Genomic DNA, 127048 nt, shown 5'->3' with positions numbered 1-127048 from the left:
TTGTAATGCATTATGTTAAATATTCAATAATACATTTTGTCAAAACAATGGAATCTTCTCATTATTTGTTAATTTTTTTATATTATTTAAACCATGCAGGAAGTCCATCGTGAGGAGATATTTTAAATATAACACAGTAAGTGCTGGAATAAGGAAAGTGAGCAAAGACAGGCCAGAGGAGTTATATACGTACAACACTAACATATATTTACTGATGATAAAACATTTATATAAACAAATATATAAGACTTATAAATTTTTGCTTTGTCTATATTTTGATCATTCTTTTATTTAGATAATTAAATATTTCACATATGGATGTTATTCTTACTCTCCTTTTTCTAACTGACCATGGATGTCTTCGTGTAACTTTCTAAAAATATTTAATTACGTTACGTAAGTGTTAAGAAAAGGAATAAGACAGGTACAGAGCAAAGACGGTACAGAGACATTATATACTTACTTTACTAGAAACTATTTAATGTTGATACAAAAGTTATCTAAACAAATATATAAGAATTATAAATGATGATTTTGTCTGTTTTGAGCGTCCTTTCTTTATGCAATTAAATATTTTGACACATGGAATTTTAATTTAACTTCAACTATAATTGTCATCTCTCTCTCTCTCTCTCTCTCTCTCTCTCTCTCTCTCTCTCTCTCTCTCATGACCATGAAATATCCTCGTGTAAATTTATACAAATATTTAATTACGATGAGTGTTGGGAGAAGATATTGACAGGGTAAAAACTGAAAGTGCGAGCGTACATACAAATGGTTATAAATAAAAATTACTACACAAAATATACTTATCCAAAGGCCTGTCACATGCGATCGCCTAGTTTTTTTTTAAGAAGCTGGTGTCTTCTGTGCGAGGTCTGGTGAATTTTCTTGCGCTTGGTAAATTCAAGTGGTATGTGATGAACTCAGTAAAGAGATACGACAAAACAAACAAGGAGATTAAACGTCATTGAACCTCATGTGGATAAAGATTCATTGCGTCAAAACTATCTTTGCACGTCTTTGCCCGTCATTGTCCTGTCATTGCCCGTCTTTGCGGTGTCCTCTACAAATCTACAACTATTATATACATATATTTTATATTTCGTTAGATAAAACATGTACCAATAACATAATTTATTTAGTTTGTTTAAGTTTTAAAATGTCTTTGCGCGCTTCTCTTGTCCCCAATACTTACTATATGTATATTAAAAATTATATACCATGACGGAATTTAATACATCATAATTAAATGAAATAAAAAAAAGAATAAAAAATATTTATTAGAAGATTGATTTCTCTTGACAAAAGACTTTTCCGAATATTTAACACAATTTATTACAACTCTTAAGTAGAAATATACATTTAAAATAAAACAAACAAAAAAAAACATATGGACTTTTAGAAACATTTATATTTTTAAAACATTAGAATCAACACTCAGTATTTACTAGTGTTGTCAGTTTAAAACGTATATGTGCCATTTTTGCCGTGTCTTTGCGTGTCTCTAGCCGTCTTTGTGATGGTCTCCACTTGGACTGTGCCATGTCTATCTTCTCGATACTTTGTGTTGGCCGAACGTGTTTGCCAGCATAAGGTGGTTGTAACTAGCGAATTCCAGGAGCCTCAGTCCTCTCTCTTTCGTCCGTGCATTGCAGCAGCACCCACATGTTCTTTCCAGTTCATGCAAGCGTCCTCGCCTATCTTGGCTTTCCAATCGCCTTGCACAACCAGAATGTCTTTCTTCGTTGTTTTATCCACAACTTCTTGTAGCTGGTCGTAGAAGTCTTCCATATTCTTGTCATCATAGTCTGATGTTGGGGCGTATGACTTTATTATGGTGATGTTAAATCGAGTTGCCCTCAGGCGGATGATGATGAGCCGGATGGAGAATGGCCAACATCCCGTGACAGTACTCACGCTGTCCTTGTGTAGAAGGAGCCCAACTCCCTGCTCATGTTTGTCTTCTCTGCCATTGAAGATACAGTTTGTGGCCTTCCAAAATAGTTGTTTCTCCAATATTCTTTTATCCTAGGATGTTTCAGCGGTATATGTTCATTTCATATGTAAGCTCATCAAGCTTTCCCTGTGTTCTCAGTGTTCTCACATTCCAGGTGCCAATAATGATGTTGTTCCTGATGACACGAATGTTGCTGCTCTGAGCACCAGTCGTATACTTTCGACCTCCGCCATGGTGGACGACGTAAGGAGCGGCCCTTGTTGAACCGGGCGACGAACGGGCCGGTATGGGATGGGAAATGGTTGTCATTGTTCGTGTGGTGTGTCTAGGGCAGCTGTCGCCTGGTGGAGCCCAACCCTCTTCAGGCCTGACCACAACCGATTTCCTCAAACTTGGTGGCTCGCCTTGGTCACGAACACGTAGCCGTTGAGCCCAAGCGGAGACCATCACAGTCAGATCGACTACATCATGGTGAAGAGGTGCGTGCAGTCAAGTGTAAACACCGCCAAAGCTAGAAGCTTTCCCGGAGCGGACATAGGAAGTGACCATGATCTGGTGATGATGACCTTCAGGCTACATCTAAAGAAGGTCACGAAAGAGAGCCACACAAGAATAAAATTTGATCTCGAGAAACTGAAGGATCCCGAAGTAGCAAAAGCCTTCCGGGCAATGATTGGTGGGAAATTTGCACCGCTCACTATCCTCGATGCTGACAATACCGACATGGACACGTTGATCACCACCTTCAATACAGCAAAATCTGTACTACGTCTTCGTGGATTTCAAGAAGGCATTTGGCATGCAGCCTTAAGGGCGACCATGAGACTGTACTACATCAATGCCAACCTCATCACAGTAATAGAGCACCTCTTTGACAAGGTCACCAGTGCAGTATACTTCAACGGTAGCATAGCGACTTGTTCAGAACGACAGTCGAAGTCCGACAAGACTGTCTGCTCTCTCCAACACTATTCGACATCTTTCTGGACAGAATCATGGCAGACGTGCTTGAAAAACATAATCGGATGGTTAGCATCGGAGCAGAACAATCAGCAACTTACGTTTTGCCTACGACATTGATGGACAAGCAGGAAATGAACAAGAATTAGCTAGCTTAGTAGAGATCCTCGACAAAGCCTCTGCAGCCTACGGCATGGAAGTCAGTACAGAGAAGACCAAAATGATGACCAACAACACCAAGGGCATGAGCACTGTCATCGGGGTCCATGGAACGAAGCTAGAAACCGTCCACAGCTGTAAGTATTTAAGGGCAACTGTAACAGATGAAGGATCGAAGCCTGAAGTACTCTCCAGGATTGCACAGACAACAGCAGCACTGACAAAATTGAAGCCCATCTGGAAGGACAAGATCATCGCACTCATTTCAAAGGCCAGACTGATGCACTCACTGGTGATCTCCATATTTCTCTACATGTGCGAATCATGGACCATAACAGCTAACTTAGAGAAAAGGATACAGGCCACAGAGATGAGATGTTTCCGAAAGATCATCGGCATCACATACAACGACCATGTCACCAATGAAGAAATATGGCAAAGGATAAGACAAGCCATTGGGCCTTACGATGTCTTCCTGATCACAGTGAAAAAAAGTAAACTGCAGTGGTATGGGCATGTCTCACGATCATCAGGGCTTGCCAAGACAATCATGCAAGGCCTGTACAAGGATGAAGAAAGAGAGGCAGGCAAAGAAAGAGGTGGGAAGATAACATTCGAGAGTGGACAGGCTTGAGATTGAGCGACTCACTGAGAAAGACGGAAAATCGAGAGGAATGGAGGAAGTTGATTGTTCGGTCTCGTGCGGTGCCCCAAAGGTCTACCAGACTCCAGGACTGATGATGATGAATACCAGTGTTTGTCTCTGAGTATCCTTGCGGTGTACGCTAACTATAAAACTATCAACACATAGATTATATACATATTTCTTATATTTCCTTTTTTGAAATATACCAATAACAGAAATTTTTTAATTTAAGTAAAGTTTTTAAACGTCCTTGCGCGCTTGTCTTTCCCAATACTTACCACATGTATATTTAAAATATACGTGCCAACGGAAGTTACTGCATCATCATCAATGAGATAAAAATATTTAACAAATAACAAGTAAAAGATTTGATTTGTGTTGACCATATACATTTCTGAGTATCTGAATATTTACAATAGTTCGTTACAAGTATGAGTACAAATAGACATAAAAAAGCGAATAACATATGGACAATAGAAACATTTCTATTTTTATAAATTGGAATTAAGGTTCAGTATTTCTACTATTGTCAATTCAAAATGTTTATGTGCCGTCAGTGCCCTAATTTACCCGTTGCTGAAGTGCAGTTGGACCCGTTTATACTATTTACGCACAAGGCTCAATCCTTAATATTTCCAAGTGACCATGAGAACGTTGTTTCAATACTTTCCTTACTACTGGAATCATAATTCTCCTAAATCCGACTGCTGAAACAACACCGTATTAACGTGATAACTGCAACTTGTATCACTACCTTAAATATAATTGATAAATGCTATAATTGTACATCATGATGCAAAACTACACTGTGATAACCTCAACAGTTTCCAGAGAAGAAGTATAGATATTCAATGATTTCAACATAAAAGCAACAATCTCGGTAACAAAAGAGAACGTGTATCTCTTTAAAAATCTGAATGGGATGTAGATGTGGTCAAAGATGGTTGTGATTCATATGTTGATTTGCCTATTTCAAATATAATGTACTGCAATGTTTCGGAAAAGATGATTATTTACAGATTGTATTCAGCGACGAATACATTGAAATCAACCCTGATAGCACGATGATCAAATATGATAAGTTTGAGGAGGGATTCAATTACGTATTCGATGCGGTTAAATAAACAAATTTACATTTGGCTAAATTTACGGCATAACTTGAAGAACTCATTAACTTTACAAGGTCAATATAAAACGAGTCATCAAAAATAGAGGTATCAGGTTTGGAAAACAAAGTTAGATTAAAAACACATTGCGATGAATGTAGGTAGTAAGTGTCTGTTTTTGAACCAAGCACTGAAATGGCAAAACTTGATTTCGATATGAAATTATTCAAATCTTCGGAAGACTCGAATATATCCTGAAATTGTCGAAAATGAAAGTTTTAGTTGCAGATTCTACTGACTTGTTGATAACACCAAAAGACAATTTTTCAAGTGTAAATTAGTCTATGGATAACCTGATACCGTTTCAAACGGCTGACAAAAACAATATTTAAGACTTCTTTATTATAATCCGAAAAATGCAATCACTTAAACAAACACCAAGCAAATGTGGTATAAAATTAAACCGGAGAAAATTTAAATGATCTATTCTGAATTGAAAGAAAACTTTAAAAAAATTACGCAACATAAGGGTATATGTTGCTCACATAGAGGACAAGTTGCTTGCAGATATTGTTGACATGCACGCACGTAAAACATATTATAGGGAATACAAATATATCCAAATACGTCTGCGCCAAAACGAAAAAAGCAGAAAGCGAGATGATAAACACGCTTTCAAAGACCTCGTCAAACAAGGAGAGCGTGAGCAGATATAATTAGGTAAGTATGGATCAATATATTTCATTAATCAAGAACTAATACATATCGAACATCTAAATTCAAAATTCGCTAAACTAAGAATCTGAGAAAGCAAAAACATTTGCAAAGTGTCACCTTCCTCATTTCACCAAGAAAACATTCAAAGACTTGAATGGGGAGGATATAGACGGAATGTTTTACAAGCAAGAGTGCTTTCTATGCGACAAACAGGATGACATTTGCAAAGTTGACAAGATTTTGAAAACCAAGAGACTGAAGGGGAAAAAAGTATGTACTTGTTAAACAGAAGGAATCTGATGAATTGTGTAACAGGTGGAACCAGCAGAAAGCACGATTTCATTAATAAAAATGGTAAAATCGCAATACATAGAGACAAGTATAAAAAGTAACACGAAAACATTGTGGTTAGTGAAATAAAACGAATTTCTAGAAGGTAACAGTTATGAAGAAAAAAAAACCCAATACCTTAGAAAATGAAGGAGTTGAAATATGCATGCCATGCAAATTTGCATTGATTTCATGATTGCAAATCAGAGGGAAAAGAAACATTTTCCAAACATATCACAGATAAAAACGCAAAGTCGACTACATTGTAGGAGTGTCATGTCGAAGTAATACAATAATGCAATACCGTAATGCAAAGAAGCAACATTCGACAATATAAATGTTGTTATACGGGGCACTAGGGAGCTTTGCGGTCATGGACAATATCCCGTAGGTTTGCGATGTGGGCCGTTAGGGGCTATTTCTGTCCCTTAGAAAGGAATGACTCTGGGCAATAGAGCGGCTGTGTTTTCGACTAGGTTATACTCGAATACATCCGAGTACATAAACAATAAATTTAGTCCATCGTTCAATTCCAAAGGGTAGCAAAAATACATGTAGAATAGATCGTTGTTGTAAACGCCTTTCTTAGGAGCAATGACAAAGTATACACCAACACCCACCCCCACCCCAAAAACAAACCTGGGAAAAAGGTAATGAACATTGTTCAGCTCTCAGGAAAATTATGTATTTTAAAACGATGAACACCTTTATGGTACTCGATTTGTACACCTTTCTGAGCTGTCTCCACGACTTTGCCAAGCTGAACATTAAAAATACTTGCAATCGTTTTGACGAGATGCATTAATATAACACCCAACACGAATTCTCACGTTAAAGATAACCAATTAATGATTGGATGTGACGCGAATTTTATATTTTCGATTCCTAAATGAAAGATTCGTTTTTTTTTTCAACTGTTCTCGCTTTTGTTTGTTCAGGATATAGACGACGAAAGGGGTTTTGACCTTTTTGATACTCAGGACTTGAGTAGGATGAATGATTTCTACCAAAGCTACTTCCCAATTAGCTTTCTGATCCAAATGTCAGATCTCATAAACAAGTTCAGAAATATAATAAGAAAAGAAGAAGAATATGAGCAGTCAAAGAACTGAACGAGTTTGATTACTAACTGAAAAAAGGGGAAACAAATGAACGAACCGAGATTCTTGCAAATATTCGAAATAAGAACTCGATCTGTTTGCCATGCCACAGACCAATGATAACGATGAAAAAATCACAATGGGTCAATCTGATTAAAGTCAGATCTCCACTGTCCTACGTGAAGATCTGACAGCGATCGCTTGGGGGTCATGTTCTGGTGGCCAATGTTATTACCATAATCGCTAATTTTATCAGCCAGACAGGTGAACTCTCATATATTTGCATTAGGGAGACTGAGCTGTATAGCTCAAAAGCATCAGTGTGTGCCCATCGATTTGATTCACTTTCAAATTTCTGAAAACTACATTTCCATTCGCTACTTCATATGTTACTAGAATATAACCCATAAGCGGTCGCTGTCAGATCTTCACCGTGGGCATTGTTGATCTGATTTGAATCAGATTGCACAATGGGTAGAATTTCATCCTATGTCGTATATGATTATCTGAGATAAAAAAAAACAACCGAAGTTTACATCGATCTGGCTAGTAGTGGCTGTACCTGAATATCAAAGTTCTCAAGGTGGACAACAGCAATCTATGGAAGATGCCGAAGTAGTTCCCACGAACAATTTCATTCATTCATTGTTCAACGACGTGGATTTGTACTTCTATAACCAATCAGACAGCGGCAGGATGGATGCTCACCCTTATCGAGCGTACATGTGAAATCTCTTGATGAAAGGAAAAGAAGCCAAGAACACACACACACACACACACACACACACACACCTGAATGCTTCCGTGGTATTGAAACCTGACACTTTAGAAAAGTTCAACACCACAGAGTTGACAGGAGATGACGATCCTCACAATGTTGGATTTAACGATCGCCAAATAAATTAATTAAGGGTGCAGGGTAGAGCTTAGGGATCGCTTGTTTTTAGACATGTGGTTGCAATACTTGTATTTGTCGTATGGAGTAGATATTACCGTGTTGTATTTGATCTCTACCGATTACGAAACTTTCGTCGAAGAACCTCGAATTTACGTGCGTAGTTTAGAAATGCTACCTAAAGTGGGTAACGACATCAGTCGAATTTGAGAAGAACGACATCCAAGTATTCTCTACCACTTTTGCCACTGCTTCTGGGCATCATCTTTAAACCGAATTTGACAATACGCTCGGAATGATAGTTTGAGAGAGGTGATCCTAGACTATTGGAAAAGACCGAGGAACCCATGGAGATAGGCAATAAGGATATTTTTGATCCAAAATAAGAAAAAGACAAAATTAATCCCATGATGTCAAGATAGTCAGAACAAGAACCACATTTAGTCTCCTGTTTTGCTCGAAACTTGGCTGAAAAAATTACAGGTCTAATCAGAGAATATTGTTACGGCTATCAAATTGATCATCCTATTGAGGAAAAACAGATGTACGGTGATGATTCAAGAAATGTTGGACGAGTATCGAGAAGAGGCATGGACTCAGAAAAGAAGATTTTGATAAAGTGGTATATAGACATGCGTGACCATTCTATACCTACACTGACTTAACTGGAGACTAAACGCATCGAAGATCTCTTGCAACAAAGTAAGGAGACTACTCGTTGTTGATCGACTTGCTTGACACAACTTTTCAAGGAAACAGGTGTGAATTGATAACTTATCGTTACCTATGAAAACAAAAGTAAAATAATAGATATATGTGACCTTCTGACTCACAGTTCGTTCACAGCTTCTTTAAATCATGTGCCGTGTTCGAAAGATGAATTTCCCCATCGAAAATCTAAAGATATTCAAACCTATGTCATCAAACCAGTCATCGACCAGGAACCCAGTGGGTAGCTGTCTGCTTTCCCAACGACCTCAGTGTGGTACATATTGATTCTTATGGAAGACACCATTGGCTTTATGAGAAGAAATGCTGTATGGACTCGATTCAGTAATGTGAGATCACAAGGATCAGACTCCATGGTGTGTGGACAATATTATGTGTACTTTCTTCATCAATATGTCTTGGGTTTCTCTTCGAACATTTAGTGATTTGTTTTGATCGTGTGTACTGTAGAAAAAGATGATAAATTAAAAGATGGTTCTGTGAATATCTTGGCTATTTTTTTTCTTTAGTTCAGAAACGAAATGTGCATCGATGGCAAAAGTACAATAGGATTACCTCGAAACAGCTGTCTTGCAATAAAAATTAGTCATATAAAGTGATCCCAACCCCAAACCACCAGGCCCGGCCACACAAGGTGGCAACACTTGGAAAACATAAAAAAAAACATAAAGTGGTAACAAGCCAAGACCACCACGTTAAATAACTCCCTAAAAGCTACTAAAAATAGCGCATCTGCCTACAGAATTAGTTTATCCATACAATACAACCTTTGGACAATCTCATATATACACAATCCTCTTCTAACCCTCTTTAACTAAACCTTACTTACACTATCAAGCACAGAGTTTTGTTTCAACCATCCCGTTCTCTGGCAACTAAGGAGTAATCTACAAAATAAATTTTAAGTCTACCCACTTACTCCCTGATTGCCGGCTATAAATAATCTATGCTATATCCATACTAACAACGTGCATGTACTCTCTAATAAAAAAATGTCTCCAGCTAAAAGTTATTCCCTATAAGGTGGCCATAAGCTCAGTCAATCAGGTACAGCTACACAAGGTTGGGACAGATTGGATTACTGATGATAATAAAAACACAGGATTAGATAAGCTAACCCTAAAAATCAAGGATATAAGGTGGTCCTAAACAAGACCATCAGGCCGCGCCGAACAAAATGTCAGTCTTAGAATGACTAAATTGGGAAACAACGATAGGATCCAATAACTTGAAGACCATTCTCCTCCTGTCCTTTTCCTATGTGCAAATTAAAAAAGTATGCAGTGCAGACATTAATGTATGGATTGATGCTGAACAGTAGTTATTCATGAACGTGAAATTAAGAACTGCTCTCTGCATACATTAATCAGTCACACGTGTCTGAATGGCCGAACGCGACTTAAATGTAAGATAAAACAAACTGTGCCATCATTCATTCATTCATTCATTCATTCAATTGTCAGTCAGTCAGTCAGTCAGTCAATCGGTCAGACATCATTGGTCCAGCCATCAACGTCGTGCCGCGCCTGGTGTGGTAGAAAAAGGGGAGGGGAACACCTGTGGAAGTTGCCGTGCTGCCACATGCAGCTAATGACCAGCCTACTACTTGATACGAGGAAGTCAAGGGCATATTTGCACATACATGGCAGTATTACACAATTAATGACCAACCTATTCCACCCCACCCACCCCCAATCACCGTAGTCAAGGACCACTATGGACATGACCATTTATGAGGGAACCATCGGGAAGTACCCCGACGCAGCGGGCGCCTGTCCAGGAATGTAGCAGTACAGGAGAGAAAACCAAAGAAAAGGGAAAAAAGAAGTTTCTTGGACCTGAGAATAGCAGACCAATGGTGTGCATCAAACAAGGAGAGAATACCGATGCAAAGGTAAAAATAAATTTCCTATTACTGCAGGTCACAGGACGAATTGAACTGGATCAGCTTGCCCGAGGATTTATCCGGAGAAGATGCTGAGTCGGACTTCTCCAGTGGCGGACTGACCCAAATTGCCTGACTGTATGGCAGCGGTGCACAACCTTTTTCGGCCAAGGGTCAGATTGCATTTTCTAAGACCACTCGATGGGCCGCAAACACTAATTTCTTTAATATAATTACTGTTAACGGGCCAGATTTCTGTGTTGTTTTAGTTTTCCCCGAGGGCCGGACAGAACACTTTTCGCGGGCCACGGTTTGTGCACCCCTGCTGTATGGGGTTTTACTCTCGGCCTTGTGAAAACCTCTTTGATAATGCTCTTTCAAATGACAAATATGACAGTTTTCCAAATCACCGTCTAAAGTACAAACATATAATTATGAATTTAAGTAAAATTAGTTACTTTTACTCACGGATTTGTTATATGTTTTCAGAAATTGATGTACACTATCTACACAAAATTCAAACATAAATGTTAATATTTAATTACATTTGCAACTTGTTTGATTATTCTAATTATATATCTGGCTAACAGAGTATTGGTCGTTAGGGACTGACCGATTTATGTAAAGATGGGCTGAATTTTGGCGTTATTATATCCATGCAGTTTCAGAGAGGTCCACCTGACGTTTGGGGTTCCCGGCCGGACTTCTCCTCCCTTTCCTTGTCCAGACATGTAAATTAAGAAGCATGCGTTGCATGCAGTAATGCGTCGAGTGGTGGAACATGTTTCCCACTTGACGAACAAATTAGTGTGATATGCACACAACTAAATCAATGAGGTGCATACTTGCACGCAGTCAGGGTGTATTTAGTGAGTGTGCAGTGTACACAGCTAATACATGTACTCGTCAGTGGGCGGTGGCCTGTTTCCCGACCAACACGAAATTATGTAGGTAGTAAACCTAAAAGTGACTAGTCGTACAAGGACAGATGGTCACACGCGACTCTAATTCGTGATAAAGACAGTTTTGTCAATTATCGTTAAACCCGTAGAAAAGAAGAATGGTCAACCGTTATAAAATTTGCAAAACTGATTGAGGTCCACAGCTTGGTGGAAACAATTCAACACTTCCTGGGTCGGGTGGACGCATTTGAGTGCTACCCCCGCACCACATATATGAAGATGTAAATCACCTCTCTGTAAATTTCTATAAATTTCGTCAGATAGGTGATGGACGAGGAAGTCATGAAGATCAAGGAAGTTTGGTGGAGTAGAGAAGGGTGGAGGAGCAGGATGATAATAGAAAATATGACTTCCATCGCCTGAACAAGAACTGGACGTATTTCCAGAATAATGTCAACCGGATGGGTCATCCATACTGGTGCAAGAGAATAAAGAAAAAATAGAGAACAAGGTCGACGAGCTTGGTTTTTGGTTTGTGGTCTTCACAAAAATCATGCTGGAGGACGAATAGAATAAACTGGGAGCAATGATGTGCAGTTTGGGACGCTAACTTACGAGTTGCAACCACTTAGGAGAGTGGTGGCAGCGTCCCTTTACAGGGCCATCCAAATATCATGAAAATAGAAATACTAATTCTATTTGCCAGAATATTTCTGCTTATTTTTTGTGTGTGTATGCTTGCGTATATCTGTCTTAACGAATAAACACTTAAATTTCAACTTATGTGTGTTTGCATGTGTGATAGGGTTGAGTAGTGTGTCTATAAACACTTCAAACACTATGTGTGATGTTTTGCTTGCGTGAAAGTGTGTATAAACTTCTTTCCTTTTTGTTGGATTGTAGGTCTGTGTTTCAATAGCAATCCAAAAGCTGGTGCTGGAATGTAGGGTGTATGCATGGATAGTAGATATAAGTTTTAACATTGCATTTCCTCTTGTCCCCTGTGTGACCTATCTTACACTACATTTCTAGATTTATGGGAAAAAGCTCAATCCTGTGTTAAATTCTCCTTGTTCCCAGAGTGTCCCATACAAGTAAACCTAAGGACAATTATAACACACGATTTCTCCTTGTCCCCAAGAGTGTACCACAATATAACCTAAGGGCTCATAGTGATTCCGGGGCCCCGAGTGGCCGAGTGGTCTAAAGCGCTCTTCGTTACGGATCACTGCCATCTCACCTCTGTCCGCGGCGGTTCGAGTCTAAGATTCAGCCAATGTGGGCATGTGAGAAAGCTTGCCAGTAGCTTCTCGTGGGTCGGTGGTTCTTTCCGGGGTTTTCCGGGTTCTTCCTCCGCCATTAATACTGGCCGCCATGTATAGCCTATCGTGCTGAAAAATGGCGTTAAACCCCACAACAACAACAACAACATAGTGATTCCAGTATGCCCCTATAGTACCCCATATATATTGTTCCGATCTGGCGCTTTCGCGTATCCTTCCGGTTCGTGTTGTGTCGGATCGGTTAATTTTGCCTTGCACAGCGCCTACATGACCATGATTACTTGAACATGCAATCCCATTGTTGCTTTTATATCGCTCTGCGCCATAAACTGTATAAAGAAAGCGGATAGGAACTTGTCATTGTTTGGTTGTATTATAAATTGAACAAAACTATTACGTGCGGTGGCAGAAAGAACACAAAGTTGACTTTTTCATAAAGACAAAATGCAGATTAAATTATAATTCAGGTGATATCTACGAAGGTATGAAAGGAACTCGACAAAATATTACACCTAAATGCATCATTTGTTCTTAACACCATAACACATATATTTATGTTTTTTTAGGTCTACACAACATAAATAGCAGAGGGTCATACTATTTACCGGAACAAATTGGAATAAGCTGGAACACAGGAGCATACCTGAGCAAAAATAGATAATACAGGAATAAAGGTTAAAACACAAATTATTGTTTGGCCAAACTGTTCATTTTCTTGTGTTTGAATAAAAACACAGTCTTTTAAAATAATCAGATTCATATTTTATTGCTTAGCATGTCAGGATCGACAGGCAAAACAAAAAGATGAATATTTTAAGAACTGTACAATCAACTTGGTGATAAAATAAAAGGAATACAAATAAAAGCTACTAGGCTATTACTGGTTTCGCATGGAAACAGTAAAAAAAAAAAATAGCAGATTGGATTACTTGGATTAAAAGAATGATTTGCCTAATGACTGACACCACTCGCAGAGAAGCGAGCTGTCACATTGAGATTAAGAGATTCTAATGCAAGTATTCAAGTACCTATTTTTAGGTCTTAATTCACTGTCAGTGTCATTACACCAGTCTGTGTAACCTTCAGTATGTTTTTGACATTTTGTCATGCAATCTGATTAAAATCATATCTCTGCTGTCCTATGTGAAATAGTACAGTGGAGATCTAACATGAATCAGGTTGACTGTTCATGTTCATTTGTTCACTGTCATTTTTCTTTGACCAAATTTTTTCCCTCTACTCTTAGGTGCTACAGTTGTAGTTTTTGTATGAATCTGCAGAACTTTGCAGATTGTTTTTCATGTTCATTATTTGTTTTGGCTGCCCACGTGGCTTTAGATATCAGGAAATATCTCCTACTGTCAGTTAGTCTGTACTGTCTGATACTTATGAGTCCTTCATAGGCCTTTAAACTGATCATGTCATATATAAAGTCCACCAAACGTCTTGATTTCCAGTCTCTTTTTTCAATATATGGTTGACAGATTCAGTTATTGTTTGACCATTATTTTTTTTCAATATATCACGCTCAACAGGGTTCATTTACCGTGGATTTAATTTGATCTTTGAGAATTTGATCAAAATATTTTCACAATTTATCAGAAACTTGTGTTCATTTTTTTGCTGTTTCTTTCGTCATAACGTTGACAGATGTTGTCATCAGCATTTACAAGTCCATAGTCTCCAAAGAACTTATTTAGAATCCTATCTCTCTCTGTCTTTTTGACTGCATCATACTAGTTTCATTTTGTCATAAATGATGAGTAAATAAAACATGAGTGGCATATAGAAATGTATATTTTATGGCCTTCATCGTTACTTTTTTTGTCGTCACTTCTGATCACAAAGTCAGTCGTCTCAGCACCAATTAGTTTAACTTTTTAAAGATGGAGAATAAAATGCATAAGATTCAAAGTCACTGTTGTCGTGAATAAAAATCAGGCCAGTAAATAATGGAACTTAGCCTGTGTCCATCCTAGTCATGGTCAGCTGCTTATAATGAGTCACAGTCAGGTGCATGAGGCATTGATTGAATGTTTTGTCTACACCAATGTCCTGAACAGCAAAGATTTTTTAAAGTCTGGCAGTTTTTCATCAGTGTACAAAATAATATAGGGTGATTTACCTGAATTATTTACCACAGATTGCATAAAGGGATGGTTTCTGTTTACTTGGTATTCAGTTTCTGTTACAATATCTGCAATAGTTCTTATGTTACCACTGATATGTTGTGTTTTCTTTTTATCTCTGTATTTTTTGTCTATAATTTGTTTGATACTTTTCAGCCCACTTAACTATGATCACTTTATTTTCAGTTTTTGAAAAACAGTGCTAAGTTTATTTGCTGGAAGGAATTCATACATGTTGCCCGTTACAGTTGTAGGGGTTAGTATGTATCGTCACAGTTGTGTTTATAGTTTGCATGGGAGCTAGACATGAAAATTTACCGATATATTGATGTAGAGACATACTGCCATCAGGAGTTAGCCATATAACTCATTTCTTATAGTTGGCATCAAGTTTCAGAGTAGTGTAGTACCTTTTAAAGATTAATGTATTGTCAAAAGATGGTTGTTCAGGAAGAGGGACATGTTCTTTTTTAATAATTTTTACATTTTCCCCATTTCTGAGAAATATTTTCTTCAGGCTCCCAAATCTGGTAAAAAATCAGGTAATGGGTGGTAGGTGAGGTACATTTTGACTCCCAGTCATCTGGAAAATTACCTTTGTATTTGTTTGATTTCTTTGGTTACATGGGCAGCTTCATTTCTTACCAAAAGTAAACATTTTCTTTCAGGCTGTTAGGTAAAGATATCAGTTTTGGATTAAATTGCCTTAATACTTCTTTGTGGTTTGTTATAATTAACAAATATGTCAGAAAACAATAAATTAATGAGTATTTATGACTATTTATCTATTTTGTAACAGTAATTTTGGTTTGTTCTGGAAATTTTAGTTTGTTCCTGTAAATAGTTGGATCATAAATAGCAAGGTGTACATCTTACATTGTAGGACTACATAGCAGACTATAGATGTTTTTTTGTGTGTGACATAATGAGATGCTATTTGTTGTCTACATTACAAGGACTTTCTCCATCGATGCCTGTTGCCAGGATAATGTGACTGGGTGGGACATCATGCTACATGTCTGTGGCATGATGCCCCAGTGCTAGACATCACTATAAACTGCCACACTGCAGACATTATAGTGATATGACTGAAAAATTGTTAAAGCTATGTTAAAAACACCAAATCACACACACACACCATTGATGCTGTGAATGATTCAGTCTTTATCACTTAGATGAATCCCGATTTTAAAAGACAATTCAAGTCTATATATTTAATCTTCAAGATGGAATTGAAAATTAAGGTCCTAAAGTTGATGACTCCATGAAGCAGAAAGACTGAGTTTTCATCTCTGCCAAATCAGATCACTTGAAAATACCCAAATGTAAGAAATGTCTTATACCAGCATGATACGGCCTGGCCTTATACCTGCATGATAGGGCCTGGGCTTATACATGCATGATAGGGCCTGGGCTTATACATGCATGATAGGGCCTGGGCTTAATTTAGAATTCAGAAACGATGTATTGTATCTTGCCATGTACATTCTTTTTTTATTGCCATCCTACAGTTCATACATTGGATCACAAAGTTTCATTATAGTCTTGTGAATTATCATTTAAAGCTGTACCATTGTCACTTTTTGCCGATTATGCCGATACCGCATATAGCCAATTAATTAAATTGCCAATACCGATTATGAGACCAATTATTTCATTATTATTTGTTTTATAACAATGACTAGTTCAGAAACATAAACCTGTTAGTGTAAAGGTATTTTGCCATGTGAGTTATAACAAGGTTGTTTATGCGGCAAGTGAATTTGAACTTCTATACAAAAACAAACAGAAACCAGATAAGAAGTACATTGCAATTTATAGAAAACGACGATCACACAAGCATAAAACTTTAAAAACTTGAAAACTAACACTGATAAAACTTATGGTTTGCCAATTCAAGATATAAATGAATGAAAATGTATTAAGCTAGTCTTTTAACTTATGTTCAGTGATGCAGGTCACCATTACTAGATTTCAATAAATAACTACAAAAATGCTAAAAACAATAGCCTAATAATGATTAAAATTAATAATACGCAGTCTTTAAGACTAAAGTTAGGCATCACTGTATGCTGGACCACCTCAGATGCAGGAGGTTGCAGGTTCGAACCAAGGCAGTCATAACAAAGACGTGACAATGGTACTAACAGCTGCCTTGCTAGGCGCTCAACATTAGGAGGTTAGTGTTAGGACTGGTAGGCCTAGTGTCAGGATAATGTAACTAGGTGGGACATCATGCTACATGTCTGTGGCATGATGCCCCAGTGCTAGACATCACTATAAACTGCCAAACTTCAGACATCATAGCGATATGACTGCAAAATTGGTAAAGCTCTGTTAAAAAACCTAATCACACACACAGTCACTAAAAAAATCAGAATAAATCTGGCCTGCGCCACTAAACAGCTGCTCATTCGGAACGCTTTAAGCTGGTGCAGACAAATACCATCTAGCTAATTTGGCTAAGTAGGGGAACTGAAACCTGTGAGTGTTTCACCAGCCGTATGTCTTCTTCTTGTGGCAACAGAGGGCTGGCCAGATACAATTCAAGCATCATGTCAGTGGCTTCATCCAAGTTGTTTCGTTGCTGGTATGGACAGGTTCATCACAGGCCACAGAAAACAAATCCTGGAGATGCGGCGTTGATGGTCCAGTGGTGTTTGTTTCAGTTTCAGTTTTTCTTTCTTTAGTCGGGGGTTCCTCCTGCTTGTTAGCTAATGCAAATATGATGCATTCTTTGGATCTGGTCAGAAGTATTCTTCTCTGAATAGGTGATGTTAGAATCGTGGATCCAAGATGGTGGCCAAGACAAGCTTCTTGTTGCTGGCAATGTCAGCAAAGCGTGTGTTCAGTGACGTCAACATATCACGGTGCATTGTCTGAATACCTTGACTTGCTTCATGCTCTCGAGCCAGCAACATTCGGAGCATTTTCAGCATAGGAAGAATGATGGATACTGATGTTTGGCTATCACTTACTTCCTTGGTAATGTCTGCGAATGGGCCTAACATGTCCACAATATTGTTTATCAAGACCAGCTGTTAGGCTAAGCAGGTCACAGAGAGTAGCATAAGCCCCCAAGACTTGTTTTTGTTCATATAACGAAACCAACATATTGCATGTAGAATTTTAGCATGTCTGGACATCCTGGACAAGTTTCTTATGGCAACGCCAAATTTTTCCTGCTGCTTTTTGAGCTGCTGTTGTGCCAGGATGGAGTGCCGGAACTTGCTGACTGTGGATTGCGAAATCACCAAAACATCTTTGACAGCTCATTGCGACAGAATGCCATCACTGACAATGAGCTGCAGTATGTGTGCAAAACAGCTGATGCTGTCGATTTCAGCCAGATGCATTGCTTTAACCATGTTTGCACCTCCGTCACACCGAAGAACATGGATCTGAGTTTTGGGAATGTTGTATTCCTTGCATAATCTGTCCAGTTTGATCGCCAAATATTCTCCTGTGTGTGATTCTTCGAGAGGCATTGCTGCTAAAATTACCTGTTTTCGCTGAAAGTCTTTTGTCAGCCAGTGTGCCGTAAGAGTCAACAAGGCTATGCCGATGGACGGGTCTGACCATGCATCTGAGGTCAAACAAAGGTCAGATTGGGCAGAAACTAAATCACGCACCTTGCTTTGTATCGCTTTATGCATGTCAGGTATCAAAGATGTGGGAAAGTACTTCTGTCTTGGAATTTTATAGCGCGGTTCTGCCTTGGCCATCAGACGTCAAAATCAAATGTCTTCAACAACAGAACATGGTTGCACATCTACTGCCATGAGCTCTGCAATAGCTTTGTACCAGTTAATAGCTCTCGGGTCGTCAGATGCAAATGGCTGCTTCTGGTTCAGCATGGCATCAATAGTTAGAGTACGAGAAGTTAACTGTGCAGCATCCTTTTCTTTTTTATCTGCTAGAAACAGGCCATTTTCAACGATGTGCATGCAGCACAAGTGCTGGACAAGATTTAATGTCGTATAGTTTTTAGAATCCTTTCCACCTCTGGAAATGCATGCTTTGCAAAGTGTACAATTTGCTTTGGACTCATCAACTGCATTTACTTTGAAGTAATTCCAGACCAAACTTGAGTGTTTTGGGTTCGATATTATGCATAATCTTGGTAGTATATTTAATACTGTACAATTGCCAGTCATTATTAATAATCCAGTTGATTCGCGTCTTGAAACAATGCTTTAAATCAAATAAGATACTACTAAGTTGTCCATGTGGCTGGATGGATGCATGCACCAAGCTGCAAGTTGCGTGCTGTAGCAGCTCAGCATCTGGGTTATCCAGGGGTAACGTTGCTGGCACTGACAGGACAATATAAGTGCTGCATAATATTTGTATGTCAGCATTCAGCTGCTTCAGTGTCCAATCGCTATTCATTGATTAGCAGCATTGCTGTACTGGCTAAAGAACAGATTAACTATAGTGAGTCATAGTTTCCTAGTACAGTGTAGTTAGAAATTTCGCTAGCTATCTAATCTGCCTAGCTATCTGCTAATGTGTATGCTTGAAGTTCAACAGCCACATGAGGTCTTATTGGCTGGTTGGCTGCTGTGATTGGGATGAGTGCATAAATGGTATTGATAATTTTTATGTGCAGACAAAAAGCGGTAGTTTACAGCAAGTGTGTTAAAAAGTATTTACTTTTAAGAATATATAGTCTTTCACTTAACCCCCAAAACAAATGTTTTTTGTCCTTAATTTTCACTATTTAATTCTGATTTCAAATTCAAGCTATGTCAAGATGAATGTTATGATTGAATTTATATTTGGAAATTTGTTTACATCTGCACCAATTATTTCTGCCAATACCGATTATACTGATTGTTCTATTAATCGGTCCGATTATGAGTATGGCCAATTAATCAGTACAGCTTTATTATCTTTGAACTGAGAAAGCTGTATACCGGTAATGCAATTTTAGCTTTTTAAGATTTGATTTTACGGTAAAGTTTGCGACAGCAGAATTTTCAGTTTTGTAAACTTAATAAAGTTGTTTGATGCAGAAGAAATTTCTGTTTTACAGTCGTGTTCGGTATAGAAGAATGTTCTCAGATTTTAAGATAGTGAACAACCTTTATCATAAAGTAAAATATATTCCCTAATCTGTTTTGTTTAAGTTCAGATCAGCTTTGACATCTGAAGACTTGTACCTTGTATAGCAGTAATGTACATCTGAGGTGATAATGTCAGTCAACTATGCAGAGGGCCTGTCTCCCTATGAACACAAAGGAAAATGTGGTCATCCTGAAAAATTTGACACTCCAGAGGAGCTAGAAGAAAAAATTAAGGAGTTCTCCAGGTTGGTTTTGCAGAGCAGACACATGGTTGTTATCACAGGGGCTGGAGTCAGTACCTCTGCTGGAATACCAGACTTCAGGGGGCCTAATGGTAAAGTAACTGTTTGTTGTCTGTCACCGCTTTGTTATCTGGGGCTGTTTTTATGCATTCTTTGCAAAAGCAGAAAGGGGCATATTGCTTTGCTTTTGTTTGTGCATCTTTTATTCCGTACAGTCATCCTGAATCTATTTAATGCTGTAGATGGTTGTGTTTCATTTAGTTTGATATATTTTGTTGGTGTTATAATCCATTTGATTCCAGTCATTACCTAGTTGTCTAATTTTATCAAACTCCATTTGTATCATTAAACTGGAATCATTTTCTGTGTAATTGCTATTGGCATTCATAACCTGTCAAAATGTTTTAGATTTTTGTTTCCTTTGTTATTTTATTTTTTGCAGAGCAGTTTGTGCCATCAGTCTCTGTAGGTAGCTCTGTTGGTAGAGCGTTAAACTTGAAATTCAAACGTTGCAGGTTTGGTAACAGCACAGTTTGGCTGCTTCAATGTGTCCTTGGGAAAGGCACGTTTCCTCAGCATGATACAGGCAATAATGTCTTAAAAGTGTTGTTAAAACCAACAAAACAAAAAAAAAACACCTTAATAATTCAACTCCACTCGTATCTTTTTGTGCCAAGGTCAGTAGTTTAGGTCAGTGCATGTTGTATCAACATTTCTGTAGGAAAGGATTATTTAAAAATGGAAAAGATAGTTAAAACAGACAATAACAAAACTTAGTTTTAATTAAAAGCTGATATAGTTAAATTCAGATCTTATGATTTGCATATACAAATTAATACAATAAAAATATTGCTCATAAAGGAATAGAAGACATTTTGGCTAAGTACAGATTGCTGCAGAGATCCAGTTACCCTTGATTCCACCTTTATACTACCAGTAGTACACAACCAGTTCATGACATGGGTGTCTTGTCCTCATTTCAGATCAGTTCAAGGTGAATGTTGGTACAAAATAGTACGTATATACAAAATAATAAAATAACAAGATTGATGCAGTGTAGGAGAGAAAATTCCTTCCTAGGCAGGTTGATGTTATATACTTATGAACTTGCTTACCCCTCAGATAAATTGAGCTTGTGTGAAAAACCAGAAAACAAGTAGTTTATACTGATGGTAAGGTTGTACACATTTTACTATGTAATTCATGTAAACAGCATGGAATAGCATGGAGTCAGCAGACATGTGATTACTAATGACCTGTGAAAATGTCCTTGGTAATTAACCATTGTAAAGTACTGAGAATTGTTCAGAATTACACAATTACTTTGCATCATTAAATAAACAAATAAGGATAAACACATTAATTTAGTTAATAATATATTAGTTTTAAAGTATATATAAAAAAATTGATTGCAGAAATTTAAAAAAAATGTCACGAGCATAAAGGTATTTAAATTTTAAATATAATTGTAAAGTTTAGACTAATTTTTCTTTTGATATCAAAATCATAAATATGTTTCTCCTCTTGCCATTATTTGTAAATTGTAAAGAATGAAACTTAGGAATGGGATATATAAATACACATTGTAAATACATCTGTGGCTTAAGCTCAGAAGAAGTACATGTATCCTCAGGAAAGACTATCATGTATTAATATAACACAACTAAGTAAGCTGTGCAAAACTGCATGAAAATGAAAAACTACATATTTCTGCATTTATCATTTGTATGCATGCTAATAAAACACAATATACAAACACAGTGTGACCCCGCTGTAGCACGCTCCGTTATAACATGAATTTAGATATGACACGGTCGTTGTGTGGCTCCCAAAATTTCATATACATGTATTTTTCTTGTACATAAAAAAAAGAATCTTAAAAGTACGCAAAAAACCCCCAAAAATGTTTATTTTCATTTTGGGGAAGAAATCACATATGAATAATAAAAGATGATCGTGGCATAGCTCCTAAAAGTTTATATGTATTTTTCTTGTACATGAAAAAATCACGCAAGGCTTCACCAATGTCGCAAATTGCATTTTATTTTCCTTATTGGCAGCAAAATATACCATCTGCCGATTTTTTTATTTTTTTTTGGCAATATTGTTGGCTATTTCAACTTGTATATACAACCATTGGTTTGGAGTGGAGAATTTCAGAGTCCTATTAAAGGAAGCTGCAAACGTGATATAAAATGCACTGAAATATATTGTTACATAAACAATTTCTTTGTCCATATTGACAAACCATCTTAACAGGGCATTGTTATATAATAATCTGCTTATGTTGACATCTAACATGAGTAGTGTATGTTATGAGATATCCACTCTTTTGTTGTTGGCATTTCTGTTAGCAGAGATCAGTCGGACGAGGCATTATCTTATAATCTATTTTTCATCAGATTTTTGGCTGCTTGCTAATAATTAATATATTTACATAGACTGACTTTTGTATTTGGGTGGTAAGTAAAATTCCTTGTCTTTTCACTCAGAATTAAATCTTTCAGAACACTCACATTTTCTGTAGTAATCCCTGTCATCAGACCAGAACACCTGCGTCTGTATTGACCGTTGCCCCTTTTTTAAATTTCTGATCCATGCATGGAAGGCAGCATCACTCTGCTACCACAAATGTAAAAAAAAAAAAAAAACAACCCCCACCCACCAAGGTCTTGCTTGTTGGTCTGTTCAGTAGGCAGGGAGGAACAGTAGCAACAATCGACCAAACAGCGGCCAATTCCTTTTTTAAAAATGTACCCAGATAAAATATTTTGCTGCAATTTCAAAGAAAACTGATTACCTTTGAAGCACCTATTGTTATGAAAACGTACTAAGCAAAGGGGGAAAAAATCAATCTCAATCATGCAGTTCAGTTATTTGATGTTGCCGCCACAATAAGAAACAGGCATTTGTTTCGTTCTTCAAAGCTGTTCTTTAGCGATGACTTCAATAACGCATGCACCCTTCATCAAAGAAGTCGACTGCAATCTTCAATGAAAACAAAGAACCTCTCTTCAAAGGAAGTCATTACCAAACTTAAATAAAAGCAATGGAATCTGATGGATTGTTTCATTTTCTGATGTGACTGGAACACGTTTATTGTGCCGTGAAAGTGTCCCTTTGCAGGAAAAAAGTTTATGCTTACAAACACTACCAACGGCTGCTTAAAGCACAAACTAACTTTTACCGACTTGTATGAAACATATACCATTCTAGGTAATTCATGTAAACAGTACATCATATACCACATTAAAAATGTAATCACTGAATGATAAACATGGGTAATTAATCAGTTCATGCTATTGACAATGTCAGGAATTGCATCCATCCTTCCTTTACATGGAGCACTTTTGCGAATTTAGATACAGATGAAAAAGAATTTGAAATGCATAAAAATTTGGAAATTTTGGGTGTAACGTAAATGAATTAAACCAGCTTTAAGTGGCATTTAAACTTTGCTTAAGTTAGCAGATTCTGAGTAAAAGTGAAACAAACTGGGTCATTTGACTATATAAATGCTTTTAAATGTCAATTGTGAATATATTAAAAAAACAGTGCAAAGTTAAATAAGCTTTTGCATGTTGTAGTTTCCAGTAATGATGTGATCCTTATGTAGGAACTTCAGTATGAAGACTTGTGTATACATTTTATTAAACATAATCACATGCATACTAACAGATTTATGTCATTGGATATTTGGCATCAGTGCAAGTTTTCCTTAGCAAAACTGTATAATGATGGGATTTTTTGTCCCTACTATCCATTTTGTAACTTTTGAGCTCTAATATGGGAGACAACCTATAATTTTACAGCAAGAATTATTATGCATGGATCAAATTTGTTAAAAAAATATATGATGACCTCCATTCTGAGACTGTTGGTCTGGAGAGACCATTTTTGGTTGACAGTAAGGATGATCTCCACTTGAGACAGATTTTACTTCTCCAGAATGTCCAAAAAGAATAAGAACATTTTCAACTCATTTGATTTTAATATTTATGCTAAATTCATGTGCATTTTTTGTTTTGCTCATTTAAATGTTATATTACTTGGAGAGGGAGGAGGCACTTGGATATTGCATAATACCAAAAGATAAAGTATGTCACATTCAGATGGAATGATCATGATGCAGTAAGTCATCTAAAACAGACCAACATGTAAGTTTATCATACATAACAATGTATATCAATTCTTTTTTTATTACAGGAGTTTGGACACTGGAACAGAAAGGCCAGACACCAAATGTTAGTGTTACTTTTGAGACGGCAATTCCAACGGTTACACACAGAGCTCTGGTAGCTTTGGAAAGGCAAGGTAAAGTAACTAGTACAGTCATTGGGCTTGCATTCATTCATGGATTGTACTCTTGGTATCTTTTATATTCCTTTTTGTGACACTTGGTCTATGGGAAAGAATTGTAAATTCCTTATTTATGAGACAACTACTATGTTATTTTAGGTCTGTAAACCCATATTATATTTGTCCATGTTACACACATGTATTAGCATTTCTTGATATCAGAGATGACTTCATGATGTCATGTAAGAAGAACATATAATTTCTGAGGCATCCAGCTTTATAATGCTAACATTCCTATTTATTTTCTGCCTGTCATTACTCTGACTGTTTTCAAACAGCTAAAATCTCCATTTATTTTCTCATTCATCCACCTTGTATAGTTGAATGTGCAGAATTATCATATGAGATTTTTTAAAATGTGTTTATAATGAAAAATTGAACTGCATAATGCTGAATCTGTTCTGGTTACATAATTAAGTGAGGGCATTTGATTTACTGGACTCCGTAATTTACTGGACTCTGTAATTTTAATACATGTTACAACAAATTCTGTTTTCTGAGTTTTTGACGTTCCCATTAAGGAATGTAAAGAGTAGTGATATAACAAAGTGGCAGAAAGTGAGAATGAATATGCATTTACAATAATAAAAATTTAAAAATTTGTTTTATATATTAAAACTCCACAGAAGAAAAAGTCTTTGAATACGATGGTACAAAAATGTAAACTGTTGAGTAAGAAAGTTGCTGATATTTAACGTTATATTTCCCAAACAGAATCAAGAGATTAGTGATTCTACTACTTACTTGAGTTGATCTAAAGATAACAGAATTCAGTAACTTAAACAGTGTTGGGAACTCGGATTGAGTGCACTTTTATGTACCACCTGCACACTTGTACCCATTCAGCTTGTGTTATTTGGTTGGGTCTTTTCTATTTCATTGTTAACATTGTTCTTGATGTTATGCAATTATTATTATTCTGTTAACTTGCAACTGGGACCCACATGGTACTAAATTAGACGTGAACTATAAAGATTTCCCACTCATCCTATCCGCTATTGGGAGAAATGGTTGCGAGTTGGATGAATATCTCATCTTTGGTCAGTAAATGTAGCATTTTGCAATTCACCCCAAATTCAGTGTGTGAAACCAGTGCTAAAAAAGTCCAATAGCCTGATGCGTGGGGCCCTTCTAATCTTTGATTGGGCCTGTCCTGTATTCTAAGTGAGGTGCCCATTAGGCTTGTCATGGTTGCGCTGATAAAATGTGTAAATGTATTTTCTAGATGTTGACATACCTGCCATAACACGGTACAATTTAAATCAGATCACCACTGTCATATGTGAAATTGAGATCTGATTTTTATCAGATTTAGTCATGGCTTGTCATGCTAAAAATATGATTTTGTACTTCCAAACCCCATGACACGGTCATGTTTTAAGTAATCTCACAAACAGAATGTAGCATGTATAAACAGTAAACTTTCATAATTGGAGCTGATGTAAAACTATCCCTTGGGCAGTTTAAATAGTGGCAATTAAAGGCAAACAGGAAGGGTATAAACCACCATTTCACATTTTACTTGATTGGCTGGCAGTAGCTAGTGAGATGAGTTTGAAGGCTGCAGTGGGTAAGCCCATTGTTCTAATTTGCATAGGTATGATCAGGAAGAGGAGCAACCCATTAAAGGTAAATCAAAGAGATACTAGATGTGTACAAGAACAAAAGTTGGATTTTGCTGCATGTATAGAATGCAAAGCATGATCATTTCAGTTGTCGGAATAGTATTCAAGTGTAATTCAGTTTTGAAGCTGATTTAGGAAGCAATTAGCTCTCAGCAGTGCCCCACAAAAAGTTTCAGAACTCTTGGTTTATGGAGTTTTACTTTGTGAAACATGCCAGCATAGTTGATGAACACTAATGACACTTGCATCACCTTCAAACCCCTTTAAACCCTTTTGAATTTATATTTGAATTGTAATTATTGCAAAGTTGTGTAACAGTATTAAGAAAGGGGGAAGTTTGGGGATGTGGAATTTCAGTCAGGGCTTATGAGTTTATTTAAGTCACTAGTCCAGGGCGGGTGTCTAAAAAAAACTTTCTTGAGCACTGGAAACTGAGGATGAGTGGGATACACAACTTGTCCTTTGAAAAAATAATTTATTTGAAAAGAAAAAGTTGTTGTAGGGTTTATCGCCATTTTTCAGCACACGATAGGCTATACATGGCGGCCAGTATTAATGGTGGAGGAAGAACCCAGGAAATCCCCGGAAAGAACCACCTACCCTCGAGAAGCTACTGGCAAGCTTTCTCACATACCCACATTGGCCAAATCCGAGACTTGAACCTACGCAGACAGAGATGAAATGGTAGTGATCCGTAACGGAGAGTGCTTTAGACCACTCTGTCACTCTGGGCCCCAAAAGAAAAAAAGAAAATAAAAAGTAATTCAGTTAATAATTGGAATTATTATAATACATCCTGGTAGTTAATAGATAATTTGTGAACACTAAAGTTAAAAAAGAGCATGATCCAGAATGAAATATTCCATAGTACACCTCATTTCAGGTGAACCAGATATACAAACATGTTAATATTTTCACGAGATTCTAGAGCACTTAATAAAAGGCTTCATATAAAATGTAAGTGTCACTTGAAAGTATGATAGTACTCTGCAGTCTGTAAAAAGTTAAGGTGGCAAACTGCCAAGCATATAAGATTCTCTCATGTTTTTTAGCACTGCTAATGCAGCAAGTTGGTTCTTATTTTCAATCGTCTTTTTAAAATGTTTTATGTCCTCCAAATTTGGAGGACAGGGGACAATGTGTACCTTGTCCTTGGGATCATAGTTGCAACACTGGAAAAACAGTTCATGTCTTTAAATTTTCTTGGCTTAAATAATTTTTCTGTATGAGCTACTCAAATCATGAATATAATCTATTAATATTATTATTTGCATTTCTCGATCCGGGCATGATTTCCATATTGACTAAATATCAGTATACTTTTCTCTTTAAAATGATTGAGTTTAGAATTCATTTATCAAAATGCTGTTTCTCAGGGCTGATTTTCTCATTAAGGACAAATCTATAATACTAAGTCACAGTAAAATCAATACTAAATGAGACATGCAAGTTTCAGAGTTCAGACTCTTTCCATGCTAATATTTTAATTTGACACATTCTTTAAACATATTGTCATTTATTTTTCTGACATTATTTTACCATTGTGTGACTGCATGTACAAGATTTAATGGAGTGACAAACCTTTGACAGGTTTCCTGAAGTATTTAATTAGCCAGAATGTGGATGGCCTTCACCTTAGATCTGGTTTCCCTCGAAATCGACTAGCAGAGCTCCATGGCAGCATGTTTGTGGAGGAATGTGACAAATGCCATACACAGGTAATAGTGTAGTGTGCATTTACAGATGTTTTAATAAAAGCTGATAACCATCCAAAATTTGCTGTTTACCTTTAAAGGAATTTCAAAATTTAAACTTTATTTTAAAAGTTGTTAATTCATTACTCTTTTCTATCAAAGGTTATTCATCTAATTGAGATTTGTGTCTTCTTCCATTCAGTGCAGATCAGTTTCAGTCTAGGAGACACATTTTAGTAGTCACATGTTAGTAAGCAGATTGATACAGTAGTTTCAGTCTAGAAGACACGTTTTAGTAGTCACATGTTAGTAAGCAGATCGATACAGTAGTTTCAGTCTAGAAGACACGTTTTAGTAGTCACATGTTAGTAAGCAGATTGATACAGTAGTTTCAGTCTAGAAGACACATTTTAGTAGTCACATGTTAGTAAGCAGATCGATACAGTAGTTTCAGTCTAGAAGACACGTTTTAGTAGTCACATGTTAGTAAGCAGATCGATACAGATCAGTTTCAGTCTAGAAGACACGTTTTAGTAGTCATGTTAGTAAGCAGATCGATACAGATCAGTTTCAGTCTAGAAGACACGTTTTAGTAGTCACATGTTAGTAAGCAGATCGATACAGTTCAGTCAGTCTAGAAGACACGTTTTAGTAGTCGCATGTTAGTAAGCAGATTGATACAGATCAGTCTCAGTCTAAAAGACATGTTTTAGTAGTGACATGTTAGTAAGCAGATCGATACAGATCAGTTTCAGTCTAGAAGACACGTTTTAGTAGTGACATGTTAGTAAGCAGATTGATACAGATCAGTTTCAGTCTAGAAGACACGTTTTAGTAGTCATGTTAGTAAGCAGATCGATACAGATCAGTTTCAGTCTAGAAGACATGTTTTAGTAGTCACATGTTAGTAAGCAGATCGATACAGTTCAGTCAGTCTAGAAGACATGTTTTAGTAGTCACATGTTAGTAAGCAGATTGATACAGATCAGTCTCAGTCTGAAAGACATGTTTTAGTAGTCACATGTTAGTGAGCAGATCGATACAGATCAGTTTCAGTCTAGAAGACACGTTTTAGTAGTGACATGTTAGTAAGCAGATTGATACAGATCAGTCTCAGTCTAGAAGACATGTTTTAGTAGTCACATGTTAGTGAGCAGATCGATACAGATCAGTTTCAGTCTAGAAGACACGTTTTAGTAGTCACATGTTAGTAAGCAGATTGATACAGATCAGTTTCAGTCTAGAAGACACGTTTTAGTAGTGACATGTTAGTAAGCAGATTGATAAAGATCAGTCTCAGTCTAGAAGACACAATTTAGTAGGCAGATCGATACAGATCAGTCAGTATAGAAGACACGTTTTAGTAGTGACATGTTAGTAAGCAGATCAATGCAGATCAGTCTCAGTCTAAAAGATGTGTTTTGGTAGTCACATGTTAGTAAGCAGATCGATACAGATCAGTCTCGGTCTAGAAGACACATGTTTTTGTCACACATATTAATAGGAAGCAGGATATCAGATACTGTTCTGCCATTGGCTGCAACATCATCATCAACAGTTGATGATTTTTTTTCTTTCTTTTTCGTTTACTTATATTTCCTAAAACTCTTGATGCATTCTCATATTTGGCAGGATTATTTTAAAGTTAAGACAATTAAGACACATTCTTGTCATCGTGGCTTAGTGGTTAGCATGCTGGGCTCAAAACCTAAAGGGTTTTTGTTTGAATCTTACCATTGGATCAGCCCACGTTGGCTACTGTGGCATGATCTTGGACAAAGCATATTAGTACAGTTGCCTCACTAGTAAATGACCTGGGTCAGCTATCTTGGTGTGTCCTTAAGCAAGGCACTATACTCCATTTGTCTCAGCATTAAAGAGCCCTCTTTTGTTGCTGTGCTGTAAAAAAATAAAATCAAATAAAACATTCCTTTTGTACCCAATTGATCATGAACAGGAGTGTTAATAACATGCAACAATGAAGTGAGGAAAATAGATGCTAAATCTTTGGCTGAAAAAAAAGACAAAACAAGTAGTTTGTAACAAATTATTACAGAGGTCAATAAATTATGTGCTGCAGTGGGTAGGGGGTGCAGCATGAAACAGTGACACAATAAGATAGCATAGCAGACACTGAAAGATACAATATCTGAATTATACTAGTGATTATCAAGCTGTCAAACATTTTGCTTACAGTTTGACCTAAATAAAATCAATGAAACCACATGAAGAACATAAAATTCAATATGACTGTGCAGGATGCATATTGTAATATATATTAAACATGTTGAAAGTCAGCCTACTTCCTCCATTTCTTTTAGAAACAAATTGTAAATTTATTTATAATATGTAAATGTTTCAGCACATGTAAAAATAGTTGTAAAGTAAGTGGATTTGTTCAAACTTATGAATTACATATAAATTGAGAGCAAGCACAGCTTGCTGTCATCAGTGTACTGAATTGCACAAAGTCCTGAAATATTGTTAATCTTGACACGATCATGGCACGGTGAGAACTTGATCACTTGCGCGTTCATGAAAGTGATTGTAACGTTTTCTACAGAATATTAACGATGCTTTTTTAAGGTATGATGTTATAGTCATCACTTTTTTAAGGCGTGGTATTAATTAAAAAATATTTGATGGGTTGATTAATTGATTATATGCCTTAAGAAATCTAGGTCATGATTTTCATTCCTTTTCATGTTTAAAATATCAGAAGATAACAATAGTGTCTTTTGTTTTGACTCTTCAGGGTATAGATTGAATCCATATACACCTTCTGCATTGTCTGGTCTGTAACTTTTGAACTGCTTGAGATATATTAAGAGAACCTTTTTCCAGGTATATGTCATGATGAGACAGTGTGCCATGTTCTATAGCTCGCTTAAATACCATCCTCATCATAGGAAGATGTCATGAAATGTGCTTTTTGTTGTAATTTTGTTTCTCCATCAAATACGTTCTCCAATCATGTTACATTTAGGAATATTAGCCTGCTACCTTGAGAATCCAAGCCTACTGAAAGATGTAAAATCATCATTTTCTGTCAATAGCAATAGATAAAGGGTAATAACTCATGCCTATTATCTCCCCTTGGTGGTGCCATGTGTCGCTAGTTGTTAGCTTTGCTGCTGTACAGACCACACATCATACAATACATCCTTTGACAGTTGTGTTCCTATGGACCCATCCAACATTCCTTTTGGATTTATTGTGCAAATTTATTTATCTGTTGCAGGTTGTATGCATTATTATGCAATTTCTGCCAAATTTGGAGTGATTTTGTCACTTTTCAGGACTTTGTCTTTTAAGACCATCGTCCCACCATGCTATAGTTGACCTTGTATCAGGTCATTATGGGTTAGCATACCTTTGTTTACTGTGTCCGTTACTGAGCTCTTATGAACAAAATTCTGAAGTGCTGCTTGATATTTATGCTTAGTTTATTTGTTTTTCGTGCTGTTTTGATAGAGTTATGGTTAAATTATTAACTAAGCATTGTACATAATTTGATGAGTTCATAACAGGGCCATAGGTTTATGTTACAACACTTTCACTGCTCTGTTAGTTATGATAGTGTTTTGGCGACTTAGCAATTCAATACATTACTAGTTGTCATTTTAATTTGTGTTGTTATGTCATCTCAGCAGAATGTCAATTTAAATAAAGTCTTCCATGACCCTTGTTTTGTTTATAATATGTATACACCATTTATGATATGCAGTATCTATATAAGTAGTAAGTCTGGGTTTCTTTTTAGCTGATTAGTCATATACTGATTTGTCAATATATATTAGTAGCATTAAGAGCGTGGTTAGGTCGGCCTGGTTTCAGGATAATTTGACTGGGTGGGACATCATTCTACATGTCTACGGCTTGATGCCTCATTGCTAGACATCACTATAAACTGTCACACTGCAGACATCGTAGCGATATCACTGAAAAATTGTTAAAGCTACGTTAAAAATCTAAATCACACACACACACACACTAGTAGCAAGTTAGTCTCATTCTAATTTGCTAATCTATGCTTTGTTTTCTCTTCTCATGTCATTTCAGGAGAAGTGTTTACTAAATGCCTGAAATGTACATTCAAAGTGTTGGCTACTTTCATTAAGGGTTCCACCCCCTACTGCTGCTCAAAAGATTTGATAGATCTCAGCGAGGAGGAAGAGATGGACTTAAGGCGACAGAATATAGTAGCTGTTTATATGTCTGCTCATCTGTTTTATAGGGTGGACAAATCTTCTCCATGCCCATCAGAGCTAGTTTGTGATGTCATTACAGACACCCAGCAATAGCCATGCTTGGGAGGCAATGGCCAGGATTGCTAGGGTCAATGACCCAGGCTGCTCATCATTCCATAGCTAATACTTTGATGGGTTTGGCTAATCTACTCTTGAGACTATGTGTCGCATGTATGAGAACCATGTCTTTTCCACTTTGTCATAGCCTCCCTTTGCGGACTACCCTGTTCGGGAAGCCGTAGATTTGGAGGAAGAATAGAGGAAGTTCAGAAGCAGGAAGCTCAGAAATTGCCCTCGACCTTGCCTCTGATCCCACAGTGGTCTTTGGAACCACTTAGTTTCAGCAAGTGTGAAGGGATGTTAAGCAGCCTCAGGACAGGGGATCTTCTCAGTCACTTATGCACCATCATTGATCCCTAGGAAGCAGTCATACAGAGGCAGTAAGAAACTGATTTGAGTTCCCTCAGAATGGGCAGGGTGGTGTGGTGATACATGTCATTTGGAGGGGCTTTGGGTTTTGTTCATCAATATCCCCTCCCCCTTCTCACCCCTCTTAGTGAATACACCATCAGTTCAGGAAACAGATGGATTTCTACAACAGAAGATATGGTCGCTTTTCAAAAAAGAAAAAGGCAGTGGAGCTTGCACAAAGGCCACAGTCCCCTGGGTTTTGTTCAAGGCTGTTTCTTTTTTTTTTGGAAAGCAGACAGCAAGTTGAGACCCACCATCAACTGGAGTTGCCTCTGTCAGTTCAAGATGGAGACAGCAAGCTCAATCTGCCTCTCCGATGGGACGAGTATGCTGTCAGTCCCGATCTGACTGACACATATTTTTACATATATCCACTCTGTGTCACGAACATTTTCTCCATTTTTTTACTTACTGCAACACATTTTTACAGTTCACCATTCTTCCCTTTGACCTTAAAATCATCAGTTTATGGATTTTGTTGGTTCTCTTTTCAGGTCAATGTCATCTGCAGTGACTGAATCATACCTGGATGACATCCTCCAGAAACACATGGTATTTTCTATCTATCTCCAAGGCAGGAATGATCTTTCTCTTCTAGATCATCTAGGCTTTTTAGTGAACTGGGAAAGTCAGCTCTCTGCTCTCAGCCCAGAACTATGGCCATCTGGGTAAAACTATGGAGTTCTTAACCAACCGGAATCTGGTGTGGCTTCCTTGTGTTCGTGTTACCAGAATTGTTGAACTCATCTAGTATCAGTGAGAGAATTTTTGCAATTCATTTGTTATTCAGTGAGGATATGCTTGCCATCCTTTTTCTTATGCAGACCTTGCCAGCACAATGATGTCCCTTTTCAAGTCCCTTCGATCAAACAGACATGATTGCACTTGAGATTTGATCATTCCTGTGTCAGTAGGGCAACCCAAGTCGGCTGACCATGGAAATCCTGCTGGAGAAGCCCAATGCGAAAATAAAGGTATGTACCAATGCCAGTGTGCATGGTGGGGGTGCCCACCTGTTGCCGACCTTCACTACCATCATTGACATGTGGGAGCCAGGGGATTGGCCTCAACACATCAGGATCCTAGAAATGAAGGCTGTCATCAATGCCATTCACTTCTAAAAAGATTGTCTCTGAGGCAAAAATGGTCCTCATTAGGTCCGACAACTCTGTGGTTGTGACCTATCTCCTCAAACAGGGAGGCACCAAATCACCCAACCTGTTTGTTCTGATTTGACAGTTTCTGCGTTGTTGCAATTATCACTGTATCAACATATAAATCAGACACATTCTGGGCAGGACTCAATGACTTGGCTGAGACTCAATCCAGAAATGGTCAAGTTCTTCATATGGAATGGTCTCTCCATCAATCAGTCTTCACTTGGATTTGTACACTTCAGGGCATCTGATGATTGACCTCTTGGCAATGAGGTGGAATCACAAGCTACCCACCTTCATCTCTCCAGTACCAGACCCAAAAGCTTGGGTCCAGGATGCACTATAAATCATTTGGATGGGGTTGTGGGCATTTGCCTCCCATCCCATGGTGCTGAGTTTAAAAATAATCCAGAAGTTACAGGGTCAAAATGGCAAAATGATTATGATAGCCCCAACCTGAATCTTCTACAGCATCCACAGTTACGGGTGGTACTTCCCTGCCTGGACTGCCCTTTTCTACACGCTCAGGTCTTACCAGGGCAGCCGTATGAGACAAACAATTCAAACCTTTGATTGTGGAGAGAATCTCAAGAGCAAGAAGGCCCTCCACCCTGAAGGCTTATAAGGAAAAGTGTGTTTTCAGGAGTGGTGCCATACCAACAACATTGTCCCTCTGTTTGCCTCAATCCCTCAACCAGCTGACCTTTTCTCTGGCTCTTTGAGGAGAATCAGTTGGGCCCCAATTTCTACCAAAGGCATCTGGCCTTTTGGATATATTCTGGCATCATGGCAGAGATGTATTTGAGCGGAATATAGACCTATTGGATATTTTTGACAATTTTGGTCTCAGTCAATCAGTATCCCTTATTGTGTCTCCAAATGTAATCAATCCTGGGTTTTAAAATGGCTTGATTCAAATCCATTCAAACCTCTATCCTAAACTTCGTTAAAGTAAATGTCTTACAAACCATGTTTCCTGATAGCTTTAGCTTCCACATGCAGGATCAGAGAGCTGTATGCCCTTTATGTCGACTCAAACTTTTTCCAGTTCAGATTGGATTGTTCGGTTTTTCTCTTGATACAGTTGGGCTTCATAGCCCAAAATAGGTTAGTTACTGCCTGTCTGTACTCAAAGAGTTGTCACTTGCTCACTCTCTTCCATAGACTGGTCGAGAACAGCAGTTATGCAGAACCATGTTTTTGCTCTCAAGCACTACTTGAAGCACACAGAGACAAGTCATGGCATGCACAAACACCTCTTCGTTCTGGTGTGAGCTGGAACACAGGATATGGCCCTTCAAGTTCTTTCTTTGTGGCTGAAATGGGTTGTATGCTTGGTGCACTCTGTTGTCTCACCAGATCAGAGTTTCCTCACAAAGATTCCTGCTCAAAAGTTTCGAGCAGTGTCTGAGAGCCTCATGTTAGAACACAACATTCTGACCTTAGATATAATAGAAGCTGTTGGCTGGCATACTGTCAACCATCAAAAGTCTCAAGCCTCCATCTCAGAAATTTGACATCGAAGAGGCAAACCATGAATCTGGTTGGTTCACTGGTGGGAGAACAGACAGCCACCAGACCTAACTAGATCAATCAACACAGCCTGTTAGCTTTGCTGGATTCACTGGTGAAATTTTGTAGGTAATAAGATTTCAGTAATCATCTTCTAACCATATGTTAGGGTCACAGGTCTGTACTGTCACAGGTCAAGTGACCCCAGGCTGCATTGCTTTGGATAAAGGGTTATTGTTTACATGCTCAGCATCCCCTCCTCCTATTATTCTACTAGCACAACCTTTTTTGGCCAAGGGCCAGATTGCATTTTCTAAGACCACTTGAGGGCCACAGACAATAATTTCTTTAATATAATTACTGTTTATGGGCCAGATTTCTGAGTTGTTTTAATTTGCCCTGAGGGCCATACAGAACACGTTCACGGGCCGGATCTGGCCCAAGGGCCAAGGGTTGTGCACCCTGTACTAACATAATGTGTTTGGGTAATGTATTCAAAAGAGAAAGCAAATTTTTAAGTAATTATGTTTCTCCAAGAATAAACCTAATCATATTACTTAAAACATCCCTCTTAACCACCCCACCATGCAAGCATCCTCATCAGTATCTTGCTCAGCTAAAAACTAGTGACACCTGGTGGTGCCAAGGGGAGGTAATATGCAAGAGTTATTGCCCTTTGTCTATTGATGTAGAAAGAGAAAAACGATTTTTGTCTTTTAGTAGTGCTTGATTTTTTGGGTAGCAGGCTAATAATCCTGACATAATTTGATTGGGTAAGTATTCTCAGAAACATAATTTACTTACAAGTTTGCTTTCTAATGACAGTGCTATTAACTTGGCTATCTGTGTCATGTTACTGATTTTCAGAAAACTCCTCAGCTTGAATCCTCACTTAAATTGAAAATTACTCCTGTCATATATTTAATAATTATTAAATTGTTACCAAAACAAAATACATAATTAATAGACATATCTATCTAAATGTTTTTCTACACTGAAATCTCTTTTATTTCAATGATTTTATTTTTGTATATTATCAAAATATGAGTTTTAGTGTACACTCAAGTTGAGTTTCATGAATACAAGGTGTAGACACTTTATCTAGGTAGACAATTCATTGCTCTTTTTTCCTTTTCATTTCAGTATGTAAGAAACACGGTTGTGCCAACAATGGCTCTCAGGCCAACTGGGAACCCTTGCACACAGAAAAAGTCCAGAGGAGTCTGCAGGTTAATTTTATTTACATTATTAAATTTCTGGAGCTTAAAATTTACTGAATTTAGTAAGAGACAAATAAATTCACTCCAAACATGTTGTCAGTAGTACCCATGTGGTTATACAGCACACATTATTGTCAGTGAGCAGTTAGGAAGATTTTGCATTCTGAATTAGCAAAATTTATGTTCATAAATTAACATTATTATTATTCAAATGTTATAATTCACAGCATATTTGGTTCCTCTTTCTTTTTTGACAAATATTTCTATACAACTACACCATGAAAATTTGCTGCTATGCCACCCCAGTACAGCAAGAACAAGAACCACCATATATACCTGTGTTTAAGGAACTTGACCATGAACTGCATGCACCCAGATCTGCTGTTGTACAGTGTGCCACTGTTTGTGGCATAGTACACTGTTCATTGAAATTTCAAGCAAAAAAGTATTATGAACGGTCTGTACCAGTTGCCATGCAGAACCATTTATATATATAGAATGATTGTTCATTGGTCAGAATTCTCTAAAATACACTGGTCTCACCTTGGTAAGCATGATGAGATATTGGTAATCGCTTTTACACATCATCATTAACAGTGTTATAGTTTTGTCTCGTCTTGGTAAGCATGGTGAGATACAACACATACTTTTCTCCATCATCAGTGACAGTGTTATAATTTTGCATTAAAGTTTATGAAAGTCAGATATAGTGGTTATTCTAACAAACATATGGATAAAATATATGCCTTGGACCTTGTTTTTAGTTGCAAACACAAAATGCATTGCATATTTTGTCTTATTGCTCCACCCTGACAGTTCAAGATAAACTGCTCCAAGTCAAGATTAAGTAATTATTGTGTGGTGGCTGGAGCAGGCTGTCTACAGTATACCTTGTGTCTAGGTTATGTTCATTATACACAGGTAGCTGTAGTAAATGCTTTGTTGGTAATCACAGTAAATACTCCTGCTGGTAAACATAATAGATTCTTCTGTCAATAATTAAAGTACATGCTTCTGTTGGTAAATATATCACATGCTCCTGTCAGTAAATGCTGTCAGTAATTATAGTATATGCTTGGTAGTTACGGTAGATGCTTATGATGGTAACTGTAGTAAATGCTTCTGTCAATAATTACAGTGAATGCTCCTGTCAGTAACATCAGTAAATTCTGTCAGTAATTATAGTAAATGCTTCTGTTGGTAATTACGGTAAATGCTTATGATGGTCACTATAGTAAATGCTTCTGTCAATAATTACAGTAAATGCTCCTGCTGGTAACTACATTAAATACTCTTGTCAGTAGCTATAGTACATGCCCTGTTGGTAAATATAGATAATGCTTCTGCTGGTAACTACAGTAAATACTCCTGTCAGTAATTATAGTACATGCCGTGTTGGTAAATATAGTAAATGCTCCTGCTGGTAACTACAGTAAATACCCTTGTCAGTAGCTATAGTACATGCCTTGTTGGTAAATATAGATTATGCTCCTGCTGGTAACTACAGTAAATGCTCCTGTCAGTAATTATAGTAAATACTTCTTTTGGTAATTACAGTAAGTACCACTACTGGCAACTATTGTAAATGCTTCTGGCAGTAGTTATAGTTAATGCTACTGCCAGCAGTAACCTTGTTGTTTATTCTTGTTGTGGAGGTAAGTTGAGTCTTGCACATGTTTATTATCATGAATATAACATAAGATTAAAACTTACATGGCAGACTCAGCTGTCAAGATCTTAATTGTTGGAAATACTTTGCTTTTTTGCAGAATTATATAATGAGGCAGAAGTGCATAACAAACTGCATAAACCCAGATCTGCCAGCACATTATGCAATGGTAGATCTGGGTTAGTGCATTCTGAAGTTGGATCTGACATATAAACAAGTACCATATATACTTGCTTATAAAATGAGTCTAACTGCAAGCTGGACAGAACCAAATCTGCTGTAACATAAAGGGCCAGCGGATCTAGGTCTGTGCAGTATGTTTGGAGTAATCAGTTGAACAAACAACATTGACCCTGATCCTCAGGCGCATTATGCTATGGCAGATCTTGATCTTTGTTATTTACAATTTGACTCTGCTTATAAAACAAATATATACAGTGTGTATGAACTGATTTTTTCAATCTTTTCTCAATCAGGGGAAAGCTTCATGATACCATATTAGACTGGGAAGACGCTTTGCCCGACTTGGAACTTGAGATCTCAAGCCAGCACTGCAGGTAGGTGAAGTTTATATAAAGGATAAATTCAAAACAATCTGTCAGTGAAGTTTCATGTAAAGGATAAATTCAAAACAATCTGTCAGTGAAGTTCCATGTAAAGGATAAATTCAAAACAATCTGTCAGTAATTATGTCAGGGAAATTCCATGCAAAGGATAAATTCAGAAAATAAACAGCAAGATATATTTCGATTATTGTCTTTCATCATTATACCCCACTCAAAATGTGTACATCACTGTTGACTTTTGCTTCATAAATCTGTTGCCTGGTCTATTATGCCGATCATAGCATTAAATTATTTGTATCATAGCCTCAGTTTTGATTAGTAGCTTATTATTTTAAATGTTTCAGAGAGCATTTATAGACTTCCATTTGTACTTCTGTTGCCATTTTTATCACATCTATCCTCATTTCAACAGTAATGTCGGACAAATGGTGCTGTCAGCAATAGCTATGGTTTGAGGTGAAGTTTCCTATATCATCACAAGTCCTGATCCCTGGGTGGGGTAGCTAGCATACATTGTATGTAGAGTCAGTAATTGCTGTTTTATGACCATTCACAGGGTCTGTTATGCACTAAATTTTCAAACTCTCAGCTTTTGTTTCAGATGAGGATGGGACTTCCCCCTAAATTGTTTAGTTTTAGAATTGATACTGCATTCACCCTTATCCTCTCATCCTTCAGGCTAGTGAACATCACTTAAAAATCTTGATTAACTTTTTGGATAAAGCTTTATTCTGGAAGGATAGTTATGTGTATTGTCGTGGTCCCAAACCCTTGGAGGGATAGCTGTGTATTGTCGTGGTCCTAAACCCATGGAGGGATAGCTGTGTATATTGTCAAAGGTTGCAAATAATTGGAGGGATAGTTGTCTGTATTGTTGTGGTCCCAAACCCTTGGATGGATAGATGTGTATTGTCATAGGTTGCAAATCCATGGAGGGATAGCTGTGTATTGTCATAGGTTGCAAATCCTTAGATGGATAGCTGTGTATTGTCATAGGTTCCAGATCCTTGGAGGGATAACTGTGTATTGTCATAGGTTGCAAATCCTTGGAGGTATAGCTATCTGCATGTGAACTGCAGAACTATAAGCTTAGTCCTTAAATATCCATCCACTTCAACCTGCTCTCTGACAATCTGGAAAGGTCATGGTCATTTAAAAATGAACATGTATCAGGTAGGGGGGAAAGTTAAGATTTAAATTTCTGGAGAATTTTTGTTTTACAGAGCATCAGCATGTTCTAAGGGAAATCAGTAGCCATTGGCTATTTTGGCAAAGTTCCCATCTAAATGAATGTCTTTCAGCAGTCAAAATTACACATTGTTCTAAATGTTGTTAGTAATCACAACACATCCCTCATATTTTCAATAGACAAAGACATACAAACCATTAGCCATGAAAGATGATTTCATAAGATTAAATAGACATCTTGAAAAATCAGAAGACTTTGGCTATTTTGGCTGCCACTACGGGGAACATAGATAATGTGCCTTCACTTAATCATGAAATACTTTATGGCTTCAATGTGGTCAATTTTTTGTGGGCACACTATTGTATCTCATATTACATTCATATCATTATAATGTGAGCAAATTATAGTATATCATATCACATTCATAAGCACTATAATGTTGGCACACTGTCATTTATCATATTACATTCATAACATAATGTGGGCACGCTGTCATTTGTTGTATCACATTCATAGCATTATAATGTTGGCACACTGTCATTTATCATATCACATTCATAACATAATGTGGGCACACTGTCATTTAGCATATTACATTCATAGCATTATAATGTGGTCACACTCTAGTATATCATATCACATTCATAGCATTATAATGTGGGCACGCTGTCATTTATCATTTCACATTCATAGGATTATAATTTGGGTACACTGTCATTTATCATATCACATTCATAAGCATTGTAATGTGGCACGCTGTCATTTGTCATATCACATTCATAGCACTATATTGTGGGCACACTGTCATTTATCATATCACATTCAAAGCATTGTAATGTGGGCACACTGTCATTTATCATATCACATTCATAAGCATTGTAATGTGGGCACTCTGTCATTTGTCATATCACATTCATAGCTTTATAATGTAGGCACACTGTCATTGATCATATCACATTCATAGCACTATATTGTGGGCACACTGTCATTTATCATATCACATTCAAAGCATTGTAATGTGGGCACACTGTCATTTATCATATCACATTCAAAGCATTGTAATGTGGGCACACTGTCATTTATCATATCACATTCATGAGCATTGTAATGTGGGCACGCTGTCATTTGTCATATCATATTCGTAGCTTTATAATGTAGGTGCACTGTCATTTATCATATCACATTCATAGCATTATAATGTGGGCACACTGTCATTTATCATGTCACATTCATAAGCGCTATATTGTGGGCACGCTGTCATTTATCATTTCACATTCATAGCTTTATAATTTGGGCACACTGTCATTTATCATGTCACATTCATAGCATTATGATGTGGGCACACTGTCATTTATCATTTCACATTCATAGCATTATAATGTGGGCACACTGTCATTTATCATTTTACATTCATAGCTTTATGATGTGGGCACACTGTCATTTATCATGTCACATGCATAAGCACTATAATGTGGGTATGCTGTCATTTATCATATCACATTCATAGTATTATAATGTGGGCACTGTCATTTATCATTTCACGTTCATAGCATTATAATGTGGGGATGCTGTCATTCATCGTATCACATTCATAGCATTATAATGTGGGCACACTGTCATTTATCACATCACATTTGTAAGCAAAAAGAAATGATTCGGTAATGGAAACTCAGATTTTTCAGATATTATTTACTGTTGATTACTTTATACTGATTTGAAACTTACAGCATTTAAAATACTTTTCACTCTCAGGGCTCAGAATTAGTGGAATTTGGTTAATCTTTGACTATACATTTTCATAATATCAGTACAATAGCTAGTTAAGAGTTTGTTGTTGCCAGTTAGCTAGTGAAGATGTACTAATGAAGACTCAGAATCAACTTACAAATGTCTCAGTCTAATAGCCCTTCTGACTACAAAGACATTTTTAAACTTCCAGACCTACTATTTGATGTTAAAATATATGGAGGATTCATGTACAAGATATATTACCTTAAATGGCACATAAATAATTCAGTATCAAAGATTATATAGGTTAATTGTTTTTGCCATTATTGTTTTACAACAGATATCTTTGTTTTAAACTGTTACATAAGTGCCATAATCAGCCTGACAGATTGACAGGAAGACAATGTTAACAATAATTTTTGGTTTATTATCTTTTTCAGACAAGCTGACCTTTGTCTTTGCCTTGGCACTTCCTTACAAATAGTGCCATGTGGAAACTTGCCCTTAGCAACCAAACGTAACCAAGGCAAAATTGTGATAGTAAACCTCCAGCCAACCAAGCATGACAAAAAGGCTGACCTCAGAATATATGCATATGTGGATGAGGTTATGACCCAAGTGTGCAAAAGATTAAATATCCAAATTCCTGAGTACTATGGACCAACATGTGTATTAAAATCCATTCATACCCAAGAAGGAGAAGAAAGCATGAATGTTGTGATAAAAGACAATGAACTTTTATCAGGATGTAGATCAGAGGTCAAGGAGGTAAAGGTCAAATTTGAAACCCCAGAAAACCACTCAGATGGTACAAATATTGAAGTTCATGGATCAAAGATCAAGGATGAAAAGGTTAAGATTGAATCTAGTGGGATGAATATCCAGGCGGACCAAGGTGACAATATTCATATTAAAAAAAGCCAAAGCATTGAAACTTTCCTGGAAAAGTCCAGTTTGGAAATCAACAGGTGTAATGCAGAAAGAACAGAACAGTTTAAATCTGGTTCTCTTGGTAGGTTTGAAGTCACTGTAGACAAAAGTGCAGTTAAAAGACAGAAATGTCTTTATCCAAAGGAAAAACATGAGGAAGTGAATTCCACATCAAAGAAAGTTAAGACTGAAAAGTACAAAGGTCAGAGGACAGAAACATGCGACTCTTGCACAGACAATGTCCAAAATGTGCAAAAAGCAAATGCCAATGAAAATTCAATACAGGATCAAGGAAAAGACCACAATACAACTTTGGACGATATGTCTGTTAAATGACGCAGAGATATCAGACTTCATCAGCTCTAGGTGAAAAAAATGCATCCAAAACAAGTGGACAATCATCTTATGGTTAGCAGTATTGGGGCATATTCAGACATTGGCCAGATTTATGCAGACAGTTTAATATGTAATCTAGGTACAGAAGGTCATCCAAGTCAGACTCAGGAATTGACACTTAACCTTTCTAGTAATAATTACAGCACGAGTATAGACGGCATTATTATGGAACGAAGCAAAATATCCAGTTATGTCACATTTTAGCAAAAATATTGTGTATGATATAAAATTTGTCATTAAAACTGGTATATTGTTATTTTTCATTTACAGAGAGTAACTATTTTAGTTTCAGGAAAATAACAGATCATCTGCATACAAAAGCAAATATAACTTGAGAAAATATTCAACATCAGCAGTGTCCAAAGCGTTATTAACTATGCTTGAAATTTAAAGAAGCTGCTTGATGGAAGTGGTGGCTTTCCCTCCCACCTGCTGTGGTGGTCTTATTGTACCATGCTTGACAGTTTTGAGGAAGCTACCTGATTGAATGTGTAGGTTTTCTCATACAACTGCTCAGGTAGTCTAGTCATCCCATACTGGACTGTTTTGTTCAATTCATCAAATGTCTTAGATATAAAATATGTTAGATCATTATAGAAAAGTAAGAAAGGAACTGGTAACATACCCCAGTATGACTTTGGAAGAATTTAGTGGGTTTACCATTTATGTTTACACAAGATTTAGCTTGGTTATACATATCTCTATTAAGAACAAATCATTTTCCATCATTAGAGTTCCTCAACAGTTTGTGCCAGAATGCTGTCAAAAGTGTCAGCACTAGAGGTGTGTGGTATTACTGGTATACCACAGTATATTTTTGCTGTTATGTACGATGGCACTTTTTCAGTATGCTGATACATTGTTAGTTTCCGTCAGTAATGAATGTACAAAATTTCCAAAGAAATCTTGTTATGAATTAAATGCTATTAATATTTAACAGCATCTTTTCATTTTACGCGACAAAATAATTAGAAAATTATTATTTTTATTTTACAAAACAGTTAAAATATTCACAAATTAATTTTGATTATTACAAATATAATATATTCATGATCCTTTCATCACATGTTTAACACTTGTCATATGCCAACGTGGTGGCCAAATTGGATGTTATGAAAATATTTCAAAATTTTGGATTAAAAAGCCCCAAAAATTCATTTTTTATTTATTTTCTAGTGAATTTTAGTTGTGTTAAGGACATGTATTCCTTCATAAGACTGCAAATCATGATAAGATTTTCAGAAGATCAGTTGTTTTCTGTTTGAATTCTGCATAATGAATCAACTCCTAAATATTTTCTTATTTGTTGAGTCGGTGCGTTTTAGTATAGCTAGTAGATTGTATGCTTGTGTGTCAACACTTCCTATTTTTATCAAGAAGCTCTCTAATGTGAGCACAATGATTTTTAAAGGGTGTCTGTTGTAGTGTAAGCTTAATCATCCCACTTTAGTTACAGGTTTTAAATTACAACTTATGCAACAATTAACATACACAGAGCAAATTCATCTATTATAGGTACTACCCATTTAATTTTTGGGGGGATGGGGGTGGTTGCAATATTTTATTTTATTTGATCTCAAAATAATTATTTTTCTTCAATCTTTAAATAATATAGTAGATATCACATGGTGCTATTTTGTTATCAATCAGAGCATGATACTGTTTCAGTTTAGACAGAGGGAATTTTTCTTTAAAATAGTGTCAGGCCAGTGTCACAGGTCAGTAAAGTTTTGGTCCCTAATGTAATTGTGGTATACTGTTGTATATATTGTGGTATATCCAGAAATACAGCAGTACCAAATTTGTTTGTAGTACCCAGCTCTCAGAGTCAAGTTTACTTTTACTGTGAAGGTACAGATCAATGAGACGTTTCAAATTTAAAATAATGTCAGTTACACTATAGTGGTTCAGAACCCAACTTGTTTTCATGAAATAAACCATATTAAAAAAAATCATTTAAATGATTATTCAGAACCAAGTTAAAACAATGTTTTTGAAAACGACAGAATAGTAACACCCATGTTGTTGTCAGGATTTCCAGAAAGACCTCTGATCTTAAAATCGCCAGTAATGTACCCATATGCTGGTATTAGACCAATATAGACAATAAGATTAAATAATTTTGTGACCAGATGTAATAATATTGAATAAGAAGCTTTTATTGCTCATAGAATATCATGGTCAATAATACCAAGACTTAAGTTCATTATTATGGTATCTTTGGAATACATTCATAATCAGGTTCATATTCTGAAATGTTAACGTCTTGAAAATGCTCCCAAAGGATAGGATTATAATGAAGGAGTACTGTATCATGTACTTCACTATATGTTGGTCTCACTTTAAGGCATTACCGCTCCGGTGGCCTAGTAGTTAGAGCGTCCGCCTTGGATGCGGGAGGTCGTGGGTTCGATCCCCGGCCGAGTCATACCAAAGACTTACAAAAATGGTACTAACAGCTGCCTCGCTTGGCGCTCAGCATTAAGAGGTTAGTGTTAGGACTGGTCGGCCCGGTTTCAGGATAATGTGACTGGGTGGGACATCATGCTACATGTCTGCGGCATGATGCCCCAGTGCTAGACATCACTATAAACTGCCACATTGCAGACATTGTAGCGATATGACTGAAAAATTGTTAAAGCTACGTTAAAAATCAAAATCACAAATCACTTTAAGGCATTACATTCTGTGGCTACCATAGCATTATAATGAAGGAGTACTGTATCATATACTTAATTATATGTTGGTCTCACTTTAAGGCATTACATTCTGTGGCTACCATAGCATTATAATGAAGGAGTACTGTATCATGTACTTCAGTATATGGTGGTCTCACTTTAAGGCAGTACATTCTGTGACTACCATATCATTATAATGAAGGAGTACTGTATCATATACTTAATTATATGTTGGTCTCACTTTAAGGCAGTACATTCTGTGGCTACCATAGCACTGTAATGAAGGAGTACTGTATCATGTACTACATTATATGGTGGTCTCACTTTAGGGCAGTACATTCTATGGCTACCATAGCATTATAATGAAGGAGTACTGTATCATGTACTTCAGTATATGGTGGTCTCACTTTAAGGCAGTATATTATGTGACTACCATAGCATTATAATGAAGGAGTACTGTATCATGTACTTAAGTATATGTTGGTCTCACTTTAAGGCAGTACATTCTGTGACTACCATAGCATTCTAATGAAGGAGTACTGTATCATGTACTTCAGTATATGCTGGTCTCACTTTAAGGCAGTACATTATGTGACTACCATAGCATTATAATGAAGGAGTACTGTATCATGTACTTCATTATATGTTGGTCTCACTTTAAGGCATTACATTCTGTGGCTACCATAGCATTATAATGAAGGAGTACTGTATCATATACTTAATTATATGCTGGTCTCACTTTAAGACAGTACATTCTGTGGCTACCATAGCATTGTAATGAAGGAGTACTGTATCATATACTTAATTATATGTTGGTCCCACTTTAAGGCAGTACATTCTGTAGCTACTATAGCATTATAATGAAGGAGTCCTGTATTATGCACTACATTATATGGTGGTCTCCCTTTAAGGCAGTACATTCTGTGGCTACCATAGCATTATAATGAGGGTATACTGTAATATGTATTTCATTATAAGGTAGTCTTAACATCATGAGACAATACTGTATCTTGTACTTCATTATAATGCATTATATTTTATGGTTCATTTTGAACATTGTTACAATGAAGGAATACTGTATACAGTTTGTAGAATCTTTGTATCTCATCACAACACAGATGGGAATGACCATTGTACTACCCTTGTCCACACATAAAAAATTATCTGCATAATTTAAGCAGAGTCTCACTGCATCTCAACAGTTATTTTCTTCCTGGGTCCTAGGCAACAGTTTGAAGTGGGTTTCATTATGTCTACCCCTTGTAGAGGGGGTTAAGAGGGCTCAGTTTGTATGTTATTTGTACATTCTTGGTTGTTTTGTTTTAATTTAGCTCATGACCACATAGGATTTTTGCGCTCTCTATACCTGGAGTTACATTTGTTGAAGGGCTTTATCATGGTGAATAGTTCACTATTATCACAAAATTAGATTATTAGAAAATATTTCATGCTTAATTGGCTGTGCTTAAATTTTGCTAATTTTAAGTTATTTCTCAAGCGCTATTCATATTAAAATCACCAATGTAGATGGCTATATGCATTTCAGTTAGTACCACACCACAAAAAGGTCACTGTGACCTACACTACACATTTTCCTTTCTTTGATTAAGTGTTTGAGTCTAGTTATGTTGTTTTGCACCTTGTATACATATTGTTATACCTGTAATCATTAAACTTGGTGTGAGGATGCGTCTTTATGAGCACCACACATTTATCACCCCTACCTGTATTGCATGTTTCACTGACTTTAGTTGCATTTTGTGTTTCAGGTTCTTTCCTCAAGTGCTGTATGTTATACAATCATTCAATTAGATGATTGTATGCATCTCTGTTAGTAAAACATCCGTACAACAAAAGAATGTTGCTGTGACTTACATGTCACATTTGACTGATTTAGGCCAAGTTCTTTGTTTAGCTCATGACATCATAGGATTTTGGCATGCTATATACATACCATCATGTGAGGATGCATCTTGATGAACAATACACCATCATTGTTAATTAAAGTAGGTTAATTTGGCCCATATTTTTTCTTCCCTAACTTGTTTTAAATTTTATGTTTGTTTATTTTGTTGGACACTTTGCAAAATTCTTTAAATCCATTATGATACTGTATGCACTCCTGTCACTAATCCATTAGAGCAGTGAAAGATTTCATATTAAACATGCCCTCAGAAATAAACAATTCTCACAATCAATCGTGGAGAGAATCGCTGAAGCAAAAAGGCCCTTCACTCTGAAAGCATACGAAGGCAAATGGCAAATATTTCACACAGTGGTTACAAAAGAACATATCCTTCCTTTACAGGCTTATATATGTATCTCAAATAGCTAATTTCCTCCAGTCTTTTCGAAGCGAGAGAGCGTTAGCACCGAGTACGATAAAAGGTTACCACGCAACGATGGCTGATACCTATCGTCGTCAAGGAAGAGAGGAAGGATATCGGACAAAACAGTGGCGTCACTATGGTTGGTGCCACCCAGAGCGGTAACTCATGGTGTCACCCCCATGGACCTCCTTCCTGCACAAAAATAAAAAATTGTATAGACAGTCATTTTGGTGTCACCCCTCTGATGGTGTCATCCAGTGCTATGACGCCAATGGGACAAAACAAAGACTTGTCTGACCTTCTCTCCAACTTTGCTTATACACTGCCCAAAACGTTGGTTCTGCGCCCAAAGTGGAACCTATCTTTCATACTAACCTGGTTGAACAAGACACCATTTAAACCGCTCGCAAAGGTATCACTGTTGCACCTTTCAGACAAGACCTGCTTCCTCATTGCATTAGCGGCGACTGGCAGAATCAGTGAAATACATGCCCTATCGATGGACCCGAATTACGTGCAGTTCTGATAGGACGGGTCAGTTACAAGTATGACAGCACCCTCTTTCATGGCCAAGAAAGGCTACCGTCCATGGGTAATTAGACTTTTGTAATGACACCACTATCTATTCTGGACACTTCACCTCAAGGCTATCTACAAGACCCAGTAGGAGCTTTGAAGTGATATCTTAGAGTCCTTGGATCGAGCGAGATCACACTTATTTTTATCTATTAAACAGGAATAGGAAGATATATCAACACATACTCTTTCTTTCTGGACAAAGTGGGTTATTCGCTCTGCATATAGAGAAATAACCCCAGCTCCAATGAAATTATTACGCATAGAGAAATTAACACCAACATATCATTTTACCGGAATATGTATCTGACATTATTCAAACCGTGGAATGAAGATCAGAATCCACATTATCCAGCTTTTATTTTCAGAGAATTTTCATCCCAAAGGACTCGACTTGATCTGGTGGGGTATCCATAACACCTTTCCAGGTTGCTCGACAGCTTCTTAAAACACAGCGTCACAACGTCCGCTGGATTTGAGGGGGTAAAATTTTCCCATTTGAATCCTCTCCTTGACAGATGGCGTCTTCTCCACTCTGATTGTGTAGAAGCTATCTCACATACCTTAGGATACTAGGTATAAGGGGATGTAACTCCATCCACCTCTTACTTATTCTCTAAAGGTATTATTGTGTGTGTGTGTGTGTGATTTGGATTTTTAACGTAGCTTTAACAATTTTTCAGTCATATCGCTACGCTGTCTGCATTGTGGCAGTTTATAGTGATGTCTAGCACTGGGGCATCAGACCCCAGACATGTAGCATGATGTCCCATCCAGTCACATTATCCTGACACCAGGCCGACCAGTCCTAACACTAACTTCTTAATGCTGAGCGCCAAGCAAGGCAGCTTTTAGTACCATTTTTGTAAGTCTTTGGTATGACTCAGCCGGGGATGGAACCCACGACCTCCCGCATCCGAGGAGGACGCTCTAACCACAAGGGCACCGGAGCGGTCGGTATTATTGTTGAAAAACGTATTTAAAGAAGAACCCAATTTTTGCTCTAGTAAAAAAAAACAAAAAACGTTTCTTCGAGAATACCAAACTAATCATAATACACATAGACCCTCCCATCCTCCACCCAGGTACATCAAGAGAGAGATGTTCATTGGATTTGCCGCCAATCCCTGTAATTTGGGGAGATCACTCTGTGTTATCTGGTAGGCTGGATTTGCAATGTAGTAAGATTTCTCCTAAGTTATTATCACTGGGTAAGCAATCTCGAAGAAACATATTTTTCTAGAAGGAAAAAAAAATGTTTTTTGTTCAGTTTTAAACACTTGATAATTGGAACAAAAGTTATTATGATGTACTTGATTGATTGATTGATTACTTGGATTTACGTAGCGTGCGCCTAAAAAGGCATGTGCGACGGGTTTATTGCCGCACAGCGGGAATGCTTAATGTTCCTGGGAGAAGGAATTAGTGACACATCCCCCACGCGTTTATGTGCTCAAGGAGCACTGCTAATTTAGCCGTCAGGTCGTAGGACTATATGTCCCTAACGACCTGAATGAAGGGCTTTCATGAAAGGGAATGGGCCCAACACACACTCATGTTAACAACGAATTGATTTCAGTCCGTTGTTGACTGTGCTAGATGTCGACCCAAGCAGTATGTAACGCCCATTGCTATTGGTCGCAAGGATGATGTGACATTGGGACACCTAGCTTTAGGCGAGTGGAAATTGTTCCACATCTCCGACGTTATACGATGTCTGTGAAAGGCAAGAGGGCAAGGACAAGCAAGCCATGGATGTCGTGCACTCCCAAGAACGCCAGCCCATACTTAGTCAAATTTAGTCTAGTTGTACTAATGGACAATACAAAATGCCAATAATGTGTTAGCCACCTGTGCAATTGGGTCAGATCAAAACAAGTTGTAAAATTTTCCTACGTCCTAACAATCGTAAAATTTCTAGTACATAGTGTACGTTGTAGATGCCCTACTAATTTTTAATAACTAATACGTCTGAGCGACACATAAAAAGTTTGGTTACTGTTATGTCACAAAAGGTTTGAATTTTGAAGCGGTGGATTGAATGATCAAGTTTGTGTACATAAAAGTTTTATCGAAACGGGATACCACGCCAAAATGGTTCCATGAATAAGAGGCAATATTGGTTGCCATTAGAAGGGCTTTTTAAGCAAACGTTCCCCGTTTTTCTTCTGCTTCTTTACATTTCTCCGCAGTCCTTTTTCCTCTCAGGTAATTTCGTAGCTGTGTAGCGTAAAATTGTAATTAGCTGCTTCTACTAGCTGCTGGACTGGGTAGTTCTTGTAGGCCTCTTGATATAATTGTGTAAGGATTCTGACACCAACGTGCCACTCACTATTAATTTAATTTTGCTTTTATTTGTTAGGTGTTTCATGCGCGCGTTGCACGCTTATTTGTGTCCGACTGAGGCATGGGAGGAAGTGACCAGGAAGGCAGGCGACCATCTGCAGGCAGGAGTCGGCTCATTCCAGGGTACTGGTCTAAATGGATGTACTTGCACGAATTTTGAGTTTTGGCTCTTGTGTCCGAAATTGTTATAAAGATGAGCTAGGTTGGATTGGATGGAAAACTCTGTACTGCTTTAGTGTTAGTATGGTCTGTATCACAGAAGTAGGCCGCAGTATTACCTTGGCTGTCTTTCATGTTAGGGCTAGGTAGAGAGCAGAGAAGAAGATTGTTTTAAAAATATTATTTTTGTTGATTTTTAAGGATATATTTGGGATTTAAGAAGACGGGAACCTTTGCTGAACGTTCAGGTCCCTAGGGATGTATCAAAAGCGCCCGTCTGTCTATGTATATTAATCTGGTTTGAGAGAGTATTTGGGTGGGTTATGTATGTTTTATAGGTTGTTATTTTTAAGCTAGAGGGACACCCTTGCTGAATACTCAGGTCCCCCAGGACATGTCATGGGTGTCCATCTGCTAGTGGACATTTATTTTTAAGTGAGGTCGGGTTGTTTATTTTGTGTTTTTAGGGTGTTTTATATTTTTTCTTTTAGCTTGGATGTGTCTAGGAATTTAAGTATGTTTTGGTAGGTCAGATTTATGTTGGGGTTGTTATTTTTAAGGAAATCTGGGTAAGTGGTTAGGTGTCAAATTTGTTTGGTGATGGCATTTTGAAATTCCATTCTAGCTACCTGATATTTTGAACAGCTATTTAATTCATTTGGCAGGTCTTAAATGGTTTTACATTGATAGAAATTGATATTAGCAGGCTTGGGTCCTACATGTTTGCCAAAACTTCCTGCTAATTTTGTTTTTCCGGTTATGATGCGATTGATAATTTTTTGGTCCAGGCTGTTCACTTTGGGTGGTTTGATGGACGTATTGGTTTCTTTTTTAGTGGAGTAGAGTATCCTGCCTTTCGTAGTGGAGTTCCAGTGTTCCTGCCATTTCTGTTTAATATTGTTTCTTGTTATGCTTTGGGCTCCTGTTATAAGATATCTGAGTGGTGCAGGGTTAGGTTCCCTAACATGTTTTTTGCGACTTTGTCGGCTAGCTCATTACCAGGGATTCCTATATGCGATGGTATCCACATGAATTCAACTATCTGATCCGCTGTGGATAATTCATTAAGCATATAGAAAGCTCCAGCCAAGAAATGCTCTCTTGATTTGGTGCTGTGAGATTTGATGGATTCTATTACACTAAGTGAGTCGCTGATGATAACTGCTTTTGGAACCTTTTGGTCTTTAATCCATTTTAATGATTCTGTTATTGCCCAGAGCTCTGTGGTGAAAAGTAGAGCAATGTTCTGGTAATCTGGATCCCATTTGTATGTTGAATTCGGGAATAACCACTGTAGCTGCTGTTCTGGGGGGTTCGGTTGTTTTGGATCCGTCAGTGAAACTTTTTACGAAGCCAGATTAGGCGTCTTGTATTTCCATTGCTACGATATTTCTGAGTTTAGATTCTTGATCCAATTTGTCTCCATAATTGGTGACTCTAGTGTTGATCCTAGGGATAGGGTTTGTCTAAGGGGAGAGATCAGCGGAGTGAGTATACTCTTCTTGTAGAGCAAGTGTTGGCAGCTTTTCCCTGAGTTCTAGGATTTGTTTACCACCTGGTGGGTTAGGAACTAGTTTGCTGATAAACGGTTTGTTGCATTTGCTAATGGTTACTTTTGTAGGATGCAAGTCAGGGTGATTTGCTAATCGATTGGAGTATCAGAGGAGCATTTCCTGTCTTCTTTTTTTTAATGGCAGTTCACCGGTGAGGAATTGAAGTTCGTTCAATGATGTCGATGGTAGAGTGCAAGTGCAAACAGATAATGTTTTCCTTTGGATGGTATCCAGTTTGTTCAGTACTGTTTGTTTCGCTGAGTTGTAAACTTGGCATCCATAATCTAGCTTCGACCTTATAAGTGATCTATAGATGGTTAATACGGTTTCTTTATTGGATCCCAAGGTGGTCCCTTTAAGATTTCTTAAGAGATTAATATATTTTTTTTTTTGTGCAATTTTGAATTAGCTGTTAAATCTGGTGTTTTCAAGTTAGATGATTATCGAAGAACATACCTAGGAATTTTACTACCGTAGCATATTTGATTAACTGGTTTTGAATATTGAAGTTGAGGTAAATTATCTGGTTATTGCGTTATGGGGAGAAGATTATTGCTACCGTTTTTTCATGTGAGATTTTAAAACCCCATGTATCTGCCCATTTCCCTATGTTATATAGGCTTTTCTAGATTTCTTTGACTACTTGATTGCTAGCAGGGTTTCCTGTCCTCCAGATGCCGCTGTCATCAGCGAATCGGGAAATGTTAACCCGTGTTGTCGCTAGGTTGAGGTCAAGGTCGTTAATCATGATGTTGAATAGCGTAGGACTGAGTACACTCCCTTGTGGGGTACCGTTTTCAAACGGGGTATTCTTTTGAGGTGGTGTTTCCTACTCTAGTGATTATTCTGCGACCTGTTAGGAAGTTTTCGATCCAGTTAAACATGCGTCCAGCTATTCCGAAGTGACTGAGTTTTGCAATCAATCCTTTGGTCCAGACAAGGGCAAACGCTTTTTCAAGGCCAAGGAAGACTGCTATAAGTTGTCTGTCTGATTTTCTTTTGGAGCTGAAAGCTAGTTTGATATCCGCTTCTAGTCTTAAAAGTTGGTTTGGTGGAGCGCCTCTTACGGAAGCACACTGGTTTTCTGATAGGAGTTTGTTACTTTCTAGGTGGTGTTTTAATCTGTTGGCTAGGATTGTTTCCATCATTTTACATATGTTATTAGTGAAGGAGATGGGACGATACGAGTTAATACTATTAGGGTCATTGCCTGGTTTAGGGATTGGGATGACAATTGCTTGTTTACAGCTGAGTGGTAGTTTTCCACTTTGCCAAATTTGGTTGAGCAGTTTTATAATGGATGTTGTAATGTTGTTTGGATGATTTTTGTATATGATATTTCCAATTTGATCTTTTCCAGGTGATGTTTCTTTATTAGACCCTAGCGCTATTTTCCATTCGTATAGGGTGATTTCGGAATTTAAATCTGAGTTCCTGAACCCTAGGTTTTAGCTTTCTGTCTGTGTTCTTGGAAGTTCCTAGTGTGGTTGGTTTTACTGCTCATGGCCGAGAAATGGTTAGCAAGTAGATCTGCTTTGTCATGGTTGGTTGGAGCATTTTTCAGCTTAGGTATTAATTTAATAGCTTTCCCCCGGATATATTTTATTTAGTCCCATACTTGTTTAGAGTTACTTTTGAGGTTCAGTTTGGATCAGAAGTGTTGCCATGTTTTGTCTTTGGCTAGTTTTATGATCCCTTTAAGGTGTTTTTCTTTGTCTTTATATTGGATGAAATCTATTGAGTCTCGTGTTCGCTTATATTTGTTAAGTGCATTTATTTTAATCTCTATGTGCGTTTTGACATTGATCATCCCACCATGGTACTGATATATTGGGGGGGGGGGAATATTTAGGGTAGCTGCATTAAGTATAGTATTAATTACGTTGTCATGGAATATTGTTATATCTGGGTCTTCGAGCTCTTTGGTATTAATAGCGGCTACGGTGTTTCTAAAGTTATCCCAATCGGCTTTATCATATCTCCATTTGGGTGGGGCTCCATGGGAGTTGTGCTGAACTGATATTTGGAGGGAGATTATGATGAGGAAACGGTTGCTACCTAATGTGTTATCTTGATCAACCCACCAGTTTGTAAGCTGGGCTAGTTTGGGCGCGCATATAGTAAGATCGATTGCTGAGAGGCAGCCATCTTTATGATTAAGTCGAGTTTTAGACCCTTCACTGAGTATGGTGGTTGGATTCAGCAATCCATTCTTCCATTAATTTGCTTCTTTTATCCCTTCTACTTTCTCCCCGTAGTTCATTGTGAGCATTGAAGTCGCCACAAATGATTAGGTTTTCAGACTGGTTAGCGGAGATTTGTCGATAAGATTCTAAGTTGACTGGGTTGTCATTGCCCACTGGGTCATATATATTAGTTATCATATTATTCTATCCAATGTTGACTAATACAGTTTGAATTTCAATTTTGTTATTTATGTCTATTGGGATTGGGATCGTTAATGTTTCAGAGTAGGACAGGGAGTCAATGAGAAATATTGCAAGTCCTCCTCCTTTTTTCTCATTGCTATGACTTTTGAATATGCCTGGTGAGTATCCGGAGATTTTGGGTATATGTTTCGGATTCTTTGGTAAGCGTGTTTCCTGGCGGCAGATTATGCCAGGTTTATTGATTGTGTGTATTAGTTCAGGTAGTTTTGTGGACAGGCCCCTGGAATTCCATTGCTAGATAGTAAGTTTTTTTTTAAAAACTGTGTTATCCATTGAGATTGGTGGTGGTTGTAGTTATGATGGTGGACTGAGGAGTAATTGTGAGTTTAGCATGATAATGTTTGGTAACACTTGAGTTTAGGTGTTCTATTATGTTTTCTAATGTGGGGGGGGGGTCTGGTGCTGTTAGATTTAATTAGCTCTCTTTGAACAGTTCAATCCACATCTGCTATGTGATGATGTTTTGCTAACTTTGGTGGGGGTGGGGTGTATGACTGTTTATTTTGGTATTGTTATGGCTTTGATTTCTTCCTGATTGCATTCCTCCTGATTTGGTTTCAGATTTTGGTACAGTTTGGGGCGGATTAGTTTTTTGGTGGATGTGGATTTTTTGTTGTTGTGGTTGGAGTTGAGAGGTTAGGTGACATCCTTTGTTCATGTTTGATGAAAGTTGCGTTGCTGTTATCAATATGTTGTTTTTTTGTGCTGCCTGATATGCCAAATGTTTGGCATTCTTGAGGTTAATTATTTGATTTTCTTTGATAGTATAGAGGCATTCAGATGCTCTGGGGTGGTGTGGTTATCTGCAGCTAGGGTATTTGATAATTCCTTTTTCTTTTACATGCCCCCGCAGCGGCCGCATCTATATCTGTATCGACGTTTGTTGGCGTAGTGTCCCCAATGTTGACAGTTGGTGCAGAATCGGGGTTTGTTGACAAAAGGTTCCAGTCTGTGTCTTACTCCGGAGGGACCTAATTTTATCAAGGTTGTAAGTGGTTCTTTTGATACTATTATTGCTTTTGTGGTGGGTAGTCCTTTACGATTTTTAAGTCGGTATGCTTTTTCTGTTTTTGCACCATTCTCACTGAGTTTTTTAAGCAGTGTTTGGTCATTTAAATCCTTATTATATCCTTTGAGGGTTAGTACTGCTTTGAAGTTCGTATTTAGGGGTGGTTTGGTAGTTTTGTTGTCTGTTTTTGATTCAGAGGGGTTTTTGCTGTCATGTTTAGTAGGTTTATTTTGTATTTTGTGGTGCCTTTCGATTTTGACTCTAATGTGGCATAGTTTTCCACTTGCAAGAATTTTTCCACTTGGTTGAGCGTGCGGCAGTGAACAATTATGTAGTCTGTTTTTGGTCCAATTAACCTAAATTGCCCACAGCGTGTTCTGGAAAGATCGCCTATAATGTTGTTGTTGCTTAGGTGGAGCAGTTGCTTTTCCCTACTGCTTATGTATAACGTATGTTCCAGTGAATGAAATCTTGGTTTTACTTCCTGGTTGTTGCCTGGGGGAGAGGGTTTGTTAGTATTTGTATCATGTTTCCCAGTTTGGGTTGGAGTGGTGGTGGGATTTTGTTTCCATAGGAAGCCTTCCTTTACTAAATAGGTTACTTGTTCCCTGGTGCTGTCTATAGTAGAGGGGTAGTTGGGTTTGGGGGGAGGGTATTTTTAGGTGGTTGGCTGTTGGTTTTATTACCTTGATTGATCACTGAGGGGCCTGGGGTTTGGCTATTGTGGAGTTTTTCTCTTTTTGGTTTATTGCTTGAGACATCCTGTTTTCCATTATTGCCGGATTTTGCTGTGTTGAGTGTAAAGGGGCGGGTAGTAGTTTGCTGTATAGTTGTAGTTGGAGCTGTTACATTTAGATTGTTTGCTGGATCGTTTACATCAGGTTGGTTTAGCTGTGGTTTGGGTGGGGTAATAGTGGTTTTTGGTTCTTTGCTTATCAGGATGCCAATTGGTGTTTTGGATTGGGGAATTTCAAGTAGTTTGTATGTTGATAGTGTTTTGTCATCTAAGTGTTGGTCCAATTCGTGGGAGGGGTTTGGCGATTATGTATTCCACGTATAGTGAGGGTATTGTGTCATCTAATTCCTCATATTCGTATGACTCATCAGGGCGCTTGAAGTCTATAGGTGAGGCCGGATCAAGATCGCTTATTGCTGCGATTAACAGATTGTGTGAGGAGCTGGTAGTGAATGTTGGATTTTTTTTTTTTTTTTTTTTTGATTTTTTTTGTTGAATGTTTTTTATTGAAGGGCGCAAGCTAGTGTGTAGTTGTCCTTTTTGTATTGGGGAATTGTTTTCTGTTTGGTTGGTGAGTGACATTTTTCTGATATTAGGTTGCCTATCTTCGGTTTTCTGGCGTTGAGCGCCATTTTGTTTGTATACTTGTTTTGAGCCATATTGTCTAGTTGTTTGACTACGTGGGATTAATGATTTGTTACTATTAAGTTGAGACCTTTCTTTTAAGTTATTTAGGTTTGGATAGTTATAGTTTTAGGTTTAGTTAACTTTGTGTATAGATTGATTTCAATTGATGGTTTTGATTGTAATTTTTCGATTTGCTGTATTGTCTTATTTAATTTCCTCTGTAAGTTGGATTGCTTATTAATATTGTAGTAAGGTAGAGTTATCAGTAATATGCTGTAGGTATTGATTGAATATTGTTTATTTAATCAGATTTTTACTCTTCATTAAATAGTTTATTTTTGCTTAGTGGAGATGAGAAAAAGTGGACTTGTTTTAGGATAATGGCGCCAATAGAATAAGATTGTTATTATTAGTTAAGAGAAATATATAAGAGTAGTGTTAAAAGTAATGACTTTAAATGCTTCAATAGAGCACAGATAATGAAATTGCCCGCAGGCTTAAATTACATTACTGTATTACTATCTTAATGCGTGTTCATATCGTTCCTTTGTTCGAGAATACATTTCTTCTGTACACTTCCTTTGATCACGGCTTGGCGGGATGATATTCTTTTCCTCTTCTTAGTATTATTTCTTTGTTCTTGTTTTCCTGTTGCTTTGTTCTTTGGTAATTGGTGATTGTGGTGGCCGCACTCAGTAGAACTTTTAACATTATACACCAAGCCGGTTTTACGCAATAAACAAATCAAGCAAATTCAGAGATGTTATGATGTATAATATAAACAGGACTTGGGTTAGTGTGATTTTTTCCGCCTTCTGGCACAATTCGACTTGAGGTCAATTGAAAATTTCCACTTGCATCATCGAATTTGTTTCCGCTAAAACTCCCAAAAGAGAAGCAATTGTTTGGTCCTAAGAATTTATTTTCTTCAAGTTATCAACGATAGTCATTTCATAAGCGTCTCAAAGATAAAGCTTTGACTGACGTATTCCAAAAGTGACGTCACGCCACATGTAACGTTGTCGGGAGTAACGCTTCTAGTCATTGCCTTAGATAAGAAGTTTGCATATCTTGAGAGACAAATTGTTATGCTTCTGTGATCTGTTTAACATTAGCACGCTAAAATGGGTGATTTCAAACTATTTAAAGGAATGCCAGAGTCGTATATGTCACTAACGTGAGTAATAATTCTTTCAAAAAATATATTTGTCTAATGTTCACGGCCGACGTATATTATACCGATCCCCGCTGCTATTATTAGATGTGTGTGTGTGTGTGTGTGTGTGGTATTTGTTTATTTATTTACTTATTTATTTATTTATTTATTTATTTATTTATTTATATATTTATTAGTAATACCAGTTTATTCTTGTATTCTTTTTATTGGGGTGGGTTGGGGGATCGAGAAGGGCTACAGCTTAAGATAATTTCGTGTTCTGAGATGAATTTTTTTATATAAAATTATAATGTTTAATAATATTTATTATAAATTGTTGGGGCAGACACCTGTAGACCTCTGCTTAATAAAATTATCCTGCTGCAGCAGCTAAAACTGAAGTATAGCCAGTCTCTTACTACATCCTTTTTTGCATGGATGTCAGCATAAAGCTAAAAAAACAAAAACAAACTAAAGTCATATATAGTGGGAAAGTTTGATTTTGAAGTCTAGCAGGAGTTACCTTAGATACACAAGTCCCTTGCTATAGTATTGAAGGAAGGGGAATGGGGGATTTAGTTTGCTTTGATTTAGTGTTTTACTGCAAATACTGCTCGGTTATTCGGTGCCGAGACAAATGGAGCAACGTGCCTCGTCTTAAGACACAATAACGTAGATATCCTGGGCTGATTTCATAGTAGAGTTCGGGCCAGCATCCTTTTAGGCACAATCAATATATCAGTATGGATGTCTACAACAGTCTTTATTCAAGGTATCCATTATAACGTCAATATAGATGTCTATAACAGTCTTTATTCGAGGTTTCCACTATAACGTCAACATGGATGTCTATAACAGTCTTCATTCAAGCTATTAATTATAACGTCAGTATGGATGTCTACAGCAGTCTTTATTCAAGGTATCCATTATAACGTCAGTATGGATGTCTATATTAGTCTTTATTCAAGCTATCCATTATAACGTCAGTATGGATGTCTATAACAGTCTTTATTCAAGCTATCCGTTATAATATCAGTATGGATGTCTATAACAGTCTTTATTCAAGGTATCAATTATAACGTCAGTATGGCTGTCTATAACAATCTTTATTCAAGCTATCCATTATAACGTCAGTATGGATGTTTATAACAGTCTTTATTCAAGGTATCAATTATAACGTCAGTATGGCTGTCTATAACAATCTTTATTAAAGCTATCCATTATAACGTCAGCATGGCTGTCTATAGCAGTCTTTATTCATACTATCCATTATAACGTCAGTATGGATGTCTATTTTAGTCATTATTCAAGCTATCCATTATAACGTCAACATGGATGTCTATAACAGTATTTATTCAAGCTATCCGTTATAATGTCAGCATGGATGTCTATAACAATCTTTATTCAAGCTATTAATTATAACGTCAGTATGGCTGTCTATAACAATCTTTATTCAAGCTATCCATTATAACGTCAGTATGGATGTTTATAACAGTCTTTATTCAAGCTATCCGTTATAATGTCACTATGGATGTCTATAACAGTCTTTATTCAAGGTATCCATTATAACGTCAGCATGGATGTCTATAACAATCTTTATTCAAGCTATTAATTATAACGTCAGTATGGATGTATATAGCAGTCTTTATTCAAGCTATCCATTATAACGTCAGTATGGATGTGTACAGCAGTATTTATTCAAGCTATCCGTTATAACGCCAGTCTGGATGCCTATAACAGTCTTTATTCAATGTATCCATTATTACGTCAGATTTTATCTTTGGAAACAAATTACGGAACAAAATACGAACACAGAGTAAAGAGCCCCGACCTAAATTGACCGTATTTTCCAATTCAAACCACCGCTCCGGTGGCCTAGTGGTTAGAGCGTCCGCCTCGGAAGCGGTAAGTCGTGGTTCGATCACCGGCCGAGTCATACCAAAGACTTACAAAAATGGTACTAAGAGCTGCCTCGCTTGGCGCTCAGCATCAAGAGGTAAGTGTTAGGACTGGTCGACCTGGTCTCAATATAACGTGATTGGTTGGGACATCATGCTACATGTCTGCGGCATGATGCCCCAGTGCAAGACATCACTATAAACTGCAACACTGGAGACATCGTAGCGACATGACTGAAAAATTGTTAAAGCTACGTTAAAAATCCAAATCACATCACAAATCCAAATCACCAGTTCAAACCAGTTCTCGAATTATTACAAGTTACATTTTGACAGTTGACATTAGACAACAGTTGAAAAGCATCTAACGGTGAAAATAACACGAATACGCGCAATGCTATGTATATTGTTTCTGCATACGATTTACGGTCATTTCTTAACAGCAATTTGCTTTGCCCAGCCAGAAAAGACCATTTCGTGTGTATCAATCTTCAAGCTTTTCTATATAGACATATTCTTTCTCATGCATAACAAATTAATATGACGAGAAATCGTAGTGGGGCATGTCAGTTATGCGTGAGTGAGATCGTGAAAGCAGGCAAAACATTTCTTTGTCCAACTAAAACGGATAAATCCCTTTATGCATATCAAACTGAAAATCTAATAATTTATAATATACAACTGATTACGTTTCTTTCCATGTTTCTGAAAACAGTTGCTAAATGTAATTAGTTGGTGCCCATTTTTCTCGTGAAGCAAACTTAAATCCGACTGAGTATGCTTGAGAGATAACAAGCATGTATATAAAATACATTAACACTCATGTTACTTTTCGGCGTGGTATGTGCGGTGCATGGGAGAGATTTGTGGTCGAGTTATCGAGGGTGGTAATGTGATCACAAATGATCCACTGGGATCAGGGCTATGCATGGAACAAATCAAACTATTCGCCCGGGTATTCTATCGACAGCCAGGTTTTCAATTGCCCGTTTGTAGTGATTATAAACATCTCCAACATTGTGAAAAGAACTTTCATGAGAAAAAGAAATAAATTAAAAGTTTTATTCCTGCCTTTAGGTAGGATTACAAGAGAAAAAACGACTCAGCTCGAATGGAAATTCGAAGTTAATTTTCAACACTGGGGAATAAATAGTTCAATTGTAGTGAACATGAACATCTCCATCTTTGTGAAAAGAGCATTCATATCGCGAATAGTTCTAAATGCCAGTCATGTGCCCATTTCTGCACCGAGTAATAGTTTGTAGGTAGTTTTCCCTCACGCGCTATTGTTGCCCGTAGTTATATTTAAAGAAAAATTGACAAATAAAAATGTACAAGAAAATAAATCTTTTGGAATAAGAAATAATTTCTTATTACTATAAATAAAGAAGCAATTTATTAATAAAAGTGTACGGTCTACTGCCTACTCTTATTCCCACTGCTATCAACGAAATTTTTAAATATTGCAGTGGCATGGAGTGGGGCGCTTTGTCGCCCTGTTTGATTCCCCACTAAAATCATTTTTATCTGTTATGCCATCAAATAAATATATTTGAAAAATATGTGATCTGTGACCTATACATTTGATAAAAAAATTATGTGTTTCTTGAATTTATAAGTTGTAAAAAAAATTCATATGAAAATCCGTTACCTCGAAAATGACACCAGTATTTGGCAATCCTTCTGGATTAGAAAAGAACGAATACTATCAACAGTTGTGAGCTGTTATATCTCGCTGGCTTTTCTATTGAAGATGGCGAATTTTTTTCTTTCTCTTAGAATCTTGAATAGTATGGATTTCTTTTAGAATTTAATTCGCATATGTTTCTTCCTTTCAGTGACTTTAATTTCTGGGTGGAAGCCATAATGGAAAGAGCCCTGGCTTGCCAGGATTGGTGTGAAGCAAAGGCGGTCAGCTGGACCCAGAAACTTCAAACACGTCTTGACAGTGTGAAGCGTCAGAATCTCTTTCTCTATATATCTAGAATTATTACAGAGTCAGACAAAATGGTGAAACCATTTCACCAGAAGCATATAATGGCTCTTCCATGAATGAGACATAATAAGTTTATTAAAATAGAATATTGTTACAGTATTATCACAATAATCAGACGATGATATTGGTAATTTGTCAGACTTTTGGACAATTATTTCCTAATTATCTTCGTAGTATATTATTTTAATATATTAAGTGTGATAATTTACCAAAACACTAATCGCAAGGACTATACTGTTTTCAATTTTAAAAAACCAAACAGTTATTCTGCAAGAAAAGTTGTATGATTACTCAACTTACAAACTAAACTTTAAAAAAAAATACATTAATTCTTACTTCAGAATACCCAGCTATGTCGAGAGCATTGGTACCGTTCTTGGAAGCGGTTGCCACGCAACGGTCAGACGTTGAAATAGACACTATTATTTGCCTTGCTGTTGGCACGGACCTACTGAGGTAATGACATATGGTAACAAGTTTGTTAGTTGACGTAATACTTGTTTGAGTAAGTTAGCATTGTCCATTATCATCCAATTTACAGAGAAGCATTTTGTTTCAACATGGACATGGGTCTGACTTAAGAATTCGGTAAAACTTGGATGTGAGTGAGATCAACTTACTTACTTATTCCTTATTCATGATTCAATCAGGAATAAGTAACCATTTACCAATCCAATAAGAAATAAGTGACCAGTTACAAATTCCCGATACAAACGTTTTGACACAGAGTTGTTTGTTTATTTCTTATTTGCGATTCAATAAGGAATAAATTCATATTTATTCCAGATTCAAAAATGTTACATCAAATTTGTACACTCTTCAGGGCATTTATGGCTAGTGGTCCATGTAGACCCCTATACTATGTTGAAACGAAACAATTTTTGTCGAGCTTCATTTTAGAAATATGAGACTCGGTGTTCTTTTTGGTATCAGTTATACCATGCTGGATATATAGAGAGAACCTGTTATATTCAAACATTTAAGGACATGAACCGCCCCAAGCAACCTTTGCAAGCCTTGAGGGTGGGCAGTTGTGGCACAACTTGTTTTTTTTTTTTTTTTAGAGAGGCACCATAATTAGGTTTCTGGGTGGGGCCAGGATTTCTTAATATGCTGCTGCTGAGAAGATTCTGATTTCAACGCTAGAAAGGAAAAGATTAAAGAAATTTTACATTAATCACTATTTTACATGCTGTACCATTATATGTGCTTGACCTACCAAAAATGGATTGATGAAGTTCGTCGAGAGTAATACAGTGTCGATTGAAATTTGTAATGAGTAAACCCCTACTTAAAGAGACTTTTTCAATTCCTGTTTGATACTTCTAGTTAGAGATCTGATTCAATAGTATAAAAAATTCAGAATAAATTCGTCTAGACGATTTCGAAAAATAATGGACCATGGTGTATGCGAGTGTGGGTGGAGATAATAAGCTGCAAGGGAATTAAAGGGGAATAAATCTTACGTATACATAATGGTCTTAACATACCTTCCTTAAAGAATTTTGACCACCGTTTGAAATTTACCTTTAGGCATATTTTCGACTCACTATTACTATGGTACTATCCAGATCATTTTTACCATGGTACTATCCACATGATTAATACCACTGTACTATCCATGATTAATACCATTGTACTATCCATGATTAATACCATTGTACTATCGACATCATCAACACCATTGTACTATCCACATGATTAATACTATTGTACTATCGACATCATCAATACCATGGTACTATCCACATCATCAATACCATTGTACTATCCATGATTAATACCATTGTACTATCGACATCATCAATACCATGGTACTATCCACATCATCAATACCATGGTACTATCCACATCATCAACACCATTGTACTATCCACATCATCAATACCATTGTACTATCGACATGATTAATACCATTGTACTATCGACATCATCAATACCATGGTACTATCCACATCATCAATACCATTGTACTATCCATGATTAATACCATTGTACTATCGACATCATCAATACCATGGTACTATCCACATCATCAATACCATTGTGCTATCCACATGATTAATACCATTGTACTATCCACATGATTAATACCGTTGTACTATACACATGATTAATACCATGGTACTATATACAAATGTAATAGCTTGGTACTATCCTCGTCATTAATACCACGGTACTATCCACATCATTAGCGCATAATAAAAAAGATGAATCCTCTCTCTTTCTGCCTCAGATTCTCACAACGTTCTGAGGAAGACGACATGTTGATCATTTTGAGCAAATGTCAGGAAAGTACTCAAGATGCCTACACACAGTCATATAGACGGGCTGAAACTTGCTGGAAGGTGAGACTTTCACAAATTTGCAGAATAAATGTTTGTTTATATGCATGAGTATTAAAACCAATCTTTGTTATTGTTGTTGATCATGTAATTTGATATGAAATAAGGTACAACACACACACACACACACACACACACACACACACACACACACACACACAGAGTTCCACTACTGGCACTCGTTGTTCTTCAAGCAGTATATTCAAACGCTTAACATGATTAGTGTCTTGCATATTTTCTTCTTCTCAAACAATATTATTTAATATCATTAGGTTGATAACGTTTACTTGTCGATAATTATCCAATATCAACAGACACCGCTCCGGTGGCCTAGTGGTTAGAGCGTCCGCCTCGGATTTAAGTTTTGGGTTCGAACCCCGGCCGAGTCATACCAAAGACTTTAAAAAATGGTACTAACAGCTGTCTCACTTGGCGCACAGCATTAAGAGGTGGACCTAGTGTCAGAATAATGTGACTGTGTGGAATATCATGCTACATGGCTGCGGCATGATGCCCCAGTGCTAGACATCACTATAAACTGTCACGTATGACTGAAAATTTTTTAAAGCTACGTTAAAAATCCAAATCACACACACTCAATATCGCGAGATTGATTACATTTACTTGGTAGATAATTATTCAACATCAAGAGGCTGATGACTTTTACTTGATATAGGGAGCGACTCTTCTTCTCCGTATTTATTGTTATAAGTTTAATGAGTACAAGAGTTGTTATGCTCCTTCCATCCTAATAATCTGCATGCACTTTGACACAGATCTATAAGGACTCCCTGCTGCGCCTAAAGTCATTCCTTGGGAACAAGGGTGTTCAAGCTACTTACTTAAAACTTATCTACCGTGCGATAGCCAGGGACGCCGCCAAGGAGTTAGTAAGAGCTTTGGAACTAGAGCAGGCACTGAGGGCCAACATGAACACAGTAAGTCGTTCACCAGCCTAACTGCACACTGTTACGACCCTTTGGTCTTAAACTATATAACAGAAAGAAACAAAACCAACAAGTTTAGTAAAACCACCAAATAAGTTATTTCTTTCAGTTACAAAGTGACAATTTAAGAACGCACATTGTGAATTAAATTTCAAATATTCCTAAATGTCCCATCAAAGGTCAACAAGTATGGTATGTTCCAAATGAATTCCAATGGGTCTAAATGTTCTGATGCACGACAATGATGCAATCCAAAATGTCGCTGAATGAATTCCCAATAATTCCACAATTATGTAATAATCCTCCAAAATCAATGAGCACTTACTAATTCCGATGAATAATTTAAGTAAATTATATCTGAACGCAACTAGAAATGATTACAGAGACTGATCATAAAACAGAAATTAATAATTTGTGTATCAATCCCTACATATACAGAATTCACAGATCTAAGACACAATATAATGTTATACGGAAAACCCTATTTACTTGAAAACATAATCAGGTCGTTAACACAAAATCAATTAAACATCTTGCTTACTTGTTAGAATCATGGCAAAACCTCAGGTAGGTAGTAATTCCACAATCTTGAATCACGAAAAAAAATTAAGAATAATATATAAATATACATACCAATGTCTATTTGAGTTATGTGCATTGATGATATGAAGTGTCTTCTTGTTTGAATCTGGATGTTCCGTTAGCATTTCTCTCATCTCTTACTTCTAGATGAGTTATATTCACGATTTTGTTTTATGATAAATAATATCGCATTTGTTACCATAGACACAAAATCTGTCACTTAAACGTAATACCTGGTTAACAAACAATATAATATTGCGTTTCTTTGCCTTCATTTGTACCAGGCTCAAATTCTGAGACGAGAGTTAGCTTCTCTTTTTAATAAGTGTTTTAGTCTTCAGCAAATGTCATTTGCTCGAAGCCTTCGTTATCGGCTTAGATCAATCTTTGTACATGGAAAACTATTTAGTGTTGTGTCAGTACGAATGAAACCTTTGCCCATGCGCACATCACGACGACCCAGCCGGTTTGGTTTGAGCAGGATTTGAATCGGTCTTGACCAGCCCGAGTCGTCTATCATTGTGTCCCTAGACAAGGCACTTTACTAATGTTACCTCGACAATAAATAGCCGTTCAACAGATTAAAATAAAGCCAACAGATTAAATAATCTGTTATATAACGACCCGCTGTGAAACACCTACTATCCGCTTAAATCTGTATTTTTTCTTACTTGTTCTTCATCTCTAAGAAAATACTACTAAGGGAAACTCATAGTTGTTTCTAAAATACTGTGTATATTCCTGTATTTTCTTCTATTTCTATCTCAGTTATTTCTTTCTTACATTATCCGCTATTAGGCCTCTGTTTCACACGAATCTGTAGTTAAGCAAACAGCCGTGAAGAAAGTTCAATACTTCCTTAACACATGGAAATCGCAGTTCTCTCGGCATAGCTTCCGTTTCTCGACTTCGCTGACAGAGAGCACTGGGTAAGAATGCCGATATTGGTTGATAACAAAACTTGATCAGCTGTTCATCGAAATCCAAACTAAAGTAGAATATATATATATATTTGAGCTTTTTACTGATCAAGCCGGGGGGGGGGGGGGGAGGCTTACGAGTATTATCTTTAGATCTCCAAACCGTAACTGAACTAAGTATATCCTTTATTCCTGTATATTTTTACAGACATTAAAATTTATCTCTAAAAAGGGCTAAAAGCGTTGATTTGTCATTTGACGGACTTTGGCTTTGATGTACCTCTTATTTGTTGCATTGTCGCGTATTTGAACATTTTTTACAACTTAAGTACTCACGGAATGTCTTATATTTTTGAGACTTCTGCACTGAGAAAGTAAATGCCATTTTAAGAGACATGCTTTCAATATTCTTGAATGTATTTTAAGTTTTCGCTTTTGATGAACGTGTTAGCTTTTTTTTTCTTTCTCATAAGGCAGTTTGAATATTTCGGAACACTTCATAAGAGTTTTCCATTGATATTTTTTCTTTATTTTTTGCCATCCTGTTTTTATGTCTTTTCTCATTTATTCTGTTCAGTCTTTAACAGTAGTGCTTTTAAATTCTCTTGTATAAAAATGATACGCACACTATATTCAAGATCAATTTATTTTAGTTCAGAATTTAACAAAATATTTCAGTATTTTCGACTAACATTTAAAACACATACATTTTATAAATCTCACACAAAAGCGAAGCAGTAATAATTTTCCACAAATTTCTAAATTTGTGTCACTGCTAGGTCGTACAGTTTTTAAATTTTAAAGTTCCATGAAACTTAAGAACAATATTTAGTGTTATCATTTTTATTTTGCAACTCTATTGTGTAAACAAGAGTTTTGGTATATTGTACCATTTTCTTTTCTGTATTTGCGACTGTTATGTTCAAATCAGATTTAATTTGTATGTATCCAAACAATCTTCGATTTCAATGTTTTAAAGGACTACTAACTACGAAACTTAATTTTTTAAATATCTTTGAGATTATTATTATTATTATTATTATTATTATTATTATTATTATTATTATTACAGCAACCCTTATTTTGAGACCTTCAAGAGAATGGGTGGTGTTGATCCACACGATGTAGTCAACAAACTGTTTGAGCACAGCTTTGAGATATGCAATATTACAAGGTTCAGTGTAAGAATAATTCACAGCATCATCAATTATCAACATTAGAAGACAAAGTTTTATTTCATCATGTATTCATTGCTAAATTACAATTAATATACTGTCGTTGATTAAAAGAATATTTCTTAATTTTTTTGGTATTTTCTTACAAACGGACGTGAAACATTTTTCGCTTTTCCGGCTAAATTGGCGCTTTTGTATTACTTGGAATTGTCCGAAAATACTTAGGCGATGCTAACATCTTTATACACGAAGATCTAAATTGCTTGAAATTATTTAATTTTAATTTTTAAGTATAAAATTATTTATTTTACCTACAATTGATACGTTTTAAATGCAAAGAAGGCCAATATAAGCTCAATAAATTGCAAGACTCTTACCATGCATGACATAATTGAAAAAGAAAGGCTCGATAAAATTAATAATTTGCAAACATTCTTAATATTAACTGATTGTACCTAAAATGTAAACACTTGTGTAAATTCAATTGCAGGATAACAAATGCTGGAGTGCCGAATTTAAGAATGGTTCGGAACATTTGTTTAAATTATTTCTTTACAGGTGAACATTGATATTGGCATTGATTTAAGGACTCTACTTGGCTTTACACCAAAAGTCAAACATTTTGCTGCTGCAAGGAACAAAGGTACAAAAATCATATTTTGTATGTAAGAACCTAACGTTTACCTTAAAATGTGTTTTGGAACTAACGAAAATAATGAATGCCGCGTATGTAAATTTTACAAAGCTAAAACAAAAACGTTAGACAAAGGATACAATATCAGGTTGTTTTAAATATTTACTAGATTGATTCCGCATGCCTTGATATACATTAATATAGTATTTGATCAGTACAATTCTCCTCAATTAATTATTTATTGATTATAATTTCTTGTTTTTTTTTCCCATGTAAATTTCTTTTGTTTTGTTGACTGTGTGACAGATCAAGAACGTTGTAAAGACGTATATAAATAAGAATTTGTATGTGTGGGTGATTTGGATTTTTAACGTAGCTTTAACAATTTTTCAGTCATATCGCTACGATGTCTGCAGTGTGGCAGTTTAAAGTGATGTCTAGCACTGGGGCATCATGCCGCAGACATGTAGCATGATGTCCCACCCAGTCACATTATCCTGACACCAGGCCGGCCAGTCCTAACACTAACCTCTTAATGCTGAGCGCCAAACGAGGCAGCTGTTAGTACCATTTTTGTAAGTCTTTGGTATGACTCGGCCGGGGATCGAACCCACGACCTCCCGCAACCGAGGCGGACGCTCTAACCACTGGGCCACCGGAGCGGTTTAAATTAAAATGTATAAACTCCCAAGGAAACAATGCATTATAGATTGGTATAACACTTAAGGAAAACTAGCATGATATGTTAGTAAAAACACCCAAGGAAATAATATACGTTATATATTAGCATAAACACCTGAAGAAAAAAAGACATATATTAGTATAAGTACACAATGAAAAATACTTTTCATACTAATATAAATACCCAAGTAAAATACATCATATTTTATTATTTTAAAACCTTTACTTTCTTCAGACATTTTAACTCCCGCCAAAAGACTAGTGGTTGTTGTACGTGATCATTCAGCGAGGGGAAGACACGAGATAACCATCAGGAAAGGTAATGTTCTTCGACTTTTAAGTATGAAATCATAAAATTAGTCTATAAAATGAGTATGTCCTTATTACAACAAAGATCGTTCAAAGATTGGACTAGAATGAGGCCAGTATATAGGTAGTCTAATATCATTATCCTGCATTCACACAGGGGTTCATGAGCAACGTTTGGCAAACTATCTATGTGAATTGATTGAAGACTGGACGGTTACCAGGTGGTATTCATTTCATTCCGCGCCTCAGTCTGATATTGATTCATGCTTTCGGAAGTCATTAAGTGAAATTTGTTAGGATACACGCGTGTAGCATAGATAGTACTTATTCAGTTCCAATATCTCGTAGGATTAATATCCTTTAGAAAATGGTAACAACCAAACACTCAGTAAAAACTGTTTTTAACTAGTTTCCAGGTGAGTACTTTGTCGTTTTGATTTACGTTACGACCCTACCAGAACAAATTAAAATATACTTTTTAAGTATTGCTAATAAAATATCAAAATGAATAAAAAGTGCTGTTACATGTACACATCGAAAACGATCTTTATTGAACTTATGCCATGTATTGATATACATTATTTGTATGCCAACAGGAATGCTGATCCAGCAATTAACTGAAGCCAACGAACTTGGACTGGCTCTCGGTTGCTTCAGAAGCAGCTTTCCTCTCAAGGAAATCAAAGCTGGGTTTTTCCCCGTCATGTGTGTGAACCCCGAACCCCGACATGTTCCCAAGAACAGTTCGAGACGACGTTAAAAACTGAACAAAACCTTTTCCTAAATATGTTTTAGAATATATCTAAGGAGAGTATGCTTTTTCAAACAGTGCATAATTATTATGCAGAGGGACATCGAAAGAGGAGGGTGGGGTTAGGGAGAGAAATTGGTTGGTTCTTTCATATCATACAGTCTCTAAATTGAAATGTTTATTTTATATGAATAAATGAAACAACTTTCATCAGCGATTGTTTTGGGTTTTTTGGTGGGTGGGGTTATTTCTTGTTTTTTTTTTCCTTCATTGTCCATGCAGACTCTAGTACCAATGAGTTAATGCATATTCGTAACAAAATCATTTGAGAATGTTAGCAAACTTCTTAAGTTTCATGCAATGTAAAGACAATGAACACTTTGTCACATTAGTCAAACACAGAAACCTGTCCCTGTTGCAGATGATTATAGGCCTAAGAGTCTAAGTGAATACGCATGCGCCTGTATGCTGTACCAAATGGTAACTAGTCCTATGAACACACATTTGCCATTTTTAGCAAATTAAAACTATGGTGACAATACAAAATACATACATGGCTTAATCTAAATTACTACACAAACTTTTTTTCTACTCCTTTTATTGATGTATGTTTTCAGATATTTTATTCTCAGGTTCAAAGAGTTTTTTCGACTATGACACATTCCTTATGTAATTAGTAGGAGAATTCATCTGTTGTAATCTATTATGTCCGCTAATGGGAGGTGTGTCATTCTGTGAAAGGGTCTATAATAATATTGTAACAGACTCCTTCATCAGCTTCACATCATGTCCATTTTTTAAATAATAATTACATACATAGCATAAACAAATAATAACTACTTTGTGAAAGGGATATATCTTTGCTTAAATATATTACATTTTTTGATTTTATGCAATTCTCAATATGATAAAATTAAGTCTTTTGGCTGGAATCTATACTAATGAAAAAATAACATTTATATATTTGTTATCGTTAATAATTTCATTCAGTGACACTTTAAAACTGGCTTAAGTATTTGGCCATTTTTCCAGCAATGAAAGAAAAATCGTTTGATTTGATACAAACGAGAGACCATGCTGTGATACTGATAGGGCTTCCGTGATTGACCTAATAACCGGAGTGTACGGAAAAAGATATGGGAATTATTATGGGAAGTAATGAATTAAGCAAAATAATTTAAAAAGGAAAACTATTCTCACGTATTTTATTATGTTGTCAAAAAGAATGCTCGAAAAATTTCATTCGTTTGGATAAATCTGAGTAATAATTTGTTTTATCTATTGAGTCTATATAATTCTGACACCCAGGGTCTGAGCGGAATGACAAGTCACGTAACCATGTTACGTTGTGCGTGAAAGGTTTTGTTCGTGTCGAACAAGAAAGAAAACCCGTACGATCCTATCTCCTGGTATGACACGTAATGAAACCAAAACGAGATATCTGTTAAGTGGAAGGTGATGGATGGAGAGACTCAGTTGCAATTTGTCACTTGTCATGTATGAAACCATCATAGGCTTTTATTTACTGTATCAGTTATAAAAACAAGCGTTGATTAATGACACTAAGCGAGACCACGAATGAATAAATATTTTTATGTTAAAGCAATTATAAACAAATAATTTTTTATTATCAAGGAAAGATCAGAAAGAATTAGAGATGTTAAAGTTATCAACTTATAAGACAATGTCTGACTTGTTGGACATGAGATTATCAAACAGTGTTAATGCTTGCAATAAGCAATGATGAACAAATAATATTAATCTTATCACTAATTAAGAACGATTAAACAGTATATATATATATATATATATATATATATATATATATATATATATATATATATATATATATATATATATATATATATATATATATATATATATATATACATATATTTGCAACAAGTATCAAACAGAATTGTTTTGAAAATATATAAGAAATATCAAACAGTATTATTGTTTGCAAGAAGCAAGAATGATCAAACTGTATTAATCTTTGCAACAAGTAAGAATTATGTCAAACAGAATTTATCTTTGTAACAAGTAAGAAATATCAAGAAGTACTAATGTTTGCAATAAGTAAGAATTATAACACAGTAATAATCTTTGCAATAACATTATTAGTCTTTACAATAACATTATTAGTATTTGCAATAACAGTATTACTCTTTGCAATAACATTATTAATCTTTGCAATAACAGTATTACTCTTTGCAATAACATTATTACTCTTTGCAATAACATTATTAGTGTTTGAAATAACATTATTAGTTTTTGCAATAACAGTATTAGTATTTGCAATAACATTATTAGTATTTGCAATAGCATTAGTACTCTTTGCCAGAACAGTATTACTCTTTACAATAACAGTATTACTCTTTGCAATAACAGTATTACTCTTTGCAATAACATTATTAGTGTTTGCAATAACAGTATTACTCTTTGCAACAACAGTTATCAAGCAGTATTAGTCTTTGCAATAATATGATTAGTCTTTGTAACAACAGTATTACTCTTTGCAATACCAGTTATCTTGCAGTATTAGTCTTTTATTATAGCTTGATGACTTTCCAAGTTGATTATCGTTGCAAAGCTATTCTTGCAATTCGATTTTGGGAATTTGTGAAAGACATACAGAGTATAAATAATTGTCATTATCTAACGTAGCGCCTTAATTGACAGTTTACTGAGGTTTCTGACATTTACCAAGATACAAACTTTTGAAGGATAACACCACTGCCGCAACCAGGTAATTCTGGTGGCAAACTGACACCTGAAGAAAAACGTACGTTTTGATTTAGATAGCATTTATGCAGTCTTTTTTATATAAGGGTTTTAGTGCAGAATGCTAAGACTGTGCCTCATACGTAGAAGGAAAAGTCAAGAAATCCGTTTTTTTCTAGAGATTGAGCACAGGGCTGACTACATTACAAGGTAACACGCGTTAGACGTTATAATTTACCGGTAACGTCACAGTGAAGCGGGCATATACAGACTAGTGTTTACACTTCGTTTTTGATTGGACTCAAGTACTTAACAAGCTGTTAAGTTCAAAAAGGGTCCACTTTGTCTCAAATGTGTTCGTTTTATTATACAACTTTGCTAAATATTTTTTCAGGTTTTTGTAATATAAAACTTTTCCTCTGTAACTTAGAAAAATGGGGATTGTTTAAAGACGGGCGAGGGTTACACATTAGATATTTTGCAATCAAAATTCAAAATGAATTAGTTCACTCAATATGTCATTTCAAAATAAAACAGCTCTTTCTGAAATCGTAGTATTTGGTATATAATTCTTTATTCACACACTAAAGGATTTCTAAAACTCTACAATAACTAGACAATCATAAAATAAGTGTTTGATAATTTTCAATTTCTTATTTAAAAAGTACAAGTATCGTACATGAATCGTCATCAATGAAATTTGTTTTTGTAAAGTTTATTTTTTATAATAGTTCTATGAATGAATATATACTAAAAGGCGATAAAGTTTGTATCTTTGTTGCATTTCTTTGCTCAAATTAGAGCTTGGTTCTGGGTTTGATCACTTATTTTACATTTTAATTGTCTCGACCATGCCTCGTATTTCCATAAGGCATGTCTGTTCTACTCTTGACCAAATCGTTATATATATATATATATATATATATATATATATATATATATATATATATATATATATATATATATATATACACTGTATATTAAATTCTTATATGTAAAGAGTAAGCTTGTTTGCTGAAATGACATTTGTAGGAGTGTTTGCCCTGTTCACGTAATTATTTACCTGTCATTTCTAGTGGCTAGTTATGCTGAAAATAACTCAGAAATATTCAGTGCAATTGTTGGTGCAAACCTTTTTTGACGCAATGCTTCAAAATGTAATAATGGTCTGTGATTAGCAAAAAGATTTAGGACACATGTTCTATTTTTTGTCGGTTGGAAACTTACTAACATCAACAAAAGTTAGAATATCCTGAGACAATTATTCTTCCACTGACGAGGGATCCTTTTTTCCATCTCGATGGATAAAATCTTGCCAAAATTTATTACTAAAACATTTACTAATCTGTCTCCAATTTTATTATGTAGATGCCTCCACATTTTGGTAGAACCTGTTTTGTAACCATTCTGCCAAAGTCATTCTTCATTTGCAATCAGGCGTTTAATCTAGGAGATCTTTATGAATTGAAAAAAGGGACCTTGCTTAGATCATTGTCTGTAGCTTGGGTATATATCCTTTCTATTTTACCTCAAAATACATTTTAAAAATATTTTACTCCATTACTTTTTCTGTGCATAATGGAGAATTTAGCAATGCCGAGAATAAATGAATAAATTTTTAGCAAAATCAATGATTTCATCAAAGTTATTTTCCCAATAAGGGATCATTTCTCCTCATCCAACAACCCAGCATATAAACAAATTCTGTTAATTTCTTCGCATAATTTAATCTAGGTTTAAAGAGTACTACATTCCTACAAGTCGAAGGAAGAAGTAGACTAAATTATTGCAATGTCTGGACAATGAAAATAGTTATAAGGTTTGAGTTATAGCAGAGTAGTTTATTTTGAACCCTGGAACAATAGAATATGTGAAATGTGGAAATAATATAATCTGCTGTGTTTTATGGACTGCACTGTCCCCAGGTAAATAATGTTATCTGAATTTACTGCTCTCCAAGGATCTAGAAAATCTAGTTCTTTCCTAATATCCTAGACTACTTAAATTATATTAGGTTTCCGGACCCACAAGGCTAACGCACACACACATGCACGCACGAGCGTTACTTGTCACTTGAAATGTGACCGTTTTATTCTTGCCCACGTTTGTAGGGTATTACAAAAAGATTAAATAAATAGACATATAGACAATTGCTTTCGTGTCCTTTCTAGAAGGTAGGGGTTTTAAAAATTTTTGGACCCACCCCCACCCCGGAACAAAATTGACCGGATCCGGCCCCGTATTAAAGCTGAAGGCCACACAGAGATATCTACAGAGTAAATTACCCCATACAACGATGCACATGTCGAATTCTGATTGGCAAATACCAGGAATGAAGTCGATTGTAATATTATGAATAATGTTGCTACTCACAGTTCGAAAGTAATACCACTGCGCACGTATAAAAACACAGACTAGTTGATGTCAAACAGAATAGAGTATGCAGGTTGGATAACATGAACAAACTAATTTTTCACGTTTACCTTCTTCTAGCACCATTTGTCATTTGTCACTGGCTTTAAACTTTGTTCATAATATGTTTTAGCTATTCTGTAACGTTGGGGTATATTACTCGAATGCTCATTTCATAGAAAATTTTTGAAAGAGTAAAATAATTTGCGACCCATGGCGAGAAAAAGGATTCAAGTTATTCAATAATTATTATTTAATCTGAAATAAGCATGCAGGCAAGAATTTATTCATCACACGACTCACTCCCCCCCCCCCATTTGTATTAAATAAAACCGCAAACTATTGTTGTGAAATAACTTTAAAGCGCATTTGGATGCTTCGAACATTAGGCCATCGGCTTATATGACGTCATGAGATGTTATTATACGTGTTCATATGCAAAATGATGTGGGTTCAGGGAGCCTAACCAAACAAAAGTCAGAGTTAATTAAGGTGTGAAGTGATATTGTCCCGAAGTCCTAATTTAAAGTGTACTGATCCATATTTTTAGCTCCCGGATTTGCTGAAATATTGATGTCTGGCATACGTGTAATTTTTAAGTGTGCATTTTGAGTTGCAAACAAACGCAACTTCTATTAGAATGTGTACCGACTGTACCTACAAGAATTCTGTAATTAAGCCTGTATGCATAAAACAGTTTTGGAGTGGTTAAAGTGACTGAATTGTTTCTGTTGTACATTTTATGCTGAATGCATTGTGCTGGGTCTTGAAAAACGCGGATGTCTTGTAAAGAGGGATGTATTTCACAGACGGATGTTAAAGAAGTTGAGAGTGTCATACCTGTACCATGAAATCCGTCAAGGCTCACAAAAGGTGGACGTTTTTCAAAGAATTACGTACATTTAATATGAAATTATTACCCTGTTTATCACATAGTTTTATTTTAATGGAGATAGTTTAGAGCGAAAGAAGAAGAAATAATTACATTCATTCACACTCAGTCGCAGCACCTTTTATTTGTTGCGCATAAAAGTAGTTCCAAACTCAAGTCGTATTTTTAGTGCACTTTTATAACCAATACAATTTAAAAGCAGATTTTCTTTTACAAATCTGAGCAAGATTTTCGTGGGCTTATTTGGACCTAACAAAATCACATAAAGTGATACGTTAGTATTTTGTAGTATTAACAATATTAAGCTCCAAACACAATATGTAATGTGTACAGACTGTCATAATTGGCTATATGTGTACTTTATATTGTTGATCACAAATAAACTTTTCGTAATTACCGGATCCAGATTCAAGACTGGTAAAGATCAAACATAGCAGGGTATAAGTCAACGAACAACGCTCAAGTCGAAAGGGTTGTCACGTGATTAGTAATTGTTAAATCTGAGAATTGACAATATCTGATCAGATAACCGGGAAACGTTATAATTTTAGTACATAAATTAGAAAAAAATAGTGGTGAGCATATCTTATGATAAAGTACATATTTGCTGTAAATCGCATATGTAACTTGATGCAGGTTTTTATCATACGTTGAACGTTCTCCACGTTACTGAATGACTAGGGCTCCTTGCGAAAAGCACGAACTTTATTTTACTGTATTACCTTAAGTGTTTAAATAATACATTTTCAAAAACAAACTAATACAGTATATTGGACTGGTTATTTGGGCAGATTCACCGTTGGTGCCAATATATATATATATATATATATATATATATATATATATATATATATATATATATATATATATATATATATATATATATATATATATATATATATATATATATATAAGAATACGCCGATGTTCTAATCAATCAATCAATCAACAAACAGATCTGGGTATTTAATTAAGAAAATTAAATCAGTTTCTTTGACTGGACTGTATGCATATTAAAGTGTTTTAAATCATGGGAAGTAATTAGTCTCTGGCAAGACAACTAGAGTTATCGTCTGTAAACACAATAAATGTTCTGAATAAAATTGTAAACATGATTTTTTATTTGTTTAATGACAATGGAACAAATTATTGGAGTCAATATATCAGCTGTTATATTTACAAAAAGAAAAGCTAAATGTCGAGCATCATAAGTTATCTACTCACTTTGAAATATATCTTATGTTGGATTTTACAATAATAATTTTTGGGGAAAAGAAATCAGTATCATTTAACACGCATCGAAATTGACTTCATATTTTGATATTATAATAAATCGCATCTATTATGAGTGGATTTAGTTGCTTGCATCAATTGATTAAAATTGAAACCATGAATTCATAAGACGTACATATTACAGGCTTCAATATGTAGGTATTTTGCTCTAAGGTAAGATTATTATTGATTCATGTCGCAGTTCGTTCAAACTGACATAGGATGTTCTCTTTTCACAGATGGATCAGCCAGGGAAAAATAGGTTTTAAATCTGAAAGAAAGATAAATTTAATTAAAACACCTGAAAGTAACTCTTTTAACATTGCAAATGCGTGTATTTCTTTTATTCATATGTAAGTTTTGTTATACTATGTCTATGATATAAATGTCACTATGAGATTACAATACGTATGACCTGTTTTACAGTCCACCAGCCAGCCAGGAAAGCATAGACATATGCATACATCCACAAATTGATACATACATACATACATACATACATACATACATACATACATACATACATGCACGCTTTCCATCGTCCACACATGTATATACATGCATATGCACTTACGTAAATTCCTACAAGATCTAACCGGTTATAACCGGTTAACGTTATGCGCTTTTGTAACATCACCTGTATTGGAATTTCATGTGGTTCTTGAGAGCACATTTGTTTCGTGTTTAAAATATGCTTTTCTTGGTAACTGGTATACAATGTATATGCCAAATAATTAACTGATGGCGTTAAAAAAGCGATAATGATTGGTTTCCTGCATGCAGCCGTTTGCACACAACAAACGGTGCACGATGCTTATACTCTCTATCACAACCATACATACAAAAACACACCACAAAGGACATCTTTACCCCTTCCTCTAGTAGATGAATTAGCTGTCTCCCTATCTCAAACTGTGTTGCTATCCTACACACATTGATGTCACAACCTCTGCAAACTTCTCCGTCATAGTACCGGACGGTAGGAATTATACAGGAGAACGGTCGCATCATCCGTTCACATGAAAATGGACACAAGGGTAACCGGTGGATAAGGCGACTTCTGACGCTATTTGGTGAAACTGAAACAAAATCAAGATTTGACAGTTGTAAAGCTACACTGTAACGGGAGTCTTTACATAAATCTCAGTTGTGGATACAAAAATGTTGTTGTTTCTTTTTTAAGGGGTGGGGTTAGGTTGCGTAATCAAGATTGCAAGTGTGTGTGTTGGAAGGAACTCCTGATGTGATCGGGACGTGGTAATAGATGGGCGGGTAACGAAAATCCCCTGAATTTTAAATGTTTCAGGGCATAAGTTTGACCATCAAACTAAGGAAACATTTTGGTTGTTTCGCGCTCCCTTTTCTGGGGAGTTCAGTCCCCTCTCCTAATTACTCTAAATTCTGTATTTTTAATGCGATGCATCTTATCTATCTGACGATTTTTTTATTGCTGTTGTTGATGAGATTAGTACAACAATTTATCCACCATCAATCCGTTGCAAATCATATCCACCGGGGATCACATATTAAAGTAAAGTCCCTTGCCTACGGATTCACCACGATAACCGACTTAGGCTGATCCAATTGTATTTCGATTTTGGAAGATCACTGAAAATACAGTTGTGTCGTTAGTAGGCATATTATGAAGATTAAAAGACAAATTTGATAGTGCAATGAGAAAGGGGGCGATCCTATGACATTTTTGGTTCAAATGATGATCTTTCTACTTTCCTAGATCAAGATCACGTTATGTGAATTGCACTTTCCAGTATGAAATGCACACGCAGCTTTTGTTCACACACACACACACACATGCATGCATATATATATATATATATATATATATATATATATATATATATATATATATATATATATATATATATATATATATATATATATATATATATATATATATATATATATATATTCCGGATTTTGAGGTGTATTATACCATATCATCGTTGTACTTTCACGGTGTACTGCTAACGAAAGAAAAGAAAACGTGTTTAATGTCATACTATATTTGGAGTCTGAATCATCAGTTTTCATGTATCGCGTAATTCTATTAATGACTCCCGTCATTTACTGTCGTCCGCAGTTTTTAATCAGACACGTGGAAGTGTAAACATAAAAAGAAGGCATAAATAGTCACTGCCTTAACCTGCATGATTCATGTATTTCAGCGAAGAATTTTTGGACATAAAGGATATACATAAATAACAAACTTTTCTAAGCGAATTTATACAACGCATCACAAGACAGTTGGATAAATGACCATATCATTTTTAATTCTCGAAATCATTTCTTTATTTTTTGTTCAGAGAAAAAATGCAAAGCCATCGAGGAGCCGTTAACATCGCAAAAATGTCGCTACGCCGTTAAAGATATGGAACATCTCGAGAATTAGACGGTTTCATGGCTGAGTTTAACAAAGTAGTTTTGGCTTGATATTGATAATTTGCTAGGAAGGTCCTCAAATCGTGGCTATGCAGTTGAATTACTTTCAATAATACATACAAAATCAAAGAATTATAATTTGCATACCGAACAAAGGAAAACCTAAATTATTGCTGATAGCTGGCGTCCTATTTCCCATTTCAATGCAGATGCAATCTAGTTATGTAAAATACAGATATATTGGTGAATATATCATCTTATGTGTCATCTCGTTGAGCAAACTCAAAGAAAATATGTTTCCAGGGTTCCATCTTTTATATGATTTTGAAAAGGTGTTCCATTCGTAATGGTCTTTCATCGCCAAAAAATTAAACAATTTTAGGTTTGGCCTTCACTGAAACACTGATTTTATACATTCTACAATTGTATGTCAAACTAATTGATGAATAATAGCCATTTCTATACCATGTGGACTAAGAGAGGGTGATCTTCTGTCTCCTTACATTGTAAATATTTCTGTAGACCTTCTTAGCGCAGCAATTAAATTTGATTGAGACATCAGGGGGGTTAACATGAATCAATCTGAGTGTGTCCATGGAATTACACACACACACACACACACACACACACACACACTGTTACGTGTTTAGGCTCTTACATGTTACAAGAAAAAAGTGAAGACAGCAAACTTTGTAAAATTTAACAAATCATTTAATTTCCTAGAAAAACAAGATAAAAATGAGAAAAGGAACTTAACGGTTTTAAGAATCAAATCCTAAAATAATCCAAGAATTTGAAAGTAGAAATCCTAGCAATGAAAAATCCTAATGAAAATGAGTTCGGATCCCGCTGAAATCCAAAATGGAAGGCGATGACGTATGCTGTGGCTAGCGTCGTACTGATGTGTCAACAGTTCTTTGTTGAATCACATAAAATAATATTTCAGTGTTTGAAATTTGTGTCAATTTAGATAACTGTCCTTGTCCAAGAATTAATTTAGAGCACAAGTATTTCCAGGGAAAAATAATCTCTTGGAATCTAAATAATTTGATTAAATATGAAATAATTATCCCCAAAACTGGTCACAACATAAAACAATTTAACTTCTCAAGTGATAAGGCACCAAAGACTATTCTTTCTCAAAATATCAATAATAAATCTAGCCTCAACGCAAAACAGATGCCCGCATGTGGGTCAATCCTCTGGAGAAAAAAAAAAAACATAATTGATACATGTTATTTGTCACGTACTCCAAGTATGGCCTCGAATCCTTTATGAATCTTACTCTGAGAAAGAATAATAAAAGAAGAAAAGTTGTTTACCACAACTTTTACTGGTTCTGAATCAAGGCAAGGAACAAGGTCAGAATTATATACAAAGTTTCTATTACTAGTTGTTTACTACTGAATTAAATTTCTGGACAATGTCAAATCCAGTAAATAAAATTACATTACAGTAGCAAGTAATGGAATAAAAAAATTGTAAACTTACACACAAACAATTAAATTAAAACAAATATAAAATTAAATCAAATATACATAACACACACACACACACACACACACACACACACACACATCCAAAAGATTAAATATGTATCAGTTCTTAATATCTTTAAATTGGTGATGCAATCAACAACACAGTTTACAAAAGTTGGTACCCGATTTTTAAGCAATAGCGGTTTTCTCATATGTGTGTTTCAAAGTAAGTACTACTTTCTCAAGTAATTTTGTTTTGTGACTGAAACCATTCACAAATATTAATCTTGCTGTTCCGGGGAGAGACCAACGTTTGTTCTTGTGTTTCTTTTAAATAGCTTGTTGAGATATCCCTCATTTTAAAACTAGCTATGTGTAAGACATAGACTTTCAAATAGTCTAATACAAATCGAGATCGCTGACCTAACACATAGGATCAGGATAAATTTATGTCATCAAAAAACAAGTTGTCTGGTCCTGAAGAAAGGGACGGTGCAAGATAGATACAGTTCAAAATAGGAGAGGAAGTGATACCAACACTGAGTGAGAAGCCAGTTAAGAGCATTGGCACGTGGTTTAATGAATCCATGAATGTCAGTGAGAGTATGGCAGACATGAATCGACAAAATCAAAGACTGAATGGATTCCATAGACAAGAATGATCCGACATCGTTAGCACCTTGACCCGGTGCTTACTGATATTGCTAGCATTATAAATATAACAAAGAGAAAGAAACATCAAAAATAAAAGCGGTCCCAATTTTGACAGCTTTGTGACGCAAAGGCAAAAAGACTAAACAAGAGGTATCTGCACATTCCTGTTCCTTTTTTCTTTTTAGTGTAGTATTGTCTATTTTTATTTCACGTCAATATCATCGCATCATCCAGATAAATATCCAAATTACCAGTTGTGTGATAATTTTACGCATTGTGTGAAAGTCCATAAGAGTCCTTGACCGGCCTTGTGATAATTTTACGCCGTATATGAAAGTCCATAAGAGCCCTTGACAAACTACACTTGAACTTTCAATAGACGCCTTAGATGACCATAACGTGAAAAGAATATTTTTTTAACAATAAAGAGATAAATAAATTTTTTGTAATAGATACAGATACAAACTGACACTTACAAATACATGAAAAAGCAGAACATTACAAAATGTGTAAAAAAACTTAAATGCAGACAATCATGTATGTCAATGTATGTTTAAATTACTACACAAAGAATATTCACAACATATCAAGTACCTCTGTCTTTTGATACTATATATTGCAGGAGAAGGATATAAAATATGTAATGCTTTTAATCAATAACAGTCTAATCAAGTGTCTATCAGATTATGCAAGCATATGTAACAATGTGTACACAGATTTCTTGCTGGATTGCTTTACTATTGAATATATTCTTTAGCTTTAAATTATTGATCAAAAATCGGAATGAAAACTTCAGTTTAATGTTTGATTTTGACAATTTAATCTTTTGATCACACGTTTTTCTTATGACAGTATGCGAGTAATTAATGACTGGAATGTCAGTTCCATATATTATTGTTTTGTCTAATTTCTTATGAATATTAAAATTAACACATTTCTTATAAATATTAAAATTATCTCCTATCCGCTGTTCCAACTTAGTCTATAACTAATTGACTTTTCTACAGTTACCTACGTGGCCTACTGATTAGAGCGTTATCCTCGGATGCTGGATGTTGCGGGTTCGAACACGGGCCGAGTAATACCAAAGACTTATAAAACTGGTACTAACAGCTGCCTCGTTAGGCGCTCATTATTAAGTGGTTAGTGTTATGACTAGTGCCTAGTGTCAAAATAATGTGACTGGGTGTGACATTGTGCTACATGTTTGCGGCATGATGCCCCAGTTATATATATCACTAAAAACTGCCACACAGCAGACATCGTAGCGATATGACTGATTGTTTTAAAAAGCTATGTTAAAAGTCCAAATCACACACACACACACACACACTTATATTCTTCTCCAATTCACAAAACTTCATTTAGCGCTATCTGTCTTCGTGTTATATAGAATTTGTGTACAGCATTTTAAGCAATACATTGAACTGAAAATTCCTAAATTCTATATCATCAATGACAGAAAGTATAATTTTTATTTTTATTTTGTCTGAATGTATCAAGCTGTACATTCCATTTCCAATATAGACACATTATTTTTCATCCGCAATAACATTGTGAACAAAAGCCTTGTTCATTTCTTATTCATCAAAATATATAATAAATAAATATTTTAACTTACTACATAGTGTTTCTTATAAAGGAATTTTGCCTATCTCTGACATATATTGTAAAACATCCAGAAATTGTAATAACCAATTTGATATATACATCACCAATCACAATAAACAAAAGAATGTAAACACACACACACACACACACACACACGAACCATGAAAAAATAAAATAGAAACTTATTATTGCAGAGGTTCCCACATATTGGCAGTTTAATGACTATGCCCTTCTACTCTTCAAACCCTAAAGAGCCCACTCATCTGGTCTGCTCATGCTAGGTGAAAAGACGCCACCGTCAAATACCACAGCAAGGTGGTTACATAACATTATGGGTCGGCTCACTGCCGAGGACAAATAGGAATGGCATATTGGGCGTCGACAGATATTTCAGGCTAGACTTTGATAGATTATCTGAATAAAACATTCCATATGTAAGGGCATCCTGCCCATTTGCTGTTTAAATAAGACACTGCTGTAACAGCACCCCTAAAGGTAAGGATGGAATAATCCGCTTCAATTTAGGTGATCTATACGTACCCTATTCCTTTAACAAATAATTATATTTTAATAAATATAGTTTTAAGATATGGTATACTGAACGCAAACAATGAGTGTAAGATGTATATAACACCTTGATTAATATAAAATGTATAAATGTTGGTCAGTGTCTATTTACATTAACGTAGATTAAATAAAGACCAAACGAGCGCAGTTAACCTGTCTTTACTTCTTTGTAAATATAGCACCAGAGGTTTCATCTTCTGTAGCCATACGTTGTCGGCTCCAACACATTTCACACCGTATCAGCAGAGTGAAAAGAACTTGGCAGCCATTGATACGATATCATGGCCTGGCAGACATTGATACGACTTAATGGCCTGGCAGCCATTGATACAATATAATGGCCTAAAGACAAAACCGTTGAACTGCGAAATGGAAGAAAAATCGGATACATTTGGAACAAATACAAAAAATGATTTTCATGTTCAACGTTTTCCTTCAGTTCTGTTCTTGTAATCAGCTGTTAGTATGTTATTAAATATTCCATATATAAGAGTAATAGTATAAGTACACAAACATGAAAATGTGGATTATGAAAAAAAATATTTGAAGTAGTAAGCAATTTTAAAAAATAAAAGTCAGTCAAAGTAATTGCAGTCAGGTTAAGGTTATGTGTACTGTGTTTTTTATATACTGCTGTGTGGTTCAACCGCTGGCAGATCAATACTTGTGTTGAGGAAAAAGGAATATGTCACCGACGTTCTGATTGATGTCTTCTATTGTATATTCCATCCCGCATGAGGTTAATGTGCTTTTTTCTTGAGGGCGTGATCAACCAATCATGAGGAGATTTTCGCGCACATTCAACCGGGAAATAACGGTACTGACCTTTGGCAGAGAATATGTTTTCTTTTTTATTAGTCACTTTTGATTTGATGCTATTCGTGGACATGTTATCTTGCCAATATGAATGCACAACAAAGGTAGTTTTATTATTGTTCTTACGGATACAACATAAAGAAAAAACGTGAAGGAAAAAAACTAAACGCAAGCAAATTGTCATCCGGCTGATTGACACAGAAAGAATAATTTTTTTTTTTGAAGGATGGATGGATTCCTGAAGTATATTATCATAGGCAGTTTAATCCATTGAGTAAGGCTTGTTCCTTTTTTGTAGCATGGCTTTGGACGAGTTTAAAACAGATATTCCAATAATCAGTTAAGTTAATTAAACGTGTTATCATGAAACTTGTACAACTGATTATTTGTTCGATTCATTTATAGTACGTTAACTTATAAAGCAATGGGCGTAAATGCATTGCCCAGATCAATACCATGGCAACTACCTGGCTGGGACAGGAAACTATTCTGTAGCTCACTAATTGTGAACTTGGCATGATAAGCACTGACTCACTGGAGCTCCAGTCTGGTACGAGGGAACACCTTTCTAATTTGCTTGGTTGAGAATATATAAAGTTAGAGGATATGAAGGATGAATAAATAGGAATGGTGATAACACGCACACACACGAGAGAGAGAGAGAGAGAGAGAGAGAGAGAGAGAGAGAGTACAATATTAAGTGGGTTTTATGCTAAATAAACCAACTCCCACCCACCCACCTACTCACGTGCAAACAGAAAACAACTTCTTGTTGCATGTTAATCTACATGTTTTTATAGATTTGAACTATAGAAACAAAACGACGTATCCTGGGTCATATATTCATTTCCGGGTATATATCAATGCCAGATTATTGACTATGTACTGTCGACAAAATATACTACAAGAATCACAATGTAATGCTCATATTCTAAAGAATAAACACTGTTCGTTAAATTAATATAAAAACTGCATATGTGTCACAACCAGCAGAAGAGATTATATATATATATATATATATATATATATATATATATATATATATATATATATATATATATATACATATATATATACATATACATATATATATATATATATATATATATATATATATATATATATATATATATATATATATATATATATATATATATATATATATATATATATATATATATATATGTTCTTAAATGAACTACGACAACATTCGTAAATACTGTCCGAAAACCATTGGTGTAGTGCTAAATAAAGAAGTGAGACAACGTAATATTAAAAGGGGAGGGAAGTCATATCACTCCGATGTGGAGTGGGACTATGTCGAGAGCAAAAAAGTAAGGGAACGACGTTTCCTTAGCACTAAACCCTGCCCAAAAGCATTAATTGTGACCTGAGTCCAAACTGATAGGTTTCACTGGGTGTACCTACAAAACAGGGTAATGCAACCTGATGTAGAAAAATCACTAGCTTAAAAGAAGAGCTAATATATATATATATATATATATATATATATATATATATATATATATATATATATATATATATATATATATATATAGGGCCGTCTTAACAACATTGTAGGCTCTGGGCAAAGCAATGCACTGGGGTCCCCTACCGGCCCTACCCACCCACAGGAATTCCGCTAGATGTCACTGTTTTATAAACTTGGGAAACGTGCTTCCCACTGCACTTTCAAAGCAAATTAAATTGCCAAAAGATCTTTCAATATTCATCAACAATATGGGCAGCATGATGCCCCTAGAAGCGTGAGGCCCTGGACAACTGCCCAGTGTGCCCATGCCTTAAGACGGCACTGTATATATATATATATATATATATATATATATATATATATATATATATATATATATATATATATATATATATATATATGTGTGTGTGTGTGTGTGTGTGTGTGTGTGTGTGTGTTTGTGTGGGGGTAGCTGGGTGTGTGTATGTTTGTGTGTGTGTGTGTGTGTGTATGTATGTATGTATGTATGTATGTATGTGTGTGTGTGTGTATTCTTTCAATTCTCACACAAACATTATCATTATTATATAATCTCCGATATTGTCATTTATCGCTGAATTGTTGGTCCAAGTTTCAGACTAGACTGCATACACGTATATGCATCGCAGTATTTTACGAGAGAGATATTATTGACTATCAGTCTCTTTCAATTACAAGTTTATCATTACGGACGAAGAAATGCTTCTTGTTTTTACTCAGTAAAGGGTATACTTGGTCACTCCGAACTTACCTTGGCATGTAGATAAAGAGATGTACAAAACTAGTATCTCCAACACCAACAGTCGTAACTCCATGACAGCAGAAATATCAATATATCAGAGAGGTCCTCTGTATGTTTACGTTTCCTACTTTCACCACACTCGAGAAAAGTAATATATTCGGGAATATTTATTACCTGGTTCACCTGTGCGTTGTCATGTAAAAGCCGAAAAGACAAGACTGAGACCTTTGCTTAATCAGAAAAAGCTACCAAAAAAGCAAGTCAAGTATCCTAGTATTTTTACCTACAGTAAATCATCGTTGTTTTCCATGTGTATATTATCTTGTGACTGTTTATAAATATCACAAATAACATGATGCTAAATTCGGTGGACTGAAAGAATATAAGATCAAATACATTTGATTTTTTTTATACATATACACACCTATTTTAGGATTCGAATTAGATAATGCAACTTGGAACTGTGCAAAATCTAAGTTTTAGATGATGTAAAGCAAATATATTTCCTCCTTACTATAATAAAAAATACATATGATACTTTTAAAATTTGTGTATAAATTTGTCAAAAAGAAAGATTGCAAATATTTGATTGGTATAGACCAGTGTTTTCGCTATTTATTTATAGCATCCATTGTAATTTCGTAGATAGAAATTCTTTTCTAAGTAGGGAAAAATCATTTGACGTAGCCATTGTTTCGATAATCAAAATGCAAGTACATCTATGATTTTCGTTTTCCGATAAATTAAAGATATTCTAAGCCTGTACTGTGTGTATTCAAGCTGCTATACCTGTTAACTGGATGGAATAAAAACGGCATTATTATGATATGAAGGTCAAACAAAAGGTACAGTGAAAATACATACATTATATGCTGACATAGGTGGCAGTGTAGCGGGGAATGAAAACGAAATAGAAATAGGAAAAAAACATTGTTTGTTTCATTAGCGTGATAAAAATATGCACGATAAGATTATGACGTAATGAAGTAACAGCGACAACCATTACATTACATGAAATTCAGAATGGCTAAATTCACCAGTTTATTAAATGGGGCCATTGACAGTTTACTTGGGAGTCAGAATGATTTCAATCATCACTAATGGGAATCAGACTGATTTACACCATCATTTTATACGGGAATCAGACTGATTTACATCATCACTAATGCGAATCAGACTGATTTACATCATCAGATTATAAGGGAATCAAAATAATTTTAGTCATCAATAATCCGACTGATTTACATCATCAGTTTATACGGGAATAAAAATGTTTTACATCAACAGTTTAAACGGGAATCCAAATAATATAAATCATCAATTTATACGTGAATCAAAATTATTTGAATTATTATTTTATTAAACGGGAATCAGAATAATATAAATCATCACTTTATACGTGAATCAAACTGATTTTAATTATCAGTTTATTATACGGGAATCAGAATGATATACATCATCAGTTTCCGTCGGAACCATAATGATTTAAATCATCGGTTTATATGGGAATCATACTGATTTAAGTCATCAGGTTACTTGGGAATCATAATGATTTAAGAAATCCATTTTTACATGAAAATTAGATTTAATTAAGTCATCCAATCACACGGAAATCAGACTTATTCAAGTAATCCACTTACATGCGAATCATCACATTACGTGGAAATTAGAATGAATAAAGTTAGCTTTTTGGATGGGAATCATTATGATTTAAGTCGTCCATGGAAATCATAATAACTTAATTCATCCATTTACATGGCAATCATAATGATTTAAGTCATCCATTTTTACGTGGAAATCAGATTTATTCAAGTCATCCAATTACATGGGAATCTTAATGATTTAATCATCGGTTTACATGGGAATAATAATAATAATTTAAGTCATCAAGTTACATGGGAATCATAATGATTTACGAAGTCCATTTTTACATGAAAATCAGATTTATTCAGGTCATCCACTTACATGGAAATTAAATTTATTTAAGTCATCCACTTACATGCGATTCATCACTTTACATGGAAATTAGAATGAATAAAGTAAGCATTTTGGATGGGAATCATTATGATTTAAGTCGTTCATTTACATGGGAAAAAAAATCATAATAATTTAAGTCATCCATTTACCTGGGATCATAATGATTTAAGTCATCCATTTACATGGGATCATACTGATTTAAGTCATCTATTTACATGGGAATCAGGATGATTTAAGTCATCCATTTACATGGAAATAATAACGATTTAAGTCATCCATTTACATGGGAATCATAATGATTTAAGGCATCCATTTACATGGAAATTGTAATAATTTAAGTCATCCATATACATGGGAATCATAATGATTTAAGTCATCCATTTGCATGGGAATCATAATGATTTAAGTCATCCATTTACATGGGAATCATAATGATTTAAGGCATCCATTTACATGGGAATCATAATGATTCAAGGCATCCATTTACATGGAAATCATAATGATTTAAGGTAATAATTTACATCCTAATTATAATGATTTAAATCATCGGTTTATATGGGAATCATAATGATTTAAGTTATCCATTTTACACGGGGATCATAATGATTTAAATCATCGGTTTACATGGGAATAATAATAATTTAAGAAATCTATTTTTTTTTACATGAAAATCAGATTTATATAAGTCATCCACTTACATAAACATCAGATTGATTTAAGTCATCCACTCACATGGAAATCAGATTTATTCAAGTCATCCACTTAGATGCGAATCATCACTTTACATGGAAATTAGAATGAATAAAATTAGCAGTTTGGGTGGGAATCAGGATGATTTAAGTCATCCATTTACATGAGAATCATAATGATTTAAGGCATCCATTTACATGGGAATCATAATGATTTAAGGCATCCATTTACATGGGAATCATATTGATTTAAGGCATCCATTACATGGGAATCATATTGATTTAAGGCATCCATTACATGGGAATCATAATGATTTAAGGCATCCATTTACATGGGAATCATATTGATTTAAGGCATCCATTTACATGGGAATCATAATGATTTAAGGCATCCATTTACATGGAAATTGTAATAATTTAAGTCATCCATATACATGGGAATCATAATGATTTAAGTCATCCATTTTTACATGGAAATCAGATTTATTTAAGTCATCCATTTATATGGGAATCATAATGATGTAAATCATCGGTTTACATGGGAATAATAATAATAATAATTTAAGTCATCAAGTTACATGAGAATCATAATGATTTACGAAATCCATTTTTACATAAAATCAGATTTATTCAAGTCACCCACTTACTCGGAAATCAAATTTATTTAAGTCATCCACTTACATGCGAAACATCACTTTACATATAAATTAGAATGAATAAAGTTAGTAGTTTGGGTGCGAATCAGGATGATTTAAGTCATCCAATTACATGGAAATCATAATGATTTAAGTCATCGGTTTACATGGGAATCATAATGATTTAAGGCATCCATTTACATGGGAATCATAATGATTTAAGTCATCGGTTTACATGGGAATCATAATGATTTAAGTCATCCATTTACATGGGAATCATAATGATTCAAGGCATCCATTTACATGGGAATCATAATGATTTAAGTCATCCATTTACATGGGAATCATAATGATTTAAGTCATCCATTTACATGGGAATCATAATGATTTAAGGCATCCATTTACATGGGAATCATAATGATTCAAGGCATCCATTTACATGGAAATCATAATGATTTAAGGTAATAATTTACATCCTAATTATAATGATTTAAATCATCGGTTTATATGGGAATCATAATGATTTAAGTTATCCATTTTACACGGGGATCATAATGATTTAAATCATCGGTTTACATGGGAATAATAATAATTTAAGAAATCTATTTTTTTTTACATGAAAATCAGATTTATATAAGTCATCCACTTACATAAACATCAGATTGATTTAAGTCATCCACTCACATGGAAATCAGATTTATTCAAGTCATCCACTTAGATGCGAATCATCACTTTACATGGAAATTAGAATGAATAAAATTAGCAGTTTGGGTGGGAATCAGGATGATTTAAGTCATCCATTTACATGAGAATCATAATGATTTAAGGCATCCATTTACATGGAAATCATAATGATTTAAGGCATCCATTTACATGGGAATCATAATGATTTAAGGCATCCATTTACATGGGAATCATATTGATTTAAGGCATCCATTACATGGGAATCATAATGATTTAAGGCATCCATTTACATGGGAATCATATTGATTTAAGGCATCCATTTACATGGGAATCATACTGATTTAAGGCATCCATTTACATGGGAATCATAAAGATTTAAGGCATCCATTTACATGAGAATCATAATGATTTAAGGCATCCATTTACATGGGAATCATAAAGATTTAAGGCATCCATTTACATGGGAATCATAATGATTTAAGGCATCCATTTACATGAGAATCATAATAATTTAAGGCATCCATTTACATGGAAATCATAATGATTTAAGGCATCCATTTACATGAGAATCATAATAATTTAAGGCATCCATTTACATGGGAATCATAATGATTTAAGGCATCCATTTACATGGGAATCATAATGATTTAAGGCATCCATTTACATGGGAATCATAATAATTTAAGGCATCCATTTACATGGGAATCATAATGATTTAATGCATCCATTTACATGGGAATCATAAAGATTAAAGGCATCCATTTACATGAGAATCATAGAGATTTAAGGCATCCATTTACATGGGAATCATAAAGATTTAAGGCATCCATTTACATGGGAATCATAATGATTTAAGGCATCCATTTACATGGGAATCATAATGATTTAAGGCATCCATTTACATGAGAATCATAATAACTTAAGGCATCCATTTACATGGGAATCATAATGATTTAAGGCATCCATTTACATGGGAATCGGTATGATTTGAGCCAACAGTTTATACGGCAATCAACATTAATATAAATCATCTGTTTATATAGAAATACTTTAATTAATTAGCGTACACAAGAATTACTGAAGTCATCCATTTAGATTGGAATAAGACTAATTTAAACCGTCAGCTTATATAGGAGTAAACGTGGTTGAAGTCATCCGTTTATAAGCGAGTGATAATGAATGAAGTCATCATTTACAAGCATGTCATAATGATTGAAGTTATCTGTTTATAAGTGAGTCGTAATGATAGAAATCATCCGTTTATATGTGGGTCATAATTATTGAAGTCATCCATTTCTGGGGAGTCATAATTACTTAAATCTTAAGGTTATACCTGAAAAAGAATGGTATAATTTCTATAAACTTCTTCAATACCATTTAACAACTCAGTAAATTTAATTGTGTTTACATTTGTCAGATATTTTGAATAGCTTAAATATTTTTGGGAGCTTATCAAAACGTTGATATTTTAAATATAAAATTCATCATTGATTTCTTATCTATTTTCTTTCATTGAAACCCAAAGTGTCACTTTCAGTAAGAAATCTATAAAAGCTTGGTAAGAACTTTAGTTAAGATGGTTATATATTTTAGGGGTTAAGTGTTAAGCATGGTAAGAACTTTAGTTAAGATGGTTATATATTTTAGGGGTTAAGTGTTAAGTACGGTAAGAACTTTAGTTAAGATGGTTATATATTTTAGGGGTTAAGTGTTAAGCATGGTTCAAAATGTAAAGGAAAATTAAATATCCAGTATGTTGTACTTTCAGAAATTCCAATACAGTAGAATGCCACGTTTTTATGTACCGATATGGTCAGTCGCATCATGATTGGTTTATTGTTTTTTCTTCAACCAGGCTACAGAAGGAAATGACTGAGATAGCCATTCGTTATTCAAATCGATGTCGCAAAAAATGGAAAGCCATTAATAATGACCTATTTATATAACAACATCATATACCAAGCACTAATAACAATTCCAACATAAGATCACGACGGACAGCTGATATAGGTCGATCAACGCACCACACACTGAGATAAATGCACGAACTTCATCTGACAAGCTTGGATCAAGTGAGCGAAATCGTTGATAGAAATCCTAACTAACGAGCAAACTAACTCAATTAATAGGAATGCCATATTTGCTTTGATCTTTTCTTCTATCATCATTGTACTTATTCGAATGTATGTTAAACTAACGCGCTTAGTTATGGGAGTAAGGGGGAGATAACCTAGAATTTCTGCTAGGGATGTTCCACCCGTGGTCCAAAAACGGAAAAGTAATTTTAAATTCGAAAACCTATTCTTGTGCTTGTCACATGCTACGTGTAAATGGCATTACTCCACAAACCCGCTGATCGTAAAGTGTTGATTTTTATGCAAAGAAATTCATTTTAAGACATTTTAAAGAAGGTGTGCAATTATTCAACGTAAACTCAATGTTGAATTAGATCACACATTTGCGATGGTAAACCAAAGACGATCAAGTACAGACATTCATATCTGAGATAATGACCCAATCATGTACATAGAACTGAAGAAAATCATATATGTAGACACATCGCCAAGCTTACAAATGCATCCAAACGGACATGACGTCGCACATACCATCATACTGGGACGAAGTCCCCAGGTAGAGAGAATATGTACACATTTAACATTGAGCTGATTCGTTAACGTTGAACCTCAGTCGTATTTCTTAGAGCTGCCTTTCATCGAGAAAGTTATTGGACAACCAAAGTAGTATGAGTCATCAATGTATGGGAGCTTCTATACTACAAATATTGAATGTGTTCGGTTTAAGATTTCACATCTAAACTGTCAATGGGACACTTTGTCCCTCTCTTTTCTTTGCTCGCATATTGCAGATAGCAAGCGTGACAGAAGTCTAGGTGCAACAAAACTGTGTGAGTAAAATCATCGGATCTTTAAAAGAGATCCACTTGCATACGTTGCATTCATTAAACCTGTTTAGACGTTAATGTATATTTAAAGGATTTTCTTTGTCTATCTATCTATCTACATTGTTCATGTATACATAGGACGAGATTTCATATTTCTGTACAAATATATATTTAGATAATAGATAGACATACATAAATACATACATACATACAGACAGACAGCTAGACAGATATATAGATAGATGGATAGACATACGCAATGGGTTATGCTGACATTAGGAAGAGAACACTTTGTTTGCTGATTCAGACAATCTTCCTCCATTACACAAAAAAAAAACCTTTACCCAAAATGACCTCTTTTATTTTATCAGCTGGAAGTTATGTTTCATAGTAACATTATTTAAATATCGGCAGTTTTCTATTTCTCAGCTTAATAGTTTTTGTTCAAACGTTTACAATCAGTTATTAGCTATCATTCCCAATTGACGACTATATATAGTGTATTCGAATGAACTTGTTACTAAGCTACATTAAATAAAATAATTTATGCTACAATATTTCTCTTTGTACACAAAATTGTAAACGAGTGTTTAATGAGATGTAGTCACATTATTTACTGCATTTGTCAAGTCACGTCGAGAGCCACCTCAAGGAAAACAAAGTTACTGTGTCCGACAAAAATGTGTAAATGTCTCGCGCATAACACTTGGGCAGAATGGTCTACAAGAGTGTTTTACATAAGGGGAGACAGACCTACATAACTATAACATGGCCTCTTATACTTCGTTAGGGCACTTACAAAAACAGCATGGTAGGGCGCAGTAACCTACAAAAACTTCTAAATATCTAGTGCATTGGACATGCGATATTCAAGCTCGTACATAGTTTATCTTGTTCTTATCCCATTTTAATTTCATTAGTTTATGTTATAGCTTACGTTTCGCTGTGACAGTAGCGGAATCAGATTCGTATAGGTGCTGTCCCATGTTGTTATTGCTTATTTTTGATCTTCATTCAAATATTTCGTCAAATGTGTTATATCAAAATAGTTTTCAGAATGGGTGTTGACTTTCTGGAAGAAAGGTATGCAAGAAGAATAAAACATTAACATACATGTGTATTGTTCAGTTTATTGTTAAAACTAATAAAAAAGTCCTAGAACATTTTAATAAAACACCCTTAATGCATATTTTAAACACACAAATACATATTCTCTCTTTCTTTCATTGTTTCTCTCTCAGAAGAAGAAGAAGAAGATAATTTGCTGCAGATTAGATCACGATTATGCACAGTTTGAAGTAACAATACGTTCTAAGCCTTGTTATCACATGTGATGGAATAAGTTTTCTTTGTATCAATGTCTCGAAGATGCACCGAATTAGTTAATGCCGTCTCGAACTTTTCTTCAGTTTCAGCCGGGCTTCAGAGCTCACGCATTTTACGGGGAAAAACCCGGTTTTAATTTTTCGACAAGGAAAACCACTCCTGTAGAAACCGAGGGACACTCCAAGTTCGTTAGGTTCAGTTAATTGCTGGATCACCTTTTCTGTTGGCATAGAAACAATTTATGTGTTGTCAATAAGTGAAAAAATACGTCAATCATTTCCAATAGTAGCAATTTCATTTTTATTAAACATAAACATATTTGCGTATAAATGTAGGGTAATTAAATATGAAGGAAATTGTACAGCCGTAACGCAATTATAAGTCCTATGTCATAGAATTTAATAGATTTCATGTTATTAGGTAATAGTACCCTTTATACAGAAGGAACACACATGTTGCAGAAAATAATTACACTTAATCTTTTAATAAATTGTAATGGATAAAAATGAAGAAGCAAGAACTACAGCATAATTCTTAGCCCTCACCCCCACCCCATCCCGACAAAAACCGTTAAATACTACCTACCTAACTAACTAAGAAACTAACTACTACTACTACTACTATAAGTGTGCTGCCTCGTGATTAATATGTCAGAAAATTGACAGAATATAATAATAATAATAATATTAATAATAACGAGAACTTTGTATAGCGCCTAATCTTTAGAAGCTTTAAGCGCTTTACAACATTAGACAACACCTATAACATAAAAAAAATGATATGATTACAAAAAGAAACACCATGAAATTAGAAAACGTAAAACAACATGCTGAGAATATTTAAGGTAGGAAACATTATTAGGTCTTTAAGTTTGTTCTTGCAGTCGAAATAAGTGAGTTTTGAGAGCACTCTTGAATAGGATCACTGTGTCTTTGTGTCTAAGTTCAGTGGGCAATTCATTCCACGTTGCTGGGCCCTGGTATGCAAAAGAACGCTGTCCATACGACTTTGTTTTCATAGTGGGAATAATGAGTATACGATTGTCAGAAGAGGAGCGTAAGTATCTTGCTGGTGTTTACACATGGGTGAGGTCGGATAGGTATGTTGGACAGTGAAACGTAGCACAGAGAACAAATTTTGTGTTTGATTCTGGATCAAATGGATAGCCAGTGTAGGGTACAGATCATCGGGGAGGTGTGCTCTAATCGTGGTACTCTAAGTATGATCCTAGCAGCTGTGTTTTGAACTTCTTGAAGTTTCTGGAGCAGATATTGAGATGAACCAGACAGAATTGAGTTACAATAGTCCAGTCTTGAAAGTACTAATGAACACACAAGTGTTTTAGTGGCATCAGCTGAAAGATATTTGCGAATTGAATAAGTTTTACCCGCAACTACATGTACGAGTATTTTGATTGTTATTTTTGTTTTTGGTTCTAGATTTTAATATCTCTATTTTTTAAATATTTTTTTTTTTTTTTTTTTTTGAGTTCCACATTTTTAGGAGGGGTGGGGGCACCATACTATTTTCTGTGATTAAGGTCATGGAAGGCCTTAATCTGGCAATGTATGTGCGGAACTTGTAAACTTTATGGTAGGATACGATATTCTGTCGAAACTAGTTTTTGGTATGAAGTATGCTGTATAAAAACACTTGAGGGTGGATATGAAATGTGCTACATACTTATACCTCGCCTTTCTCCTCAATATGCCGCCCCCCCCCCCAAAAAAAAATAAATAAAAAAATAAATGAATGCACCTCAATGTACTACGAATATTACAAATAATGTGCACCTTTCTTCAGGGTCATCTCGTGTATTCCCCTGGCAACATGGTTGTGTATTACCACCACTTGTTGCTTGACAAAATTTGTCGAATCTGAAATGAAAAATCATAGGAAATACTTTAAATCTATGTTTAAAAATACAATTGTCATTATTTTAATGAGGAGTCAACACTTTATATTTGAAGAAGTTTATTGGTAAGCAGTTTGGATTCTCTGTCTCTCTCTGTCTGTATCTCTCTCTCTCTCTCTCTCACACACACACACACATTACCTCGAGTTATCAGTGAGTCTTACTACCTTTTGAAAAAAAAAGTTGTCTTTTACTGATTGAAACGGTAATGTGGCGATTTTCCACTGCACCGTAAGTCGGCCGTTTAGATGTGTCCTCGTATTGAGAAAGGGATGATCCAGTTAGGAACAGATTCGTCGTGTAACGCAATAGGTCACGTGATACCAATGTACATAATGGTCGATGACGCACTGCTTTGTGATTCTCATGTTTATCCTCCTCAGAGAAAGGATAAAGAGCTTTATTTGGAACAACAAAATTCACTATGTAAAGAAAAAACATATATGCAGATTGAAAGAGAAAGGAGGGCTAGCCCTACCTAACTTAAGTATAAAACAAAAATCCAATATTTTAAATAGATTGAAACAGCTGAATACCTCTCTCAATCTCTCAAATTACCATGGGAAGCAATTTATATTTACATCTATGGTTATCTATGTCGTTTGAACATCGCAATCTACAAGAATAATAAATTAACTAAGCTATTAGAACCTCCTGGATATTGTAGGAGAGTCAGTGAACTAATATTATAAATACAGGGATAATTTAGGAATATGGGATAGAGGGAATAACTCTTATGTTATATTAAATGATATGGCCTCCCAGGAGAAACAAGAGACAGAATTTCGCTATCCAAATCTAAACCTGCACGATAAGTGCCTGACAGGCGAGGCTGCGTTCAAGAGGCATATTATAAGCGTTATACCGCATTGTAGAGTATGCGGCAAACATTTGGATTCAAAGGATCACTTAATACTTAGATGTCCTAAAATAAATATAGAAAGACAGGAGTTAAAGAATGAGATTTTAAATAAATACGGTATACTTGAAAATAAGCAACTTATATTTAAAAATAAAATTAATGACAGGAAGATTTATAATGAATAAATAAATTATATTAACTCCATAATAAAGATAGTAAGAGAAGACTTTATAATCAAATAATATCCACCTACAAAGCAATTTAGATAATAGTATACCTTAAAGAGGTACTTGTACTTAACTAACAAACTATCTATAACAAATACCTCGTGTAATTAACACATTGTTTAGAACAACAGTTACGCATGTAGGGGACAGGGATATGGCATTGCTGACTAAGGAACAGATGATGGTACGTCGCCTAAGCTACGTGACTCACGTGTGGTAGTACGGGTCATACCGGATCTCCCCAAAGGTAAGGTCAGCAACAAGAACATTTCGAAAACAGAAGCACGGGGAACAAACTAGTAAACAATACTAGGTATAAATACACACAACATGCATACGCTTAACATGCAAGTATATATTTCAATCCTTTTCTATCTATCTTTCCTCCTACACAAGCACATACATTAAAATTTTATTACAGGTTCCAAAAGACCGGGAAGCACGTTGCCCTCACGAAAAGCTCACAAGTGTAACCGCCGAACTACCCGAGCCATAACGGAACTTAAAGAATTTGATCTCTAATAGCCAGTCCATAAAAAAAAAAAGAAAAGAAAAAAGAAAACAACAAAAAAGAAAAGGATAGTTTACAAAACAAATAGCACACACAACAATGATCCCTGGCAAGGATCACTCTTTGTATGACAACTCCAAGACCAGCAAGAGTCAAGGAGATTCTAAACACTAGAGTAGGGCGGTGTATAAACCCGAGATCAAAATTAACCAAACCGAAATTCTAATAAACGTAATACAAACAAAACTCATCCGATGGGGGTAAACAAAAGCACATAAAAATCCTTTACCTTTCGGTACTAGGGGGTCCCTTCTATGATGCAAATCTGAGAGGGACCACACCAATAAACAGAGGAAACACTTTCAAAATTGCCTGAGAACTAAAATAAAAGAGAAAACTCTCTCGATATAAAATTCTCCTATTAAAAATAATAACAAGAATACCGACCCTCCTAATCTCCCCATTACCCTTATTTTATATTGATTAATTACTTCCCCATAAAAAGTAAAGTCATTAACATTAAGATGCTGACAGCATCAGTCCCCAGGGAGCAATCACCAGCACTTTAACAGCTATAAAAACCACAATTATTTTTCACAACAGCATTTGATAAACACGGATCAGAAGAGAAGAAAAATGGAGAAAAAATATAGTGAAATACCTAGCTATAATTTTGGAAAAGAAATACTATCAAAATTGTTCCTTACACAATTCAACATAATAACACTACTAATTCATGCAAACGACCCTCATCCGGAAATTTATATAAAAACCCGACCACAACTTTGCTTAAAATCAAGATAGATAACCAAAACTATCAAGATATGATCTAGATGGGTGCTGTCCAACCTTTTTGACACCATGGGCCACTGAAAAATGTTTTTCTTGAAGCCGATGGCCGCAGCAGAAAACTGAAAAGCAACGATTATATAGCTGCTCGAGTTCTGGCGGGCCATTTAAAACCAGCCGGCGGGCCGCGGGTTGGACAGCACTGATCTAGATAGTGCCAGTCCTTACATGGAAATGTACAGTAAGAAAACATCACGCACAAATAGCACCACACCAGGACAATCATGATTCTGGCAAGTCACTCAAAACAAATAATGGAAATCGACTGGGGGTGGGAGAGGAAACTGAAACCATGGACATGTGTCTAGGGGAAAGAGAGAGTACGACCCTAAGTTTTATACATGTAAGGTTAAAGGTCAAGAAAACACCCACAGTGAGATGCAAGTACTGACCTGAGAATAGAAACCGACCCGCTTACCGGTAGGAGAGGGTTACTTATTGGAACCAGCATGCATGGACAACTCAACAACATGACGAGACGAAACCAAGATAAACCCTGACGAAATTACTGTAATAAAATCGATTCAAATTTTAAAATATATAAAATATTTAATATAAAAACAACTTTCCCACCTATATACACAAATCTTATAATTAGGAGGGCAAGGATATATAAACATAAGTCATAAACTTAGAACACGAAAAACACGGTGACACCTAGCTACGATGTCGTAGCCTCAACTTGATTTTGTTGTGGTTGAGGCTACGAACTGATCCCATATCAGGTAATGGAGCAAAAAATATCATCACTAAAGTCAGAAAAACACACAGTATAGAAATCAACTACATAAGTATAATCATGCTGTGAAAGAAGTTTGGCTTATTTTGAATTTATTAAGCCCTTATACGATAAAATAAATTGGCATGGTTACTCTAACCTTATACTGTACGCCATGACAGATAACGCGAGACTCTAGCCGTGACCCCTTTTCTACGTAAGGCTTGCCAGACCATATTTTGGATATTCTACGCTATATTATTATCAATCAAGTGCGAATAATCGCTTCTTGGTGAATTTCAAAGTTGCCGATAAACCGTATTTACTTTTAATGCGCAGAATTTCTGATCCAAACGGCGCCAAATTTTTACTAAGATTTGTTTACATTTCCAAATAAGGCGTCAATGTCCTTATATGGCACACAAACAAACGAGGCTGAGAACGGAAGTAATCATTATTTGAAATAATATGGAGGACGATCTAAACGAAAATATCGGCTAAAAAAGGTAAACGAGATTTTTCAACTATTTCTACAATGATTTTCGATATTTCCGGTATTAAGTATGAGGACTACTCAATTTATTGGATTATATGCAAGGAATATGTTTAAAGTGTTATTATTAGGCTAAGAGAGCGCCGGGTGTGAATCACACCCGGCTTGTTCCATTAACACGTATATGCTCATGTTAGTACCCTGTCCACGAGGTACGAGTAAGGGTACTAATATTAGTACTAGGTGACACCTCCAACTCTTTACCAGTGTGGTCTGGAACGGAGTCATGGGGTGCCAACGAAACTGGTAGCAAAGGGGCGAAGATCTTTCTCTCCAAAAGCAACAGTACAAGCCGAAGCAGACAGAAGGCGCTAACAGAGATTGAATCGCAACGTAATATTTATATGGAATATATTTCTAAGAAATATAACCAGTAAAAACAAACCGAAACATCACATTGCAACGGAAAGGAAACCAGAACGAAAAAGAACTTTGATTCATGATAATGGACAACGCTGTAAACATACAAGAAGTACAAAACATGACCTTGAAATAACGGAACACAAATATATATTTTCGATGAAGAACTACATTGACAATGATTTCAAATAACGGAACACAAATTGAGATTTTCGATTTAATTTTTTTAAATATATAAATACAAATGGACATTCAAAGTCAAGAACTACATTTTATTGACATCGTTGATAAAGAACTACATTTTATGGACATCGTTGATAAAGAACTACATTTTATTGACATTGTTGATAAAGAACTACATTTTATTGACATTGTTGATAAAGTACTACATTTTGTTGACCTAGTTGATAAAGAACTACATTTTATTGACATCGTTGATAAAGAACTACATTTTATTGACATCGTTGATAAAGAACTACATTTACTGACATCGATTAAAAATAATGGAATATAAACTGAACAGACTAGACCAAAACAGGCAATTTGCCACTTCTTTTAGTTACTTCTACTATCTATGACACTTATTATAATCTAACCACAAACACGCAAACATCAAACAAATATACATGCTACTAGACACATTATTTATTAATTTACTTATTTATATACTTACCGATAATACTAAAGAATTGCTTTTCAAAATTGCCCGAATCACTTTCGATTTATCTCAAAATTTACCAAATGACTCAAATACTATTAATTACAAGTAAGATAATATTATTTGAAAAAATTATTAGATAAAGGGAGGGGACCCCGAGTGGCCGAGTGGTCTAAAGTGCTCGCCGTTCCGGATCACTGCCATCCCCCCTCTGTCTGCGTGGGTTTGAGTCTCGGGCTCGGCTAACGTGGGTACGTGAGAAAGCCTGCCAGTAGCTTTTCGTGGGTCGGTGGTTCTTCCAGGGGTTTTGCAGGGTTCTTCCTCCACCAGTTATACTGGCCGCCATGTATAGCCTATAATGTGCTGAAAAATGGCGTTAAAATCTACAACATTAACAAGATACACGGAACTCTGACAAGATATATACAGTGCCAGTTCTCACACGAAAATCGGGGAGCAAAACCAACAATGCAAACACATCTTTACAATCTGAGGACACAAACGGACTTTGGCAAAAGTAACTCTTCTACTACTTAACTTGACAAAAATGGGAGCGGTAACCTGATCCCTAGACACGTGTCAAGGGAGAATCGAGTACGAACCCAAGTTCAAGCCTACAAGTTATGGGACATGGAAACTATCCCCTTGTTTCTAGGGAGGAAACTAGTTAAGGACGCCAGCACAAGCTCTCCTGACCTGTTTGATAAGGGAAGTAAAACTTGGGGAGAGAAGATGACCCACCTTTCGGGGATTGGGGTGGGGAAGAAGTATGGTCCCAATGAAACTTCATGGTATGATAGTTCAAGGGAAATACCCTAAAATTTTGGTAAGGGAGGGAACAGCTCTGGGTCAGGAAACTCCTATCCCCCCTGTAAGAGGAAGTACAACTTAAGAGTGTGGCATTAACCAAACCAGAATAGAGTTTTTAACCAGGAGACACTAGTGAGAGAAGGAGTTAAGACTATTTCTCCTCTCTTTATCGCGGACAGGTGGGAGGGGACCATAGTTTCTTAGTTAGGATATCAATCTTATGTCTCTCGTGGGATGAGCGTACATGTCCAAACCAAACAGGCAGGGAAAAACTTAAAACTTAAAACCTTGACAGAACAAACCACAGAGCAACCCTGACTAAATAACTTATTTGCACTAATATTTATTTAACATAAACACTGAACAAAAAGCCAAGAAAAAACATATTTACATAAACAGGGTGTCATCTTACAATTTCAAACTTTATGTGGTGAGAATAGATGAGGTGTCAACAAAACGAGAAGTGGTAAATTAAGATAATCGTGAAGTAATTATTGCAATAAAATGAAGTGCCTGAAGAAGGCTTTCCAAGACTCAAGCAATATTAAAGGCGATAAAGGGAATCGCTGCTTTTATCTAGTTCACGTATGCAATCGCCTGGGTTCAAGAAGATTTATCAGGTGCCGATCCCATTCTCTTGAGTAAAAATAGTACGAACAGCATGGGGGAAGGTTCGCTAACAAGTTGTAAACATTTCTTTACGGACGCCCCCTCATCATACACATACCAATATTTTTTTAATTTGAAGAATCGAACGACTAATCTATTTATTTTATGGTTTTTATCATTGTTTGTACTTGCGTATCGTAGTCATTGTAAGAATAAAATGGCGTCAATTGGTTTTCCAATTTACTTTACCCTCGAATTTCCAGTCAAGTCCATTATAAAGGTAATGAGAGACTGATCCCCTGTCGTAATTTGTAATAACGTTATAGGCGGTACCAACTGGGAGCTTGGAATCAGGCTAAATATTATGGAGTCAGTTCACAACTAGTACTTCCAGTTCAGTACCCACGAATGTAGTTCTAGTCTATTTTTAGAACATTTTGTCCTCTCTCTCATTTTGGTGGTGATAGAAGAGTTATATTTATGCATTTTTAGTAGGGATTTAAAAATAATTGTTTATTCTTGAGAATATGAGCTCAGGGTGTGGTTTTCCGTGTGTATTTCGGCGACAGTGCATAATGAGTAATAAGGCCTTGGTGATGATCCGGCAGTGAAATCTGTGTTCTGTTTACGTGCTGCTATGTTGACAATCCAGCCTCTCAAAAAAAATGCAGATCAATCTTTGACAAGAACTTTACTGTGAAGTCTTCTTTGAAGGTATTTTAAATTAACATATGATTTGTATTGATTGTTACACAGGGGAAAGGTCACTATTGAGAAACAAATGTAGAGAACGTATAGTAAAATGAATTGTGTTCTATGTCCTGTGTAACATTGCAGAGCATATGTCTGCCGTATACTGTTTGGTTCTTTTTCCATTTCTTTGGACTGGAATTCCATGTTTGACAAGAGAAGCAAGGTACAATTCAGCAATTATTGCTCGTGTACTAATGCGCGGAGACGTTAGACTATGAATAACATGACCCAGAGGCAAAACAGCTTTGTCATGTCACAACCTCATAAAAGGCAAAAGCGCAATATGTGAGGCATATTATGCAATTTAAAGCCATGAGACCAATCTGTGGATGGAACTATCGCTTCTTGGGAAATTCCTCGGGCGCCAGAATTTTCTATCTTGAAGAATGTTGCAGAGCGACCTGCTCTAGACGTTACCTAATTTTCCGTGAAATTCCCAGCCCCACCTAACTCTTAAGCAAAACAAAATCAATGCGTTGTAAGGCCTAATTAAGACATTTTTTGCATTTATCAAAATAAAATTCAACGCAAGGCGATAAGACGAGGGTGACAAGGTTTGTGCACGTAGAGGTTTGTATACCTATCTCATCTGGGAAGTGATTTGGAGCACCATTTGTAGTTCACTATATTGCTGGTTGTTAAATAAAATCTGTTTTTGTTACCAGAATGTGGCAAAATATGTTAGTTATTCAACTCAGTATATCAACTTCATTTGAACATAACATTCCTAAAGAAGATGACGTAGCTCAGTGGCTAGTGTGCAGGAATCCAGTCCAGAAGGGTACAGATCGATAGCTGCCTAGACCAGGCTGGTTCAGCCGCCATGCTGTATTCTTTCATGTATTTATTTACCTGTAAAACACACACACACACACACACACACACACACACACACACTGCGAAAAAGCAAAACAAACAAAATCATGTTACATAGCTTATGTATAAAGATTCTTTCCACTTACCCGATGCCTTTTGATTCTGCTTTTTATCTTCGTCAACGCCATGCCATTTGAAACCAGGTGGTAGGAACACGCATTCAGCTAGACCGGAAAAATCTATAAAAATTCATTAGAGATACAGTTTTGTTATGCATATATTCGCATGTTGTTCGGTATTCGGTGCACTTTTTTCTATAATAAAGTCGTTGTGCTCATGCGAGTTATATAACTTGTAGCAGTGTAGGAAAAGTGGAGAAACATTAGCCCCCCCCCCCCAGTAGAATAGTTCTGGTCAGATACTGGATGTTGTTGTTATTGTTGTTGTTGTTGTTGTTTGGGGTTTAACGCCATTTTATACATGTCGGCCAGTATAACTAGTGGAGAAAAAACCCGGGAGAAACCAGGTAAGAACGAATGACCCACGGGAAGCTAGTGACAAGCTTTCTCGTATACCCATATTGGCCAAGCCCGAGATTTGAACCCACGTGGATCACATGCTCGTGATCTTCCATATAAATAAATATTTTACTTTCAAAATTGTAGCATAGAGCTAAGCAGTTATAATGCACCAAATACACTCTCACCCCCACCCCCACTGAAGTCAAATATGGTGTAAAGTTGTATTATTTTCTATAAAAAAAAAGTCGCTGGCTGTCGCCAGATCTGCAAAATATAACCTTTAAAATTCACTTGGTAATTGTCATTTTTATGTCTTTGGCATGACTCGGTCAGGGTTCGAACCATCGACCTCCCACACCCGAGGCGAACGCTCTAACCACTTAAAGCGGTAAGTGGGATATGTAATATATATGTCCGAATTTTACCTTGTTTCCAGTACCTGATAAAGGTCTTATTCATTCGAATGATATTTTGTAGGTATGTTATTAACAGGCTTTTTAATTTTTTTATAGAACAAAATAACATTTTCTCAATCATGACATATTGCATGGAAATCATTCCATCTGGTTTTACTTTTTTGTCACATTTAAAGATCTCTTGTCGAGAAACCTTATGGAATACGTACTTTTCAGCAAGTTCCCGCTTACCCAAGTAAGACTGCTTGTCCTTCAGCTTTCCAGACAATGGTTTAACTTCTGGTATAAAACCAAGAACTGTCTTTAGATCTATATCAACGTCAATGTTCACCTGTAAAATCAAGAACGGAACATAATCCAAGAGATTTTTAATTGCTAACCACTTTCAACGACGTGATAGTTCCTAAAACGCATGCAAAATATTACGGAAATTAACACAATTAATCAGTTCATAACCGACAAAGTAAATAGGTACTAGTATTTTGAGGAATTTAAGAATTTTTAAAATATGTAGGTAAAACATCCATCCTCACTGGCATATTTGAATGAATAGTTTTTTTTTTATACAAAGAAAAAAAGTACCATGCAAATCAGGTGTCGCATTACCGCATTTATATTTTCTTGGCCAATGATCAATCATAACGCAGTCGTTAAGGAAATGTAAATGTACGGCATAATTTTGGCGAATCCAGTCAATTATTGGCTTAAAATGGCGGATTGGGTTAAAATGCTTTATTAGTCTACATAACTAAAAATTTTGACAAAATCTTCCAAATGACTTACGTTAAGCTCCGAAATGTTGAATCTTTCCTTGTTGCGGCGAAAAAATTTCTCAACTAGAACGTGTGCATTATTACGTACAATTTGCCGGTAAGTCTCCAATAATTGGTATCTGTAGCTGCAACTATAATAAAAATAATAGTAATAATACTAATAATAATAACACTAACACTAATACTAATAGCTTTAAACTAATATTTTTATTTCTAAAGAGGATGTTTGAACATTTGGTTTGGGTTTCCTTCAGTATGTCACCAGAAGTCAGATAGAAAATATTATTAATCTAAATAGACTTATATTTTGTTCAGATTGGGTAATCCAGGTTTGACGCAAAAAAACCCCCCAAAAACAAGTATTATATTAGTTTAATTTGTCGAAACACAGTGCTGGACCATTACCATAATTGGATTATACTGTTGGTTGCCATCATGACCTATCTACGTATACAGATAAGTTGAATTGATTTATTGTGTTGTTGCTTTTTTTTGTTTTCGTATATTTCTATTTTCGGAATAAAACAAAAATATAGTTGCAATTTCCATCTCCTCGACCCCCCACACGTCCACACATGAACGCTACTATGTTTCTACAAATTAAACAACGAATTTTAAACCTAGGCGTAAATGCTAACATTTGCCTTAAATGCATTAATTTTAAGCCTAGGCTGGGACATTAAATACGCATAAACGATAAAATTTGCCTTGAATGAACTGAGAGTGTATACGTGCAAAGGCAGATGTGTTAAGAAACATTTCCACGATATGTTACATAGACTGTTTCCGTTCCTTGTCGTACAAAAATCAGTAAGTTAATATGTTTAAAGAAAGCCATAAAAAGTACAGCAAAAGGTGGACGTTAAAGGAAATGTAAAATTTTCTGTTCCTTATTAATATTACTAAAATAATGAAATCATCAAAGATTTTCCGTTCAAGTAATATTGAAATTCTTACCCTGTATTCTCTGTAGAACCAATAGTGGTGCAATCGATATACTTTGATAAATGTATCTTCCACGTGTCTAGAAGATACTGTACTTTCCTCAATGCTCTTTGTTTGGCTACAGATTCGTATTTCTGAGAGACCTTACAAAACAATAAGAGGGAGAAAGTGCAGAAAATCTATTGCATAGAAAGAAACACAGGTGGAATAATCAGTCTCACTAGTACTATATCAGAGGCATAGAAACAATCCACTGTAGCAAGGAGTAATATTGCGAACGAAATCAGTGGCAAGAGTTTTTCTTTGAGTGACGCAACCGACCATAAAATATGTAAAGGGCAGAAACTGCATGACGGACAGTGACATCGTATGACAGCTTTTTCCTTAGGAAAAGAAAGTTAATTGCGTAAAAAGGTCGCTGAGATAAAGGTAGAACATCACTTTTTAGCTGAAAAAGAAAAGTAGATGCTGGATGCAAAAGTATTTGTACTAGGTGTGTAGTTCATAATGAGGACAAAACTTGACAGAAAAGTGCAGAATCTTACAGGAGAATGGCATACACGAGTTTTATTTCATCTATGAAAATGGCTTTAAGGACACGATCATTACCAATACCACAAAGGAGGTTCATGGCCATGATGATCCAAATTAAACTCAACATTGAAACAAGGAAACTTTAAAGCGTAATCATAATCAATACTTTAAAGCTACCCTTATTTTCGACTACCAAACAGTGTGTTTTCCTAACGTCACCCTAATTAGCGGCCATTGATACCACAGGTGCTCGACGCGAGCTTGATGTTAAGAAAAAAAACCAATCTTCTAAAGGAAAAAAATCATACAGAGTGACAAAAATACCTCAGATTACCCCGATGACCCGTTCAGACATAGGACTCTCTCTATCATAATATATAAGAGAGAAGGTACGGAACTTCCAAATACTTCGCTCCACCCATGACCCTCGATTTCCTTCTGCTATTTCCGTCTTTAAAGGCATGCGACCATACTTTATGGCTTGTTTTACTTCTGAAACATTTTTCTATCCATCAAGCCATCATTGACTTTTCTGCGTTGTACCAAACTGAAGTTACGGGCTCCGAAACGTGCGATTTTCGCTAAGTTTTCCTTTGTGGACACTTCCGTGCTCCTATGATAATAAGAATAACCTTTTGAGCCAATCATATTTCGGCGTTGACGTTAGTGCCGCCTATTTTGAAAATAGAGATGCATGTATACGATGTGTTGTGCAGTGAAGAAGACAATGTATAATACTTGCATGGAACAGGATTCCTAAAGTTGAATCGAGTTAATGGTAAGTAAAAAACTTACTTTTGCATCTACCACTGTTCTGTAATTCAAGAAGGGATGCACCATAGAGTTGAAAACATTGTCCATATCGCTCTTGTCACCGGTTTTCAGATGAGCACGGAAGTGTCCACAAAGGAAAACTTAGCGAAAATCGCATGTTTCGGAGCCCGTAACTTCAGTTTGGTACAACGCAGAAAAGTCAATAATGGCTTGATGGATAGAAAAATATCTCAGAAGTAAAACAAGCCATATAGTATGGTCGCGTGCCTTAAGACGGAAATCGAGGGTCATGGGTGGAGCGAAGTATTTGGAAGTTCCGTACCTTCTCTCTTATATATTATGATAGAGATGGTCCTATGTCAGAATGGGTCATCGGGGTAATCTAAGGTATTTTTGTCACTCTGTATGATTTTGTTCCTTTAGATGATTGTTTTTTTTTTTTAACATCAAGTACGCGTCGAGCACCTGTGATTGATACTCGCATCTATAACGCGCAAATAAACACACGTTTACGGTAAATCAGACACGAATTCAAGTAGGGCAGTGAAGAAAGAGATTACCGTGTTCAGATTGGCCCTCATTTCCTGCTCTAGTTCTAGAGCTTCAACAAACAGCTTGGCAGTGTCCCTGGCCAACGTAAGGGAGGTCTGCTCCACGCGAATATCAGGGCCATCGTTTTCCCTAATGAGGGACGTGAGGCGCAGCAAGGAATCTTGGTATAACTATGCACAAAAGAAATAAATTTTGAAAATTTCTTTAATACCTGCATTGGGATTTTGCCATGGACAAATCGATCTCAATGGTAGAGGGTTCAGTCACCTGATTATAAATATTGAATCATTAATTACAAAACTAGTATTAGTTTTATATTATAAAAGATATGAGAGTTTTCTGCTACTCAAAGTATCTTATGATTTTTTATTGGAAAAATGGAATATGCAGTTTGATTATGTAAACTATATTTATTAAAACGTTTATGGATACATTTGAGGTAGGCAAAGCAGTCTTTAATTCTAATGTTGAATTCCAATTAATCCAAATATATATATTATTCATTAATATCGTTATTCCCATGATGATACTTATAATAAATGTTTTGGCTACAGGAAAATATTGTATTCATGTCATTTTAGTGAACTCACTATTCAAAGTCCGCAAGACAATTGGGGTTGGGAGTGTCTTCTAAATTGATAGTTACATAAAATTTTAAAATTAATGCATGCAAACGTGCAAAATTTCTCACCTTTCGTCTGCCCATAGCCTGGCTGTATGCCTGTATGTAAGCTTTTTGCGTCTTCTTGTGTGCTTTTCTCAAGATGTTCAACATTTCTGTCTCCTCTGAACATTCTGAGAATCTAATGTAGACCAAAGAATGTACACGTTTTATCGTTTTGTTTTGTGAACGAAATTTATTTGAAAATTGCAATCAAAGATATGCACGAAACCAAAAGACTTAAATTTGGTTTCTGGTTCAAATTAAACATACATGTTTCATTCCTTGTTATATTTCAATTGTGGTTCGATAGTACAAAAACAATTTAATAATAATAATAATAATAATAATAATAATAATATGGACATAGTACGTCGCCTAATCATTAAAAGCTCTAAGCGTTTACATTATTAGACGATACATAAATACATACACAAAGACAAGATTGCAAAAACAAACACCATGCAATTACAAAACAAAACATGTTGACAATATTTACCGAAGTGAACATTATTAAGTTTTTAAATCTGTTCAAGTAGTCGAAATAGGTGAGTTTTAAGAGCACTCTTGAATGAGATCACAGTGTCCTTGTGTCTAAGAAATATGGGTAATTTTTTCAACGTAGCTGGGATCTGGTACGCAAAAGAACATTGTCCGTGAGACTTTATTTTAATAGTGGTAGCAATGAGGATGCGAGGGTTGGAAGAGGAACTTAAGTTTCTATATGGGCTGTACTAATGGGTGAGGTCAGATAGGTACATTGGACTGGAAACCAATGAACGAAATGTAGCATAGTGAACAGATTTTGTGTTTGTTTCTGGATCGAAGGGATGGCAAGTGAAGGTTACATAGGAGGTAGATGTGTACTCAGTCCTTGGTACTCTATGGGCGATCCGAACAGCCGTGTTTTGACTTTTTGAAGTTTCTATAGTAAATACAAAGGCAAACCAGATAGAAATGAATTACAATAGTCCAGGCTTGAAAGTATTAAGGAACACAGAACAAACGAGTGTTTTAGTTTTAAATTGCGAATGAAACTGATGCGTGTCAGCTCTAGATATGCAACCTTGCATATGTTCATTAAATTGCGTCTGAAATCCTCAAGAGCGGGAAATCTGCACTGCTCCAACCCCTGCACGTACTCATCACCAAGAAGATGCGTGACGCCAACATGGGCACTTTGTACAAGAACTAAGGAGACCGTAGCGACTGCAACAACTACCTGGGCATCTCCTTCCTCGGCATCGTTGGTAAGGCTTTCACCCGTGTTGCCTTGGTGCACTTTCAGAACCTAGCCTCTCGCGTCTGCCCAGAGTCACAGCGTGGCTTCCGAGCCGGCTGGTCAACTGTATACATGATCTTCTCACTACGCCAGTTTCAAGAGAAGTGTCGCGAGCAACATATGCCCATCTACATCGCCTTCATAGACCTGATGAGGCATCTGACCTGGTCAGTCGTAGTGGACTCTTCAGGCTCCTGAAGAAGATCGGCTGCCCCCCACGACTGCTCTCTGTCATCATGTCGTGCCACGCGAACATGCACAGCACAGCGTGCTTCAATGGTGTAACATCGGAGGCCTTCCCAGTTATCAGCGGAGTGAAGCAAGACTGCGTCCTTGCACCTACGCTCTTTGCCATATTCTTCTCCATACTTCTCCAGTACGCCTCAAGGACTTCAGCGAGGTAGTGAATTTCCATACCAGTGATGACGGCGAGCTGTTCAAGATCGGCTGGCTCCGTGCTAAGACTAAAGACACAGAGGTTCTCATCCGTGAATTACTCTTAGCCGACGATGCAGCCTTGACATCACACACGGAAGATGGACTTCATCAGCTGATATTCCGCCTCTCCCACGCCTGTAATGATTTTGGACTGACCATCTATTTGAAGAAAACGAGCGTCATGACGCAGGACTCTGGCTCCACTCCCTCCGTCACCATCGATGGGCACAACTTAGAAGTTGTTAAGAACGTCATATACCTTGGGTCCACCATCTCCAGTTCACTCTCCATTGATTCCGAGGTGAACGGTAGGATTGCCAAGGCATCAGCAGTGATGACCAGACTGAACCAGAGGATCTGGAACAACCCCAACCTCACTGAGAAAACCAAACTGCACGTCTACTAGGCCTGCGTGCTCAGAACAATTTTCTACAGCAGCGAGACATTGACCACCTATGTGAGACACGAGAGGAAACAACAGCTTCCACCTAGGATGCATGATGAATGAGGCGCATTCTGCAAATCCAGTGGCAGGACAAAGTTCCCAAAAGTGAGGTTCTGGAACGCACCAACATGAACAGCATGTTCTCCTTTCTCAGCGAGAGGCGCCTTCGCTGGCTAGTTCACGTTAAGAGAATGGACTCAGGCCGCATTCCCAATGATCTGCTATACGGGGAGCATGCAGAAGGCGCACGACCGACTGGATGGCCACGTCAGCGTTACAAAGATGTCTGCAAGAAGGACATGAAGACGGCCAACAGCAACATCAACGACTGGGAGAGCTGTGGTAACGACCGCTCCACCTGATGCCTATCGGTCAGACAGGGCGTTCAAAAAGCCGAGGCAGACAGGAACATAACGTACGCTGAAAAGAGAGCCATGAAGAAGGCTAAACAACAACTTGCTCTGAAGCTACACTATCGTCTCCCGTAGACGGACGGATGCCAAGAAGATTGTTGGAGGTAAAGGATGTGAATGAGAAAGTCTTGTTGATCAGTATGGCTGCAGTTTTATCATCGTTCATCTGCAGCTTGTTGCATGTCATCCATGACATAATATCGGAAATTTACCTCTCTACACCTTGGATGGTTTGCTCAACTTGCGTTGGGCAGCTAGAATAGTATATTTGAGTGTCATCAGCGTACAATTGGTGAGACACCGGATGACGATATATGACACTTGAGAACGGCTGAGTGTACAGAATGTAGAGAACGGGGCCGATAACAGATCCTTGTGGAACACCAAAACATAGATCAACTGGACTGGCATGTTTTCCATTTAAGGACAAATTTATGTCCTGTTGACTAAGTAGGACTTGAGCTACAGTAAGGTTGTAACGTAAATACCAAATACTTGCAGGAGACGGTGCACTAATATATGATGTTTTTTTGTTGTCAAATACGCAGGCAACTCATGGAGGGTGATCATTGTAACCTTTCCACTAAACAAAGCAGATAGAAGGTCATTAACTACTCTCAGAAGGGCAACTTCAGTACTAAGGCTAGAGAGATATGCTAAAAAGACTATTGGAATTCAGATGAGTTGCACTTTGGGACAAAACAACTTTCTCCAAGATTTATGAAATAAATGTGAGGATCGAAACCGGGCGTTTGATCTTTAAATCGTTACACAAATTGAGTATACTTTCTTTTCAGCTAGGGGCGATGACAAAGCTTCTATACGTAAAGGGATTTTAATTGTTAAATATGATAAATTTCACTGATGTCAAACATTTTCTCCATCCTGAACACATGAACAAATATTATATTAACCAATCTGAACAGTTTCTGAGAGTGATCAAGTGGTAAAAACTGATTATTGACCAATTGAAACAGTTCTGAGAGTGATCAACAGGTCAAAACCGATCATTGGCCAATTGAAACAGTTCTGAGAGCGGTCAATAGGTAAAAAATGATTATTGACTAATTAAAACAGTTCTGAGAGAGATCAGCAGGTCAAAACTTACTTTTAAACAATTAAAACAGTTCCGAGAGTGATCAACAGGTAAAAACTGATTTTTGACTAATTAAAACAATTATATGAGTGATCAACAGGTCAAAACTTACTTTTGGCCAATTGAAACAGTTCCGAGAGTGCTCGACAGGTCAAAACTGATTATTGATCAATGTAAACAGTTCTGAGAGTCTCAGCAGCGGGTCAAAATTGATTGTTACCAATTAAAGCAGCTTTAACAGTGACACATGTGTTAAAACGGCTTATTAATACATTACAACAGTTCTAAGAGTGATAAAAGGGTCATATTTTAACAGGCATCCGAAAATAACCCCCCTCCTGTGTTCTCGATTCTAAATTTCCTCTCTTTTTTGCATTTAAAATATGCAACCAAATCTATTCTGGCACCTATTTTAAGAAGTAATAATGGGAGGAATTTTCCCCGTGCATTAGCTACCGTATAGTAGGTATTTTATGCGGAAGTAAACTTTGCTATTTTGTTAAGAAATCAAGGGATTTTAATTGTCGCTAGGTAAATTTTATCAAATCGGATTCAGTCAGGTTAAAGTATTTAACGTGGTAAATTTTAGATTTAATTTTGTCAGCTCACCTAGACACCGTTAAAGTGTTAAAAATTCCTACTATATGTTAAGAACTGTAAGTTCGGTAAATAAGTACAGTAAGTAGAATGTGAGACAACTACTTCATTTGATAAATATATGTAAGTATTTCATGGAAGAATTAATCTGCCACCGTGATAAAGAGATACTCGTATAACATTGTTGATGAAGATGACGTCTGTTATGTTAAGCAAACAAGTTATGATTGCAATGTGTTGACCTAAATATGTAGACATGACACGTTTACACACTTAGGTTTTAATATTTTGTGACATCATTCTGCAAAAACAACATAGATATATTAATTTGTCACAATGTTCTCATAATCATGTCAAAAAAATTCAATCGGGAAATCGTCTTGTTAACGTAAAAGACGTAGTTTTCATTACACAAGGCAGATCTCGCAATTGGTCCCATTTTGCCTCGGCTTTTTGATTTGGTTACGAAGAATGTGTGTGTGTGTGTGTGTGTGTGTGTGTGTGTGTGTGTGTGAGAGAGAGAGAGAGAGAGAGAGAGAGAGAGAGAGAGCATGTGAGTTTGTGTGTACGTGAGTGTATATGTGTCAAATGTAAAACTATGCGCGGTATGGGACACACACACACACATGCACGCACGCACGCACGCACGAACGCACACACACACACACACACACACACACACACACCTAAACATCATGACGAGGAAGTGGATGAGTTTTATGACCAACTTCAAACTCTCATTGACCAGTCACCCAAGAAAGATATTTAAGTTATTCAAAGAGACTGGAAGCCAAGGCAGGAGAAGATGCACAGGCAGACTGGCGAGAAGTCTGTGTTCCATACTGTAATGAACAGACCAATGAGAGAGGACTCAAGCTGCTCGAATTCGCAACCAACATATTACCTAGTGTTAACGATAACCAGTGACCCCAAAAACTATATAGAAGACTGATTTTGGCACAGGCCAGACGAAAAACATCACAACCAGACTGACTACATCTTGGTAAGGTAGCTAACATTGCAAGAACAGGTAGGTTCCCATGAGACGACACAGGAAACGACCATAACTTGCTGATGATGACTATCAAATTTCGTCTGAAGAAGACCAAGAAGTCCCGAAAGGTTTGAATCAGGTTTGAGCTTGAAAAAAACTTAAAGATCCATGCGTGGCACAAACATTTGAAACATCAATAGCCGGCAAGTTTGCACCACTTACAATTCTGGGTGCTGAAAAACAAACCTAGACTTCTTGATCACCACCTTCAGCACGACCGTAAGAGGCACAGTCAACGAGATCCTTGGCAAGAATTGTGGGATAAAGAAGCCCTGTGTCACAGCAGATATCCTCGTCTTCTGTGATGTGAGTTGAAAACTGAGAAGTAAGCGAGGAGACCATGAAGTAGCAACAAATGCAGGGAGATTACCAACAGGATTAAGAAGAGCTTAAAGAAAGTGAAGGAAAGTTGGATAGATGACCAGTGTAAGGAAATCAAGAAAAGCCTGAACCTGAAAAACAGTTAAAAGGCATACCGGTTGGTGAAAGACCTGATAATAGAGAAACAGGGTAGATCTACCATAATCCAGGACACGGCTGGTAAGAGTCTCACAAAAGATTAAGAATTCTTAGCAGATGAACGGAACACTATTTTGAGCCCGACAGCCAAGAGGATCCTGGAGACCAAGTTGTACTAAATTTCTCACTGACGACAACAGAGGTTGACCACCCAATCCTCAAGGAAGAAGTAGAGGCTGCAGTAAAGATACTAAAGAAAGAGAAGTCCGCAGGATGAGACAATCAACCAGTAGAACTTTTTCATGCATGAGGAAGCTCCATGATAGATGTCCTCACAACAATCTGCAACTAAATCTGGCAAAAAGGAGAATGGTCCACCCCATGGACCCTGTCGCTGATCATCATTCTCCCAAAGAAAGGGGATCTGCATCAGTGCCAGAACTACCGAACAATCAGCTTCATCAAAGAAAGGTTATGCTTATAAATAAATGAATAATGTCTAGAAAACCTAGATTATATAGTCCTCTACTTGACCTACTTGACCTCAGGTCACAATAAATATTTTATATAAAAAAGCTATTACCTAATGTAAAATTTCATTCTGGATGGTTCCAATGTTTACAAAATAAAATCTTAGTTATAATTAGAAAATCTATTACTAAAATTATTAAAAAGAACATAGTAAACATAATGTCCTTGACTCATACAAAGGGAATAATCTTAATAATGAAAAACAATCAATGATTCTGGTTATATATATATATATATATATATATATATATATATATATATATATATATATATATATATATATATATATATATATATATATATATATATATATATATATATATACATACATACATATATACATACATACATATATACATACATATATATATATATATATATATATATATATATATATATATATATATATATATATATATATATATATATATATATATATATATATATATATATATATAATTGTTGCTGTCATTAATATTATTATCATACATCATCAAGACAAAGTCTTTTATGTCGACAATACGAGTTACCTATTGAAATATATTGATAGTTAGGTAGACACGACAACCAATATATATATATACTGTCTTTGTTATAGTGTGGCCGCATGTCAGCAAAACACTGGAGATATATTGTCATCATATCCAAATAATTTTCACAGCAAATTGCAACATGTAACTCGTCTTTTTGACGTAAAATACGTCGTCTCTATAACACATGTTTAAGAAATATCTTTCATAAATGTTGGCTTAAAAAGAAAGTCACCACTTACTGCGCGAGTTCGTTGGCTACATCAAGGCATATAGCTATGTCCCTCTCGATATCTGAATGTTGCTGTGCAACTGCGTTAAAGAAAGGCAAAAATGCTCTCGAGACAGCTGGGCATTCTGAAGTAAAATGTAAGGAAAATGTATGTAATAGAGACAGTTGGGCATTCGAAAGTCAAAATGTAATTAAAATGTATGTAATAGAAATAGTTAGGCATTCTGAAGTCAAAATGAAAGGAAAATGTATGTAATAGAGACAGTTAGGCATTCTGAAGTCAAAATGTAAGGAAAATGTATGTAATAGAGACATTTGGGCATTCTGAAGTAAACTGTAAGGAAAATGTATGTAATAGAGACAGTTGGGCATTCTGAAGTAAACTGTAAGGAAAATGTATGTAATAGAGACAGTTGGGCATTCGAAAGTCAAAATGTAATTAAAATGTATGTAATAGAGACAGTTGGGCATTCTGAAGTAAAATGTAAGGAAAATGTATGTAATAGAGACAGTTGGGCAATTCTGAAGTAAACTGTAAGGAAAATGTATGTAATAGAGTTGAACAGAACTGCTTCTGGTTTCTATTCGATAACAAATGTTTCCAAGGCGATCACTATAAATTCACTGTAGAATTTATTACATATTTCTTCTTTTTTTAGAAAACGGATATGAAACGTTTTGCAACAAGAGAAGTCTCAAACCATATCCACAGTATGGACATTTTATTGGTTTGTTCCTATTATCATATCGGCGTTAACGCTGTTATATGACCATTAGACTGGACAGTTGCTGTTAACCAAGCCACTATCTACGTCTAAATTTCTCTGACAAGACAATGAACTCTCAAAAATCGGTAGAACCGAAGCGTGAAATATTGTACAATCTAGAGTTGATAGTTCTTCTACCTGAAAGCAAAGGAGCATATTCGAATACATCTAACGCATTATTTTCTACAGAAAACAAATAGATGCTTCATCGACAATATGAGAACAACAAATGTTACCGTCTCCTGAAATCCTTACCGGCAACACTAACTTGCATGTGCTGTCATAAAGAAGGAATCATGAATGGGGTTCATTCATCAAGATTTCACAGTAGGCGGGTTCTTGAAAGTTCACGTGAACATTTAAAACTTACATTATCAAACATATAATTATGTTTCCGTTTCTGTTTCAGTGATGGATTTTACATAATGTTTAATTTTTAAAGGAAAGGTTTCCGAAAGTTTTTAATTCCATGTATTTAGTAAAGAATCAACTTGAATTTCCTTTAGAGAAAAAATAGATAAGGTAAGTGGGCGGGTGAGAAAGAAACTTGATTTTATGGCACATAAGCGTGGGCACAGCTTGATTACTGATTTCAAAGATATGAATATATCTTTTAACAACCTAGCAGTAGTGTTTGCTCGTGCCTAAACAAAAGATTGTTATCGATGTTGCCAGGTTAAATGTCAGTTTCAGTACTCAAGCGGCAAGTGAGTGATACTATGTAATGGACCCTAACATATATCGTCTGGTGGAAACGAGATTACACGGAAAGTAGATGTGGACGTGCACCTGGAATCACGAGTTTACGTATGATTATTCCGAGACCAACAAGTTGTTCTCAATTTTTTTTCTTCTTCTGACATTTCAGTTGGCGGAGACCAACTGTGGGAGACATGATTTGTGCTGGAGCGTTATAACTTTGAATTGGTGACGCATGCGTGTAAGGCAGCAGTCCCTCCCCCACCCCCAAGATACGAGTAACGCGTGGAAAACGTCTAGAATATTACTAGGAACTGACTAATACTTCTGGCAGACCTGATGTCACTCTTGCCTTAGGGTGACTCTACCTTCCACGCATACATCAGCAATTAAAATTTAGGTCAATAATCGATGAATACATATGTGTTCTGTTCTGAAAGGGATTAATACTAAAAAATGGTGACTGTTCTGAATAATTTAACGCCATGACTAAAAAATAGAATGTTTTTACTTACAAGGGTCAGTCGAACTAAAGGTATTAATTATTAGCAAGCGGCCCGATGGTCTGTTAGTTCAAATCACTGACGCACGAGCACAAATCGTGCCAAGCAACGTTGGTCTCAGCCACTAGTAATGTCAGAAAAAAAGCGGAGAATAACGTATTGGTACAGAGTAGTCCGGGATGACTGTTACAGGCCTTAGCTAACTGGCGGAAGGGGTAAGGCGGTGATCGATCATCATTATTTACACCGAGGATCCACATTACTTACATAACGACTTCAATCAACATTTAGTTTGAAAGTTGACAAATGTATGAACTTACTAATAATAATTATAGTTTAAGACTTACGCAGTCAAAACGGAACATATATCAAATTACATGGGGATTTCCTAGAGAACGTGAATTATCATTCATGTTTGGTTTTAACACCGTAATTCTTCTTGAACATAATAAAGCAAGACTTTTAGGCCTGTTACTTTCTCTTTTAAAAACTAAAATATGCAAGCTTTCGTTCATGAAACAATTAATATCAAAACTATTAGGAACATGTGTATATAGATTTGAAATTCAACATAAACAAATTCCTATATTGACCGAAATACAACACTCTTGAAAGATGTCATTCGCTTGTGTAATTCACCATCTTTTTTTGAGATTTTGTTTTTGTGAAGTCTTATCATTCCAGTGGCTGGCAGCTTTATTGGCTGAATATGTATAACGACAATAAGTACGACAACAGCAATAATAATAATAATAATAATAATAATAATAATAATAATGAAACAAAGAAGAAGACCACTACCATCATCATCATCTCAATTTCACTCATCCTATTCCTTTTATTAATTAATTTATTTATTCTTTCTTTCTTTGTTTCTTCTTTTCTTTCTTTTATGAAAGAAGTTTTAAGCAAATTTATTTGGTAAATTGGTCCGATTCGAAGCATACCGAGTTCAACAGTATTAATCGTTTTCGTTTTAATTTTTCAAACACTCGTATCGTAAACTAAAGTGATGTAAATTTCATAATGTAGTCTTTTAGGTCTATCAATTAAACAGTTTCAATGAAAATGTAGATTTTTCAGCATATTTGTAGTTTTCATAATATTCAGCGGTTTATTGTGGACATTTTGTATTGTTTTGAACTGAACGTTTGCTTGCACGAAGTTCATTGTACATTGCCTATAGACAGCGACACTACTAAAGCATTTAACCTATTCTGTAAGGATGTCGACTGATACAACTAATTCGTTTTCTTATTTTTTATGTTCTTCGATTGTTTGTGTATTGTATACTCTCAGAAGCCTCTTTATCAAAACGACATCGTCCAAACAATACGCACACATAACAGTGACGGATAATATATTCAATGTATGGCAAGAAATAACGGCTTGATATCTTGTTATTGGTTTAAAGTATATACTTTGAAATATATAAAACTAAATAGCGAGAAAAGTAAACATTCTATCAACTGCATGCCTATAGATCGATGATGAATTTCTACTCATTAATCATGAATGACGTATGAAAATAACGATAAAAAGTATTAATAGTTCCCGTTTTCTATATGAATGTAACATGCTACACAATTTCATCGCAATCATTTCTTTTTTCCGTTCCCCTCTCTTGTGTCATGCATCAGAGGCAACATACGCAAAAAATCTGGAGTGAGAGAGAAAATTGTTTTGATTGGATGCAAACCTTAAAACTGAACTTGCACCAAGTAACTTTCAAAACTATGGTTCGTCGTAACGGTATATTTACACTTTCCTTGGGATCTATCTAGAGTGTTCATAATATCAATGATACACAGTTGGAATAGCCTGTCGACACTATACGTTTAATTTGTCGGATACACATACTGTAATGTATTTAGTGCTTTATTATTATTATTGTTGTTGTTGTTGTTATTGCTTCTCAAACCTATTATAATGTTCTAAAAATATGTTATTATTAATTAAATATGTAATGTCCAAACGGCGACCCCCTTCTTTCTCTCTCCTAGCCTCGTTTCCTCTCTCCAAGCCTCTCTCGGCAAGCCTCGTTTTTCTTTAATGAAAAATTTATACAACTAGTGGTATATCATTGATACAGCACACATGCTATACATATAGTACAAATAACATGGCTTTTAAAATGTTTGTATAAAGCAATTTGATATACCAATAGTATTGGTTTATAAATTTGTGATCAGCCCATGATTCAATAACACGCATATATAAACATTCTCGCAACCGTGTGCTGTTGAGTCTAGATCAATGATGAATTTCCACATATTAATCATTAGTGACCATTGAAAATAACGATAAAAAGTATTCATAATCCCCGTTTTCTAAATGAATTTAATATGGTACATAATTCCACCGCAATCCTTTCAGGCTTTCTATTCCCCCTCCCCTCTCATGTGTAACGGACAAACAATGCAGAAATATGGAGTGAGAAAGAGAAAGTCATTGGGCTGGATGAAAACTTTAAAACTTTGAAACTGGAAGAAAATAAAGCTTTGAAATTGAACTTGAACCAAGTGACCTACAAGACTATGGTTCATCGTAACGGTATGTGTGCACTTTCCTTGAGATTTATCTATAATGTTTATATAATCAATGATACAAAGTTGCAAATCCTGTCGACATTATAGGGTAAATTTCTCGGTTACGTGGTACACATACTGCGATGTATTTAATGTTTTATTGTTGTTGTTATTGTTATTTAAACCTATTATAATGTTCTAAAAATCTTTTATTATAAATAAAATATGAAAATGTCCAAATGGCCGCCTCTTCTCTCTCTCTTTCTCCCATCGTAGTAAAGTATGGGCGAATTTTTTGTTGTCCTAACCCACGATGTCTATGGAATTATGAATGATGGTAAAAGTTAAGTCAAACCGACCACCAAAGGATATGAGAGAGAGAGAGAGAGAGAGAGAGAGAGAGAGAGAGAGAGAGAGAGAATTAGTTTTATGATCAGTAGTACTGTTATTAAAGCAAAATAATGACTTATATCAACTGTAATTATATTAAACTATTTTAATAAATATTGTTAGTTCGTCAGTTTGCTTAGTTTCTATTCCACATTAATGTCCATGCGCCGGTACATGAATTGCTGAGCGTTCATGTGAATGGCGTAGCTAACCATGAGTTTGTAGTGTTCTACTTTCATGTTTAAATCATAAGTGTGTATTATATTGATTTAATCAATGTGAAGAAAAATACAAACTCCAAAAAGAAAACGATCAACGTATAATATGCAAAGCTGATCGTGAATAGCCACAAAAGGCATAGAACTACATTTTGTAGCGGACACACTCATCATGGATGTGAGGAATTGATTCACTCGGCCCACATATAGTTGCCTATAGTAAATCGTAACCCGGTTCAAAGGGCAAATATATGTATTTGTATATGATATAAATAAAATATATGTATAGTATGTACGCTGTATCAATGATATACCACTGGTTGTATAAATGTCTCATTAAAAGGAAATTCAGCAAGCCTCGTTTCCTTTTAATGAAAAATGTATACATCTCGTGGTATATCATTGATACATACGTACATAAATGCATGCATATATATATATATATATATATATATATATATATATATATATATATATATATATATATATATATATATATATGCGTAACCTTCCTTTACATATAATTTATTTTTATAATGAGCAACCTAGGTGAGCGGGTCATCAGTTGTGCTCATACTTTGCTGACTATAGTGAATGTATTATGGACATTTTACTGAATATAATGTTAGTGTGCACTCTTTGTTTTGGGAGTCCGTCTCGTGTGTTACTTAGCAAAGAGTTCGTCCACACGAATATTTATTAGTACTTAATCAGCAAACCATACGTATTAATAGCAGACATGTATGCCACTATTCTCAGTGTGACAATCTAACAAGTACATTACACTTTTTGTAAGAAGAATGTTACTTTTGTGTGTGTGTGTGTGTGTGTGTGAGAGAGAGAGAGAGAGAGAGAGAGAGAGAGACCTTTCACCCCATGCAGACGTTTTTTAAATTTCTGGACCCAAGCCCGAGCCTTTGTGCCGCTCCAGTCCCAGTTGTAAGCCCGCTCCTTCAGAGTGTCTGCCCAGAACTCAAAGTCCCTTTAAGAGAAAGATTAGAAAAAGTCTTACAATAATGAAATATCTAGAAACATTATCTTTTCTGCAACATCAAGGGATCCGCTAGATTAAATTAAATGTTTATATTTAAAAAAAAAAGAAAATTAAAAATGATGCTGCTTTACATGGACGAGTAACCTTATGTATATCTTTGAGGCTCTGTTACATGTTCAAAAACCGCTCCAGTGGCCTAGTGCTTAGAGCGTCCGCCTCAAGTGCGGGAGGTCGTGGGTTCGATCCCGGGCCCAGTCATACCAAAGACTTACAATAATGGTACTAACAGCTGCCTCGCTTAGCGCTCAGCATTAAGAGGTTAGTCTTAGGACTGGTCAGACTGGTGTCAGGATCTCCGGCTGAGTCATACCAAACAATTTAGAATAATGGTACTAAGAGCTGCCTCGTTTGGCGCTCAGCATTAAGAGGTTAGTGTTAGGACTGGTCGGCCTGGTGTCAGGATAATGTGACTGGGTGGGACATCATGCTACATGTCTACAGTGTTAGACATCACTATAAACTGTCACATCGCAGCGATATGACTGAAAAATTGTTAAAGCTACGTCCAAAAACCAAATCTTACACACACACACACACACACACACACACACACACACACACACACACACACATACACTCTCTTCACGGGTGAGGATCAAATATATTCAGGGAAAGAATGGGGTATAATTGGTTTTGTAATTATAAATCAGGGAGTAAATCTAAACTTCGTTCGCCAGAATACTTGAAAAGATCAGAAAGAAAACAAACCGGAAAACCTCGAATGAGGAACCGGAATGCCATTATTTTTTGTTTGATGACGAACGTATTCTTTACCTACAATACTCTAAAATCTATATTTTATGAAGTTCTAGACTACCACAGCCCTTTCCTCACACAACTTTCACAAACAAATTCAAATGGTTCATATATACGGTGACTTTTACTTGTAGCAAGCACCAAAAATTATTACATGTTATTATTTCACATACACGTCGAGAAAAAAGATCTTTGGGAAATGTATAGGGACGTGGGAGAATTGTCAGAAGATCTGAGCTACTAAAGTATTCTGCTTATCACTCCGATACTCACGTGAACTCTAAATATGACGATGGAACACCATTAAATACGTGAAAATCGCCCATTGCGGCAGATTCGTGGGAAAGGACCATAAGATTTCCAGAGGTTTGGTCTCTCCTTCTGAAATTTTCAAGCTGTCGATATGGCACGAATATTCGAGATGTCACTATTAACGACGTTATGCGAAACATGACGTCACCTAACAATTTAGTTAACTAGTCTAGATCGTTTAGACGTCTTACGGTAATCTCCTAAGCGATTTAGATGTACACACACAGACACACACGCATAGTGTCATCATAGAGGTTCGATATTTTCTGTTTCTGCTTATGTCCGTTTACGAATTACTACATGGTTAAGAGTAATGGTACAAAATATCAATTGCTTTCCCAAGAAATAGTCAAGAGTATTGTCATATTTGTCTTTTCCACCGTATGTCTGTTCACAAGGTTTATGATTCTACATCAGTCAGATGTACCGACCTATACAAGTATAAACAGGGTGCATGCTATTATATTCTGTATTATTTCGGTTGCGTCTGTGACCCTGAGAATAGACCACACGGTCAGACAAGTAAAAATTTAATCAGATGCAGGGCCGTGATCAGATGGAATCGAACAGAAAATGGGCAGACATGAATTAATGCAATGAATGCGTACGATAAGTGAGATCTGTGGCCGAGGTGGGCAATCCTGTTGTCAATCGCCACAAGTGGTGAATTGGCCATAAAGGTTTGGGTCAGTTTTTGCATGGTGTGGCGAATTTCACTTCTCTTTCGTCACACCTGTGGCTGCATTGAAAAATAGGCTGTCCACCTATGCTATGTGGAATATCACCCCATATCACGTTTCAGAGGAGTAGTGGTGATAGCTTGATACTGTCGTAGCTGGACAAACATGCGATATTGTCGTAGCTTGACAAATATGTTATATTGTCTTAGCTTGACAAACATGTTATACTGTCATATCCTGACAAACATGTTATATTATCGTTGCTTGACAAATACATTTTATTATCGACGTGATTATTATTTATAATATCTATAGCGGTTGGGTCCATTCTCTCATTTAGGTGTACGAAGGTATATAGGAAGCAAAACCTTTCAAAAAAATTATATACGCTGGGATTGAAAATTGTAAGTTTCTCAAAAAAAAAATAACATATAACCACATAGTATGAATTAATTTACTATTTTTATGACCTAGACAAGGTACATTTATTCAAGTTCAACTTTATGAGCAAAACATTCACCGTGAAATTGTTTGTGTTGCACAATCAATAAGCATTTGGTCAACAGTTTCCGATTAGATGAAGACATAAGGAGAGAGAGAGAGAGAGAGAGAGGTACCTATCTTCACTTTGACAGTCTTTCCCAAATTTAGCATTTATGTGTATACGTCGACGACAAGAAAAGATAGATTTGTTTTTGTCCAGCGGGAATGTCGGGCGGTGGCTGGTGGATTTGTTTGTGTGCTAGTTTTAATTTTTTTGTTCCAAAATATAATTATGTTGTAAGTAAAAAAAAACCCACGAAATATTGTAACAATAATACAGTTATATCATTTCTTAATCTCTATGGAAAACATTTTTAAAGTCGGTAATAAAGTAAAACAAAACAATTAAATAAGTAGGAATGGGATAGCCCTCTAAAGTAGGAATGGGATAGCCCTCTAAAGTATGAATGGGACCGCTATCTAACGAGACTATCTAAACAACATAAAATAGGAATGACACAGCCATCTAAAACTATCTAAAGAGACTGTCTAAACAAGTATGGATTAGGAATGGGATAGCTAAATAAAGCTATCTAAATAGACTGGTTAAGTCCGTACAGTAGGAATGGGACAGCCATCTCAAAGGACTGGTTAAGTCCGTATAAAGTAGAAATGAGTAAGCCATCTAAAGCTATGTAAAGAAAGCGGCTATCTAAATCAGTATGAAGTAAGAATGG

General features: G+C 35.9%; 3 protein-coding genes and 1 long non-coding RNA gene across 8 annotated transcripts; 2 read left to right on the top strand and 2 right to left on the bottom strand.

Annotated features, from left to right (window-relative positions):
- Positions 1–12958: 12958 nt before the first annotated feature.
- Positions 12959–43123, top strand: LOC149801953 (NAD-dependent protein deacylase sirtuin-6-like). 5 transcript variants are annotated; one of them, XM_089956351.1, is made up of 8 exons: positions 12959–13139; positions 13239–13346; positions 19939–20204; positions 24319–24426; positions 27687–27814; positions 36324–36409; positions 38546–38626; positions 41993–43123. In XM_089956351.1, exons 3-8 carry the CDS (start codon positions 20000–20002, stop codon positions 42816–42818), a joined length of 1434 nt encoding a protein of 477 aa, XP_089812477.1. In that variant the 5' UTR covers positions 12959–13139; positions 13239–13346; positions 19939–19999; the 3' UTR covers positions 42819–43123. The 5 variants fall into 5 exon arrangements, with proteins under 5 accessions (XP_089812477.1, XP_089812475.1, XP_089812476.1 ...); XM_089956349.1 differs by lacking the exon at positions 13239–13346; XM_089956350.1 differs by lacking the exon at positions 13239–13346 and having other exon boundaries at positions 19934–20204.
- A 7108-nt stretch (positions 43124–50231) lies between these two features.
- On the top strand, positions 50232–69004 carry LOC149801952 (uncharacterized). Its single transcript, XM_089954370.1, has 7 exons — positions 50232–50931; positions 62235–62353; positions 62734–62848; positions 64629–64740; positions 65514–65675; positions 68259–68367; positions 68920–69004. The coding sequence occupies exons 1-6, from the start codon at positions 50870–50872 to the stop codon at positions 68271–68273; spliced, it is 585 nt and encodes a 194-aa protein (XP_089810496.1). The 5' UTR covers positions 50232–50869; the 3' UTR covers positions 68274–68367; positions 68920–69004.
- An 8858-nt stretch (positions 69005–77862) lies between these two features.
- LOC149801951 (uncharacterized) lies at positions 77863–79111 on the bottom strand. The gene is made up of 2 exons (XR_016420491.1): positions 78907–79111; positions 77863–78307 (listed from the first exon to the last, which is right to left on the bottom strand). It is a non-coding gene; the product is annotated as an uncharacterized LOC149801951 (long non-coding RNA).
- A 16773-nt stretch (positions 79112–95884) lies between these two features.
- On the bottom strand, positions 95885–125258 carry LOC149801950 (uncharacterized). Its single transcript, XM_089954369.1, has 11 exons — positions 125110–125258; positions 123893–124008; positions 117932–118046; positions 110875–110986; positions 110192–110353; positions 108336–108466; positions 107389–107509; positions 106837–106936; positions 105815–105907; positions 97821–97904; positions 95885–96247 (listed from the first exon to the last, which is right to left on the bottom strand). Exons 1-11 carry the CDS (start codon positions 125187–125189, stop codon positions 96084–96086), a joined length of 1278 nt encoding a protein of 425 aa, XP_089810495.1. The 5' UTR covers positions 125190–125258; the 3' UTR covers positions 95885–96083.
- Between the last annotated feature and the right edge of the window lie 1790 nt (positions 125259–127048).

This window comes from Sinohyriopsis cumingii, chromosome 4 (genome assembly GCF_028554795.1).
Source record: "Sinohyriopsis cumingii isolate HCF-2022 chromosome 4, ASM2855479v2, whole genome shotgun sequence".
Classification (NCBI taxonomy): Eukaryota; Metazoa; Mollusca; class Bivalvia; order Unionida; family Unionidae; genus Sinohyriopsis; species Sinohyriopsis cumingii.
Note: the sequence above shows the minus strand (reverse complement) of the source record. Positions and strands in the feature narration are given on the sequence as shown.

What these genes read in the sequence shown, in the direction of transcription:
- LOC149801950 (XM_089954369.1), bottom strand. Translation starts at nt 125,189, where the DNA reads ATGGTCCTTTCCCACGAATCTGCCGCAATGGGCGATTTTCACGTATTT. An exon ending in TCAACATTTCGGAGCTTAAC is followed by an intron (nt 106,937 to 107,388) that starts GTAAGTCATTTG and finishes TTGATTTTACAG; the next exon opens with GTGAACATTGACGTTGATAT. An exon ending in GCAGAATCAAAAGGCATCGG is followed by an intron (nt 97,905 to 105,814) that starts GTAAGTGGAAAG and finishes TTTTCATTTCAG; the next exon opens with ATTCGACAAATTTTGTCAAG.
- LOC149801952 (XM_089954370.1), top strand. Translation starts at nt 50,870, where the DNA reads ATGGGAGGAAGTGACCAGGAAGGCAGGCGACCATCTGCAGGCAGGAGT. An exon ending in AGGAGTCGGCTCATTCCAGG is followed by an intron (nt 50,932 to 62,234) that starts GTACTGGTCTAA and finishes TCTTCCTTTCAG; the next exon opens with TGACTTTAATTTCTGGGTGG. An exon ending in GTTGGCACGGACCTACTGAG is followed by an intron (nt 62,849 to 64,628) that starts GTAATGACATAT and finishes TTTCTGCCTCAG; the next exon opens with ATTCTCACAACGTTCTGAGG.
- LOC149801953 (XM_089956349.1), top strand. Translation starts at nt 20,000, where the DNA reads ATGTCAGTCAACTATGCAGAGGGCCTGTCTCCCTATGAACACAAAGGA. An exon ending in AAGTCCAGAGGAGTCTGCAG is followed by an intron (nt 36,410 to 38,545) that starts GTTAATTTTATT and finishes TTTCTCAATCAG; the next exon opens with GGGAAAGCTTCATGATACCA. An exon ending in ATCTCAAGCCAGCACTGCAG is followed by an intron (nt 38,627 to 41,992) that starts GTAGGTGAAGTT and finishes TATCTTTTTCAG; the next exon opens with ACAAGCTGACCTTTGTCTTT.